The following is a 144,179-nucleotide window of genomic DNA, read 5'->3' on the forward strand; positions in this document are numbered from 1 at the left end:
TCACATGGTTCTTTAAGTCTATGCTTCCTCACTGTATAAAGCAGATATTAACAGTACTGAATTTAAAGAGTTGCTGCAAGGGTTAAAAATAAGGCATGAAAATGCTTAGCACAGTAGCCAGCACATGGAAAAAACCTAACAACTGTTAGGTATCATTATTATTATTTATATTCATATATACTAGCTATGCAACCTTGGAAGTGTCACTTAAAATCTTAGCTTGAGGTTTGTTATTTTTGAAATGGAGGAAATAAAATCTAATCTCATATCATTATTGCTTTGTCTATCAGAAATCACTATATTATCACCATACAAATTTCTTTCTTAGGGCTTTAAGGTGGGTATTCGTCAGGACTACTATTTGGGATTTGCTGAACCAACACATAGTTATTTTGTCCACATCTGTAATAGTTTATAGATCTCAACCATGTCCCTTTTCAGCCTGTAGTATTTGTTTTGTTTTGTTTTGTTTTGGACTCTTTGTCTTCATATGGCAGTTTGCCAAATCTTTTGGTCACTAATTTATTTTTTTTTTCTGGACTTTCTCCATCTATGTTGTGTCATTCTTATGAGGCAATGACTAGAGCTATCCTGGAATACACACAGATGTCAAAAGTTGAATAAAGACAGCAGAGCATTAGAGTGTGTGTTGGTGGTGTTCGTTTGTATTTATATGACTATGTCCTGTCCATCTGTGAACCTGACAAAAGACAGGTATAATTAAAGAAGCTTTCCAAACAGCACACACACATGAAGAAGGCTTTCTTAGGTTTGAGCCAATGAATTCACACTGGTCAAGCATTATTTCTGATAGGCCACAAGCCAATTTATGGGATAGTTGCTATTTGCAAGGCAGATATGCTTAGCTGTGATTATAAGAAATCAAGGGAAATATTTTTCTTTTATAAGATATAAAATACCGTTTTCTGTGAGCTCCACTCCATCACTATCTAAATTATCTGACAGAAAGGAGGAAATAATGTGAAAAAACTCCCACCGCCTCTCTGAATTGGCCCATTTTGCTAGAGATTCATTGATCCCAGGAACTGTTGACAAATCACAGCTAGAAAAAAATTATTCTTGACAATGAGAATTGGAATAAAATTGTTCATTTCCCGGCACATGGGAGAAACTGTCTTGATTCTTTTCCATGGAGCCTACTCTCCAAATTCTTTGGGGGAAAACAAGCCAATAAAATAACTTTAATAACATTTGGTGAAATTTATGACCTAACCAAAAAGTTTCTGGGTCTTTCTTATTGAAACACTGCTTTTGAGAAAATAGGTTTAGGTCTGTTTCTCCCAAATGACAATATATCATTAATATCAATTCCTATCATGAATAACTCACATTTATAGAATTTGAAATTTTAGCTGCTTGATCAGTGACAGAGATTTTAGGCTAAGGTATTTTAAGTAGTCATAATAAAAGAGTAAATGTTGGCCCTTTTTGTGTTTGTTACTGCATCGGTTTGTAAGCTATAGACTCTCCAACATGGGTGACACCTTAGAGATTCCTGAACCCCATCCTTACATGGTTTAGGAGTGAAGCCAATATTTATAGACACTACTGCATCTTCTGCATTTGATGTCTGATTCTAATACAGTATAGTCGTTCTGAAATCTATTGGCTTGTTATTAATAGAATCACCCCCAAAATTAGAAGCAAAACAAAACTGATGCTTGATTCTCAACCAATTAATTAGAATCTATGGGGAATGGCGTGGACTGCAGTAATTTAACATGCCTCAGATAATTCTGAGTCAGAGTGAGGACTTTATTTTATATTTATAATGGCATTCCTGATATGTTTGCTAAGCGACCCTGCATTTAGTCACCTAGCCCTCTTAAATTCCATTTTCTTTGGATGTAACTTAGTGGGGTGGTTACTGTATACATTTTCTCACATTAGTTGCTCAAAGTACACTGAAAGCTCTATGCAGTCAAGTAAGATTTATCACTTGCCATTCCAGAATGAGTAGCCTCAGTATTGGTCCTGAGGATACAGCACATGGGCATCTGCCACCATTTGAATGAACGATGCATGAGGGGATTTTTGTCTGTTTTGTTTTCTATGTATGTCTAGTTCCTAGAACAAACAGTTCCTGGCACAAAGTACAAGTTCAATATATGTTAACTGAATTAATGACTATTGCAAAATCTCCAATATATTCGTCAGGTTTTGCTGCAAACAATCTTCAAATCTCAGTGGTTTGAACAACAGTCGTGTATTCTCATAGTCACAGATCTGTAGGATGACTGTGGTTTGGTGGATTTAGGCCAAGTTTGGCTGGTCCAGCTGGACTCCAGGCGTCTAATCAAATCGAGGTATGCTGCATGTCTTTTCATTCTGAGGCTCAGGCTGAAGGGGCAGCCATTACCTGGGGCATGCCGATCTCAGGACGGACCACAAGAACACCAGAGGGTATGTGATTCCTTTGAAGACCTTGGCTTGGAACTGGCACACTGTCACTTCTGACCACATTGCATTGACTAAAGCAAGTCACGTGGTCAAGCACAACATCAAGGGGGTAGAAAAATAGCTTTCTGCTCTAGGGGGGAAGTCATGTCAAGGAGCCCCAATGTTTAATTCTAATACATGGAAGGAATAAAGAATTGGGAGCAATGATCCTATGTGGGACATTTACTAGGCATTCTCCATATCCATAATCTTATCACCTTACTTAGAGTGAAGAAGTGCAATATCTTCTTATTCAATTCCCTGCCCAAATCCACTCTTTGCTCCCACTCCAACTTCTGTGCTTCAGAATCTGGCTGCTGTCCACGTTTATACCTCCAAGTGGAGGATGCAGAGGGGCTTCTGAGGCTGACAGTTGGCAGTTATGTTGAAAAGCGAGAGGTGCACAAAGCCCAGCACCACTATGAGTAAATAAACAGCAGGATCTCAAAATGACACTGTCCCACATAAAACCCTCTGAGAGGAAACTGTCTGAAGTGTCCTGTGGGCATGACAATGCCACAATCTATGCAAGGCTGAAGACCACGTATACGATGGACAAAAGATGGTGGATTTGAGTGTTAGTTTATTCACTAGGCTTTTTATGTCTGAATCCCAATCTCCTTTTCTATAAAATGGGAATAGTAATAAGAACTTTTTAATAAGTATGTTATGAGAATTAAATGATATGTAAAGCAATAAATACAGGCATGGTTCATAGGAAGTGTTCAACTTGTTATTACTATTCTTATTTCTAAAACTTGTTAAAGAAGGTCAACAATGGTGGCTTTTGACTTTCTAGAAAAATATATTTTTTATTTTGCAAATGTTCCAAATGTAATTTTATGAAGGAGCTGACAAAGGCATAGCATGAGGGTAATTTTCTTATGTTAATAAATATATCATTATGTATCAGGAAGATACTGAAGAAAGTAAGGGTATGATCAACTTTTCTAAAAGTTTACTATTCCTCTTCACAGAAGTGACTTTTTCTCCTCTGATAGTTTTAGAATGTGAGAAGCAATTGGCATTAGCTATAAATTTGTACATTCTTATGCCCTATGACCTGATAATCTTAATCTTAGGCATATATGTTCGAGAGAAGTCAATGTACATGTGCACCAGGGAACACAAATAAGAATGTTCATGCCTAAACCTTATAACAGCAAAATCCTGGAAACATCCTAAATGCCCAACAGAAGAGATGGTCCAAATATTATGGATGTGTACATAATGGGTTATATGCATCTGTTAAAGTGGATGGACTCTAATTACATTACATTAACATTTTACCCCAGGAGACCAACTGTAGCATGATACTCATTTTAGAAATGTCAAATATAAGTAAATTAGACAACTAAAAATGAAAAAGAAAAAAAAAAACCTAAAAAGTTTTTAGTGAAAAACTAAAAAGAAAAAAATAGCAAGGCACTGATAAGTGGCATGAATACAATCTCAGGAGGAGTCAGACACGCAGAGGGATGTCAGTTAAGAGATAATACGTTTGAGCTCAGGAGTTCAAGACCAGCCTGAGCAAGAGCGAGACCCCATCTCTACTAAAAATAGAAAGAAATTATATAGACAGCTAAATATATATATAGAAAAAATTAGCCGGGCATGGTGGCGCATGCCTGTAGTCCCAGCTACTCGGGAGGCTGAGGCAGGAGGATTGTTTGAGCCCAGGAGTTTGAGGTTGCTGTGAGCTGGGCTGACGCCATGGCACTCACGCGAGCCTGGGCAACAGAGTGAGACTCTGTCTCGAAAAAAAAAAAAAAAGAAAAAAAAAAAAAGAAAGAGATAATAATCTAGTTCTTAGATTGGGCAGTAGGTTGGGGATGTTTATTGTATTTAAAGATAAAATAGAATGAAAGAGGATTATGTATAGACCCATGATGATAATGTGTCTTAAAGCAATGATTATAATTCACATAATTCTGTACTTTGGGGTTCCAAACCAACACAGAGACAAGGAAAAATAAACAAAGAGATAAAGTTGAAGCAGAAGTTGAAGCAACAGCTTTGGAAACCGGTGAGAAGAAGCTAAACAGAGATATCCCTGGGGTGTTGGGGCAGCAAGACGGAAAATGTGCTCACTGACAAGATGAGCCGTGCTTTGCACTGGAGGTTATCGAGGCATGCAAAGTTACATTAAAAAATCTGTCGTCTATCTATTAATATCTATCTACCTACATATAATTGGAGTAATGGAGTAACAAGGAGCAAATTATATACTAATTGCTGACCATTTTTGTCTTTTTAAATCAACTTTTTTTGAGACATATTTACATGATTTAAATGGCCCTATTTTAAGTGTAGTGTTTGATGAGTTTTGAGAAATATGTCCACCTGTGTAACCATTCCTGCCGTCAAGAAACAGAACATTTCCATCATCCCCCAACTCCCTAGTGTCCCATTGTAAGTTGTTCCCTTTCCCCCGGCCCCAGGAACCACTGATCTGCCTTCTGTCACTATAGATTAGTTTTGGCTTTTCTAGACCTTCATGCAGGTGGGATCATAGAGTATGTTCTCTTTGCTGTTTGGCTTCTTTGGCACAGCATGTTGTTTTTGAGATGTGTCTATGTTTTCGTGTGTATCAATAGGATATTCATTTTTATTGCTGAATAGTATTCAACCTTAGGGCTAAACTGCAATTTGTTATTCATTCTCTTTTGATGAACATTTGGGTTGTTTATAATCTGGCTATTGTGAATAAAATTGCCTTGTTGAACATTTTTATTACCTCCAAACTTGCATCTCTTTCTTGGAAATATTTTGAAAAGTCATTTTTATGACATCTTGAGTGCCATTTCCAACTTATTTTTTTAAACCAATGAAGTTTTTAATTCAAGCAATTTGGTAAGGAAGCCCAATTTTAAAAAGCTGTTCTGGTGGACTCTAAGTTCTCATTTCTTTAGTCTTACTTAGAACATGTCCCCACTGTGTGAAGCTTGAAATTTAATGAAATGGTTTGAAACTCAGGGTAGAATTTTAACTCACTTCTAACTCTAGGTAGTTCTGATGCTGATGTTCATGTGAACTGCTGTTTTTCCAACTGGTGACTTTTGAGTTCCAGTAAGCAAAGACAGTTGTTAAAGATGCAGAATCACAGGTCCTAGCCTTGAGGAGTCTTATTTAGTAGATCTGGGGCAAGACCTAGGAATTTGCATTTTAACAAGCATCTACCACCCGCCCCCATCCCTGCCTCCAACTCTCACAGGTGATTCTGATGCAGAAAACCCTTGCCTTATGCTTTGAGAAACACTGTTTGCACTATACCTCATAGACCTCAAAATATATTTGATGCCTTTGGAAGAGCTAACCACAGGCAGCTCTCAGAAAAACTCTCCTTAAGGCATTCATTAGCAATTTAAGGCTGGTGAAATATGTGATGCCTTATCTGATTCATTCCCCACCCTAAGCCTGGGAACAAGTCTTAGGGAAGGAGTCAGAATCTTTCACGCTTCCTCTCCCTACCCCTTAAATATATCCATGAAGTCTTGAGGAGGGACCGGAAGCTGGAGACAGAATGTATTTTGGTATATCTGGAATACTTTTCTAGTCAGCAAGTTATAGAAACCTCAACAATAGCATGAAGCACTTATGAAGTTCCTACTCATGCGAGTGCAGCAGGACAAGTAGTTGAAAAAGAGGGCTGCTGAGTCAATGAAGACCTTAGATTCTGCTGAGATGTCTGATAAAGACTTAGGCAGTGTCATCAGTTGGAGATTTTCAGAGGCTCCTTCAGTGGGATCTAAGCCTTAACTTCCAATTTTCACTGGAAACTTCTATTACTCAAGCAGGACTCTTTGGTGTAGTGATCACAAATTAGGTTTCATCCTGAGGGTCACTGATGGTGTATTGGTGTCACCACCTAGAACACTGTGTTGAGGCTTCCTATGGGCTCATTGGGAAGGTGTGCCATGATTGGTTAGCAATGTCTGGCACCAGGAGGAAAAGAGGAGTGGTGGCAGCTGTTAGGAGAATCTGCCCTGTCAGGCTGAGTGAGCCATGAATCCATAGATGTGCCACCAAATGCATTCCCGATAACATTTAGCCTCCTTACCTCCCCTCTTCCTTAGTCTTTTCAAAGTTTGATAATTCTATTACTATGTTTAAGTTTTTAATTTATTGGTTATCTTTGCAATTTTTTAATTCTGTACTTCCTGATGAGCAGGAGAGGACACTGAGGCCAGGGAGATGAACAAGGTCATTTAGCTGGTGAGGGGCTGGAGGAGAGATGGAAGGCCAGGATGTCTGAGTCCAAGACCAATACCCTTTCTGCTGCATCAAGATGCTGCCTCAACAGCCCTTGACTGGCTATCAGTGGTACTCATTCATTCTGCAAATATTGATCCAATGACCATTCAGTGCCAGCCACTGTATTCTTCCCTGATTTCTTTTTTTTTTTTTTTTTTTTTTTGAGACAGAGTCTCGCTTTGTTGCCCAGGCTAGAATGAGTGCCGTGGCGTCAGCCTAGCTCACAGCAACCTCAAACTCCTGGACTTAAGTGATCCTACTGCCTCAGCCTCCCGAGTAGCTGGGACTACAGGCATGTGCCACCATGCCCGGCTAATTTTTTCTATATATATTTTTAGCTGTCCAGATAATTTCTTTCTATTTTTAGTAGAGATGGGGTCTCGCTCTTGCTCAGGCTGGTCTCGAACTCCTGAACTCAAATGATCCACCCACCTCGGCCTCCCAGAGTGCTAGGATTACAGGCGTGAGCCACCGCGCCCGGCCTTTCCCTGATTTCTTGATGTGGGAGTAGGACGTTTATCTTTTACTATGGAGGAGGCAAGGTGTGGAGGCTGCTTTGCAATCTTGGGCAAGCCACGATCTCTTCTATAAAATGCACAGTAAAGATAAAATTAAAACCTATCATATTTGTTGTAAAATACATCATGAATATTAATCATTAGAACCCTCCTGATGCTTGGGAATGAGGGTAAGTTTTCATGAAACTTTCTGCATTACATGAAATTTCCTATTCAAAAGTGTTCTGGACTAGCTATAAATTTGGAAAACTGACTTTAGACCACTTTGTATGGGAAAGGGAAGGTTTTCTTGAACAGATTGTTTCTGCTCCATGCCATGGTCTTTGTGAAAACTGCTCTCTCTCTTTGTGGAACACGCTCGCCCTCAGCTCAGAATAACTGCTTCTCATCCATTTCGAGAGAGGTCTTCCCTGAGAGCCCTCACCTCAGCCACCTCCTCCCAACATAAACCAGGTCTCCCTGTAAAAAATTCTTATTATACTCTCTGACGTATCATTTTCCCATAAATGTTAATCACAATTTATATTTAGATATTCATTTTGGTGCTAATTCATTTACTGCCTGCTTCCCATTAGTCTACGAACTTGGTATGGGTGGGACCTGCGCTGTTTGGTTTCTCATTATGTTACTTTCAGCACCTGCACTTGTGCCCGGCTGGCACCTAGAGAACCTTCAGGAAGTGGCAGTTGGGGGGATAAATGCACAGTGGGAAGTCTGACTCTCGAGTCAGCTAGTGCCTAGTACATCTCTGCCTTCCTATTGAGTTAATTTTTTAGCCTCTTTAAGATCTGGCTTTCTCACCTTTAAAAGTGGATGAAAATGCTTTCTTAAGACAATAAAAAGATCGTTGGTTGCCAGAGTTTCAGTGGAGGAAGGGAATGAATAGAAGCAAGACAGGATTTTTCAGGCAGTGAAACTCTTCTGTATAATACTGTAATGGCGGATGTATGTCATTACACATTATACGTTTGTCCAGACCCGTAGACTAGGGGTGGGGACTCTGCAGCCTTAAGGCCACATGTGGCCTTCTAGGGGCCTAAGAGTGGCCTTTTGACTGAATCCAAACTTTACAGAACACATCCTTTTATTTTTACTAATACATTTTTGTTCATCTTTTATATTTTTATTTTTAAAATAAACATATTTAAAAGACCAAAGAATAAAATATGTTTCAACAAAATAATCCTCTTAGATTGACTGGCACAATCAGAACATTAATAAGTCATAAGGGCTAAATTGATGGCTGCTATGTTCCTGATTTAGTTCTAACTTCCCCTGCCTGACTGGCACTGGTTGGCAAGAGTTTATGCAGGTCAAGTACACCAGTCTGTTATCAGCTTTTGACAACGGTGCACTATGTTTCTGTTTGAAGTGAAATTTGTGAATAGTTGCACAGCTTGACAGTATTTTTTAATTCTGTCTGCTTAACAGCCTATTATGTCAAAGAAGACCAAGAGAACACTGAAGGAAGAAAACTGATTTTTTAATGAGGCTTGGGAATGGCAATATTATATTGTTTCTGCTAAAGATAAGATGACTTACTTGCTTTGTGATACTGCAATATCAACATAAAAGAAATTCAGTGCTCATCAGCATTATAGCACTCATAAGGAACACAATATTTTAAATTAGAGGGAGAGGCATGAAAGGGTGTATTACAGAAATTAAAAGATGAAAAGCAAAAGCAAAAGTAAAGATAATTCTTTCAAGTAGCAATAAGATCTGGAAACAATGCCACTGAAGTGACTTATAAAGTAGTTTATATACTAGAGGAAAAAAGGGAAGCCATTCAGTTATGTAGAAATTGTGAAAGAATGCATTGTCAAAGTTGTAGGATACTCAGACCCCGATAAGATTTTAAAGTACAAAGAACTGCCTCTTTCAAGGAGAACCATAACTGATTGGCAGCATGAATTAGCCTTCAACTTAACAGAACAACTTCATGGGATACTTAAAAAGGAAAATATATATTATTCAACCACTTTGGATGAATCAACTGATACTACTGACTCAGTGCAGATTTTAAACTTCATTTGGGTCATAACAGAAGATTTTCTGTGCTAAGAAGGGTTATTCACTTTGGGCACTCTTGTGAACGGAACACAGGGAGTAGATATTTTTAGCAACTTTTAAGATAAATGTCAAGTTGGACTGAATTTGGTAAATGTAGTGAGTGTATGTACAGATGGCACACCTTCCATGACAGGAAAACATGAAGGATTTATTGCACAGATAAAAAAAGTATTAACAGATCCAGATGCTCTTATTTCTTTTCATTGTATCTTACATCAGCAGAATCTCTGTGCTAAAGCTACTATTTTAAGTAACACTTTGCAACAAGTTATAAGTATTGTTAACTATATTTGTGCAAATGCAACATAGCATAGTCAGTTTTGTAACATGCTAAAGTTGAACTATCAAGTATTCAGTATGGATGCAGTATCATTCTAAAGTGCGTTGATTATCACAGGGACAGGTGTTAGCCAAAATTTTATCTCTGTGAGAACAAATAGTTAAATTTTATGAAGAACAGAATCATCAATGTGGGTTATTGAAAGAAGGTTTCTATAGGAATGCAGCATTTCTGTGTGACATCATGTCATGTACTCACCATCAAATTGGTTTCACTGAGCATCACCTAAGAGCACATTTAGGAATAACATTGATCGGGTGTCGGGCAGATGTGGGTGTGGGAGGGGATGGGTGTATATATACATAATGAGTGGAAAGCGCACTGTCTAGGGGATGGACACGTTTGAAGCTCTGACTCAGCGACGGGGGTGCTGTGGGGGGGCAAGGGCAATATATGTAACCTAAACTTTTATACCCCCACAATATTGCTGAAATAAGAAAAAAAAAATAAAAAAAGGGGATAAAGAGAAAAACAAAACAAAACAAAACAAAAATGACTGGAATATTTCTTTGCAAGGTAAAAGTAAGTCTATACATGATATGTGGCCAAAAATCCAAGCATTTTGAAAAAAGTTATTTTTTTTTTTATTTCATCTTATTGTTATGGGGGATACAGAATTGCAGGTTACATACGTTGCCCATGTGCTGCCTTTCTCCCCAAGTCAGAGCTCCATGCGTGTCTGTTCCCCAGATAGTGCGCGTTGCACCCATCATATAGGTATATATCCCTCCTTTCCCCACCCCCCCTTCTCGAGTCAGCACCTTCAAGCCTTACCATTCCCCAAAGGGTGCGCAATGCACTCATTGGTAGGCATACACCCATCCCCTCCCCCACCCCCCACCTCAGTCTAATATCCGATTGGTGTCATTCCCAGATGTGTATTTAGGTGATGATCAGGGCAACCAATTTTCTGGTGAGTACATGTGATGCTTGTTTTTCCATTCTTGGGATACTTCACTTAATATAATGGGTTCCAACTCTCTCCAGGAGAACCATAGAGATGTCGTATCTTCGTTATTTCTTATAGCTGAGTAATATTCCATGGTATACATATACCACAGCTTACTAATCCAATCATGTATTGATGGGCATTTGGAAAGCTATCTTTTTTTAAAACACTTCTTCAAAAGGAAATTTTGGATGAACATTTTCTCCACTTAGCAAGGGTTATTGATGAGCAGGATGATATATATGAATCATTTGAAGAATATGAAGCTGTTATAGCTCTATTAATTGGAGAATACAATGAAAGGTTCACTGATTTTGAGAATCATGACATCACACTCAAATTAGCATTTTAGCCCCACCTAGTTGATATCATGAAGGCACCTAAAGAACTATAGATGGAATTGATAGAGCTCTCAGTAGATGACATTTGAAAGTCATTGTTTGATACCAAGAAAGATCCAACTGAAATATGGAAAAACCCAGTAGAATACCCATGCCCTTCGGCAAGAAGCCCCCCAAATGCTTTCTTGCTTTTCAACTACTTATTGCTATGAATCTACATTCTCCTACCTAACCCAAATCAAGATGCCCTTAAGGTCACAAATGACTGATACTCATCTAGAGGATCAACTGAAACTGGACCTCCATCCTGGAACCAAATATTCAAATGCTTTTCAACAAAAAGCAGATACAACAAAATCATTAAAAGGTTAGTTAACTTTAAAATTAACAAATAGTTTTCATTTTTTGAAATTATTAAGTACACAGTTGTTTGATTTTTATAAAATAATGTAGATTTTAAAGTATATCGAATTGAACCTTCTTAAATGTGGCCTTATTTGATTACAGCTAAATTAATGTGACCTTCCAATATGAAAAGGTTCCCCACCCCTGACATAGACTGTACACCAAGAGTGAACTCTAATGTTAATAACCCATAGATTTATGGATTTTACTTAGTTATAATGTATCAACATTTACTCAATAATTGTAACAAGTATATCACATTAATGCAAGATGTTAATAATATGGGAAATGGGGGTGAGGGATGGGGGCATATAGTAGTAGCTCTCTGTACCTCTGTTCAATTTTTCTCTAAACCTAAAACTGCTAAAAAAAAAGTCTATTAATTAAAAAAAAATTTCTTCCTTAGAGGACAGCTGTGAGAATCAAATGCTTAACTTAATACCTGAAACATATATAAATTATACAGTAAATAAGATTTTCCTTCCTCTAAGGAGAATTTTTGTTGCATCCAGGTAATATACAGTTACTCAGGTTAACCCCAGAGCGTCCAAATTCTCTACACCCGCATCTAACCAATTTGGGGGCCTGTTGAGGTATCTTCTGTGGGTTGTAGACAGGGGATAGTGGACAAAAATTATTTTTAAATTTATTTCAAAACTAGCTGTGGAAAACCTGACATCCATCGAAGCTCCCAGCAGAAGCATCTATTTTTGCATTTATTGTGATGTAACTCCCAGGGCTTCCATGCCAAGGGAACTTCTCAGAAGTTGAGTGGCAGCCTGGTTCTGCATCTGTGCGTGATACAGACCACAGGGGCTTTCCACTGACACGGTGATGGGAAGACAGCCAGCAGCAGGACACAGGCCAGAGCAGTCCCAGCACTGACCTGTGGGTGGTTCAAACGCTGGTTCAGAAGTTCTGTAATGGCCCTGCGTGTCTTCCTGAGAAGTGGGCCCGGAGCGCCTGTCTGCTTAGATTCTCTCAATCTATGTTACCCTAGGACAGCTTTTTCTTGTCCCGCTTTTTCCACTGACCCACAGACCTCCCTCTGGCAGTGGCTTTTTTTTTTTTTTTTCATCTGTAAGGAAAATAAATTGACCACAAGGAAAGGAAAACCAGAAGGTAAAAAAGAAACAACAAAGAGATTGAATCAAGCCTAGAGAGTCTGTATGAGTTCCTGTGTGGTCATAAACTTTGATTTCTAATCTCCCTCAATCTAGTTCTGCGTTAAATCATAGGCTCTTAGGATCACTGTGCCCAATTCTCTCTATTTCCAGAGCAGTGTTTCAAAGCCAGAATTGGCACAAATCATTTGGATATGGGGCAGTTCAGATTCAGAGCTGAAATAGAAGGCTGGTTTCCTGCCTTTTGTCTTTTGAACCACCTGTTTCACAGCTAATCTTTCTCTAAAAAGAGCCTTTTCCTCTAGTATTAATAATATGCTCCTCTCCATTGACTTCAGGAAGGAACAAGAAAAGATTATTTGCCAACAGGCTATTAACCCCACATTTCCTTATGCTTATCGTTTAAATTCTCCCTCTTTTTCCTTCTGATTTATGGTAACAATTGCCTTTTTGTTGTAGCAAAGTGGCCTCTTTTTGGTATATTTTAAGTGTAGTTCCTGCTAGGGATATTGGAGAATTGCGTGAATAAATTTAAAGTGAGAAGTGAGGGAGTGAGGACTGGCGATATTAATGAATAGTTCTAGACATCTTGAACTGCTGGGTCAAGGTAGTGAGTATTGATTGGGAAGATTCCTCACCTCAGCAAAGACTACATTTAGAAGGCAGAAGTCAGGCGTTCATAGGCTTTTCAGAGGTTTGGAGAATAGTTACTACAATAGAGGCTGTTCCATTAAGACAATGCCCACTGGGCTGCTTCAGTGACCAGTCCTCTGATCTCCTGGTGTCTCTGCCACATTCTAATACTGCTCTTGCTCTCTCAGAACCACAGGTCTCACTTTCTCTTTTGTCAGTGACCTTTTTCTATGGCATTAGCCTTAGCCTCACTTGCAGACTTTCTATTGGATCTAGGAATCTGTTCTTGGGAGAGCTGATTCTGGCCCTGCATGCCCTTGGTTTCTGTGTCCCTTTGGCCTCCACAGGGGCCCAGAGTGCTGGGAGTTTGAGGTGAGGAGGGCTTGTTGAGGCCATGCTGAGAAAGAGGAACAGAGATGCTACCACTCATAACGTTCTTGGGTCACTGAGACGAGGACAGGGCTTTCCAGTCCTCTGACCTCTGTGGTGCCTGCAGGTGCCTGTGGGATGTCAGGGGAGGTGGGATGTCTGGCTGGAGGTGAGCCCAGAACAGGGCAGGGATTTAGGAGGCTCCTGTGTGACCTTAAGAATCTCATTCCCCCATTGTGGGCAATGTTTTTCTCATCTGTAATGAGAGGAACAATGATACACCCTCTTAGCTTCCTTGCAGTTCAGTACTGCAAGATGGCTTGATTCAGATCTTTTTTATCAGCCTTTCTTTTGCACCGGTGAAATGATGCCCCCATCTGACTTGTTCCTAAATGTGGTATGAGCCCCAGGAGATTCAGCCCTTCCATCTACCTCCTCTCTGCAAAGCGATCATTTTCTTGTGAAGATGTGACTCTTCAGAACATTTCCTGCATGCCTACCGGGAAGCCACTGAGAAGTTCAGAGTTTCCTTCATCCTGCCCCTTCTTAAAACCTTTTGATAGCTCTTCTGTTTATAATCTAATATCCAAGCCCCTCCACAGGACATACAATGTTGTCCTTGATAAAATGTCTGACAGCTCCTCCAATATCATCTCCCTCCTTCTTGACCTTGAAGCTAAATGTCTTTTCCTTGAACTTCCTCACTTTCTCCCAGGTGCCTTAGGGTTTCTCACCGTTTGCTGTCACTGTGTCTGTGTCATGCCCTCCCGTCCCTGTCCCCAACCCCCCTTTCTCTCTACAGCATCATACTCGTTCATCCTTTAGGACACAAGCCAGACATTAACTATTTTCTAAGTCAGGAATAAGAGAAGGAATCAAACCAAACATACGATGTGGTGTGGGGTTACTCTGATGTTTGCTTCAACTCTTTTAGAATTTATGAATTCTGAGTGGGAAGAAGACATGAAGGAATGGTCCCATCTTGAAGCAACACTGACACCTGGACATGGAATCTTGACTTTAACAGCCTCTGACCTCCTGCTTGCGGCTTGTTTGCTAAAGATCACTGGGATCATGAGCGAGATTCTCGTCTTTCATTTAACAGGGATAATAAGAACTATATTAAAAGGTAGTTGTGAGGATCAAATTCAATCCTGGGTGTGAAAATGCTATGGAAATAACTATTGATACCACTCTTTCGTGTGATCAGCACACTGATAAAGCTTATGGTGCGTGATAATTATGTGATTAGTTAACAAATGTTATCTAAATAGCTAACGAATGAGTGAATAAAACATGCCATAACCCTATAGAGAAATGTGGGACAGAGAACCGCCCCACTCATACTGCCACTACGTTGACGACAATTATTAACTTACATTTACTAAGTCCTCTGTTTAAGTCATGCAGTGTGCTGGGCACATAAATATATCATTTTATTTCATATTTAAAAGAACCCATTGTTTAGGTAGTAATTATTCTTACTCTACAGATGAAGGAACTAAGAGATTATGTAACTAATCTGTGGTAGATCATGTTATCTTCCCTAATTCTTTACCTTCCCTGTAAAGAATGGCATATCCTTTGCCGTGTGACTTTGCAGTTCCTCCCACTAATGGGGTGGGGAATATTTAGGAGACACTTGACTGTGGGTTTGGCTCCAAGATTGACTTTGGCTAATAGAATATGGCAGACGTGATGGCGTGACCATGCCAAGGCTAGGCTGTAGAAGCCTTGCATGTTTTTGCTCACCTTGTGCTTTTACCATTGTCATGAAAACATGCCAAGGGCTGGGAAATATAGTTTGCTGATCCCATAGGTAGATTAGGAGACATGCAGAGAAATCCACCCCAGGCAAGATTTCCTGGCCAACCTGCAGATGTGTGAGTAAGGGCAACAGGGATCAGAAGAACCTCCTGGTTGAGCCCAGCCTGGGGTAGCTGACTCTTGGCTGACCCCCAGACATTTAGGCTAAATCAATGCCCATTGTTGCATGCTACTGAGATTTTGTGGTCATTTCTTATGCAGCAAAAGCTACCTGGTACATTGTCCCAAGTCACAGAGCTGGGAGGTGACTACACTTGGATTTGAACCATTAGGTTGTGCTTGAAGGCCTGTGAGGAAGACCAGAGCTGAGCAGTCCCCACAGGCAGGTAATTAACAATTGCTACTTCTTATGGAGCACTAGTGATGTTATCTTATTGAATCTTCATAGCAAGCCAAAGCAGTAGGCATTAATGCCCCCGTTTTACAGATGAGGCTTGGAGAGGGGAAGTAATTTTCCAAATGTTCACATCAATATGAAGTGGCAGAGACAAGCTTCATACTCAGGTTTTTCTATCTCCAAAGCCAATGCTCCTGCTCCTGCTGCATCTGGGTAGGCTCCTGGCTTGCCAGAGTTCATCCTCTAAGCAGACTGATTTCATATGAGTTAATTTATTAAAAGCCCCAAAACCTGTGGGGTATGTAATTTGTGCGTGTGTATGTTGTGCATGTGTATATGTTGTGTGTATGTGTGTGCATGTCGTGTGTGTGTGTGTGTGTGTGTATATATTGTGCGTTTGTGTGTATGTGTCTGGAGGAGCTTCTGGGGGTATCCCCCCACCTCCCCCCGCCCCGGGCTTTGTGTCTCTTCATTGTCTGACTGATTTGGCCACAAGGTGAGGATCCAGTTACCAAGACAGAGTGTACTCCACGGCCAAGAACACCACTGTGTTCTGAAATTTCTACCAAGGGAGAAAAGTGTGTTATGTCTTTTTTCCTTTCCTCTTTTTTTTTTTTTTTTTTTTTTTAAAAAAAACTACATTCATGCTTTTATCAATGGATGTCATTGTTCGAGTTTTTAAAAGTCATATCATTTTCCTGTGTGACATTTTCTCCCTTTTGTTAACAAATTGGTAAGTGGGAAAATATGTTGCATCTTTTAAAAGGATTTTTCAAGAATCATCACCAACACTGTCCTCCCAGCAGGCTGCTAGTGTTGAAACCATTGTCAAAATATGGCATCCTGCCACTGGTCAGAATGGGACTTGTCGTTCGTTTACTGCAAAGGTTATTGTAGAGATTTGTCTTGTAGCTGTATTCCAAACCAGCAAGATTGATTTTCTTCTCACTATGACACAGTCATAGCTCTTACTTCTTTTAGTTGTTTGGATTATGAAGAACAGCTTTTAGAGATTAGGACAATGTAGCTGCCTGACAAAGAAAAGTGCAGGACAGTGGACGAGTTCCCTGGGAACATGTCTCCAGTGGGATCTCTAATCCTAAGGCATTTGTGGCCCAAACGGAAACAGCCATATCTGGAAATCTTTTTCCCTAAATTGGGTCAGGACAACAGGAGACTCCAGGGCATTGTGGGGTGTTGTGGAGAGTGCACAGACTTGGGAGCTAAAATCAGAATAGAATTGCAGCTCTGCCACTGAGCGTCCATGTGAATTTTTTCAAGTTAATTGATTTCTTGGCATTTTAGGTTCCTCGTTGATAATAAGTGTTAGTTGGGAATCTTTTAGCTTCTAAGTGATAGAGAGCAATGTGAATTAGGTTGAGAAAAATGGTATCTATCAGCTCATAGTCTAGCTTATATTCCAGCTGCAGGTTTTGCTGGCTTTAGGTATGGCTGGCTTCAGGGGTTCAGAGTACTTCATCATTGTTCTCTCTCTCTCTATTGCTCAGTTTTGCCTGCCTACCTCTGCTTGGTCTCATTGTCAGGCTTTTCCCATGTGGTGGCAAGATGGCCCCCGAATTTTTAAATTTCTCAGAATCCTGGACTCAGAAAATGGCAAGTGACTTTCCCAATGTGCGTAGGACCTCTCTCTCTCTCTCTTTTTTAATTAAAGAACTCAATAATTTTAATAGATTAGCTCTGAGATAACACATATGCCATCTGATCAAGGATTCACTTCGCTTCTGATTCACTTCTAAAATAACTGAGGAACAATGATTTCAGCAGGTGCTGGTATAAGAGGAAATTTTAGCATGGGCAGTACAGTGTTGGGGGTTATGAATAAATAGAGTTCGATGGTCTTAAACTATTCTGTCAGGATGTTGGGAGTGGCAATATGGTTAATTGAACTGTCAGGCAAGACCCCTGTTCATTAAGGGACTCCTGGTAGATGGGATATATTTTCCTTTAGCAAATCACATGTAGCATACTAATTGTATGATGAGAAATTTGATAGGCAGTTTGTGGAGAAATCAAAGAAAAAGGCACAAGAAACTCAATGGAACAAAAAAGTTTAAAAATCTGTTAACATTTACGTTGGAGTGAGAAAATGTGTAGATTTAATACACCCATCAGAAAATGTTATGTAAAAAATATAGTGGCCAATAATATAGTTTCAAGATAGCAGGCAGAAACAAACATGGAAGTTATGCAGTATATTAGGGCCTTTGACAGCATACCAAATGTAGTAGCTTTATCAACTTTTGAAACATCATTATAAAATAAATTGTTAGTCACTTAAACATAAACTGTCTAGTACCATGGTCCCCAACCCCCCAGGCTGCGGACGGCCCGGACCTCTCTTTCTATGGGAGTGAGTGTGCTCGATATCTTTTGTATTTCCTTCCAGGATCATGCTCCAGAAGGAAGAACCTTTCTCTACTCTGCTTTCTACCTTGGGAGGCTGTTCTGTATGGACCACATTAATGTCTCTCTTGCCCTCTGATTTCTAACTGGGTTGGCAAACATTGGGCTCTGGCAGGATACTGAAAGGAGGAAAGAGAGTGGGATTAGGGTATTTATTCCTCCAGCTGTGTCCCTGAGATGTTCGCATGGGTTAGCTGCATCCCTCAATGGAAGTTTACAGCAGCTGCCTAGCAGCCCCCTCCGTCTGTCCTCTTGTCTCCAGCTTCTGATCACTGTTCTTACCCTGGGCCCCTTCAGGACTAGGAGTGGTGGTTTCACCCTCACAGTTACTAGCTCTGGGGTACTTCTCTTTCTCATGCAGTTTCTTCACATGCTACTTCTTGAAGATAGTCCTTTTATTACACTGTCATCAAATTAATTTGAGCGTGCCATCTGTTTTCTGTCGGGACCCTGACAGGTGCAGGAAGCAATCAGAATATGTGCAGACCACTCGCGCATTAGGCATCAGGCCTTACACGCTTCTTTCTTTCATACTTTCATGGCTTGGTGGTCCCTCCACCGCCCCTTCCTCCTCACTTCTTTTCAGTCCTGTAAACAGATTGCCTGTTGCTGTAATGAGCTCCTGCTCCTACCTGGAGGCCGTAGCTACAGCAATTTTAATCTGTTACATTTGTAAAATGTTTTGAGATTAAAGAACCACTTTCACACATGACCTTCTAAAAATTTGTTAGCATAGTTGTTATGATCCGCATATGAGATATATTGAAAGCACATTCCAGATGGGTTAAGTTGGTGACGGTGACGCAGGTCACAGCTAAGGGTGGTCAAATTGGACTTCAGTCCTGCATCTGTCTAATGCACAGTGAATAAAGGGTCATAATTAACTCATAGATTTGAGTGTCTTGATGGGGTGATACTTGAAAAGGATAAAGAAAAAAAAAAAAACATATACCGTCTTCTCCTATGTGCAAACACCGTCCTGCCCTGATATCATCTTTAGTACCATACTGGGGGATAGAGCATTAAGTGATGGGTGTGGAGAATCCGAGGTACAGCTAAATGGCTCTTCCAAAAATTATGAGCGATTTAGAAACCATGAGATGGGTAGGAGGCTGAAGGCTGTCTGTGGGGAATAACGGGGATGGGAAAGGGATGGGGGCGAGAGGTAGAGCTACGTAGAGAATGAGATAAAGATAGACACACAGAGACAGAGGGAGATAAAGGGAAAGAAATTGAGATGGAGACAAGGCTTGAGAAATAAACAGAGAACTACAGGGACGGACGGGATGAGACACAAAGAGACTTGGAGACAGAGAGTAGCACCCAAGGCTGCCTCTGAGGTACATGTGAAAGCTGTTTAGAGAATCCAGGGTTTTTAAAAAAGCTTTGCAGTCCTTTTTCAACTGAGTTATTATATTAAATGGTAAGCAAGGAAACAATAATTATAGCAGAGCTGCTGAGCTCTGGGGGAGTTCAGAGCTTACTAGCTTTGTAATCAGGATAGGAGAGGGGTCCCTCAGAAGTCTCTCTGTATAAGCTCCCAGGGTTCCCCAAAACATAGCTCTTAAAAATTTACTCCTACATTCTTAGTTTATGCCTCTCTAGGAGATACATAGCATAAATCATCATATTAATAATTCTGACATGTTCTGCTGAACAAAAACATTTTTAAAGTATGTTTAACCTGTATGCCTTAACTTTTATTTATTTGAGTACAGAACACATTGTTTAGTTGCCTATCCTCCCAATGTATTTATTAATGTATCAAGACCAGTATTCAGCCCTGTTTGGGAAATACTGACCTAGACGACAGAGATCTGCACTGTCCGATGTGGTAGCCCGTAGCCACGTGGCTACTGAGCACCTGAAATACAGTTAATCTGAGACATGCTGTAAGTGTAAAATGCACACTGGATTTTGGAGACTTAGTATGAAAAAAGGTAAAATTTCTCACTAATAATTTCATATTGATTGCATGTTGAAAAGATAGTATTTCTGATATGTTGAATTAAATAAGATACATTGTTAACATCATACTTGTTTCTTTCTACTTTCTAAAATGTGGCTACCAGAAAATTTCAATGACACATCACATGGCTTGTATTTGTGGCTCATGTTGCACTTCTATCGGACATTGCACTTCTATCGGACATTGCACTGCTATCGGACATTGCACTTCTGACATTGCACTTCTATCTGACAGTGCTGCTATAGCATGTAGCTTCAACATCTTTACTCATCTATGGCAGAGGCTGATTCACAGATCTCTCTTCCCAGCACTCTCCCCCTCGCTAACTCTGCTGCAGCCACAGCCTTCCTCAAATATGCCTAGAATGACCTTCCTAGGTGTAATGAAATGAATGTTTATGTCCCCCCCCCGAAGTTCATATGTTGAAATCCTAACCTCTAACATGATGGTGTTAGGAGGCAGGGCCTCTAGGGAGGTGAGTAGGTCATGACAGTGGATCCCTCATGAATGGGATTAGTGCCCTTGTAAAAGGGACCCCAGAAATACTCTCTAGGTCTCCTTCTTCCATGTGAGGATACAAGAAGTTGACTGTCTGCAACCCAAAAGAAGCCCCTCTCCAGAACCTGACCAGGTGGAACCCTGATCTCCAACTTCCAACCTCCAAAATTGGGTAAAATAAGTGTCTGTTGTTTAACCACCCAGTCTATGGTAATATGTTATAGCAGCCCAAGAAGACTGAGACCTTGGAGCCTTTGCATTTACCATTCCCTCTGGAATGTTCTTCCCTGCCTTACCTACACAGCCAACTTCTTCTCTTCATTCATGAGTCTGCTCATGTGTTACCTTATCAGAAAGACTTCTGTCTTAGTCCATTCCTGCTGTTATAACAAAATCCCTTAAACTAGGTAATTTATGTACAACAGAAATTTATCTTACAGTCTGGAGGCTGTACATTCTAAGATCAAGGCACAGATCGTGTCTGGTAAGGGCCTATTCCTCATATATGGTGCCTTCCTGCTGCATCCTCATGTAGTGGAAGGGCAAAGGGGCTCCCTCAGGCTTCTTTTGTAAGGGCACTAATCCCATTCATGAATTTTCCACCCTCATGACCTAATCACCTTCCAAAGGCCCCACCTCCCAATGCCATCACATTGGGGTTTAGATTTGACCACATGAATTTTGGAGGAACACAAACATTTGGATCATAACAGCTGCCTGTTGCTATCCACTTAAACCTTTTAATTTTCTTTCTTGGCATTAATTTCTACCTAATGCATTTTACATTTATTTATTGTCTGTATCCCCTGCTAGAGTGTAAACTTCTTGAGAAAGGGTATAGTGTTGGTATGTGTGTTTACTGCTTAATCACCAGTGACTACAGAGTACTTTGCTTGCCATAGGTGCTCAATAAATATTTTTTCAAATGAAGGAGGAGTAAGTGAATGGATGATTCAATTGAGAAACTTTTTCCTGCTGGACTCAAATCCTACTTCAGAATCCTATTCACCGTGCACTCCGGGCAGCCACGACCCATCACTGGAACTGGCATTCCAGACAAGGCCTGTTCACCATGCAGCAGAGATATCCTTCTCCCCACAGCCTCTGCAGGGCATACGTTGCCTGAGGGAATCTGGTGCATATCCACTGTGGTAGATTCTCTCCAAAGATGAATGGGACAAGTTCTTTCCTCCCTTTGTGACAGGTTGTCCCACCCACTTAGAGAGTCTATTTCCCCTTTCCTTGAATCTGGGCTGGCCTGTGATTTGCTTTAACCAATGGAATATGGCGGAAATGACACTATATTAGCTCCAGGGTTAGCTCTTAAAAGATACGGCAGCTTTTGCTTTTGTTCCCTCGGAATCAGCCACCATGACGTAAGGAAGTCCAAGCTATCCCCTGGGAGAGAGAGGGAATGTGGAGAGACCCTGATTGATGAAATGCCAGGTAATAATAAAGACCACATGGAAAAGAACTAAAGCCCCTCAGCCAACAGCCACAACCAAAGCCCAAACCTTTGAGAGAGAGCTCTGAACTTGCAACCCATGCCAGCCTTCAGGTGGATGCACTTGCATGAGCAACCCCAGTGGGATATAATGTGGAGCAGAAGAACCACCAGCCCAAGCACGAATCATGAGAAACAATAAATTATTATCACTTTACCCCACTGAAAGTGGATTGTCATATAGCAAAAGATAATTGACAAACCCATCTTGTCCCATCTCCCCATCCTCTGCTGATTGCCACCTTGCCCACCAGGCCCATGCCTGTATTGCCATGATGTCACTGTGATAATATAATTTTCTTCCTTTCCAGGGCAGCAAGTTGGTCTGCTGTGCAGCCCACTTCAATCCCTGGAGGCCAGAGTTGAGAGTTTGTACCTATGGGGCTTCACCTCTGGCCCTCTGTGCAGTTAACAGAGGTGCAGGGCGCTATGATGGGCTTTGGAGTCAGGCCGACCAGAGATCCAGTCACTGTTCTGCTGCTTCGCAGCTGCTGAGAGACCATAGAGTTATTTGCATCCCTGAGTCTCAGTTTCCTCTTCTGCAAACAAAGATAGATCGTCATGCTTCTCTCTCTGGTCTCTTATGAAGATTAGAGATGATGTGTGTGGGGTGTGTGTGAAGTGTGTGGCACAGAGATTAAAAACAATCAACCAAAACAAAACTCATCCTCAACATTTCCCTAAACAAGGTTTCGTCTCACTTTTAGAAGAGCTTGACATTTCCAGTCAACCAAAAGGAGAACTGAGACCTGCATTCAGGCTTGTGTGAACTTTGAACACTGGCCCCCCAGGAAGTTCTTTCAGAGGCTTTGTTGTAGCAACAACAAACAACCAGCAGCCCACTCACAGGAAGTCCTGCCCTCTGGGCCCTTAGGCGGGGCTCCTACACAATAGGGATCTGTCTGTCCACTGCCAGGATCATTGACACATGGCTTTGAAAAGTGTGTCTCATCGCCTTGTGAAAACTCCTTTCTCGTGCTCTCCCAGGGTGGACGCTTTTGCAACCAGACAATGAAATACAAATTTATTAGGTACTTTATTTGGGGAGGGAAACAAAAGTTATTCAATTAAGTATTCATCCTAAACTTTCCTATTGCCTCTAAATGTTGCCTTCACCTTGATAAAACGAGTACTAGGGGGCAGTAGCTGTGTGGGTAATGACCAGCTGAAAGTGAGCAATGGCTGGGACTGAGGGCTAATGAATAGCAGCTGTCAAGTTGCTTTTCTGTGAGAAGGCTGATCCAGTCCAGGAGCCAAGGATGGGCTAGTGTAGACGGGCTTGACTTCACAAAACAGACATGGCATTAGGGTGAGGCCAAACTGCTATCCTTGCAGCTCTCCTCATGGAAGGGAAGCTATCCAGTGAGTACCGACTGCAATGGTGCACAGCACAGTGTCTGTTCTAATTGGTCATGATTCCATGCTGATTGGCTAGTCAGTCAATATTGCAAATATAACCTCTACAAAAGGGCACCTCTGAATGGAGAGCAGGACTGAATCAAATTCCTTCTACTTGGCTTTAGGGCTGGAAACGGGATATACTGTTCAGGTGCACCCATTTAGGTGGTTGCTTTGAAAACTTCCATGGAGGAAGTGGCAAAAGTTGTTAGAGGAATGAAAGCTTTGGAAACAAGCATAAGAGTGTTTTCATTTGGTAGACTTGTGATTTCCAAGTTCAAATGGGGAAAAAAGCATTTATTGATGGTGGCAAAGAGTGATGTTCTTCCAATATCTATTTTATCCTTTTTTCTCAATGATAGCACCTCTAGATTTTATTTTGGTTACTGACCCCTTCAGAATGAAGACCTCTTTGCTGCTGGGTGGTATCAGCCAAGGTACCAGTGAGAAATGCATGAGACACTGAAACTGAATGACGAACCAGAATTTAATAAAGTGACCATTTACAAAGGTGTGTGTAGGACTTTTAGAAACCCAGAGGAGCACATGCAGAGAACTCTCACCACCCCTAGGTGAAAGAAGCCAGGAGGAGTGGTTTCCAAAGCTCCAGAGTCACTGCATGCACAGGGATGATTGACAGGGATGATATGCCCCTTGGGAGGTGTGGCAGCTGCCACGGGGAAGGGGTAGTGGTAGAGTGTTTGTTCCTGGTGGGAGGAGTGTGTTGTTATTGACATTGTTAAAATTGTCTGCCTAGATCCAGTTCTGTCCAATGGAGTAGAGATTTGGTCAGTGGATTTGCAACTGTATGAAGTATCCTTACAGGGGAACAGAGTTCTCATTATTTCTCTCTTCTCTTTCCTGCTGGTTAAAATTCAGATGGGATGGCTGGAACTAGAACAGAAATCTTAGAGCACACAGTGAAAATACACATTGAAGACAGCAGGATAATGAGACTGAAGGAGGTTAGAAGGGCTCAATGAACAGGGAGGCTTCACACTCACCTTCATTCACATGGGAAGGAAGTATGTTTCCATTTGGTTTAATCCACTGTTATTTCTTTTGCACTTTGCTGCCAGACTTAATCCTCCTTATTGCAATGGGTTTCTTCTGTGTGAAAATGTATGGGATGTATCTGTTTATCCATCAAATAGCTATTTAACAGCTTCTATCTGCTAGGTCTGGGCAAAATAACATGAAACCACTGCTGGCCCTTGATTTTGGTCTCTGATGTTAATATTTACAGAACAGAATGGTTTCATCTATATTTTCCCAAAAGGAAATATACAGGATTTGAAGCTGGTAACCTTTGGATTAGGAATCCAGAAGTCTTCCTAATCCTGTGCAGGGCCCTGGGCCCTAGCACAGAAGGGACACATCAGATGTCTCCCATCCCCATTCTGTTTTTTAGGGATTTCATGACACATCTGCTATCTTATAGGGCTGCCAGCTGCCTTCAGGTCCATGAAGTCACCGCCACAAACCACCATCTCTTGTCCGAGAGAGCCCAGCGCCCTTTCTGCTGTGGCAGCCCAGTGATTCCCTCCATCCTGAAGTCACTGCTCTGGAAAGTGAGGGAAGACAGCCAGATTTGGGAGGATGAGCTTGGTAATGCAGAGCAGACAGATCCCTCCAGGCGGACTCTAGCTTTGAAGATGAAAATTTCCCTCTGAAGAGGCCAGCAGGATGACTGTTAGTGTTAATTATGAAAGATTGGCTTCACAATATGAGATACGGGAAGACAGACACCCTCTGTCACAATGCAAGAAGGCTTGAGGGAAAAGGGTGAGTTTCCCTCAGGTCTTCAGAGTCCTAAGCTTGTCCTAAGGACCTAAGGGAAACAGTGGGAATGCCGCTAGCCTTGGGTCATGATTCATTTAGGATCCTTTCGGTTAGAAGTAGCAGAATTATCTAAGTAAAAGTGGTGCTATGGATTGATGTTTGTACACCCTCAAAATTCATATGTTGAAACCCTAACCCCACATGTGATGGTATTTGGAGATGGGCGTCTTTGGGAGGTAATTAGGTCATGAGAGTGGACCCCTCCTGATGAGATCAGTGCCATTATAAGGAGAGACAGAGAAAAGCTTGCTTCCTCTCTCTGCTCTCCACCAGGCAGGGACACAGTGAGAAGATGACCATCTGCAAACCAGTAAGAGGGCCCTCAGCAGATCTTGGATCTGCCAGCACCTTGATCTTGGACTTCCTAGTCTCCAGAACTGTGAGAAATAAAAGTTCGTTGTTTAAGCCACCAAATCTATGATATTCTGTTAGAGCAGCCTGAACTGACTAAGACAAGATATTAATGTAGAGGGGTTTATTACTTCATGCAACAAGAAATCTGGAGGAATGGGTTTGAAGGTGGCTAATTCAGAAGCTCAGTGATGTCAGGGTTCTGAGTCAGCTTTTTTCCAATTCTCTTGACTTCCCCCTCTTGGTAAAAAGATTGCCATCTAAACTCCAAACACCACATCCTCAAATAATAGCATCAAAGTCAGGGAGGGAGGAAGGGAGGGAACATTTTCTCCATTGCATTTTGATCATAAGAAGGAAAATCTCTCCTAACATCCTGCTTCCCCATTCCCTCTGCAGACTTACCCTCATTTAGTGTAGTGTAGATCTTGTGAACATGGCTACACCTTAAACAATCACTGGCCAGGAGGAAAGGGATTACAATGGTTGGACTAGATCAATCATGATCTATCTTTGGGGCTGGAACTGTCTTCTCTGAGCATACCAGTGCCTCCTACCGGCATGAAACTGGGGGTTTGTTAACAAGGGGGAAGGGCTAGTGTAGGCAGTAATAGGGAATAGGAAGTAGAAAGGCCATTCCAAAAAGAAGAAAAAGGAAACTCAACAGACAATTTAACTACAAAAAATCAAGTGACATTTAGGCTAACGTTAACTGAACAAATGTTTAGTGTCTGGGCCATGATTAGAGGTCAGAAAGTTGTCTACCCTGACTGAGAGGAACAACTGGGGTGGTGCCTTGGAGGAGAGGGTATTATAAGAAGGAAAAGGCAGAGATTAATCATTGATTTTCTGCTTCTGTATCTTGGACCTAGTTAGCTGGAATGCTACTTTGATCTAATTATCTAATTAATAAATGTATATATCAAGGCTCCTGTAGGAAAATAATGGTTCACTCAAATTGGGAAATTGAGGAGAGTTTAATTTAGGAACTTTTATAATGATGTAGGCAGAGTTTAAGGAAATCAGCAAGGTGTACTGCAGTATGTTAGTGCACCCAGAGTGTGGAGACATTAGTTAGCATCCCCCGGACTGAAGGGGCAAAGGAAGAGAACGATTACTGTGACCTGGAGACAGCTATATTTTAGGAAAAGAGCACCGTGATAGGAGTTTTGGCTTTTGGCAAGGGGACATGGTTAACCCTCAGCAGCCTGGCAGAAGGTTTTTAAATTTTTGGCCACAAAGAAACTGAATCTTTACCAGCAGAACTAATTTGTGACAAGGGAGGTTTGTTTCTCTCTCCTTCACCTAGTGGTTAAATTACTATTGAGTTATGTAGGGATGTTTGCCTCTTAGAAATTTTAATATACAATCCATTGAAGAGGTAGCTATCATAGAGAATTTAAGCAATACAGTTTATAAAAATAAATCTCATAAATGTATCTGGAACATAAACCTATAAAAGGCATGAATAAATACATGTTGAGCTGCTTTAATCTGTTACATATATTATTTAGAGGCAGGTGCATCTGTAATTGGCTGACTAAACTCTCCTTCCCTGATCTCAGATGCCAGCGTGGTGACTTTCCCCTTTCCAGAATAACACGTGTTTGGCTTGCTGCTGTGCTTTGACAGTGGGTATGTGGTAGAGGGGTGAGGGTTGGTGCCCAAGGGAAGATGCTACAGGACCCATGGCTCCCAAGATGCAAGATAAGGAAATCCACAGTAAAGGTTGTTGAGGGAATCATTTCCTCATCCTCATCTGAGCAGCATGCAAGCTCAATTTCATAGATAAGGAAAATGAGGCATAAACATATAATCTGAGTTCTGTAATGTTGCCTAGAACCAGAAGCACCAAGAGTTCATCTGTGTACTCCCACTAGATAAGTCAGACTCCTGCACATTCTAGAGAAAGTTAGATGTGTATGGGCCTAAAAAATGACGACTTATTAAGAGAGAAATTATAAGTCTTTGAGGTAACTTTCCAAACCATACCTTACATTGCTTGGCCCAAACGTACCTTTTGGTGTCACTATCAGATAGAATATAGGCCTGAAATTGGTTACTCGTTTGTCCTCTTCTTATATTTCAGAAATGTACTTGGAAAAACTACTATCAGAAAATAAAAAGCCACTTTCCTCAGGTTGGAATCTGTGCAATATTAGAATTATATTTTTGTTCTTGAAATCGTTGTGCTTGGTTATAAAGGTGGGACAGACCAGAATCAAAACTGTTAGGCCAGCCCAGCAGATTTGGTAGGTGTTTTCAAAATAAGCTTGAAGATATTTTATGTCTATAATAGATCCATATCTTGAGGAAAGAATAGGCAATCTATCTGATTAAGTTTTCTTCTCGTTCATGGTTTTGATGATTAAACTAAGAAGAAACAGGGAAAACCTAATTATAGGCCTTTGGGATTTGCTGATCCAGACTGGAAAATACCCAAACCTCTTCCAATTCTTTAATTTAAATTGCATGTTCTCCTTATATTACAACGTTTAATATAAAACTTTCTAAAGTGAGAGAGAAGCCCAAAGTTCAAATGCAGTTCATGTAAGTTTTAGCCCTCCACTGAAATACCTGTCAGATCACCATAGGTGAGATCTGAGATTTGTCCCAAATTCAAAAAGGGGGCTAGGGAGATAAATCCTGTCCATGTTCCCACCTCTTAGAAAAATAGGAATTGGTGGCTGACTGATAAAGATTTTTTTTGTTTTGGTTTCAGAACTGAGTGAATGTAGGTTGGTCTAAACCAAATTTAAGCTCTGCTTTCTTCTTTTGAAACCTCTAACAGAATTCCAAAGCCCAGAGATAGTACTGGAAACAGTGGAAATTCTATAAGTAATTGATTCACTTACTCATTTTCTCATTCATTCATCCATCATTCCTATTTCTTGATTCTTAAACAAACTATGAAGTAGATATTACTATTAATATAATTATCTCCTTTTCACCACAAAGGAAATGAAGCTTCAAAGAGTTTTGTTTATTCTAAATAAGGTCCCATATTTAGCAAAAGTTGGGTCTGCGATTTGGATGGGTGATACAAAGTTTAGACTTTTAACTACTACGTCATGGGGACTGAAACTCCTATAAGCCTGACCCTGTCCTAGGGACCGGGAATACAAAAATGCTTGCTGCCCAGGTCTTATGGTGTAGATCTGTCGATGGACAATTATAAGACAGCAGGGTAAGTGCTGTGACAGACATTAAGTAGAGAGAAAGTCTTTCTAATTAAACTAGGGTGTGGTTCAGTGAGAACACCTTCCTCCTGGAGGAAGAGAGTCTTGTAAGCTGTATTCAGAAGGGTGCATAGGTCACCATGCAGTGCAATAGATCACTACAACTTACTCCTCCAAGCTAGCTGAAACTCTGTACCCTTTGACCAATATCTACCCTTTCCCCTCTCCTCCTCCCCCGGCGTCTGGTAATCATCTTCCTATTTTCCATTTCTATGAAACATTTTTAGATTCCCTAATAGATTTTTAACATTCTCACCACACACACAATAAAAGGGCAAATTGGTGAGGTGATGGATATGTTAATTATCTTGACTGAGTCATTCTTTGATGTACATATAAATCAAAACATCAGATTTTACCCCATAAATATTACGTAGGATTAAGGATAGAGACCTATTTTGGCTTAATACAAGGGAGGTATTTCTAGCAGAGATGCTGGGAGGGAGACTGGGAGGCCATGGGAAGCAATGATCCTGTCTCTAGAGGAGGCATCGAGCCAAAGCTGGAAGATCAATTTGCAGAGATATTTAAGAGGGGCCTCAAGCACTGAATAAGTGATTGATTGGATGACTTTTAAGATCCTTTAAAACTCTGAGGATCTCTGATTCTTAAGGGAACTGGAAGCACTTACATGTGCTTCTCTGGGGTGGCTAAATCAGAATGAGGGATGGTCAGTCTGGGCAATTTAGCTGTCTTGTAACCAGTAATGACCAGGATGGTGACATGTTCATACAGTGATATAAACAATTGCTTTTAATTTAGTTTTATTTTGAACAAATAACATAATACCCATGAATGAGTATTCATAATTGAAAATTCAAATATTCCCAAAGCATGTGGAATAAAAATAAAGTCTTGTTTCCACCCTTCTCTCTGCTCCTCTCTGTCCCACCCTTCACTTCATACTACTCTTCTCTTATTTCCCTCCTAAGAGTAGTGACTTCATTAATCATTCTCTGTCCTTTCACACATATTTCTACTAACTTCTGTACCTACAAGTGTACATATATGTACACTTTGTTCAGTTTTTTAGAAAACATAAATGGGATCGTACTATGAATATTATTTGTTAGCTTTTTTTCATTTAGCACTAATCATGGAGAGGTTTCTCATTTTAAAACTCTTTTCTTTTAAGGGCTGCATTGTGTTTTATTGTGTGACTATAACATGACTTGACAGATATTTTTGTTATTTTCATATTTTTGCTGTTAGAGACAATGCTGCAATGAACATCCTTGTATGTACATCTTTGTGCCCAACTGTAAGCATTTTGGTAGCAGAGATTTTACAGATTCATCAAAGCTGAATTACTCATCTCAGTGGTTTCACCTTGTAAATTGTGATGGATAATGCCAAATGCCCTTCATGAATATTGAACTAGTTTACATTTTCACCAACAATAAAAATAAGTGACCATTTCTTCACATTTACTAACATATTATCATTCTTTTAATTTTTGTCAATCTATTAGGTAAAATTGATTTTTAATTGTTTTGATTTAAATTTTTATAATTACAAGTTAGATTGATCATCTTTTAATATATTATCTGGCTTTTGGGACATCTGCAAATTATTTCTATATACCTTTTGCTCATATTTGCATGGGAAACACTTTATTGTGGATATTAATCTCTTTTATGTGTATGCATACCTGGCAAATTCTTTATTTATAATAAATAATGTATAAGTATATTTTAGTCTTTTCCTTATGGCTTCTGGGTTTTGAATGTCGATTTTTAATCTGTGCAATAGATATTGTGGTGTCATTGCCAAATGAAGAAGTTGATGCATGCGTCCCAAGGAAACAGAGAAATTCATCATAATTTGCTATCTTTATTTTGTCTCCGTCTCCACCACTCTCCCTTATACCCTCTCCTCTCCAGCTGTAGGGCATTTCAGTTCTCCTCCAAACACCATGGGTTATGAACTTCTGTGTCTGAGCCTTTAACTGGCTATTCCTCCCCTCACTCAGAATGTCTTTCCCTAGACCCCACCTTGAGAATTTCTTCCCATCCCTTCAGACCCAATCTAAAAGGTGGGATGGTTAATTTTATGTGTCAACTTGACTGAGCTAAGGGATGTCCAGATAGCTGGTGAAACTTTACTTTTGGAAGTGTCTGAGAGGGCGTTTTCAGAAGAGAGTAGCATTTGAGTCGGTAGACTGATAAAGAAAATCACCCTCACCACTGTTGACAGGCATCATCCAATCTACAGAGGGCCCAAATGGAACAAAAAAGCAGAGGGAGGGAAAATTTTCTCTCTCTCTTCTTGAGCTGGGACATCCCTCTTCTCATGCCCTTGGACATTGGCACTCCTAGCTCTCTGGCCTTAGGACTCTGGGACTTACACCAATGGCCCTCCTGGTACTCAGGCCTTCAGACTTGGGCTGAATTATACTTCTGGCTTTCCTGGGTCTCCAGCTTTCAGACAGCAGATAGCAGGACTTCTGGGCCTCCATAACTTTATGAGCCAATTTTCATAACACATCTCCTTTTATATCCTACTGCTTCTGTTTCTTGGGAGAACCCTGACAAATATAAATGGCAATTTCTTTGGTAAAATCTTCCATGGCTATTTTAGCAAATTGAGAAGAAAAAAATTTCCTTATATGGTAATTAGAAGGATTACGTTATACAAGACAGGTGAAGCAGAATGCTGGGGACACATGAAATTCTCAATAATAGCATGCGTTGTTCTCAGAGCAGTAGTAGCAACACTGAAAACTCTACTGTTGCTTATGTGTCTGCATTCTCTGCCTCCTGTGACCCCCCGGTGAACTGACTTGCATTCTTCTTCAGCCTGTCTTGGGCACTCAACATGTGCTCCAAGGTTTACCACTGAGCTTAGTATGAACTGGGCACATTGGCATGCTATCTTTCATCAGAAAATAAATGTAATGCATCCCCGCCTTTTCCCCCAAATATGAGCTGTTATCAAATTTAGAGAAAAACATTATGGTCAATTATAGTAATCAGCTAATCTCAAGCACTTGGAAAGATCTACTCCCATTGCTCCCACAACTTTATTTCTATTCTGTGCTTTTGTTGAGTTGGCAGATTTTGTAGTGTGTTCACTTCTACAAGTTGTTACAAAAATTTCATAAGTATAGTATACCTTTTAAATATATAAATTAAAAAATGGGTATTCCATGACAGTTTCAGTCTCTTATTATCATTTATTTATTTTTATCTCAGATCATTTCATTAAGGTGTCTTCTAGGAGAATAAATAATAGCAAAAATTTAAAATAGAAATAGAAAATTACCACCATCCCACCACACCCCAGTGCTTAGGGCATGGAAATGCTACATTTATGTAAACTTCAAGGGATATTATAATAGAGACAATTGAACTTCACATCTGATTCTGAGCTTTCTGACAATTAAGGTAAAAAGAGAAACAAGATTATTTCCAAAATGTTTATTGTATAAATGTAAATGTTAATATGTCTCTTTCTTCCAGTTACCTCTACTTTTTAAAATGCCTATTTCTGCTGCCCTGTGCTAATACCAACAAACAATTACTCTCAGCTTTTTTCCTGGATATTGGTCACATAGCCTCAACTACATTGAAAGCTTTTCAACGGTAAGGATCTGCTTTGCACTTCTCTTGAATCACCCAGGGTAAGCGATTAGCAAACCCACATTGAAAAATTAGTACTGAAAGAGTAAATTCCTATGATCCCCCAGAAGCAGAGATCAGAGCCTGACCTTACAGTGTAATTTATAAAGAGGATGGAAGGCACCTAGAAGAGGTAATAAATGGCAGGCACTTAGGCTTCGGTTTGCATTTCAGCTTGCCTTGGGCAAGTTACCTAACTTGAGTCTCAGTATTCTTATTTTCTAAAAGAGAAGGACAAGGATACTGCTCTCATTTGCTTGGAACACCACACTGTATTATATAAAGCTATTACCATTATTATTATAATGGAGGTGTTTGGGAGCTAAACTGACCCACCAAGAGTGTAGATTGTGTGTCCTGAAGGCTGTGATGCTCACAAAGTCAACCATCCACTCCCACCTCACGCAATAAAAACTTGCCTACAGGGGAGGTCTTCTAAAGGATGAAGGAGGTTATTACTGTTATTATTTTTGCTGGGCTCCAAGAAAAAGTAGTTTGCCCAGAGGTATTTTCTATGATGTTAGAACTGTATAAATCTGGCTAAAGGAATTAACTGGTGAGTAGACTATGTATTAAAAGTGTGTTGCTGTTGTAAGAAGTCTCTGTGTAGTCTGCCAGGTTGTTTGGGGGTAGATTGTACTTCTCTCTCATGCACATAAGAATTCCTTGTATGTGTTCATCCTAAAAATGAATTTTGGATTTTCCTAGCAGTTTTTAATAGGTACTTCAGCTTGAGTTTAGGGAAAATATACCTGGGCTTGTTTAGATAACTGAGGTGTATGTCTCCTTAAATCCCCATTGCTTGAGGAAATGATGAGACATTTAGGGAAGAATTGGGGAGAATTATCCTAAAGGACTAGTTGACCTTCCTCCTTAGAGTGAATGCAAAATTCACGGTATGTTGTGAATCCAGGCCCTGATAATACAGACATTCCCTGATTTATGATGGTTTGACTTTAGGATGGTGCAAAAGTGCCATGCATTCAGTAGAAATGATACTTCAGTACAGTATTCAATATTCAATACTTTTCTTTTTTTTTTTTTTTTTTGAGACAGAGTCTCACTCTGTTGCCCAGGCTAGAGTGAGTGCCGTGGCATCAGCCTAGCTCACAGCAACCTCAAACTCCTGAGCTCAAGCGATCCTCCTGTCTCAGCCTCCCGAGTAGCTGGGACTACAGGCATGCACCACCATGCCCGGCTAATTTTTTTTTTCTATACATATTTTTAGCTGTCCATATAATTTCTTTCTATTTTTAGTAGAGATGGGGTCTTGCTCTTGCTCAGGCTGGTCTCGAACTTCTGAGCTCAAACGATCCGCCCACCTCGGCCTCCCAGAGTGCTAGGATTACAGGCGTGAGCCACCGCGCCTGGCCAATATTCAATACTTCATTGTAAAATAGGCTCTGTGTTAGATGATTTTGCCCAACTGTAGTCTAATATAGGTGTTCTGAGCACATTTAAGGTAGGCGAGGATAAGCAAGGATGTTCAGCAGGTTAGGTGTATTACATGTGTTTTTGACTGACAATATTTTTAACTTACTATGGGTTTATGAGGACATAATCCCATCATAAGCTGTGGAGCATCTGTATATGTTGAGTCCTACTGAAGTGGAGAGGGAGATGTAGCTAGTAGTGTAAATAAGAACAAATGAGCCATTCTATCATTAGGATGCTGCACATCACTGAACAGCCTTGCTTGGGCTTCTCTGAAAAAACATGAGCCATGGATGCCACACAGTGCTTGGTCTCCTGAGGGCTCCTTTGTGTCCATGGCAGGGGTAGACATGCCTGGAGTGTCCAGACGTTCCAATTATAAGTTGACACAGAGCCCAAAAGACAGGGTGGCTGGTCAACACAGTGGCACCCACTGGTGTGGGACAGAGAGGGAAATGAGGCACCATCACAGGGGAGCTTGCTCTACATCTACCCACTATCTATCATCTGTTATGTTCCTGAGCAAATGTGAGATACTTGCTAGGAAAATGCAAAAGTACTTGTTGGAATTTTTCACAGGGCTGAATTATTTCATAAGCTGTTGGAGTCAAATTGAATGAAAAGAAGCCTTAGTTTTTCATTCCCATATTAGTGTCAGTGGCTGATACAAAAATTAAGGTGGAGCTGTTAAAATAATTAATTGGGAGGCCGTTGGGCTGCAGTGGTTCCAGTGCCTTGAGTTCCTATGTAAGCAAACCAAAACCCAGCTCACTGTAAATGGTAAAATGAAACAAGTTTAACCAATCAGAAACCACCAACTAATCTCTAACTAGGGACTTCCCACTTTAACCAATCAAATATTTTCTTTGCCTTACTTCTGGAAACACCTTGTAAAAGTTTCCCCGTCTCGTTTCCTCGGTGGGGTCCAAATTGCTTGTGGTTTGGCACTGCCCAATTCATGAATCTCTGATTGCTCAAATAAACCCTTAAAATTTCAACGCATCCAAGTTTTAACACAGCCTAATGCAAGGAAGTGGCAAGACCTAGAAAAAGGTGACTAAATTGGAGACAGAAAGAAAGAAAGAGAGAGATTGAGAATTTTGAACTAGACAGACCTGGTTGTGTCTTTGTATAATATCTTAACCTTCCTGTGTTTCAGTTTTACTGTCCTTATGGGGGACACTGTGTACTTTACAGAGTTGTCCTGAGAACTCACTAAGACATACTTGAGCTCTAGCTCAGTACTTTGTATGAATTATGTGCCCTGCATTTGTTCTTTCATCGTCAATAAAATCCAGAAAGACTAGCCATGCAATGAAAACAATAATTTCTTAGTTATAAATCATCAAAACACTGTCTTTCATATTCACTATAAGGTCAGATACCATGCTTCATTCTATACAATAATTATCTTACTTAATTTTCAACAAACACTAAAATAGCAGGTCCTGTTATTATCTCCACTTTACATGTGTAGAGGCCGAGGCTCAGAGAGGCAAGTGATTTACCCAAGTCATTTAGCAAATTTGGGTGGCTGTGCTGAATCTGAAATGCATAGATTTTTAATAAATTCATGTGCTGTATGGTGTCCACATGGTATGATTCATGTCAGTTAATCAGAGTGGAGAAAGTTCCAGAGCTTGTTTGGGGGCTACAGTATTGTTTCTTTATTTGCACTGCTGATCTTTGCTTTTAGGGTCTGCTAGGGAAAGAACAGTTAGTCAACCCACCCATAGTCACTATCTGTGTGGTTTGCCTGACAACATCGCTTACTTCTTAACAGTTAAAAGTTGCAGCCGTTTGATAAGGCAGAGGCTTTCCCTTCACACTACCCTTCTTTTCTCTAAGATTTATTTAAGAAAGTACCCATGTGGTCTTAATCAGCATTTCTCCCTTGCACCTTTGGTTAATAGGCTTCTGGCATTTGGGTGTGCCTGAAACACTGCAGTTTTTTTTAACATTAAAAAACATGTATATAAAATATAAAATGAAATAAAGACAGAGAATTAATATCCGTTTTTGGAACACAGTGATTAATTAGAGTGACACAGGCCTGTGTGGGGTTTAATGCAGCTAATCGTTAACAGGTGTGTTTGCTGCCAGATGACAACATCTTTTTCAAGAAAAGAGGTAGAGCCTCCAAAAGCTCCAGAACATCAGGAAGAGACCCACGCAATGGGAGCAGTCACGTAAGAAAGAAATCCTAGACCTTCACAGTCCAGGATAGAAGCCACTAGCTACATGTGGCTATTTAAATTTAAGTGATGAAAATTAAATAAGATATAAAATTCAGGTCCTCAGTCTCCTTAGCCACACTTCAAGCACTCAGCAGCCATATGCATGTTATTGGACAGCACAGACATAGGGCACTTCTGTCACTGTGGAAAGTTCTACTGGACGGCATAGATCAGATTGGAACAGGAAAGGGACATTGGGGTGATGAGGCAGAACTAAGTTAGAGTTCTGGCTCTGCCATGTTTGCTGAGTTGCCATGACAAATGATTTAATCTCATTCTCCCTCATTAAATTTTTCTGAACAATAAAGAAGATACTGCTCAGTGCTTAGGGTTTCAATGAGCCGTGTACTTGCTGTATGTAGCATGGTGTTTCTTCTTCTGAGAGCTCTCCTGCAACCACCCTACAAAGGTGGCCACCACCTCTATTACTCTTATGGGTACCATCCTCTCATTTTCTTCACAGCATTTATCATTTTCTGAAGTGATAGAATTCTATTTTATCCCTGTATCCATCAATCATCTATCTCTTTGCTCTTGTCTCTTGCTATCACCCCCAATACACACACACTGTGTAGTTTTTTCCAAACATCAAACAATCCTCCAAATCTCTGACACCAACTGGGTGGCCAATAATTCAATTAAATTCTGATTCTAACTACCCAGAGGTTAAGGGCTCAGTCCCATAAGAGTGCAACCACAACTTCAAATGCAACCACAAATGGGGTCCCCAGGCTGCTCACATTTCTGTTCCACTTGACTACAAATTTTAGAGTCCTGCCACCTGCTCCTTAGGTTCCATAATTCACTAGAACGACACACAGAACTCAGGAATGTGCTTCACTCATGATTACTGGTTTCTCATGAAGGATACAACTCAGGAACAATCAAATGGAAGGGAAAAATGGGGCAAGGTTTTGGGATGGTGTGTGTATATGTGTGTGTGTGTGTGTGTGTGTGTATTTGTGCGCACGCACCAGGGGTTGGGCGTGGAGTGCAGAACTCTAGGTGCACCTACCCGCCCAGCACAATGATGTACTCACCATTGTGTGGGCATGATTGATCAAATCATTGGCCATTGGTGATCAAAATCAATCTCTAGTCCTTTTCCCCTCCCTTGAGGTTAGAGACTCGGGTCTGAAAAACTCTAACCCTCCGATCATGTGGTTGGTTTTTCTGGTGACCAGTTCTCATCCTGAAGTTCTCTAGCTCTGGCTACCTCCTTCCCCTATGAGTTACCTCCTTAGCATAAACTCAGGGATGGTCCAAAGGAGCTCACTATGAACATAAAAAGATACTCCTAGCACTCAAGAAATTGCAAGGGTTTTAGGAGCTCTGTGCTAGGAACTGGATGAGCGACAAAGAATAAATATATATTTTCTATTATAACATATATGCACATGTCAGAATGTAAACTTCATTAGGCTAGAGCACTTGTCTGCATTATATACAGTTCTTAACATGTAGTAGGTGATCAATCAATATTTGCTAAATGAAAGAATAGTGAATTCCTGATTATTTGGTTGGGAGTCAATGTAATATAGTAATTGGTCATGATGCTAATGAAAATAGTAATAGCTATAGTAAAAGTGGCTATTCCTAAGTCCATTAGCACATCTAATCCTTGTGGCAATCCTATGAGGCAGGTAACTCTATTCTCTTTAATTAACAATGAGACATCCAAAAACTGGCATAAGTCTTACACCTTGTAAGCAGTAGAGCCAAAATTCTAACCCATATCTAGGCTTTTAATTACTTTATCTCATTGATACGTATTATTAGAAGGAAATATTTTTCTCTATAGAATCAGAAAATTTTTTTTTCTTGGGTGGGTGTAGAACCTGTAGTAGAGTTTGGGAAACATTCTCTACTTTGGGTTCAGTTTCCTGTAACCCCTTTGTTGTTAGGACTGACATTTTGACTTTCAATGAGACTCCTGGGATTAAAAACTAGGGTTTTGTTTATATGTCTTATTTTCACCTAAACAAGTCTGTGGATCAAGACATAACCAGCATATAAATCACATGATTCCCCGAACTGTCTTTAGCTCTGAAAATCTTCCAAGTCTGTTAGTTTGTGGTAAAATGAAGCTGAAGAGTCATGTTGAATCAAATGACCACACCTTCATCATACATGCAGTGTCCCATGAGCTGCTAAGGGCCCAGACCACAGCGCGGGAGACGTCAGGCCCCTGTGGTCCTGATAGGCTGCACCTCCTGTAAACTTCTCCTTGGAGCCACCCCCCAACAAAGAGCTCTGGGCAGAACTGAGGACCACACATTGTGGCATCAGAGTTGACTCAGAAGGCTCTTCGAGAAGCATAGAGTGAGGAGTTGTGGACTTGCATTTAGTAGGTTGGCAAAGACCACCACTAATTACCTGTTAGTTGTGGCTTCAGAGTATAGCTGGGGCCAGAGCAGGTCTGATGGTTTCTGGGAGACAGATTTTGGCAGAGACACATTGTTCTTTCTGCATCCCCTCGGGCTGTGTAGTCTCTGCTTGGAGAAACACTGGGGTCTAGTGGAAAGAACTCTCCCTGCGTGTTTTCTCGAATGGGTGGGGTTAGAGAGCTAGAGAGGAGAAAACGTCTATGATAGTGGGGAAAACCTTTTCATTATGGAGTCAAGACTATTCAAAAACAAATGTTGGTTACCTTCTGGTCAAAAACAAGATAGGCCAGGCTTGATGGCTCACGGCTGTAATCCTAGCACTTTGAGAGGCCGAGGCAGGAAGATTCCTTGAGGTCAGGGGTTTAAGACAAGCCTGGGGCAACATAGTGAGAGCCCATCTCTACAAAAAATAGAAAAATTATCTAGGCACAGTGGTGTGTGCCTATAGTTCCAGCTACTCAGGAGGCTGAGGCAGGAGGATCACTTGAGCCCAGGAGTTTGAGGTTGCAGTGAGCTGTGATTGTGCCACTGCACTTCAGCCCAGGCAACAGAATGAGACCTTATCTCAAAAAAGAAAGAAACAAAGAAAGAAAAAAGATAAAAATTACTTGATTTCAGAAGGAAATTTTTATGGCTTAATTTTTTTTCTTAGAAATAATAAAATAAAAAAGTCTTATTTAGAGATTACTATGTGCCAGATATTATTCCAAATGCTTTAAATATGTTAACTCAATTAAATCTTAACAGCCTATAAGGTAATTACTACTATTCCCACTTATAGATGAAGGAACAGTCACAGAGAGGTCAAGTAAGAAATAACATTACTTTTAACCATTAGCCACTTTTCAATAGAACATTTTATTCATTTTTTATTTCCTAATTTGTTCATAAGTAACCAAGGCAGATAATAATGTCTCTTGTTCTTCATCTCTTTATAAAATGTTGACTCCCAAATCAGTCTAATTGATTTCTTCATGGAGGTGTTAGTGGCATTTTGGGCTGGGCCATTTCTTATTGCAAGAACTGTCCACCCAGTGTAGACTGTCCACCCAGTGTAGACTGTCACCTCTACAGGGGTAAAGGAGTAAATTCCTCCCAGATATTATGACCACCAGCCCCTTCCTCCATATCCAAGAGCCCACCAGAGGGGTGATTCCACCTCTGGTAGAGAACCACTGAGGCACCACTCTGCATTTACTTTCTATTAATAGACATGTGCTTGAGTTGTTTTTAAGCATTGTAAGTTTTTAGCTGTGTAGTAGGAATTCTGACATCAAGGGATGACACTCTCCATCTTCCTTGTCAGGTATAGGTAATACTCTACCTTGTATCTTGTTTGCATAATCTTTTTCCCTTGAGTCTAGTTTCTAGAGTCTCTGTTGGTAGCCTCAGCTTCAGGAATTGGGCTCTACTGAGAATTGAAAAAATATTTACAACCAGGGTCAATTTATTATACTATTGTTATGCATGAGGTGCCTTGGGCTCAGGAACGTGTTTTATTATTATTATTTTTAAATCAGAGGAAGACATCTGACTGCATATATCTTTATACAGTCATAAAATATAATTAAAAAATACATATATTTATATATTTATGGAGGAAAGAGTCACAAATGGAGGAATGTGGCCCTGGTTACAGCTAAACCCTGGCCATATGGGCTGCCAGGGTTGGTGGCCACATAATCAATAGATAGGACATAATATCATGAATATAACTGAAATATACAATTTGGTTGGATTCTGCCAAGGTAGTCCAAATTTAATTTATTGATTCAGAAATCAATGCACCATAAGATTCTTCTAGGGCTTTTAAAGGTTCCATGCTTTATAAAAAGTAGTTATGCATATTGGAAAAAATATCTTTATGACCCTATTTGCAGGTCCCTAAGCCAAGCCCATCCTTAAAAGCAACACATTTCGACTAGTCACTAAACCAAGCTGCAAAAGCCAGATGGTGTCTGAAATTCTCTCTCAAGTCAGGCTCTCACTGTCCTTTGTGCTCACGTTTTCTTCCCACCATTTATATTCAGGACTACTAATTTCTCTCCTTTGTTCCAAATTTTGACTCCATATCCAAATTAAATTTCCATTTTTAGTCTTTTATAGATTTTTCATTCTGCCACTTTCTATGTAATAATTAGACTTCGGTGCTCATGTTTGATTTCTGGCTTTGCTCATCCCTCTGCTCTTGCTATGTCACAAATGAATGCTTCCTGCTTTAAGATCCTGGTTCTATGACTGCACCCTGGCCTTGGGGTCTTCTCTATTTCTCTTCCTGAAAGAGCCTCCAGCATGCTCCAAGCCTTCATCTAAATAGAGCCAGTGCAGACTTTTGGGTGCTCTAGTATACACTCTGATGAATTGCTTTTGCTAAAAAAGAGAGAGCCTAGTGGCTCATATCCATATCCCACTAGGAATTTTTTTTTTTTTTTTGGACAAACACTTTGACCAGAGCTTTATAAATTGTAGGAAAAAATATATTATAATGATACATTTGCACATTGGTTTCCTGAAAATAGATGGCTTTGATTTTATCATCCTTCTAGAAAATGTGTATTTATGTTGACATTTATGGTTAAAGGCTTGAGATGCAGCCAAACCACAAGTCTAGATTTGGAGTAATGATCCTGGAGCTATAAAGATGGGTCATCCTAGTGAGAGAGTAAATCAAAACACCGACACTGTGGCTGGTTGACTTGTGCTAAATGAATGAGAGAAAGGTAACAAGTTGTAGCTGTTTTTCCTAAGGCTGATGTAAACTCTCTTTTCTCTCCCTTTAAATGGGATTCTTTTGGCTACTAGCCCAGCATAAACGGTCGTCAAGGACTCTCCAAGCCAGTGATTCTTAGCTCTGCACTCTACTTTTCATCTTCAGGACATACTTATGCTAAACTCAAGGGATCATAGAATCATAAAAAGTGGCCTGCAGAGTAAATGGGGATTTTTCCTTAGAGGGCAAGCAGGGGTTCTTACCTAGGTTTTATATATTCTTTTGTGAGAGACCATGGATTATCTTTGGAGAGTCCACAAAACTCCTAAAATTCTACATAAAACTCATATGTATGCGTACTTTTTTCCAGCAAGGGAAGCCCATAACTTTCATCATGTTCTCAGAGATCTGTGATGCCCCAAATTTTTGGAACAACTGGGATAGGACATGAAAGCAGGTTGGAGCAGCTCAGTGTTTCACTGAAGGCTGAAGTCATGTGGCCTCTGTGCCAGGCATCAGGTTCTACAAACGGGGGAAGGACTTTCTTATTTGTTTTTGTCACCCTCTACTTTCCAGCACAGTGGATAGACCTAGAACATTGCCACTGTAGGATACATCAGTAACTTAATAGACATCTTTGCAGAATAAAAAAGCCATGTGTAATAGTCACTTAGATTTCAGACATGTTGAAATGTGAAAAAGATTAGTATCAGAATTAAGAAAATATGATAGTATAACTTAATTATTTCTTGTTGAATGGATGAATACATGGTAATCAGCATGAATAATCATAACCATAGCTACCATTTACTACATATTTATGATGAGCCAGACACTTCACCAAGCCTTCTACATGCATTATCTCATTATTTGGAAATTCAACACTGTGTGGCAAGGATTATCACAGTTGACAAGTGAGGACATTGAGGCTTAGGAAAATAAAGAACTTTCAGAGACCTTAGTACTGGTAAGACACAGAACAGAATTTGAATATGTTTGTTTGAATACAAATCTCATTGTCTAAAGTTTGGGAGGTACAACTATATGTAACAAGATTATAAACCTATCTCCACTCTTCTCCCTGTCCCCAATCAAAAATGGAATTCCTGATATTGGTCTTGGTGGTGCCTTGGTCTCCTTCATACACTCCCCACTGCCTCTGTTGTGCCCACCCTGGAATCAATTAGAACTTTAAAACATAAAAATGGCTACAGGTCTGATTAGTCCTAATCAAGTAGCAGTGTAGGTAAAGGTGTTTTTTTAAGGAGGGTAGGGGGTGGTTGTTGCCTTGTAAAAAGATCAGAGAAAGCCTCTATAAGGAATATGAGTTAGCATTTATCACAAATTATTACATGTGTGTACAAATGTATGTGTGAGAATGCATCTGTTGTTGTCACAATATGCCAATAAATATATTGGAAGCAGAAATAGATTGTCCTTCTAAATATCACGAATCTAGCAAAAATAAATAAATAAAAAAATAAATAAAAACTGGCATACAATGACTGTTTAATACACCAGTACTTTTTTTTTTTTTTTTTTTTGGATGACTGAAAGCAGAGTGAAGGAGTTGTAATTTCAGGAAGAAGCCAGAACAGTAACTTTTAACACCACAGGCAAAAAATATTCCAGAAATAGTGGCAGTATTAAGGACAGAATTTGAGAGAGGGAGGAAATCAGAGGAAAATCACCGTCCAAATACATGGCCATTCACCATTTTCTCTAAGAGAACCAGTGAGTTGGGTAGAATCAGAATTTCAAAACCACTTGAGGTCACTCCAATTTTAGTGAATTTCATCCCCATTTTTGATCAATAGAAGCACTTTTTAGAGTCATAACTCTGAAATCTTGTCTTGCTTTTCCCTTAGCAAGAATCTCTAAATCTCCATTATGATGACAATGTAGAATAGTATTCCTTAGTGAATCTATAGATTCTCTTAGTGTAATTCAGATTCTATTTTCTTGGGTTATTACATTCACTCCATTCAGACTGACATGTAACTTGAATCTAATGTTTAGCATATTTTTGGACCTTAGGTTGCTTCTTCCTGGGGAGTTGGCAAGCAGTCTGGTGAACATTAATTTTTAAATCCTGCAAAGAGATTTACTTTAATTGAAACCCCTTCGGAGCTCTCTCAAGTTAGAGCCATAGTTTCTTAGGAACAATAGTGGTAGCTTGTCAAAATATTAAAAAAAAGTGATTTTTCTTGGTTCACTTCAGAGGTTACCAAAAACTACTGCTGATACTTTTAGTGTACAATAGTTTAGAAAACATCTTTGTGCTGTCCAGGGTAAAATAAAAAGATCCTGATTAATATTCTGGTTTTAATGTCTATGCTGTGTTTATTTATTTTAAATGTAGCACATTTTTACAAAAGGACTTAGCATTTGTTGTTATTTTTTTCTTTTCAGTTGGCTCTTAGTGATTTATTATTTAATATTAGGTAATTTCTCTCCTAGGTATAGTCCTCAAATTCTTTCTTGGTTTTTTTTTTCTTGGTTTTTTTGTGATGTTTTTGTTTTATTTTTTGCCTTTTTATATTTAGAGAATGTAGTATAGAAGCAAAATTACTAGATTTGAAAGTAGAAAACTTGAGACCTTGAACAAGCTATCTAATATCTGAATTTCTATTTCATCACCTATAAAATGGGAGTAAGAATTGTTACACTTTCAATTTTATAGAATGTTTATCAAGGTGAAGTAAAAAATGTATGTGAAAGTTGCTTTATAAAGCAACTAGCAAATAAAAAGTATATGTGTGTATGCATTTTTTCATGTCAAATGGAAATAATACCTACTTATGGAGTTGTGAGGATTAAATAATTCACACATGTAAAATGCTTGTATTTGCACCTGGTACATAATAAACATTTGATGAATGTTAGGCAATATAATTGTTAGTCTAATAATTAATTTTATTAAACCTATAGTCAAGAAAGGCTCAGTCGTACATATTTTTCACTGCAAAATCATCCATCTGAAGATGGGAAGAGTGTCATGAACCCAGAACCAAAACTGGCCAAGAACCAGAACCAGAAACCAAAACACAGAGTCAGAGAGAAAAGAAGAATTAACAAAGATATTGTTGAGTTTAATTTTCTTTTTTTATTTTTATTTTTTTAATATTTCACCTCATTATGGGGGTACAAAAATTCAGGTTATATATATTTTGCCCATGCCTCCCCATCCCCCCGAGTCTGAGCTTCAAGTGTACTTTTTGATTAGAGCCCAGGTTCTATAAAGCTACATGTTAACTTGTAAATTTCTGTCTGATAAAAAAGAAAACCCCAACAGTTATAGTTGTATCGTCCTATAGGATATTAATGTGTGTGTGTGTGTGTGTGTGTGTGTGTGTTAGCAAATTTACTTCAGCATTTCTTTAAATGCCTGACAATCTAAATCACCATTCTTCAAATTTTCTTTTGTACCAGCTTTACCAACTTACTGGTTACCTCGTTAATTAATGAATTGCATAAAATATTTGATACATGCTCATTTTGCATAAGAGTCATCTTATGATGATGGTTACTTAGACTAGGGAGGAGGCAGGGGAAATAGAGATAAATGAGTAGATATAGGAAAGAGTTGAATGTATAATTAATCATTTGGCTTATATTATTTGGTGGGGAAATCCCAGAGGGAGTTAAAATAAAACCCCTTATTGAGTCCTGACTTTCACTAATTATAGATATCACCTGTGAATAAAAGACTTCTCTGGTTTCCAGGTTCCCATTGTATGAGTTCTATTATAGGTTGCAAGCCATTAGACTGTAAGTAAGACAAATTCAACTAAAGGGAATTAATTGGGTCATGGATTCCAAGAAAATGTTGAACAACAAAATTCAAGAAAGACAGGGACTGATTTGATCCTCAGAAACAATAAAATCAGGTGATCAGTGATGCCAGGTTTGATTCACTCACTTTCATCTGTTTTTCTTTGGGTACTAGCTTGATATTATCTCATGGGGCCTCCTGAATTATATACCTTAATAATTCTGCTCTCAGACAGAGACCACGTTGCAGTCCTAAGTTCAAAATCCTAGGAAAAAGTACTGGTTGGCCCAGCTTGGGCTAGATACTTATGGTGGGATAAATCAACTGTGGCCAGAAGCACGAGGTCATGTAGGAACATGGCAATGTTTCTGAAATAAGAAGTAGTAAGAGTGGAGCCCAGAAGATGTGCTAGTATTACCATTCTAGCATTTAATCTGAGGATATTGGACTAAAGTCATTAACATATTCAGAAAATAATAACTGAGCATCTGCTATGTATCATGTACTGAGGGCTTAGGACATAACATATCTGCTGATGACTCTTCCAACAATGATGTTCTGCAATGCTATGAGATTTTAACAACAAAATGACAAGGTAGCCAATTGCTCTGGCACCTGGGCATTTTAAACAATTATCTTCAGGTTTACTACTGTTTCTCAGTAGTGGAAATAAACAATTTAAACTCTCTGGACAAAACAAAGCTTTATTATGCCTTGCCTTTTTATTATGCCTTGCCTAATTTATTATGCCTTGCCTTTTTTTTTTTTTGGACTGATTCTCTCCAGTGTTTGGAGAGAGTCAACATCAGCACTAACACTGTTTGCAAGGCTTTCAAGTCTTGTGAATGCTACAGGATGACAAATTAGATTTTTGGATGTTATTCCTGATATGGTTTCTCCAAGTTATACTCTGTTGTTTGTTTCCACAACCTTACTGCCATAGCTTGGGAACATTTAGAAAATTGCATTCTTGTTTTCCCCTTAGCAAATTGCATAAGGCAGTGGAACTTAAATTTTTTTTTTTAAATGATTCTTTCTTTCCTCCATTCCTTCTAATTTTTGCTGTCCTTGAACTTTTTTCTGTTTAATTCATTCCCTTGGGTATTATATATATATATTGGATTCTTCTAATATAGCCTACTTGACATCTCTGCCTGATTACCTGATAAACTTCTCAAACCTAATATGTCCCAAACTGAGCTGCTAATCCTTTGCCAAGGACCTGTTCCTCCTGCAGTCATCCTCACCAAGGTAAATGGCAATTTACCCTTCCAACTGCTTAAGCCAATTGATGCCTCTCTTTCTCTCACAACCAATAACTATTAATAAAATTCTGTTGACTCCATCTTCAAAATGTTTGTAGCATCTGACCATATTTCACCATATCCTCTGTTGCCATCCAGGTTCAAGTCACTATTATCTCACCTTGATTTTTTATTGGTCTCCTAACTGGTCTTCCTGCTTCTGACATTGATGACTGCAGTGGATTCTGAACAGAGGAGCCCCAGGTATTCTGTTAAAGCTTCAGTCAGGTCATGCCATTCTCCAGCTAACCTCCCTTCAGTTATTTCCATTTTACTCAGGGTCCTAAAATCACCTACAAGGCACTTCAGTATCTCTCCCTTAAAATTCTGACTTCACCTCCTTCTACTCTCTCACTCTGCTCAGGGCACACTGCCCTCCTTGTTCCTCTAACATGCCAAGAGCACACACACATAAATGCCTCACCTTTCACTTTTCCCTCTGCCTGGAAAGCTCTTCTTCCCAAATATCACAAGGTTTTCTTCCTTACCCCTTTTAGGTCTTTGCTCAAATGTCACTGTGATAGGTAGAATTAATGGTCCACCAAAGATGCTCAGGTCCCATCCCCAGAGCCTGTGAAGATGTTAGGTCATATGACAAATAGTGATTGGTGTTGCAGGTGGATTAAGTTTGCTAATCCACTGGTTTTAATATAGGGATAGTAGCCTGGATTAGCCAGGTGTATCCAGTGTAATCACAAGCCCTTCCTAAGGGAAGAGGGACACAGAAGAGGCTCAGTCAGAAGGAGATGCAAATACGGGATAACACTCAGTGATGCTGGTGTTGAAGATGGGGAAAGGAGGCCATGAGGTAAGGAATGTGGGTGGCCTCTAGAAGCTGGAAAAGGCAAAAAATGAATTATCCTGTAGAGCCTCTAGAAAGAATGCAACCTTGATAACACCTTGATTTTAGCCCAGTGAGACCTGTATTAGACTTCCGACCTTAAGCAATAGATCTAGATTGTCTGAGCCACCAAGTTTGTGGTAATTTATTATAACAGTAATAGGAAACTAATACAGTCACCTACCCTAAGACTTTCTTCATCATCCCTCTTTAAAATTGAAACCCTTTCCTCATTCAGTAAGCCATGTTCTTCTTTTCTGATTTATGCTTCTCCGTAGCACCTATTGCCATCTGTCATAATACATATTTTACTTATTTTTTTTTATTGTACAACTCCCTCCTAAATGGAATGTAAACTGCTGGGGGAGGAGTTTTCTATTTTATGCACCAGTGTGTACTCAGTGGGTAGAATTGTGTTTGTCACTAAGTAGGTGCTCAGTAAGTATCTGTTGAATGAATAAATTTACTGAACCTTGAGCCCAGAGAACAGGGCTAGGTGCTGAGGATCCAAAGAAGAATAAGCCATAAACATTGCGGTCAACAAAAGCATAGTCTAGAGGGGACTGGGGCTGTGTAAACAAATACTTGGTTGGCAATTATGTATGTATTGTAAGGCTGAGTGGGAAGTTGCATGGGATTATAAGAAGTGGTTGCACAGAGGGTCAAGGGAAGACTTCAGATAAAGGTAAAGTTGGAGATCAGTAGGAGGAGAGGTAGATGAGTGCATTTTCATAGACGAACTTGCATGTTATATTTAAAGCTTCATATTTTTTCAAACTTTCTCAAACTTTCTGCCTTCTCAAAGAAATTGCAAACTTTGGGAGGTCATAAACTATACCTATGTTGAAACTGTCTGATAAAATCATGCAACGATTCAAGGTTAACTGATTATACTAATTCCTTCAGTTTAAATAGCCCTTTAGAGTTTATAAAATATTTTCACACACATTTAAGTATCATACTCTGAAAGGGATGTAGATTAGGTATTTTTATCTTAATTGTATAAATGCTGAAACCATAAAGTCTAAGTGATAAAAATAGTATAATCATTGGCATAATTTTTTCAGTATTTCTACAGTACTTTCACATAGATCAACTTCCTTCATCTTCCCCACAATCTTGAGTGGGGAGGTAGAACAGCTACTAACGAGTTTGCTGATGAAAAAGTTAAACTTGAGGGAGTTTAAGTGACTGCTGTGTGGATCATGCAAGTGTTAAGAAATGGAACTAGGATTCAAGCTTTTTCCATGCCATGTCCAGTCCAGTGAGTTTATTTTTAACTCTTTGATTGTGAGGAGCTATAGAACATCCTTGAGGATTTATTAAGAGACACAGCAGAAAGAAAAGAACTTGGGCTTTTTGGAGGGGTGGCCAATAGTCTTCAGTCTTCTCACTTACTTCCTGTAAGTCTTTGGGTGAGTCACTTAAACTCTTTAAGCCTTAATTTCCTTATATGTAAAATGGGAATAATGTAACTTTGTTGTAAAGATTATACAAAACAATTGTATGTAAAATGGCTAGAGCAGTGCTTAGTTTCCCTGTAGATGTTCAATACAAAAGTGATGATGATGATGATGATGATGATGATGTTGAATAAGTTCTATTGGGTTTATGGGCATGGCGTTCAGGGGAGCAGTCTAGTCTGGATTAGGGAGATGTGGGCATAATAAAGTCTATTATATCTACTGAAGGAAGTTTTGTGAACTATTTGGTTAAGACCAGAAGCATGGAAGCTTTTACACTGTCTCTTGGGCTCCTTGTTTTCAGATGCTCATTTTGTTGGCTGAAAGGAGACTAAACCTTTGACCTGACTATTCTTTAGAGAGTAAGACAAACCAGGCTGCTATGGCATTGGCAGGAAAGAGGGAAATATGTGCATAGGGATGTCTCCAAGAATCTAAAAGCAGAAAGCAGTCAGGCTTCAAGAATGAAAAGGCTAGTTTTTCTACCTCTGTTCTCTGCTTCTTTCTTTGTATCTGCTGAGTTATTTTCTCCTTCTGAAGACCAGATATTTCTCCTTGATTCCATGTTCTTGTTCCTAGGTCAGTATCTTATTGTGCTAGGTCACCCTCTGGGACTTGCTCAACACTCTTGGTTGAGATTCTAAATTCCAAGTCCTGGGAGACAGAAACGTATTGTTCTGGCCTTGGTCAAGGGTCCTCCCTGATTGAACTGATGCCAATGGCAGAGGGAAGGATTGTGTGGTATAGACATGACAGCTGGAGGCACCTGTGAATGGGCTGGGGTTCTAGAGGCCAGGAAGATGCCCCAAAAGTTGTTTATAAAACTTCTCCACTCTATTTCTTGATTCTTATGGTTCTAACTTGGCCTAATATAATGAAATACACCCCTATTATGAGACTTGCAATCCTTAAGAGCACTAATCTTTTTCTATTAATTTTTGGACCTTGAGTACATGGCACGTGGCAACAACTCTCATTTATTAAATGCTCTCAGACCCAGTGCTAAGCTCTCACATGCATTGTCATATTTAACCCTCATATAGCTGACCAACGGGTGGGTTTTATTTTTCCATTTTCTACATAAGATACTAAGGCATGGAAATGTCATATACTTTGACCAAAATTCATACCTACTAAGTGACAGAGCTGGCATTCAAACCAGTTCTACCTGGGCTCTCAAATGCCACAACATTGCCTCTTACTCTTTGCTTTTAGTAGTGGCTCAATATAGTCTTCTTAACTGTTTGCTGTTGCCCTAAAATTTTAGTCACATTCAAGAAGCTACCAAAGTTTGGGAGAGAAATTTGTTTGCCTATATACTTTTGAAAAGAATGAATCACTGGCTGCCTTTGGAAATATCTTCTGTGGCATGGAGAGGCTTTTGTTGAAATGATGGGGAGAGTGCTGTAGTCCATAGGAGAAGAGGTGGGAGGGTGGAATCTATTTATCTACTTCAGAACATTTTTTTCTAATTCTTTAACATCAATTCATTAAATGCATATACACACACCTGTACATTTAGAGCAAATCTCCTTGGGGCTTGGTTCCTTTTGTTCTGTGTGAGCTGATTAGAGAGAGCAGGTCTGGGATCTTGGGACTTGGTGGGTGCACTTCTCAGCCCTGGTGCTGAACAACTCAGGTGGACTTTTCCCTCCAGTACCACGTGAACAGCATCTGCAGAGCTGTATTTAGTTTCTGGCTACAGCTGTCAGGGGAAGGCTCTATGTGCTGCAGCCTTTACTAAAATAGCTGAGGTGGGGAAGAGGCAGACAGCATGAAGTTTTATCATGACAGGAATGGTGTGGACCAAGATCGGCTTATCTACTAATGGAACAAGGCAACAGCAGTGTGACCAGAGAACTGAAAATCTTACTGAGATATTATTTTCACCCAGAGCATATGGATTTCTTCGTGTGTGTGCATGTGTGTGAGTGTGTGTGTGTGTGTGTGTGTGTGCGCGCGAGGATGGAATATTTAGCAGGCATTTCCAGTGAGTCACCCCACCTGAGTCTGTTCTCTCTTGTGCGTTTATTATTTTTTCCTTCCTTTACCTCTTTAGTCAAACTTAGTACTTTCTTTGATCATTCTGATTTTGCCCGTCAATGGAAAGCTATTTTCTTTTTCCAAATCACAGCTTTGTATGAAAGGGATATTGGAAATCTCTCTTAATCTAGGTCTATATTTACAGGGACACATGATTTCTTGGGGGAAGGCACTAGTTTTGCCACGTGCTTAGTCATCTTCATTTATTTCCATTTATTGATCGATTCTCTGTGTGAGAGACACGGCCTATAGAGGGAGCCAGAGGCTGTGTCAATGATTTTTAGGCCAGTGGAAATATTTCAAAAACTGTTTTGGCCACTATTTTTTGGTCAAGACAGTTACATTTTATGGTCTTTATCCCTGACAGAACGATCAACAGAGGCCAACCATTCTTGATCACACAACCACGCAAGCACACCACACATCATGATTTGATGAAAAATTAAGATTAAGGTGTCTCTCAGAACCCTTTGACCTTCCATTCTGTGGGCAGACACAACCAAAAGACAGCAAGTAGCAGAGAAATCCTTAGACCCCAGTTGTTTTTCTGTCAGAAGGGGAAATCCTTCATGGAATGTAAAGTAATAAAGTTAGTTCATTTTGAGGATGGAGTTAGTCCTGTTCTGCCATATTCAAATACGTCTCTATATTTAGGAACTACTGAGAAACAAGTATAAGGTGTTAGAAATGTGGGCATTGCTGAAAGATTTGTGACCAGATCATTCTAATATCTCAGAATCCCAGAAGGAGCTATGTTTTTCTTGGATGGATGGAAGAGTGCGTAAAGCTGGGAAAGATACCTGGACAAAGAAAAGTTGCTTGTGCCAGCAGAACCTCACTTTACTGGAAATCCTTACTTGTGGTGTGCCAGTAAATGTTGAACAACAGGCTCTCCAGTGGAAAATAAAAAGGTCTGGGTTTTAGGGTCTGCCAGTTTTCATGGTGTAAATGTTCCTGGTTCTCCCTCCATGGGTGGTTTCAAGCTACCAGTGAGACATTGCTGCTGTAGAGTTGGAAAGAAATCTTACAAGCTGGTGTGGGGAGGCTCCAGCACTTCCCGCAATCTTCCTGCACGGTCCTCTGTGCTCAGGTACTCTGCGTCAACCTTCACAAGGAGCCTGGAACTGAGAAAACTTTGTTTCTGAACGAAGGGAGCCTAACCTGAATCTTGTCTCTTTAGTGGTTTTGAGAACTGCGTTGGAAGATCTTTAGAAACCTCTCTTCTTTTCTCTGGAACATGTAGTAGTATGTTGGCAGCTAATAACAATATTTCTTTGTAATGAAGAGCTGTTTTCTTTTTGGGCCCAATCTGAAAGATATTGTTTATACCAAAATACTAGGGGCTATATGTCTCTCCTGTTACAGCAGAAACACAGAGACATGGATTACTGGGTATTGAAATGAGAGAGACAGGGTTGAGTTTTAGTAGTAAATGAATAAACCAGGCAATTCTAGAATTGTAAGTGACAGGTGGTAGGAATTTTTGCTGAGGATATTGGTAGAAATCAAAACCTCATGAGAAATACATTCAAGAACCAGACCATAATTAATAAAGTCTGAACTTTGAACCATTGCACACTGAGAGACTGATCGTTTTCTAAAAGTGGTATTGAGTGCTCTTATATAAAAGTGTAACCATCACAGTGCAGACTAAAAAGATGAAAAAAAAAAGGAATACTAGTTGAATGGAGTCAGAGGTAATTCTACCAGAGTCTAGAACAGTGATGCTTCAGCTTTAGTGTGCATTAAATGGAAAATCATGGAGATTCACAGGTGTGGCAGCTGCTGTCAGTGTACTGCACATATTCCATGGGCACCTCTTCCTGTATACCCCAGAGACTCCATACTAGAAGCACCTATGACTCCTTGCTTGAAGACTTTCCTTTTGGCTGTAGGAACAGAATACTCAACCTGCGTGCATGGCAGGCTGGAAGTTCCAGGGAGTTGGTGTACCCACAAATAATCACGAATGGGGAATTGGAGCATAAATACCCCAGCTTCCTTATCCTTCAAATGGTACAACTTTGAGGTGTGTTCTGCACTAGTGGTTCTCAAACTGTGTTCTGGGGACTTCTGGAGGGACCCTAAACTTCTATTAAGAGTTCTGTGAGGTCAAAACCATTTTTGAATTAATGTCCAGATATCATTTGCTTCTTTCATTCTCATTCTATCACAAGAGTACAATGAAGTTTCCCAGAGGCTACATAAGAGGTAATAATGTTACCCCTGTGAATTCTTGTGTTTAAAAATATTTTAGTTTTAATTTCTAACACGGGAGGTATCAGATATGATCACTTTAACTGTTTAACTCTTCAGCCCTGTAAATTCAGGTTTTAATCCTGTTTTATCTCTCAGGTTCCCAGGGTTTTGAAAATTTCAGTATCAATGTCTTTCTGCTTATATTTCTCTTTCTAATTCTCTAACTTAATTTATAAACAATATAGTCAAGTACCCATGCACTATATATTTGATATAGTTTTAGTTCTATAGTGAGGGTTGAGTCAATTTGAGATATATGGACTTAATTGCTGACATTATAAAATTCTGAGTTAAAAGACACTCCTAATATTGTAAAAGAGAGGTATTTAAACCAAGTGGAACAGTGTCTAGAGAGGAGGACTAGATAAGTAGTGTATGTTAGAGAAGCTTATCCTATCGACAGCTATGCTGATGTATGTTTGCATCAAATGTTCATTGCCTTATATCAAGATCTAACATGCTTCCAAGGAAGCTGCATGGGTGGCAGTATGTACAGTGCAGTGGGACATGGGTTTGAGTCCCTAACCAGCCGCATGATAAAGTCACCAGGTTACTGTGGAAATTATAAAGAGAACTCAACTCTGTGAATCTCACAAGGTAAACATTTCATAAATGCTAGCTGTTATTATTATTATTACCATTATTACCACGGTTTTAAAGGTATAAGCCATCTTTTCAACATTCCAGAACTTATAATATGAAGGGGGGCAGAAGATAAATCAATGTTTGTGGCCAACACAAAAGGGCACGCTTGTAGCTCTGACTCGGGCAGTGCAAAGGCCTGAGTAACCAAAGTGTTTGTACCCATGTAGTATTCTGAAATTAAAAAAAATTACCAAAATCAATAAATAAATAAAAAAAAAGCACATACACACAAAAAACCCCAAAAGGACACAATTAGATGTTAAAGAACTAGACCCAGTTTTGGAGACTTATAACATTTCAGAGAAGAAGGGGATCAGAAAAACTTATATGATAAGGAGAAAATTCCACAGTGCCTGTGTGATCTGTTGTATGTATCTTTGAAAACTAGTTGGGTGTCCTCAGTTTCCTAGCAATACTAACTCAGCTCACCCTTTACGTGGTACATCTAGCATGCCATGTGTAAGAATGCCAGAGCTTGGGCCACTTCTCAAAGCAAATATCTCATCACAAAATATAGACACTGTGTGTCAGCTCACACAGGACACCCTGGATGATCTATAAGGACCTTTTACCTCTTACAGCGTGTGATGCTTTGGTTTAAAGAACATCTTTTCTTTCAAATGCATTTCATCACATTTATTTAAAAATTTTCCTGGGAAGAATTATAGTTATTATTCCTGTTTCTGTTTAGTTAGGAACTTCCAAAAAGGCATCTCTACAGATGAGCATTTCTCTCCATTCTTCATCTGCAAAATAACCTAAAATGAATTCTTTTATGTATATGCAAATATATGTATATATATATGTGTGTGTGTACATATTTTTGAAGTACAGTCATATGAAGAGGGATTTTTGTTGTTGAGTGGGCCTTATTCTCTCTTATTAAGGAAAATGTATTGAGAGTAGTAAGTGGCTCATTTGGATAGAAATGATGTCATTTAGCCATATCCTGTGATCCTTATTAGTGGTTATTATTACTTTTCTAATCCTTTTTGACCCTAAAATACCATTGATTTTAAGACACGCTATTATTTTATGTATCACCAAGAATAAAGAAATAATGCTGCTAATTAAAATGACAATACTTTCCTGGCATTTTGGATTTTTATTTATACTTGTTAAAAATATAAATAAAAATGGACTTATTTAGATATATTAACTTGTATTTTGTATTACTTTTTATGTACATAAGGAGGAACTTCATATTCCACATTCAAATATTTTTAATCGTTAAAATTCAGAATTCTTTTGTTTTGCCACTAGTATCCATTTTACTTTCCAAACTGCTGATACTCTTTCTTCCATCTTGATGTCGCTGCTTTCATATTTGGTTGTTTCTTCTTCAGTTGAAACTCATGTTGACCACCAGGAGTTAAGCAGTTTCTGCTCAAAGTCACAGTGAACTTTTGATAAATTGATATATGACGATATAATAATAGTCCTGAGTGATGTGTAACTTGGTCACACCAGTACTTCATTGCTTTGAAATTTTTTAAAACTATTTTGTTGAATTTGGCAACTTTTCCTGCCTCCAGTTGCATTGCTTGGTACGTGATAGGAAATCCTTTGGCATATATTTCGGTAATCGACTGTAACACAGCTTCATCTACTTGTGGGGATGCTTTGCCAGAAAACAGAGAATTGTGGTTGTGGTAGTCAGGATGGACTAGATTACATCAACATCTCAGTGGCTTAAAACCACAGGGTTTATTTATTGCTCATACTACATGTTATCTGGATTGGCTGGAAGCTTATTCTCCACATCGTCCTCCCTCTCAGACCCATGCTGATGGAAAGTAGCCACCGTGTGGAGCATTGCTGGTCATTGTGGCAGAGGGGAAAAAGAAGAAATACATTTCTTATTGCTCTTAAATTTACGCATACTACTGGCGTTCACACTTCTCTGGCCATCCCATATGGCCACACCCATCTTCAGTGATTTGGGGAAATGAAGTCATACCAAATGCCTGAGAGAAGGGGTGGGGATATTTGGTAGACAGCAATAGTGGCTACCATCATTTATTCTTCTGGTCGCAAATATTCTGTTCACTCTCTTTACTATATGCAGAACATATTAATACTTGTCACCTCCCCAAAGGAATCAGTTCACAACTTCAACCCATTCTCTGCACCCAGCTTGAAAGACAGGATCTCCAATGATGTAAGGTGATTTCTTTGTTGGGCATGGTGTGCAGTGATGTCTATATCAGGTTTGAATGTGGCTCTTCTTAATCCAGAGACCTATGGACTAAAAGGACAACTTGTTCTGCTCCTCGGACCCATCCCATACCCCTCACAATTAATATAAAATATAGAAGAGGGACTTTATGACTACGAACACTTCCATTCATAGAGGGGACGAATGGGAGACATAATAGTCACTCTTCTGAACCAATTTTGAAATCCCACTGGGTAGACATTACAAAGGTCTCCCAACTTGGAGGTGAGGAACCCTCCTTAATCAACCCTAAGGGGACGGGGTATGTCTCAACCCAGTTGTTCTCTGTGAGCTCTAGGTCCACTCTCTGGGAGTTTCATTTTTCTCCCTTATTCTCCTTGGCCGCATCTGAAGAGGGCATTGGTGAATATGCCCTATTTAGGAGCTGACTGCTGTCTTAGGTCACTATCTGCATTTAGACAATTGGGGAACTCAATCTTGATTTTAAGTCTCAAATAGTACATTCACTTTTAATCTAGGCCGATGATTCTTTTGGCAATATGACTCTCCCCCAAATATAGCTTCTTAGCTATTTATTAATAATCTTCAGTTTTATGTGCCAATGGGTGCTTTAGTTATCTTGCAGACATATATCTTAGATTTCATTATTTCTGCTCTCTTCACTTAATTGTGGAGGTTTCCATTAAACTCTTGGTATATTTTCCCTGAAACGTTTTGTTTACTTAAAAAGGTTTATCCACTACCATTCTTAACCTGAAACAGCTTATTCCAGTGGTTGGCTGGTAAGTGTTTAACAACTGGCTCTCTGGGAAAAAATAAACAAATAAACAAACCATGATTTCTAACATTTAATGATTTCTAGGGTATAAATACTCCCACCAGAGCCCATTTCAAGCTATGGGTGTGATAGATATAATTACTGATTATATAGTGTATATATAATTCACTGTGTAGAGATACAATAGACATAAATAACTTCAACAACATAGATAGTGGTATAGTGTCCTCAAATAATTAGGAAGTGATGAATTTTGAGTATTTATTACTTTTATTTTCAACATAATTAAAAAAATTAAACAGCTTATGTTAGCAAATGTTATCCTATTGACATTTATATTAATGCAGGTCTGCATCAAAATGTTCATTGCCTTTTATCTCAGCCCTATGGATGGCTTTATTTAAGAATTGTCTTACAAATTTCTAAAAATGTAACCCTTGGCTCCTGTTGAGCTGGTATGAGCCAGTTCTAGCATATCACTGTCTTAATCCACTCAGATGTTGTGACAGTGGGTCTGATATTCCATACTCTTGCTTTTGTCCTTCCCGTGAGTTTGAGCTTTACCTGTCTATTATTGCTTCAACCATTTGCCAGTTTGGCAGTTAAAAGGCCATTGCCTCAACGAGTCCTGAAATGCCCAACTGAGAACAGAAGAACCTCCTGGTTTATGAATAACAAGTTTTGAAGGGTGGTTTATTACATAGCAATATCTAACCAATAAATTGTATAGAAGATTTTTTTTCTGGGTGTAAGTAGCCAAAACCAAACATAGACTTGCTTAGTATAAAATGAAGAAGTTACAGGCTCACAGAATCAAAGTAATGTTCAAAAGCAGAGTGTGGGGTTGACAGGGCTTTGGGAACATCTGAGCTTTGGCACTATTGGAATCTTCTGTCTCTCAACTTTGCTGTTTTCTTCATGCTGTTTTTTCTTTCTCATCATCTTCCTCCACTTCATAGGTTTTAAGTTTTTCATCTTATAGCTACCATCCTAAAGAAAGAATGACCCTTCAGCTCTAGTTAAAATCCCAAGAAAAGACTGTGATTGGTCCAACTTGGGATTGGTGCCCACCATTGACCAATGAACTGATTGAGAGAGTACTGGGAGGCAGTAATTACGATTGGCCCAGAAAGAGGGTTAGGCATGCACCTTTCAACTATGGAAGCTCATATCATACCATCTAGATGGTGGGGTGAAGGTTGTGTCATTGCCCTGACAAGGCAAAGCCACATATTACAATGTACCCTGAACATGTCTGCATGTTACCCTAGTGAGAATCAGAAGGAATTGTTCATAGGTACCCAAGTGCTTGTTTATTAATTTAGCAACTGTTTATTAATTTTATTATCTATCCATCCTTCCCAATGAATTGATTTTCTGGACTCTGAAGTAAACAAAGAGAGGAAGAAAGAATTCAAAATGGAAAGATTAAAAAGGCTTCAAGGTACAAGTAAGTGTCTTTTAAGCTGAACCTTATAAAGTTTTAAAATAATCTATTGGCTGAGACAGGTTGGCTGTTAGGCTGCTAATCAACTTGAAGGTTGTAGCTTGTTTGTATTTCTGTTTTCACATAAGTTCAACAAGTGCCCATTTTTCCACTTTTGAGTAAAATTTGAGCTACCTTGCTATCAGTGTTGCAATTAAACCATCTAAATGTTTGGGCCAGAAGTCAGGGGAAAGTGCAGGAAAAGACAAATGCAAAGACAGAATTCCTATTATAGAAGTGAGGGCAAATGAATTGGTAAAAATATGTTTTCCTGACTATAGATTAGAACTTAGGTAGGGCTAAACTCTATGATACCAAACATCTTTATGGGGAACTGAAAAGTTCAGTCCATTGCAAGGAGCATCTCTTACAGCTTGAAGATTCAATAGTTATGCCCGATTTCTCTTTGTTCGAGAGTGCCTTGGTGAGAAAAGCCTGCCTGATAGGAATGCAGAGGGCAGGGCTGGTGTGGGGAGGGAGTGCCTCTCATCCTGTGAAGGAACACACTGGAAATTGGTTCCTGAAGAGGTGCCAAGGTCAAGGTCAATATAATTAACCGGGCTGCCTGTCCAACAGTTGAGAAAGACTGTCAACAAAGTAGGGCCAAAGCGGAGGAGGCTAATGCATCAGACGAGTATGGTCAAAGCAGGCAGGCAGACCTAACCTGCAGGAATTCCACAAACCAGAGTGCTGGCCTCATTGGTGATAAGGACAATGATCTGGGGCCATGTGGCTTGGGAGGGCCTGGTTTAACACAGGGACTGCACAAATGGGCAGAATCAATCATAGTGGAGGCTAAATATGTACTTATTTGGCAACAAAGAAATTGGTTATATTTTTAATTTGTTTATATATGTGGCGTTAGGACTGGGGTGATGCTGAAAAGGGCAGCAAAGGGTAAGGACGTGACGATGGTAGGTGGCCTAATGTGTAGGAGTGAAGGAAAAAATGGAAAAAAAGATTTGTGCATGAAGTGTTTATGGGCAAATCTTCCCATATTTAATTTACTTGTCTGCAGGTTGCGGCTGTTTGTATCATCCCATCCTGCTTTCCTCCCCATCATCACGGGATAGAGTTGGCTATTTGGTTATGGGGTTGGGAGAACAGAGAGAGAGTTACGATTACAAGGACAGGATTTAATTTTGGAGTAGAGTAATCTGTATTGCTTACCTATTTCCCAGGAGTGTTCTAGGGATTTTTACTGATGGGATAGTTGAGAGTGTTATATATAAAATCCAAATGTGCATTGTTTGAAATATTGCCTGTTTAGTCTCTCATTGTCTTTGGTAAGATACAGATGGTTCCTCATGCTGGTTTTATATTTAAAATATAGATAAGATTCTACTTTTAATGACAATAAGTGACTCTAATGACAATTATTTCCTTATGCTACATAAATTTGCATTTTATACCTTTTAAGGTGAATATTATTGAAACTCTTAAGAAACATTCCTAACTTATGCTCTGTGCATTAGTTATTTTTTAGAGTACATATTTGTTGAAATCACTTGTGAATTCACTTGCTCTGAATTTCTTCCAAACACATTAAATGACCCTGTGGTATGATTAATCACAGTAGATTTTTTTTTTTTTTTTTACTAACTCATATCATATTTTGATTTAACTTGCCATTTTTTTTTCTTTTTGGTTCCCTCTGCCCAATTCTTTTAATGAGAAACCAGATTCCTAGAGAAAACACTCCTTGGCACAGATGCCAATTCTCCGAAACTGGTGGATTGTAATGCCTCTGTGATTGAATCTCCCAGTGGGATGAGGTATCTGAAGTCAGGTTGTTTTCAAAAGGTTGACATTGGGGCTCTGGCTATGATACTATGTCTCATTCAGTCTTTTATTATTCCTGCTCCGTAACCTGACTTTGGTCCAGGAAGAGGAAATCCTTGGGCTTAATTGAAGACAATCAACCTAAGGTCAGGAGGGTAATGCTAAACAGACTGGAGGTAAAGGTAGCGTGGAAATAAGGAAGAAGGTAAGACTAGAGTGGATTCAAAGATTAGACTCAAAGATGGAAACCAAATGCACCTGGAAGGCAAAATATATTTGAACCCTAAAATATACAGAGCCCTGGGGAGATATAAAAATAAATCAAGCTTATTTGGTTTATTGCCTTTCCACTTCCCTGGTGGCTTGTCCAGCTGTTTCCCTGGTTTGGGCAGGCAGCTCGTATGCCTGATTTTTAGGTGTTTATCATGGGGTGCCTGCTAGAACAGCTGCTGGTAAAAGGACCCTCAATGCCTTCATTATATATCAGCTCTCAAACTTCACAGTTCCTGATATTAAACTGCTTTGATTGGAGATTATAGTGTTTCATTTAAATTTTAAATGGCACGTTGCAATGTGCTTTTAGGTAATTTGTAACGTGCCTCTGGGCATAGCACCATTTTTATGTTGATGTCTAAATTACACAGGAGAGTGGGAATGCTTCAGATTAAAAGGAGTAACCAGCTCCCAAGTAGGATCTTCTTTCAGTTAGCTGTGTTGCCCCTTGCACTCCTGTACATGGCTGATAAAATACTGCGTCAGTTACTGATTGTTCAATATGGATCCTCCTTTGTAAAGGCCATTGGGAGCTGGCTGTAAGTTTCCCCTGAAGGGTAGCAGTTATTAATACCCTTTTGCAGATGAGGAAACCAAACATTGTTTAAATAAGACTTGCAAATTCTTATGGACTAGCAGAGTGGTCAGAAAGCTGGACTATGGGACAGACTGCCTGGATTGGAAAACCAGCAGAAAACCATTGCTAACTATCTATGTTGCTCTAAGCAAGTTAGTTCTCCTTTTTGTGTTGCAGTTTTTACACCCCAAAATAGGAATAATAATAGTTTCCATCTTATACAGTGATGAGGAATTATGAATTAATATTTTTAAAGCATTTAGAGCATTGCCTGGTATATGATAAGTATGATCAAAGTGTTCCTATAGATCCATAGTCTCTTCTATGAAACACTGAGGGATAGATATGTTTTCAAATTCAAAATTTTTCAGATTTTAGAAAGGTAATATGAAGCAAACATTTATTTTACATAAGGCTATAGAAGGGTCTAGGGCACTCCATAATCAAACACTTTGATAGTTTTGCACCCCAACAGATGAATGGTCGTCGTGGCAAGTGGAAAAAAATGGAAATACAAGTAGGCTTACATCAGTTTAGGCAGATTTAGCCACAAATTAGTTATAAAAAAACCTTTCAATTTTTAGAGTCTTTTTGTATTTTGAAATTGTGGATAAGCGATTGTGGATCTGAGATAAAATTGAGTGGCAGATAAAGTATTGGAATCCAGAATTTTCCAAACTCCAGGTTAGAATTTTGAGCCAAAATTTTTCCTTTTATAATTAACAGTTTGGCAAACTAAAAACAGAGAACTTAAGTGGTTTATTCAGGATCACACAGCTGCTCATGTCAAATAAGGGACAAGATCCTTGGCTTCCTGCAGTTCAGCACTATGTTCCACACTAAACACAAATGTTTTCAAAAGCATACACCCCCAAACATTAATTCCATGCAATATAAACCTTGGTGAAATTTAAAAAAAATAAAACAAGAAAAAAAAATTTTAGTATTTGTTTTTTGGAAACCCGTTTTCATTTTTTTCCCCCAGAACTTTTACAGTTCTTTGAGCATTGTGAATCTACAAAAGGGAGAGATGTTACACACACATCCTAAACATAGCTTACCATACATTCTTTGTTGTGAGAACATCTCACAGAGCACATTGAGACATTCTGTTTCACATTATCCTAAACAATATAAGCTTTACTGATCATTGCACTGTGTGGGTACCAGCAAGGTAGTGGTTTCCATTATTATAGGGAACTCAGGAGGTGGTTATCTTTCTTAGACCCTATTTCTTTCCAGGTACATCATTCAAAGGGAGCTGCATGCTCACCAAACTATAAATTCTCTGCTTCTGGAAGAGGTTAACTTGACTGAAAAGGCACTACAATAACCACAGTTAAGGGATCCAGAAATCTTGATACAGCAATTTTCAAGAATGTAAGACCCTGACTATTTATGGAAGACATTTTTACAAACCATGGGTTTTTTTTTTTTTTTTTTTTTTTGTGAGGAATGTGGTTCATAGGTAAGCAAAAAATAAGCGAACTCGTTAAAAACTGACCTCATCCTGTCTCCCATCCCATGACTCAAGTAGAGAAGCACGGTTTCCTTATTCGTTGGCTGTTGAAGGATTTCAGTTTCATCATTTTCACCACAAGGGGGTGAGAGGATTGATGCTTACAACATCTGTGGGTAAATCTATGGGTTTGGAATAAAATGGACCTCCTGGTATGTATGCCCTCAAGTATTCCAAAGAAAACATGGTTTCTTTTAATGCTAAGATATTCCAGAAATGTTGCTCAAACCCTTAGAGATGAGCTGTTCTTCCTGAAATAATACCAGTCCTTTTGGACATGCAATGAGGGGGTGCACTGTGTGCTTAAAGCATTTTGTTCTACTGCTAAGGTACTTTGGGAAAACTTTGGATTAGAAATTGGCTGTCATATTAAGAATTTAATAATGCTCTGGTCCCTTAAATATTTACTGTTTATGTTTTCTTTCCAATCAACTGGCTTTTCTTATAAGTGTATGATATTCTTTATTTTAAAAATGTTGACTACTTTAAAAGAAAGGTTTGTATGGATAGACTTTGCCTATGCTACCAGCAACATAATAAGTTATGTGAAAATGGACTCCTGAAAGAAATGGTGCTTACTTGGCTACATATTATAATAATCTGGGAAGCTTTCAAAGTCTCTGATGCCCAGGCTACACCTGAGTAATTATATTAGCATTTCTGGGGATGGAATTTTGGTATCAGTAATTTTTAAAATGTCCAGATGATTATGTGTGGCCAAGGTTGAAAAACACTACCTTAGTCTAAGTGGTTAGTTTGTCCCATCTGATTCTGGTATCTTTCATTAAGCACGTCTCAGGGGTTCTAATCTAGTAGCCCATGAGCTGAATCCAGACTGCAGGTCTGTTTTGTTTGGCCAGCACAGAACAAGGTTAAATCTGCTTGCGTTAGAAAGCCCTTAGGGCGGGTCTGTGCTGGCCAGTGGCTCCGTCTCAACAATCTCTTGGGTTATACCCTTCTCATACCTGCCTGGCCCCTACAGGCATTTGAGTTTGTGAGTCCTGAAATACCTGAAGGTATTCAGTTCAAAACTATATAAAAACAATAACCAGATTAACTCAGGATGACTAGACATACGTTCAAGGATGAAAATGTTTATTGTTTATGGAACATAGATTCCCACTGTCTCCCCATAACAGAGTTGCCTTCAGGGCCAAGAGGGGTTTCTTGAGACATTAGGTAAACTGACACTCCTGACAATGTCTACCACATGTGGCCTGTAGCAGCAGAACCAGAATGAAACTGAGCCCTTCCCTGAGAGGGATAAATGAGACCTATTAGTGTATCTGAGAGAGAGACAAGGAGGAAAATATTAGCATGGGTTATGAGGTTAGCAGCTGAGAGGGCTGAAAGCAAGACTGAGTTCAGATCCAGGAGTTCAGAAGTATTTTGACTCAGGGTGATGAGAGGGAAGAGTTTTTTGGCTTCCACTACCTGGAAGGGCCTCAGGATGGTGTCAGGGTATTATAGTCTAACCTGGCCTCTGCTGGGGCCACCCTTCCCTCCTGTGTCGGCATTGCACTGCACGCCCATACGCACCACAGCAGAGTCAGTAACCACAGCAACCAAAGGCTCACTGCCCACTCGGGCATAGGCAAGATGAGGTGAGTCCAGGGGGCCCTGCCAGCAAGAGGACTCTCTGGTGTCTGGATGAGAGGCAGGATCTGGCCATGGAGATAAACACAGGACAGGTGGGATTCTTGAATAATGTCTGGGGAAGGCTGATTTCCAGCGGCCTCTTCCCATGTAGGGGTCAATGAAGTCAGCAAGCATGTGACTTACTGGGATAACAAGTGAGTCAGGTAAGATGTACAGACAGGAAAGAATTAGAGACCTTTCAATCTATTAATTTGACACATTTTATTAAGCAGCCACGACCCTATATGCAGACACTGTGATCCCTGGGCAGAGAGACAATAAATACACAAATAGACATACATTATATGAAGTGGTAAGGATGGGATTAGGGTGGGATGTTATTTAACAGAGAGTAACTGGGGAAGGGCTCTCGGATAGGATGAGGTGACGTTTGAGCAGAGCCTGAATAAGGTGAGAGTGAGCATCATGCTCTCTAGGAGACTGGGGCAGAATATGCCAGGCAGGACCCAGTAAGTGCAAAGGCCTGAGGTTGGAGTATGCTTGGAAGAGGGAAGGCGAGGAGGCCAGTGTGGCTGGAGTGGAGGAAGCAAGGGGAAGCCAGGGAAGACTGAGGCCAGAAAGGGCGTGTCCTGTGGGGCTATGACACTGTGGTGCTATAGTAGGGGGCTCAAATAGTTTTCCTTTACCTTTTTTTTTTTTTTTAAGCATGAGAAGGAAGCCACGAGAAGGTTTTGAGCAGTGGAGAGCAATCTGGTTGACCACATATAAAGGAGTGACAATTTGTGGTATAAACACACTTATTGCAAAAGGAGTTGGAGAAGGGAGAAAAGAATGTGTGCCAGAAGGATGAGACCAGGCTGTAATAGGAAGGAACAACAAGTTATTGCCCTCTTCCTGCAGAAACCCTATAAGGAAACACTAAGATTGGAATATTGTCATGCCTTCATTTACCAAAGGCGAGTTCTGTTGCCTGAAAAGTAAAGGAAAAAAATTAAGCATTCCACAGGAAACATCTACTGAGGGAAAAGGAAAGTTGGACAAATGTGAAGCACTTCCAGAATAGATGCAGCCGTTTTGATAGAATCTACCATTGGCAGATGCAATCAGCTGGGTGGATCTGGTTTGGATCAGGCTGAAGTGCACATGTTTTAAAATCTTGGATTCACTTTCAAAAGGCTGTACATATGTCTCGTTGTAGCCCTTGAATGAAAGATAGCGGTCGTGCTGCCTGCTTTGTCTCACAAAGGACGTGAAAATCCTTGCAGTCATCTCTCAGTATCCATGGGGGATTGATTCCAGGATGCCCCCCCTTACCAAAATCTATGGATGTTCAAGTCCCTTAATTAAAACGGCGTAGTATTTGTGTATAACCTACGTTCATTCTCTCATATACTTTAAATCATATCTAGATTACTTATAATACCTAATACAATGTAAATGCTATGTAAATAGTTGTACTGTATTGTTTTAAAATTTGTTATCTTTTATTGCTGTATTGTTGTTTTTTATTGTTTTTTTCCCCCCAAATCAATTTTTGATCTGAAGTTGGTTGAATCTTTGGATGCAGAACCTCAGATATGGAGGGCTGAGTATATTTAGCCTTGGGTGAAACCCTTAGCTGGGAGCATTGGTCATAGATCTAGTTGGGTCCCCTTCCTTTTTATCCCTGTGGTCTGTGTCTGTGACTTCTTGTATCTCAGCTTGTACTAACCTTGTCTATGATGAGATTTGTATGGGACTGGACACTTTTGTTTTCGAGCTGACAATATATTGATTACAGAGAGTTTTCTTTCTCTTCATCAATGATTAAAGTTCAGTCTTTACAAGTTTTCTGTCTTACCTAAGTTCAGCAACGTATTTGTGCTCCTTCATTGATTTGTATCTGAATTGCTGTTGCACACACCCATGCAGAGCATGTTCCCTGGGAGTAAAACTCTCGGGGCTGCAGAGGTCTGAATGAAATGCCCTCTGCCCATGAGTTCCTTCTACCATTTCTGCTATTCCATGGAAGAATCTTTTCTTCTTTTTAAATCACTTTTTATAACGTGGAAATAATTTATTTTTAGCAGAGAGCCTCAAATACTTCTTTGTTCAAAATGATTTTAATTAAAAAAAAATCTCTCCCAATTAAATGTCCCTGCTGCCATGCTTCAAGTTTGCAGTAAAGTTTCCTCTTTGTGGCTTCACAACTTCACCATTTCATGCTTCCCTAATGGGAGTGAGCTCCTCTGGAAGGTGTGCTGAGCTCTTCACTGCTGTGGTTCTTAGCTGGGGGTCACTCTTGCTGCAAACATTGGGACTGACTGTGAATATCCCATAACATGTTTCATTCTTTCCCTCTTCCTACCAATTCAATCTGTACTCACTTCAAGAGAAATCTCTTTAAAGGTGATCACATTCTGGTGAGATTCTTTTTGAACTTGTAATATGTCATGTATCTGACACATTATTTGTCTTATAGAGGATACACATTCTAGAATGATCTTTCAGTTCTCTTAAATTTCTCCTGTGCCGCTCCCCTCTGTCTCCTGCAGCTTTAGGTCAGAGCTCCCTTTCTCATCAGGACAGACACATCAAAGCCCTGATTGGTTTTCTGCCTGGTATTCTCTGGGTCTGATCTCTTCATCAGACTGTGCGTTCCCAGAAGGCAGAGACTTTATCTTATTCCTACTTCTTCACTGTCTCACACAATACCAAACACACAGTAGATTCCTAATGAGTTTTCTGAAAGAAGAAATGGTGCTTTCTCCGTAGAGTTACTTTAAATCAGATTTTCCCAAAGTAGGGTTCTGTGGGAGAGCCTCTCTCCAATATTTTCTGCTTAAAACAAACAAGTTCTGTGGTCAAATAATTACAGGAATCATTGTAAACTGCAAATCTATCTTGGATATTTGCAGTGCATATTAGATATCAAAAGGTTCAGAAAAAAAACTGCTTAACTTTGTTAACTCTTATTTCCCAAACACGTTTGACTATGGATTTTATTTTAAAAAATGACACATATTGATATCTTCTGGAATTAGTATTTTGTGGGTCACAGGTTGGGAAATGTTATTCTGAATTTTCTATTTCCAAAATAGCTGGAGAATGAATATTATCACTGATAAAGTCAATTAATTTATTAAACTAAGTAATTCAGGGCTCTCTTTAACTCTCATCCTCCAGGTTCTAGCTAATAAAGTATGTACACAAAGGACCTTAGCAATAGTGGCCAAAGTATTGTTTTTATTAATGTCCAGGCAGTGCTCAAAGACCTCCAAATTTATGACTTGTGGTAAGCTGTGTTGAAGGATGTGGTTTAGACTGGATGATAATATGGGACCTTCAATTCCTTTTCCCTACCGAATTGAGAAAAACTAGGCCCATGAGTGTCACAGGGGAGGTACTGGAAGTCCTTCACTTTTTACTACCTGGATTCAGAAAGTGTTATCACCCCCTAGATTTTCCTAGGAGTCACACAGAACCAAAGATAGGGGTTGGAACCTGCTTCACTACTGAGGTAGAGACACCTTGCTCACTAGTGTCAAGGTGGTCAGACCTTTAGAAATCACATTGCTTCTCTTCCCCCAAAGAGATGGAGAAATAAATGGATGGGGAAACCAAAAACTTTATTCTGATGTACTTCCATTTACTACCATTATTGCCACACAGTCTCTAGTGCCCAGCACAGCATCTTACATAGGACAGATACTTAGTAGTAAAGGCTTGATGGGTCTGCTTTATCAAAGATTAGATGGCTATATGAGGATGGTTTTATATTTGGATTTTCTGTTCTGTTCCACTGGTCTGTGTCCCTGCACTTGTGCCAATACCAGGCAGTTTTAAGAACCACAGCCTTGTAGTATAGTTTGAAGTCTGGCAAATTAATACCTCCCATTTTGTTTTTGTTGCTTAAAATTGCTTTTGCTAAATGGAGTCTTCTCTGGTTTCATACAAAGCGTAAAATTATTTTTTCTATATTTGTGAAAAATGATGTTGGTAATTTAATAGGGATTGCATTGAATCTGTAGATAACTTTGGGCAGTATGGACATTTTAACAGTGTTGATTCTACTGATCCATGAGCATGGTATTGTTTTCCACCTATTTACATGTTCTGTGATTTCCTTCCTCAGTGTTTCATAGTTCTCCCTATAGAGGTCCTTTACCTCCTTAGTTAAATATATTCCTAGGTATTTTATTTTCTTTGTTGCTATTTTGAAGGGTATTGAGTCCTTAATTTGGTTCTCCGTTTGACTGTGATTGGCATATATGAATGTCTCTGATTTGTGTGTATTGATTTTGTATCCTGAGACTTTACAGAATTCATGGATCAATTCCAGGAGTCTCTTGGTTGAATCCTTGGGGTTTTCTAGATATAACATCATATCATCAGCAAAGAGTGAGAGTTTGATCTCTTCTGTCCCTATTTGGACTCCCTTGATTCTGCTCTCTTGCCTGATAGCTCTTGCAAGGACTTCCAATACTATGTTAAAAATAATGGGGACAGTGGGCAGCCTTGTCTGGTTCCAGTTCGAAGTGGGAATGCTTTCAGTTTTTCCCCATTCAGTATGATGTTGGCTGTGGGTTTGTCATATATGGCTTGTATCAAAGCAGACAAAAACATACTCTGGGGAAAAGATTCCTTATTTAATAAATGGTGCTGGGAAAACTGAATAGCCACATGTAGAAGACTAAAACAGGACCCACAGCTTTCACCTCTCACAAAAATCAAATCACGTGGATAACAGACTTAAACCTTAGTTCAGAAACTATTAGAATTCTAGGAGAAAACGTAGGAAAGACTCTTACAGACATTGGCCTAGGCAAAGAATTTATGAAGAAGACCCCTAAGGCAATCACAGCAACAACAAAAATAAATAAATGGGACCTGATCAAATTAAAAAGCTTCTGCACAGCCAAAGAAACAGTCACGAGAGTAAACAGACAACCTACAGAATGAAAATTTTCGCATACTACACATCAGATAAAGGACTGATAGCAACAATCTATTTAGAACTCAGGAAAATCAGTAAGAAAAAATCGAACAACCCTATCAAAAAGTGGGCAAAGGACACGAATAGAAATTTTTCAAAAGAAGATATAAAAATGACTAACAAACATATGAAAAAGTGTTCAACATCTCTAATCATCAGGGAAATGCAAATCAAAACCACAATGAGATATCACTTAACTCCAGTGAGAATGGCCTTTATCAAAAAGTCCCCAAAAAATACATGTTGGCGTGGATGCGGAGAGATAGGTACACTCATACACTGCTGGTGGGACTGTAAACTAGTGCAACCCCTGTGGAAAGCAATGTGGAGATACCTTAAACAGATTCAAATAGACCTACCATTCAATCCCGCAATCCCATTATTGGGCATCTACCCAGAAGAACAAAAGTCATTCTATAAAAAAGACACCTGCACCCGAATGTTTATAGCAGCACAATTCACAATCACAAAGATGTGGAAACAACCCAAATGCCCATCAATTCATGAATGGATTAGCAAAATGTGGTATATGTATACCATGGAATATTACTCAGCTATTAGAAATAATGGTGATATGACATCTCTTTGGTTCTCCTGGAGAGAGTTGGAACCCATTCTATTAAGTGAAGTATCCCAAGAATGGAAAAATAAGCACCACATGTACTCACCAGCAAACTGGTTTCCCTGAGTGCACATTTGGGAATAACACCAATTGGGTATCGGACAGAGGTCAGGGCTGAGTGGAAGGGATGGGTGTATACTTACTTGATGAGTGTGATGCACACTGCCTGGGGAATGGACACGCTTGAAGTTCTGACTGTGGGGGATGGGGTGGGGGAAGGGGAGGGGTGCATACCTACATGATGAGTGCGATGTGCACTGTCTAGGGAATGGACACACTTGAAGCTCAGACTCGGGGGGATGAGGAGGCATGGGCAATATATATAACCTGAACTTTTTACCCCCATAATGAGCTGAAGAAAAAAAAAGGCTTGATGTGGATGAGGGCATTACAATATTAGCATTTCAATTGCCTTCAATGTTTTAGCCAAAGAGCTGCTCAGTGGTAAGTTTTAGGTCTTGTGTAAGGAGTCTCACCATCTGGAGCTGAATTAAGTTAGACACATTTTGGACCCAAGGAAGTCTGGTGCTCTGTATTCTACCTGGGGTCTTGAAATAGACAGGGTGAGGGGAATAGGATGAGCTGCTCACAGCTAAACTGTTGGATCTATCTTGAATTTCACATATATTAAGAATCAGGACCAAGAAGGAACAAGGTGTAGGAAGACATCCCAGCCCTGTTAGGGGCTATAGTCATGGATAGTCCACCTATACTCCTCAGCTGTTTCACTCTGCCATTCCATTTCTGGATATATGTGATTTCTTCTCTTTTTATTTTTGTCTCCTATTTCCCCGAACATTGGCTTCTCTGCTTTTGACTTTGGGGCTCTTCTCTTTTCTTCCCTGCCACCTGCCCCATATCTCTCTCCCTCTCTCTCTCCATCTACTGTTTAAGGCTCCACGTAACCATCTTCCTGATCAAGTCTGAAGCCTTCTTCAGCACAGACCTACTTGCCTGGTGCCTAGCCATTTTGATGAGAAAATAAACTTATGTCCACTGTTTCCTTGATTGAATTGATGTTTTTATGAAATCCATTGCAAATAAGTTTCCTTTTTTGTTGTTGAAATTGTAATATATGCTTTTCTTTTTTTATTTCTTCTTTTTCTTTTTTTAAATTTTATTTCAGGATATTATGGGGGTACAAACGTTTTGTTTACATAAATTCCTTTCCTACCATTTCAAAGTTATAAGTGTGCCCATCACCCAGATAGTATGCGCTGTACCTGTTAGGTGTGAATTTACCCATCCCCATATCCCCCTTTCCACCTGCTTGATTTCCAATGAATGTTATTTGCATATGTGTACATAAGTATTGATCGATTAATACCAATTTAATGGTGAGTACACTTTGTGTTTATTTTTCCATTCTTGTGATGCTTCACTTAGAAGAATGGTTTCCATTTCCACCCAGGTTAATACAAGAGGTGTTAGTTCACCACTTTTTATGGCTGAGTAGTACTCCATGGTATACATACACCACATTTTTTGATTCACTCATGTATTGATAGGCACATGGTTGTTTCCACATCTTTGCAATTGTAAATTGTGCTGCTATAAACATTTGAGTGCCAGTGTCTTTTTATAGAATGTCTTTTTTCCTTTGAGTAAATACCCAGTAGTGGGATTGCTAGATCAAATGGTCTACTTTTAGTTCTTTGAAGTATCTCCATACTACGTTTCATAGAGGTTGTACTAGTTTGTAGTCCTACCAATAGTGTATGAGTGTTCCTATCTCTCCGTATCCATGGCAACATTTATTGTTTTGAGACTTCTTGATAAAAGCCATTCTCACTGGAGTTAAGTGATATCTCATTGTGGTTTTGATTTGCATTTCCCTGATGATTAGAGATGTTGACCATTTATTCATATGTTTGTTGGCCATTAGTCTGTCTGCTTTTGAAAAGTTTCTGTTCATGTCTTTTGCCCACTTTTTAATGGGGTTGTTTGATTTTTACTTGCTGCTTTGCTTGAGTTCTTTACAGATTCTAGGTATGAGCCCTTTATCAGATGTATAGCATGTGAATATTTTTTCCTTTTCTGTAGGTTGTCTGTTTGACTTTTAAATTTGATCAGGTCCCATTTATTTATTTTTGTTTTTGCTGTGATTGCTTTTGGGGTCTTCTTTATAAATTTTTTGCCTCAGCTGATGTCTGTAAGAGTTTTTCCAACATTTTCTTCTAGAATTCTCATAGGTTCATGCCTTAGATTTAAGTCTGTTATCTATATCATGAGTTAATTTTTGTGAGTGGTGAGAGGTGTAGCTCCTGTTTCAGTCTTCTACATGTGGCTATCCAATTTTCCCAGAACCATTTATTGAATAGGGATTCTTTTCCCCAGTGTATGTTTTTGTATGCCTTGTCAAAGATCAGATGGCAAAATGAGGCTGGTTTTATATCTGGGTTCTCTTTTCCTGTACATTGGTCTCGGTCTCTGTTCTTGTGCCGATACCATGCTATTTTGGTTACTATAGCCTTGTAGTATAGCTTGAAGTCTGGTAAATGGATGCCTCCCAATTTGTTCTTTTGGCTTAAGGTCACTTTATCTATACAGGGTCTTCTCTGGTTCCATATGAAGTTTAGAATTATTTTTTCTAGATCTGTGAAAAATGATGTTGGTATTTTAACAGGGATTGTATTGAATCTGTAGATCACTTTGGGTAGTAGAGACATTTTAACAATGTTGATTCTACTTATCCATGAACATGATATGTTTTTGCATCTGTTTACATCCTGTGCAATTTCTTTCCTCAGTGTTTCGTAGTTCTGCCTGTAGAGGTCTTTTACCTTCTTAGTTAAATATATTCCTAGGTATTTTCTTTTTTTTGTTGCTATTGTGAAAGATATTGAGTCTTTGATTTGGTTCTCAGCTTGACTGTTGTTGGTGTATAGGAATGCTACTGATTTCTGTACATTGATTTTGCAACCTGAGACTTTGCTGAATTTGTTTATCATTTCTGGGAGTCTTTTGGTAGAATCTTTGGAGTTTTCTATAATAGATATAAGATCATATCCTCAGCAAAGAGCAATAATAGTTTGACCTCCTCTGCCCCCATTTGGATGCCCTTGATCTCCTTCTCATGCATGATTGCTCTGTCTGGGACTCCCAGCACTATGTTGAATAGAAGTGGTGACCGTGCGCAAGCAAATCAGTTTCTAATATAGAATCAAACTTCGGTGGACTTTGTTACTTACCTTGAATTTATTTTCCTTTCCCTCCATCATAAAATATTGGTTTGATTCAGTACTCATGCCTTAAAGGATGCTAACCCTTGCCCAGCTTCAGAAGTGAGTATAAATGATTTTAGGATAATCTCATCTCCCTTTTCCAATGATTGGTTCAGAACTCCAGGACTAAACCAACCATCATATGGCAATTCTTGCGTAAAAGGGACTTCGTTTGGGTGGACATGTTAATATAACCCCATTCAAGCCAGTGAGATTTGGAAGAAAGCTAGCTGGAGCTTTTAAGAAGTTTATTTACTCTTATATGTGGAACCACAGGAAGAAATGGCTTTCCTTTACTTGGACCTTGTCAGAATGTGAGGTCTGGAACTGTTGAGGACATTTCATTTTCAGTTTGACAAGAAAAACCACACATGGAAGTTGGCAGAGTCTCTGTGCTAAGTTCACAAAACAAGCTATCTAACTTTGGTACTTCCAGTTCTGTGAGCTAATGCTTTTTCTTGATGATTATGCCAGTGTGAGTTCAGTTTTCTATCACTTAAAAGCCAAAGATCTTTTCACTTATGTACAACTTAATGTCATAAACAGAAAGCTGGGGGCTCTTGAAGGCCTGAAAAAAGTATGTACTATGTCTCTCCCCCCAAAATATGTATTTATTACATATATACACACACACATATACACACTCACAAAGATATATACATATATGTGTGTGTGTATATATGTATATATGTCTGAATATATACATATATTCCAAGATTAGGAAGAGCACCAAGAAGAAACATATAAAATTGAGTCTCCAAGGAGATGTCCAAATATCTGGAACTTAGGAAGAGGAGAGGCATTTGGCATCTCTTGCACCACCATGAGAGTGGGTAAATAATAATGAAAGAATTTTCAGAATTCTATCACCAGATATTTAGTAAGTCATAAGAATGACAAAAAAGGCATTTTCATTGAAAAAGTATTTTTTGTTCTGGAGAGGAGACATCTTTTCTACTGGGAAGATCATCTTGTTAGGGGTTTGCTTATTTCCTCTGCCTTCAAGGAAGCCGATCAATCATTTGAACTCCAGCACTGGCTGCGGCTGACAAGAAAAAAAATTGAAAACGGTGACCACCTCCTGCAGGAAACAATTAGCAGAGGTTAAGAATGCCGTGCTGCTGAACAGAAGCTGCTGTTGATGAGGCACAGACAAGTCCATGTTGATATCCAGTGACAGGACGCCAAGCAGAGAAGTGATGGTGAACTCTAACCATTCAGCTCTGAAGAGGCAATCCTTCCCCAGTCCCTGCTGTACTGACCCATATTGGGCTTCTTTTTTAAGACACCAAGGAAGACTGTGAAGATACAGTCTTGTATATGTAAAAATTCCAAGGAGAAACTTAATATTCATTTTTTTCGTTGTGAAAGGGAACTCAAAGAAGCGGTTTCCCTATGGTAATGCCCACAGTTATAAGGCTGAGGAAAATGGTCAGTGATCCCTCTTTTGGAAGAGGACTGTGTGAGGAAATCTTCATCTTCTTGTTCTGATTGTGCTTTATATTTTACACGAGTTTACAATATTATGTCCTAAAGCAATATATTTAACCAACTTTAGGGAGTAAAATCAACTAGAAAAAGTTGGGGAAAAAGATAGGACTATGACAGTAATGGGGCTCAGGCCAAGCCTAATCCCATTACTGCTCCTTCTTCTCCAATAGTAGATTTTCATCTCTGTTTGGTAAAGGGATTCGGAACTGCAGCTTGTTGTTATGGATATCAATTGTGATCATATATGTAAATGAGCCAATGTGCCAGAAAATGATTCGTAACTTTAAATATAAAACTAAGAAATTTTAATTATTGCTTTAACTTGCAACTCAATCACTAATATGTACAATTTTAAGAATGACTAAATGCAGAGGGTTGCAAGGTGCTGGATATATAAAACACTACAAGAGAAATTTCTAGCTTGTAATGTCTTACAATCTGGTTAGGGGTAAATAGTAACACTTATAAAACAATGAGGAAGTGAGGGAAGGAAAATAACAGAATTTGGGAAATGAGATAAAATAAATATAACAAATATGATTTGATTGTGGTGGTTTAAAATTGCATAGTTTGCTTCCATGTTCTATTTGTTATAACACTATAAATTGTGTTTACAATAAAGGGATTTTGTTGAGATAGTATACAAATAGGTTGCCATCAATCCCTTCTCTCCCTGCATGCATGTTCTGCTTCTTATATCAAGACATGGAATCTAATTTCATCTCCCTGTTTCTGGGCTGGTTTTAGTGACATGGTTGAGTAATAGAATGAGATGGCAGTAACACTGGGACTTCCCAGTCCAAGATTGTAAAAATCCTTGCAGTTTTTGCCCAGCTGAGGCTATTCAATTGAACCATGAGAGACAGTAATATATTTTTAAGTTACTAAGTTATGAGGCATTTATTACGTGTTGATAGTTAACCACAGCAGAAATTATACTGAAAACAGGGTGCTTCTGTAACAGAGACCTAAGTCATATGGGCACTGGCTTTGAAACCAGGTGAATGGCAGAAGCCGGGATGCCTTGAGAAAACTATTAGTGAAGGTTTCCAGGAAAGAAAAGAACTTGTTATTGGAGAATTGAGAAGAAAAGATTATTTGTTATGATGCAGCAGAAAGTATGGCAACACTGTCTCCTAAATTAATATGGAAAATAGAAATGTACCTAGTGAATTGGTGAATTTGGTTAAGAAGATTCTCAGGCTGAATATTCAAGGTATTACTGGTTACTTTCAGCCATTTATAATAAGCTATAGTTGTAGAGAGAGAGAGAGACTAAAAAAAAGGAACTGTTTAGTTTTCAAGCAGAATTTTGAGGAATATAAAGGTAACGAGGCTAAGTTTTAAAATAAAACTTTCTGATTCCAAGCCTCCTCACAGAGTACAAGGTTCTTAAGATAATATCCTTACTTTCTTATTTTAGGTAAAGATCAACTTAAGGGCATAGTTGTAAGGTCTTTTGTTCAGACTTCAAAAAGATTTAAGGGCATGCCTCAGAGACTTCAATTAGACAAATCATTTGGCAATTGTCCCACAGCACAGTGATACTCAGCTCAGATCAGAGAGAGGAATATTTCAAAATGATTTTTGGGTATAACTTTTGCCTACTGGAATAAACCACAACAAGGTTCGTAGAAGATCCATAAACTTTTTAAGAGAACTATATTGTGTAAGCTCTATCAGCGTGAACTGAAAAGGATGGTGACAACTCAAAAAAAAAAAAAAGGCAAAAAGAGCTCTCAGGGCTCCAAAGTTTTCTTGGGTGAAAAGAAGGCTATAAAAGCTATTCAATGAAAAACATGACACATTTGTTAGGAAAAAGGAAGAATGACTCAGAGTGAAAAGCCAAGAATCATAAAATCCTAGGCAATAGGAATGCACCATCATAAAAATGATATCACCAAAAAAAAAAAAAAAAAATGGTGGTATGTGCCCGTTTGGATTTCAGTATTGCTATGGAGCAGTGCCTTCTATGTGCTTTCAACTCCCATATCCTCATTACATTTGAATGAATGTGTTTATTGCATTTATCTTATCACCATTAGATGAATATGTGAAAAAGTTATTTATCTCTTTAGTTTACCGGGTTTCAGAGGAAGTGTATTCAAGTTGCTGCAACCCAGGAGCTATATTAATGAGTCTCACCTAAACCTGGATCTGATCTAGGTGACATTATTCTGGACTTAGAACTAATGAAACCTTAAGGGTCTTGGGAGTAGAGTAAGTGTAATTTGCACATGATGGAGACATGAACTGTGGTGGCCAGAGCATGGCTGTGGTAGATAACCTCTAGAGATGGCCACCATCATTTTTTTCTCCCCTATGTGCACATACTGCTTCTCCCATACCCTTGAAACTGGGATGAAATTAGTGATTTCGTTAACCAATATAATGTTACAGAAGTGACTTTTGAAACTTCTGAGGTTAGGTCCTAAGAAGTCTTCTATCTTCTGCCTGAGTCTCTTGGAATACTTGCTTTTGGAACACAGCCACCATGCTGTGAGAAGTATAAGCCACATGGAGAGGCCATGTGTAGCCAAGCTGGTCTATAGCCTCAGCTGAGCTTCCAGCCAATAGCCAGCCTTAGTTTTCCAGTTATGTGAGTGATGGGATGTCTAACCCAGGGAAGACTTCTGATTCTTGCAGTCCCAGGTTATACCTGGCTGCAACTGCTAGACTGACCTGGAACTAAAACTGTCCAGATAAGGTCAGATAATCTTATAACTATGAGAAATGATAATAAAATCTTGTTTTAAGCACTGTGTTTTAATTTGTTACACAGAACAGATGTTAAGAAGGAAAAACGCTTTATGTTTCCAGACAATAGAACCAGGAGCTTTCTATGTCTCTTCTCTTTTAAAGCTTAGTTCTTGTGCACAACTGGCATAATTATGACAAAGCAGGGTCAGTTGTGCAGCAACAGCTGGCACATGACTCTTCCCTCAGTGGATGCAGGATGCTGGCATCTTAGCTACTTGAAAAAGAAGGCCTACTGTTTCTTGAACTTTAATTAGTCATGCTAATTATGATGAAAGTTTTGCTGGAATCGAAAGAGCTGCATGTCTGAAGTATGGAAAAAAATTCCATAAATGCACAGTAGTTGTGCTGATCTGCCCTAGTTAGTGGTAATCACTGGAGAGCAGCTGGGGAAAATACAGGGCCTTGGAAACTGTTGTTCCCTTGGTGATAGTGGAGGGGCAGAAAAAGGTTGGTGTAAATGCAGTTTTTGTCACAAGCTAGAGGCAATTTCAAAGTCTGAGGGATAGGAATGATACTAGATAATGCATATTGTAATACACCGGGGAAGAGCACATTAACAGGCATCTAACTCTATGTGTATTTACCCTCTTGTTTATCTTGCTCACTGCCATGTTCTCAGCAACTAAAACAGTAACTGGCCCTTAAGGGAGACACAATAATTATTTGATGAATTAATAAATTCCATCTATTTAATCAACTCTTTTGATTTAACATCCAGCTATAGTTAGATCAATGGGTCTAAAGTAACTCCAAAACTTTCTTTTAAAATAAATATATTTTTTCCTGGTGTGGATATATTCATGTCTATGGGTGAATTATTGAGGAGAACAATTTTAAAAATTGACTTCAAGCACATTCCTTCCATGTGCTTCTAATGCCTGTTCCTGACCTCTCTTACTTCTGTACTAAGGATGAATTTTTGTTTGTTCAAATAACAGAAACATGTTTTCTTAATAATAACAATAGGTGTCCAGAACCTACTATGTGCCAGCCACTATACTCAACTCAGCTAAACTCCACAATAACTTTTGAGGCAGAAACTATCATTACCCTCTTTATATAGATGAGAAAAAGGAGTTTTACAGAAGTGAGTCTTTTGCTTGAGATCACAGTGATTTTAAGAGGTGAAGCCAAAATATGGATCCAAGTATAAGTGGCAAAACCCAAGGTGCATTTATAATATTTCCTATTGCCTGATTTTTAAAGTTGCTAGGGTTTAACTATGAAGCTTTGTATTGGATAAATTTTTCGCAGAGGGTGATAATTAATTCTGGTTCTCACTGCCCTCCATATATTTGAAACAAATTAACAAAAAGGTACAGTAGTCATAGGGATCAAGGTCAAAAATAGTTTTATAATTGGTAAAACTGAATTATATTTATTAGAATGCTCCCTGGATTCACCAAGACAATGGGGCCTTCTAATATTGTTACCTCCCCAATTTTAGACATTGAGTTAACCCAAGAAAAGGATTTTTGCTCTGCAGAGAGGACAAGCAAAGTATGACCTTAAATTTAGTACAGAAACTCCAATAGAGTAGTCACAGAACCAAAAGCCTCTATGAGGTGAGCCCTAACCCATGAGTTCTTACATTCTGAGTTAAAGACTAGAACCAAATTCACTAGTTCCGTGAGTAGCTAAATTCCAAAATAGAAGAGAGAAGGCTTCTGAACTAGACGGACATGCTCATATTTGTCGCCAGGCTGACTAATCAGGTGAGCTGGACCTCAGGCAGAAGCTTCTTTTCTGTTACTTTCTGAGAGGATGAAAGCTCCCATTGTAGGGAACCAAGACAGAATTTCACAATTTATGTGGATGACTGGAAGGTGTCTGTACCTTAATCTGTGTTAGTTTCTGAGATGTTGACGACAATTTCTTGGAAGACATGGTAATTGTCTTTTTGAAAAGAAGGCAATCATCTGAGTTTTAGTCAAAATTGTTGACTAGATTGCCTGTGAAAATATGATTCTCACCCAACTAAAAGAATGTTATGATGCAGAAATTCTAAAGATATGAATAATTAATTGCAGAACACTCCATTCCCATGTGAAAATCTTTCATCCTTTAAGATACCGAAATTTTGTCTGATGATTTTCTGTATAAGGTCAATGAGTTTTGCTTAGCCATAACCGGCTGTCTGAATTCCTGTTATTTGTGGATTTTCTTTTTGATGTACTGAGCCCACTCTGTTTTTTTTTTTTACTAAGAGCAGGGCAGATGTTTCAACAATATATCCCTCAGTGTTGATATTGTGGCTCTGAGCTATTTCATAATCTAAAGTAAAACCCTGTCAATTTTATATTATGCCCTGTGGGAACATATTTTTTCTTTTAAATCTCTTTGGCCAAGTACAGCTTCTTTTGTGTTTCCTCATCAAATGTATTACCCATTGTTTTCTGATTAATTCTTTGTCAGAGTGTTTACTCCTTATCTCAATATTATTGCTTCTAAGTCTTGGCCTTGGGAAAACCCAACATAAGAATTGGATATCCAAAGCCAATTGCAATTAGAACTATAATATCTATCTAAATCTATCTAAACTCATATGATATTTCTCTTCTTATTAAGGCTAATACTAATGTACATGGGTACATGTGGTTATGATTTTCAACACTGATTATGTAGCTCTGTCTCCCATTTTTCTGGGTCAGGCCCATAAACGGTGTAGAGGTCAAATCATGTTTAGAGGTAAAAACCATTTCCTATACCTAGAAAGCCTTTCCTTTCAATCTCTGAATGTCTAAAATATATTTCTCCTTTGAAGAATATCTCAAATTGCCTTACTATGGGAAAATGCTTAAATTATCTTTGTAATTCCAGATCAGACACTTATAGGTTGTATAAGTCTAGAGTTAACAAATTACATAACTGCTTTTAGACTTAGTTTTCTGTGTGTAAACTGGTAATAATAATACCTACCTCAAAGAATGTGTATGAGAATCAAATTATATAATACATGGACAATGCTTGACACTATGTGTGAACACACAATAAATATAAACCATTATTAATAAAAATGATTATTAGATTTTCAGGCTAAACCACATTTCTTTTTTATTGGCTGGTATTCATTAGTTATACCTACTGTCATTCATCACCTTTTCTTCACATTCAAATAGGAAGAGATGACTTCTCACCCCAGATAACCTTGGATATGTATTTCTCTTCTTATTACCTGTAAAATGCTTATTTATATATACATAATATCCTGTAATAGACAATGAACATCTAGAAGGCAGAATGGTACTTCAATTCTTTCTGTGTATTTAGCACCAAGGACAATACCTGGCATATAGCAAATACACATTAAAGACAAAGAAAACATGTTGGCATGGATGTGGAGAGATAGGAACACTCATACACTGCTGGTGGGACTGCAAACTAGTGCAACCCCTGTGGAAAGCATTATGGAGGTATCTTAAACAGATTCAAGTAGACCTGCCATTTGACCCAGCAATCCCATTACTGGGCATATACCCAAAAGAAAAAAGGTCATTCTGTAACAAAGACACATGTACCAGAATGTTTATAGCAGCACAATTCACAATAGCAAAGATGTGGAAACAACCCAAATGCCCATCAATACATGATTGGATTAGTAAGCTGTGGTATATGTATACCATGGAATATTACTCAGCTATAAGGAATAATGAAGATACGACATCTCTATGGTTCTCCTGGAGAGAGTTGGAACCCATTATATTAAGTGAAGTATCCCAAGAATGGAAAAACAAGCATCACATGTACTCACCAGAAAATTGGTTTCCCTGAACATCACCTAAATACACATCTGGGAACGGCACCAATTGGATATCAGACTGAGGTGGGGGGTGGGGGAGGGGATGGGTGTATGCCTACACAATGAGTGCATTGTGCAACATTTGGGGAATGGTAATGCTTGAAGCTGCTGACTCGGGAAGGGGGGGTAGGTAAGGGAGGGATATATACCTACATGATGGGTGCAACACGCACTACCTGGGGAACAGACATGCCTGGAGCTCTGACTTGGGGGGAAAGGCAGTACATGGGCAACGTATGTAACCTGCAATTCTGTATCCCCCATAACAATAAGATGAAATAAAAATAAAAAAAAAGACAAAGAAAACAACCTTAACTCAATGGATTCAACCTAATTCATAGGTAATTGTAAAAGCTCTAGTAAACAAAAAAATTATATTTTAATTCATTTACTTTTATTATGGCATTTCTTTTCTCTAACTGCTTTATGATACAAAATAAATAACACTTGAATGTAAGCTGCATGAGGGCAGTGGCTGTGTCTTTCTTATTTACTGCTGTCAAGAACATTTGAGCATAATGCTTGGCACATGGTGGATACTCAGTAAGTCTCAGTTAATAGTCACTGTATGAAATGTGCTATACTTAGAATTGACTAAGATGAGTAAGACTTACACAGACTCTGTGTCTGAGAACTTGACAATCTAAGTTTGCATATCTCTGCTGAAACATTTTCAGGTCAATAAGCAGAAAATCAAGTTATTTGAACATTTCCAAGTGTCTGAATGTTTAGTCTTCCATGTGTAAAATATCTGGACAAGTGTTTCTGACTTTACTTCTAAGTGTTTTGGCATCATATAGGCACAGCCTAAGCCAGACCATAATGAATTCACTGATTGATTCAACAAACATTTACGGATATCAGATATAACTTGGAGATAGAGTCAAACAACAGGATTGCTGTGGGATTTGACTTTGAGGCTGAAGGAAAGGGGAATCTAGGTGGACTCATAGCTCTTTTGGCTCGAGTGAGTTGGTGAGTAACTGATAGTGCCACTTAAGGGGGGATGGAAGAATGAAGGAAGAATAGATTTGAAGGGGAAATAAAGTGTTCTAGCTTAATTCTATTCAGTTTGAGATGTCTATTAGACACCTAAATGGAATTGTCAATTTAGCTTGTTGCATGTATGAATTCAGAGCATGACAAAGAAATTGGGGCTGGAGATAAATTTAAAAGTCTTAACATATAGATCTCTATGGAATACTTAGGATCCACTTTCATCATCCTCTCCTGTCCCTTGTACTATTTTACCCCTAATTTCCTGGCCTCCATTCTAAGCAGGGCTTAGTATGCTATAGTTCTTTCTGTGTGATGCTGTCTGAAATTTTATATTTCTGATACACAGAAAATATTTGGTGCACACTAAAATGTGAGTATCTGATTAACAGCTTAATGCATTACTTTTTTTTTTTTTTTTTAGGAGCTTTGCTTTCTAACAGATAATCTTGCCTTAACACAAAGAAAATAAGCCACCATGGTGAAATTCCAGGCAATAGTACATTATATTGTTGTGCTATTATAGCCTTATTTTTGAAGAGTAGTCCCTCACACACTATTTTTTTTGTTATCAACCTTTTTTTGGTATAAAATCTGTAGGACACATTCTAAATAAATTCTTAAGTTTGCTCCATGAAGCTAAAATAAAGGTAGAAACATATCACCATTTTTTTTTTTGTTTCAGTCTATCATTTCTTTATGTGGATGCTTGTGATTTGTCTGGTATTTTGATGCTCTTTATTTTTATCACTGATACAGTTCAATACTTAAATAATTTATGAAAGATTTGAGTTTCTTATTTAGTTATATAAGAGTAGGTAGAACATATGTATAGTATATGAACATATGTATTTTGACCTATTTTTTATAATTATCAATATCAAGGTAATCCACTGGATTGTGGTATGACACTAAAAACTACAACTTCACCACACTGTGTTCTATGTTAAAAAAATTTCTTCTACTAATTTCTTCTGCTCCCCTTTGTTCCTCAATTTTTGCATTCTTCTCAAAGAAAGCAAATCATCACTTGTTTTCTTCTCATAATAAAAATTCCAAAGTGAAACACAAGCGGTGGGTAAGTAACAGGACATTGAATTAGAAATTTCCACTGTGGCAGCAAGATATCATAAGCATAAAATTTCAAAATAAGATACCACATGAAGATACAGACTTTTAAGTGAAAAACTCAGAAATCAATCCTCTGCTGTAAACACTACTCACGAAAAATCAGCAAGTATCAAGAGAGTGGAGATGTGGGGTTTTTGAAGGCTATGTGCTTAGAGGGAGCTGTGTGGCAGGATGCTGGTCCTTGCCTCAAGGTTAGTAAGATGGCTTTGGAGGGAGCTTAATAGGTGATCCTTGAGGTTAGAGATGTGGGCTCCTGTCTCACTGCCACCTGGAATGTCTAGAGGGTGACAGAGATAGGTTAGTGTGATCATGAAGGTGTGCTGTCCAGGCTCCCATTTGTGGAAGGATTTAGTGCCCCAGCTGTTTGGGGTGCTGCTGATAGACAGCTTTCAACTGCCAACTGCTTCAGGATTGCAGAAAGCTGCCTTGTACAAGGTCACACGCTTCCTATAACTGCCCATAACTAACGGGTAACTGAAGGAGGGGAATAAAGACCCGGCTATCTTGGTTCAAAATGTGTTAACTCTGAAGGGCCACTGTAGCTTGAGATTACCCCATAGCATCAACCAAAGATATCATCAAGTTTGTACCACAGTATAACTTCTCCTTCTTCCCAGTCCTGCTTTCCTCCCTGTCCTTACACAACTGTTCATTCCAAGACCACTCTCTAAAAAACATCCTTCATTCTAAGGTCTCTTTTAAAAAACCTGCAACTGCTAACAAACTGCTTCGATGGTAGAGTGAAAGGTTGCTGCCGTGTGGCGATTGGTTTGCACTTCAAAGGGAACAGAATGCACAAGTGGTCCTCAAAAATCAGAAATGGGCAATTTCTACCAAGAGAAAAAGCTGTCATGGAACATGTTTAACTTTCATCTAATGGCACCTGGAAAGATGACAGATGCTAACAAAGAGATGTGTGAGTTGAGGACTACCAAAAATCATGGCTAAATGGGGGTATCGGCTAGGAGGACAGAAAGCATTACGTGAATTAAGGGCTTTGAAGTTGGAGAGGCCCATCAGGGTAAACTTCTATGAACTGTTGAAACCACCACAAGAGAATTAGTCATCTTTAAACATATGCCAATAACATACAGTCTGAAGTCATATGTCAGCAGTGTCAGTCAAATAAGAATTTGACTGTTCCCTTTTCTTTTTTTCTTCCCTACTGTGTAAATTTGGAGAGTCCAGAAATCTTGGTTAGCAATTCAAGCATAGAGCAAGAATGCCAGCAAAGGAAAAAGAAAAATAATCAATAACACATCTTTTCACAAGGGATTATGCCTGGAGGAAAGGGAAAGGGGAAGAAGTTATACTCTTGAGTAAAAAGTAAAGTGTTGGTTAATATGATAGCCTGGAAATTTAAATAATTCTGAGTTTAAGTTGTGTGTGTTCGAGGGGGCTCACGATGGCTGACTGAGGCATTTCATGTCTGCTCCCTTCACTTAGAAGAACCAGAGCAGTGTGTAGAGAGCACACTTTAAGTACATTATCCAAAACAGAACACTGGAATTCAATGGAGAAGTGACAGGGGACACCAAAAATGGGGAAGGAGAAAGAGGAGAGGCAGCTTCCTTGGCTGGAATTGCCTGGGAGCCGGGAGTGACTTCTCAACATGGGGAAAATGCGAGTGAGAGACTTCCAGCAACCCACATTCTCATCAAGAAATTGTGCAATCCTGGCCCTGGGAGAACCCCTCAACCCTCCCAAACCCTGAAACTAGCACAGGGAGCTGCCAGGAGACTGTGGGATGGAACTGCTGTGGGGAGGGAGCTCATGCTGGGTCCTGCACACTTTCTGAGACCTAAGTGGCTACAGCAAGGCGCCATTTTCAAGCCTAGCCTCTGGCAAACTGCATGCAATTCTAGGGCCCAGTGGCACTGGGGCTGGGGTGTTACAGAAACTCGGGCTAGCACTGCTGGGACAGGGGAGCAAAGCAGGAGTGCTCCCACAGCCAGGGTTAGGAAGCCAGTGACACATGGGCATCAGTGACCAGTGCCAGAAATGAGTGCTGCTGGAATCTGAGACAGGGCCATGAGCATGAGTTGCTGCTGGGACTTAGTTGTGAACTGGGCAGGGGCTCCTGTAGCCAGGGTGTCAGGGCAAGCCCCGCCAGGACTGAGACATGAAGGGGACATGTGTTTCCCACCCATAAGCCCAGCCTGTGGCCAACAAGAACAGGGGATGAAACATTATCTATTATTTGATTAAATAATAGATTAAAAATTCCCAAGTCTAGCAAGAGATTTAAACATTTGGATGCAGGAGGCTCAGTGATGTTGAGGATACAATGCAAAAAGCTTTTCTTCATGGCACATTATTAGACTGTCTAAAAGTCAAAGATAAAGAACAAATCCTAAAAACAGCAAGAGAAAAGTGTCTAGTCACCCATAAAGAAAACACCGTCAGTCTAACAGCTGATTTCTCAGCAGAAATCTTACAGATCAGAAGAGAATGGGATGATGTATTCAAAGTGCTGAAAGAGAAAACCTGTATGTAAGAGATGGCAGAAAAGTCATGGAGCCCCCTGAATTTTCATCTAAGGGTAGAGACAGAGAGAATGCTGGGGAGATGGGTAAAAATTGCTTTTGCAGTTATATCCCATAAATTCCAGCTTATACAATTCATTGGTTACAGAACCTGTGGTAGAATTCAGAGAGAATATGACAGGAATGGGATAAGATAAGAAGAGTTTTGTGAGGAGTACTGCTTGTGAGCAAAGTAATCCCAAGTGAAAGAGATGGGGGCCAATTATGAAATAGGAGAACAAGAGGACTGAAACTCAGTGTTTCGACAGAGGGTTAAAAGCAGACAAAAAATTTTAAAAAGGAATTAAAAATTAACTCAAGGTAGGAGATTTCAGTATAAGGGGGTCACTTTCTGTATCTCAATCTCAGTTCTAGTAGAAGAGGCATCTGCCATATAAGACAGGGGTGGGTGACACTGCACAGGGATGGGGTTGGCAAGTGCATACATAGTACCACAGAAAGGGCAGGAACAGAGCATTAGAGGATGAAGATGCATTGGGAGCTGCAAGGGACAACCTTGAGTGCTTGTGGTCATAGCTGACAGTGAATGACTGTGAGGTGCTTCAAAGGTCCACCCCTCCCCAACAGATTTACCATTATCTGTCAAGGTTTTAAGACTCTTCCCATGGGTCTGAGCTATTAAAGAGCACGTTTATCAGCATCTTCTTGGTACTGAAATCTCAGATTTCCTGAATTATGTAGGTATAACTTGGATAGATAGTCTGTTTGGATATTCAGCATTCATTCAACAAACTACGTGTAAGCAAGAGACACTGCCTTTAGTTCTAACATCAGAATAACTGAAACTCTGACTCAAATGATTTTAGCCATACATTTAAAAACAAACCCAATGATAAAAACATTCTATCTTGTAATCTTTTGATTTACTTGTATTAATCAATACTAGCATTTAGCTGTAGGACATAGAGCATCTTTATAAAATGCTACATGTGTTGGCTATTTTTTTTAAAAAAAACAGTCTACATTTTCTCCCCCCCAAAAAACAAACCTATTAGATCCTCTCATTTTTTCCAGGTTATTCTAAGGTTTTATATTTTTAATAGTGTCATTTACCGGCCCTCTATTATCTATTTTCAGTTCCTACATGCATTAGTAGCCAAATTAATCAAATATCTCTCTGTGGAAACCACGATGTGATCCCCCCTCTTAGACCTGGGAAAACCTTTGAAAATCCAATAAAAAGGGCATTTATAAGAGAGCCTGGGAATATTCTACTTCTTTTGGCTAACCACCTGATTTCATCAGTCCTCTTGCTTCATTTCTTGATGGCCTAGTCATACACTGCGGTAGTTGGTGGTGGCGACGATGCTGGGATAAATACGAGTCTTGCAGGACATTATGGTGAGTTATTGAATGGAAGTCCAGGGATTGTTCAGTTTAGGAAAACAGACCACATCCTACTGCATGGGGAGATCTGGGAACAGTTCTGCCTTTTCTCATAGAATCAGACTCTGATCTAATTTCCTTTGCAATTAAGCTTATCTAAAATATGTTCATGCAGAAAGACAATGCATTGTTGGCTGTCAGCATTTGGTCTTGCCTTGGTAACAGTGTACAGATAAGTTGTTGACACCTTTTTTTTTTTTAAGTAGCTTTGCCAGTTACCTCAGCTGAGTATACATGTAGCATTATATGTTCAATGATGTTTGCTTCATTTTCTATAACTGGGAATAATATATTTTGAGGTAGCATGAGAGAGAATACATTTGAAGATTTCTCTTGTGCCTTGATATAGTCATTAAAGGAAGCTTTAAAGGGAGAAATACTTTTTTGTGGAGTTGGGGACAACCTTGGAATTAAAATTTAAAAATTATTTCAATGAAAGAAAATATCAAGTTTATTTTAGGAGTCATAAATCATAGTCTATATGATAAACATGTGGAACTGATTCTTGTCACTTAACAGCTGAGAAAAGAATTTAAGGTCAACCTGCTAAAAAGTATTCTACCATAACATTATTATTTTAAGAAATTATGTTGGAAGCAGAATATTTCAAAGCTAAAATGTATTCAGTGTACTTTGTCAGCGTAGTTTGTTAATTACTCAGTGACAGAAGGCAAATCATTTTACTACCAGGATGTGATCATTAGAAGACCGTGTCGTGATTACAGGATTATGGGCTATCATAATGGAATGATAACTTGGCAGTCCTCTGGTTAGAAGCCCAGAGAGGACAAGACAGTTGCTTAAGCAGTTGCATCCCAAAAGCTTTTCTTTCATCTCCCGTAATTTCATACCGAAATTCTAGGGAGTGTACATAGTCATGAACCTACGTTTATGTGCAGCTACTGTGGTGCCTTTTTGCTATCCTTCCTACTCAGATATCTGTTGAAGAAAACAGAGTTTGAATGTATGTGGAACAGAATTTTCTTTATGAATCATAACAGCTAATAAAGTTAGAAATTATTTCTTGGAGAAACAGCAGTTCAGATCTCTGTGATGCCTTTGTAAAAAGTTCTCCTTTCTAAATGATTGTCCTTGTTCATGAAAGAATAAATAAAAACTTGCTCTTAGGATTATATTTTTCTGAGCATGGACAAGCTAAAATATGGAACTATTTATCTCAATGGCATTGTGGTACATATTCTTAAGAGTTATTTTGTGTATACGTATCCCTATTTAGCTGAGGATGCGGTACACCAAAACATAATTTGCAAGCTAAATTCATTCTAGTTGGGTTTATTGTTACAAGTGAGTTAGCACCCTTATGTTAGCAAAACTCACAATATTATCCTCACATACTCAGGCTCAGAGAAAACAGAATGAGGAACAAGAGAGTTTGCAGTGAAGAATAAAGGGAAACCTACCAAGACAGGAACTTTTATGAATCAAGACTCACTGTCTAAATGGAGAGAAGAGTTGAGGCCATGCTGCAGTCTGGACATTGCATTGCATGGTAATTTTCATAGAGCTTCCAAGTCTCTCATCTAACCATATCCCATTATAGTCAGGTATGTGTCTCAAGTGAATGGTTGGCAATTGGGATGATTCTCTTTGTCACAAACTCTAATCTGTGAAGTTTGGACAAGGTTTCACCAGAGTTTGAAACCTTAAGCCAGCCACAAAAACCTATTGAGTTACTATTCAATGGAGCTCCTAAATACATCCTGATATTGTGCAAAGTAAACAATCTAGGCAATAGAGGCATCTCGTTTTGTATTAAATGAACTGCCAGAGTCATAGTTTTTTTTTTTTTTTTAATTAATTTGGACTCTTGGTTTCACATCTTAACTGTTGTGGAAACAATCTTTTACTTACTTAGAAAATATTTGGACATCTACTACATAACAAAAACTGTTAGACATTGGTAATATTATCATATCTGACTTTGTTAAGTGTCTATTATATGCCAACTCTTCTTGTAAATGATTTACAAGTCTTACATGAACCTCGCAGTAATTCTGTGTGTTAGGTGCCATCATCATCTCCACTTCACATACGAGGATTTCAGGGCAGAGGGTGGCTGAGTAGCTCTCCTGAGGACACGAAGCTAGAGAAAGTGGATGTGAACCTGAGAGGCAAACCAGTCCAATCTCAGAGGCCATGCTCTTGTCCCATATGCTGTTCTGCTTCTCCAACAAACGGTAAGAAGACCCAGGCCCTTGTGTTCAAAGAACTTATATTTTAATAAGGGAGATAAAGCAACGATTGCATAAAGAGTGTAGTTAAGTGCTGTGTTAGAATTAGAGGGCTTCAGGGGAACACACAGGGGCCGTCTAGCCCAGTCTTGGCCCATTAGGGACAAATCCCTGGAATGATATGTTGGTAGAACTCTAAACTTTAGGTTGCCTTCCAAAGTGCTCTATTGTAGACTGAAACCACATGCTAATAGAATCTTAGAAAACATTTACTTTAACACCTTCAATGTATAGATAAGGAAAAGAGGCTAGGACAAGTAATTTGGCTAGTGACTGATAGAGATTTAGCAAGAATTCAGAGATCCAAACACCCAGGTGCTTTTTTTTATTATATCATATATGTAGGCAGCATCTTAAAAAATAAAATAATGGTACTCATACCTTGATTGAAAATAAAATGGTCTTCCTTCTTCCTCTGCCTTTTTATATAACTTTTCACTTTCCTTTGCTGTTACATGACCTTCAAACAAGATATAAAATGTCATGTGTAGATTAAGTGATTTTTCAAAGTAATGAGAAAGGAAAACTTACTGCTTATGAACACTAATGTGTATAAATTAATGTACTTTGAGGTGAGTCACACAAGTGGGCCATCCATTAGCGTAAACTCTTGTTATGTTACAACTCTAACTTTATTACTTATTAGCTAGTAAACTTGGGCAAGTTACCCTTTCTAGACCTCTGTATTTTCATTTGCAGAATGAGAATAATAATAATTTCAGTGTATCAGTATTTTGAATCCAAGCTACACTGAATTTCTAGTCTTTCAGTTGATAATTACTCAAAGGTCTCTCTCTCTCTCTCTCTCTATTTTATCTTACTGTATTGGATATAACTGTCTATGTAATGTAAATAATAGTTAATGACAGTGGTTGTGGTGGAAAATTTGACTAACTCTTTTTTTTTTAATTTTTTTAATTTTTTGTCTGTTTTTCAGCTCATTATGGGGGTACAAAAGATCAGGCTATATACATTGTCCATGCCTCCCCATCCCCCCAAGTCTGAGCTTCAATTGTGTCCATTCCCTAGACAGTGCACATCGCACTCATCATGTAGGTGTGCACCCCTCCCCTCCCCCCACCCCATCCCCCCCAGTCAGAACTTCAAGCGTGTCCATTCCTCAGGCAGTGTGCATCGCACTCATCAAGTAGGTATACACCCATCCCTTCCACCCAGCCCCGACCTCTGTCCGATACCCAATTGGTGTTATTCCCAAATGTGCACTCAGGGAAACCAGTTTGCTGGTGAGTACATGTGGTGCTTATTTTTCCATTCTTGAGATACTTCACTTAATAGAATGGGTTCCAGCTCTCTCCAGGAGAACAAAAGAGATGCCATATCGCCATTATTTCTAATAGCCGAGTAATATTCCATGGTATACATATACCACATTTTGCTAATCCATTCATGAATTGATGGGCATTTGGGTTGTTTCCACATCTTTGCGATTGGGAATTGTGCTGCTATAAACATTCGGGTGCAGGTGTCTTTTTTATAGAATGACTTTTGTTCTTCTGGGTAGATGCCCAATAATGGGATTGCTGGATCGAATGGTAGGTCTACTTGAATCTGTTTAAGGTATCTCCACATTGCTTTCCACAGGGGCTGCACTAGTTTACAGTCCCACCAGCAGTGTATGAGTGTACCTATCTCTCCACACCCACGCCAACATGTATACTTTTGGAACTTTTTAATAAAGGCCATTCTCACTGGAGTTAAGTGATATCTCATTGTGGTTTTGATTTGCATTTCCCTGATAATTAGAGATGCTGAACACTTTTTCATATGTTTGTTAGCCATTTTTATATCTTGTTTTGAAAAATTTCTATTCATGTCCTTTGCCCACTTTTTGATAGGGTTGTTCAATTTTTTCTTACTGATTTTCCTGAGTTCTAAATAGATTGTTGTTATCAGTCCTTTATCTGATGTGTAGTATGCGAAAATTTTTTCCCATTCTGTAGGTTGTCTGTTTACTCTCGTGACTGTTTCTTTGGCTGTGCAGAAGCTTTTTAATTTGATCAGGTCCCACTTATTTATTTTTGTTGTTGCTGTGATTGCCTTAGGGGTCTTCTTCATAAATTCTTTGCCTAGTCCAATGTCTGTAAGAGTCTTTCCTACGTTTTCTTCTAGAATTCTAATCGTTTCACACCTAAGGTTTAAGTCTGTTATCCACCGTGATTTGATTTTTGTGAGAGGTGATAGCTGTGTGTCCTGTTTTAGTCTTCTACATGTGGCTATCCAGTTTTCCCAGCACCATTTATTAAATAAGGAATCTTTTCCCCAGAGTATGTTTTTGTCTGCTTTGTCAAAGATTAGATGGCTATATGAGGATGGTTTTATATTTGGATTTTATGTTCTGTTCCACTGGTCTGTGTCCCTGCACTTGTGCCAGTACCAGGCTGTTTTAAGAACCTCAGCCTTGTAGTATAGTTTGAAGTCTGGCAAATTAATACCTCCCATTTTGTTTTTGTTGTTTAAGATTGCTTTTGCTAAACGGGGTCTTCTCTGGTTCCATACAAAGCGTAAAATTATTTTTTCTATGTCTGTGAAAAAAGATGGACTAACTCTTGATATTAAAGGAATACTTCAGTAATAATTATGTTGGTTGTTGATTTGAAATATACATTCTTTAGCATGATGAGAAAGTATCTTTCTATTACGAGGTTTTAACAATTCTTTTCTGTGTGTTTCTATATTGATTGTTCAATTTTATCAAATGTCAGTAATCAAGGTGATCATATGATTCATCTCCTTTGGCCTATAGATATGACAAATTTTAATATATTTTAAAATATTAAGCTCTCCTTGAATGTCTGGTTAGTCATGATGTATTATTCTCTAATATTTCTTTTTTCTTTATTTATTTTTAATTGACAAGTACAAATTGTATATATTCATGGTGTTTTGATATAACAAAGGGCTCTCATAGAGACTATCTATTAATTGGGTTGTGTAACAGATGTTCCTACCAAGACCTTGAATTGGAAATAGAAACATTTTTATTCACATTTTTCACTGTGGGCTTTCATTTGGGGTCCACATAACTCTTTTAAAAAGTTTATAAATGGGTTTAGAGGGTTCTTAAATACCTAATATTGTGCATTTTTAGGGGGAGAGGGCTCATGGTTTTCTTAGTCTTTTTAAGGAGTATCCATGGTCCTCACATTTTAAGAATTACTGTGTATAGTACAAAATGAGCTTGAAGCAGCTACTTCTTGAGACCAGTGTCTCTGCTCTTCCCCCGGCTGATCTGCACCTCTCATTATTTTGCACTTTGCTAGCTATACATTAGTCGTGGCAGATCTTTTATATTCCCTCCTGGATTTTCTTTCCAGAAAGTAACTTTCAGGTTACTTATAACCAGACAAGATCTCATTACCAGACCAACCAATGAAGCATCAACCACCAGCCAGAAAAGCACTTAGCAGATGATCAAACCCAACTAAAGTAAGTTGCTGGAAATGTCTGTGGCAATGTTTCTTCTGATCTGTTAGACTAGGTACAAGAGCTGTACCTGGGTGAAGAGGAGCAGATCTTTCTAGACATACTTTAAAATTGGAGATAGGAAAGTGGTTTAGGCCCTGTGTTCACCCATTTGAGATTTTAAATAAAGCAGGGACCAGGTGGAGGCTGCTGTCCAGTTGCAGGAAAGTGCTAGGCTGCTCACTGTTGCTTCTTGTTGTAGCTTCTCTCATATTAAGTAGTGTCAGAAGTAGAGAGGCTTACATAGAAGGAGATCATCTGTGTTGTACTATAGCCTGACTGTGCAAATGGAAAACTGACATTTGGAAACTTGAAAGCCAAAAGTACTTGAAAATGAGCAGAGCATTAAAAACAAAGCAAAGAAAGGAAGAAACAAAGAAATATCATTAAATGAGTTAGTGCCACATATACATATGTATGTATCCTTAGTTGATTTGGTCCCATAAGCCAGAACACTCTATCTTACCTGTAGTCAGACAGGACATGAATTAATGCCTCCCCCAGGACTCTTGCATGTTTGCTTCCCTAAACTGGCAACTCTCTCATCCAGGGCATCCTTCAACCCACATCTTCTACCTCCCTTCATCCTATATATAATCTTAAGGCCCTCTTCTTAATGGCTATTGCCATGGAGTGGCCATGGTCCTCCCCACTAGAAAAGAAGGGGGATGGCTAATTTCTGTTCTTGGATTCACAATGCTTTGAAATGGCGATCTCATTTTTGGCTGGCATATTCTTCTCTGTGTCCAAGCAACCTCACCTCCTCTGGTCATTGAAGTAGTCAAGAGAGCTTGGCTTGGGTACTGAAGAATTAATTTCTGTGTCCAAAATAAAAACATTATTTGCAGTTAAAAAAAAAAGTTGTACTTTGGGAGATAGATTACCTAGAACAATATGTAGTAATTATTACAATTCTTAAGTTAAAATTTCTTACTGATTCAAATTTAATGGCACTTTAAGCATTCTTACATAGGAATTTAAAATAACTTTCCAAGTACATAGTGTGTATTTTTCAGATTTTAACATTTTATCTCTAAAGACAATTGCAGTTTAATTGAGGAATGTGGTTGCAATGCTTATTGGAAAGGTCATCTGTCTCCTAATACTGTTTGGTAGCCTGAGTACGTTCAAAAAACATGTTTTTTTTAAATTTATTTTTTATTGGCACACACTTTCATCACATAAGGGGTAGTATACGGATCATCCCTATAATTCCTTAATGATTCCAAGATCAATATCTAATCCAGTCAATGGAATTCCAGGCCTTGACCTTGGCCTCCTCCTCCCCATATAAATAGTGATAGAATAATTCTAAGGCAGCAGTAGTTTGAAAGAAGGAGAGATGGCACTGACTCAGATAAAGATTGTTTTATTCAAGGCCAATAAGAACCTCTTCCATAAAGTGATTAGTAACCCATTCTCACTTGAAATCTACTAACTATTGGCTTTCACACCAAATCTTCCTTTTCTATTCTTTGGTGGCAGGGAGTGAGTGGGTGGTGGTAACAGGTGTTAAGTGAAAAAATAATGAGGTTCATAATTGTAAAGGAGAACTTTATTTCTCATGAAGGGTGAGAGCCTGCTGTGGGCAACCATTTGGGCAGGCTGGAAAGCAGGGCCCCTTCCCCTGACCCCCAAGCCAGGAACATGTGCTTCAAGACAGGGACAATGGGAATAGAAATTCATAGTGAGCAGGATGGCCAAATATACATATTTAACAAGCTACAGTACGAGTCACGAGAATTTATGAAAAGAGAAACATGCACCTTCGCAATGGAGCTTTCTGCCCTCTTACGGGGCCCATGTTCAGATATGGCCTCCAAGTCAAAAAGGTGAAACAAGGACACAAAAGCCCTCTCTGCGCATGCTCCATAGACTGTTTAAAACCACTTTGTGGTTGGTGGTCTTTTATCAGAAAAGAATGCTAGTCTGGCCATTAAGAAAAAAGACCTGATGGCTGTTAGCAAGGGAGGGGTAAAATGATGGGTGGCTGACCTCCCATCCCGTCCCGTCATGGCTGGGAACTCAATTTTAAACTTTCTCTGAGGTCCCCTTGGCTGACGGGGGTCTGTCCAGCCAGTGATGGCACTGGTGGGGTGTTAGGATTTTATTTTTGTTCACACAGGTAAACTTAATGCCTCAAGGCCCCCAGAGGTGTGTGGACATATGAAATGAGAAAGACATAGGGAACTTTAGGAATTAAGGAAACTCAAGAGTGTCTTGTTCCTCGGGAGCAGCTCATACTCCTTTGCAGACAACCATGCTTTACAGGAATATGGTGCTAGTGTTGCCAGAATATCTGATTTTTCAAGAGAAGACTAAAATATACATTTTATATGAAATTATCATGATTTAAAAAAATTATCATATTTTCACTTTTTAAAATATTTATTTTCCTTTTAATTGACAATAATTGTATATACTTATGGGGTACAATGTGATGTTATGATACATGTATACATTGTGGAATAATGAAATCAGGCTAATTAACATATTCATCACCTCACACACTTATTTTTGTGGTGATCACATTTAAAATCTACTCTTAGCAATTTTGGAATATATAATACATTATTATTATTAACTATAGTCAGCACACTGTGCAATAGATTACTAAAACTTATTTCTCCTGTCCAGCAGAAACTTTGTACCCTTTAACCAACACTCTCCCTCCCCGCAACCTCAAAGCCCCTGATAACCACCATTCTACTCTCTACTTCTATGAGTTTGACTTTTTTAGGTTCCACACATAAGTGAGATCATACAGTATTTGTCTTTCTGTGTCTGACTTATTTCACTTAGCATAATGTCCTCCAGGTTTATCTAGGTTGTAGCATAAGTCAGAATTTCCTTCGTTTTTAAGGCTGAATAGTATTCCGTTATGAGTGTTCTCAGCAGCAGCTGTATCTGATGGGCTCTTGGGCTACTTACTTCACATCTCTGAGGGTCTGTTTCCTCGAAGGTTTCCTACAACATTTAAATGAAATGAAGCTATTTATGCCCTACACCATTTGACTTTAGAATTCTCAATGGCTTCATCCCCACAATTACAAATATACAATTATACATATACACACACCTGAAACAGAAGCAATCTCTAGAGTTTAATTTTTGCTAAACAAAACATCTATTAAATGCTTTGTGTCACAGAGGCTTACTATTAAAAAAAAACAAAAAATAAAAGAACAGGGTAAACCCTGCAGGAGAGCAGGGACAATTTAGAACTGACCACCCCTTTATAGCTTTCCTTAGAGAGTTGTTAATTATCTTAAAAGACAAACAAGCATCACATGTACTCACCATCAAATTGGTATTAACTGATCAACACTTGAGTGCAGAGTGATATTCATTGTGTGTCGGGCAGGTGGGAGGGGGAAGAAGGGATGGGTATATTCATACCTAATGGGTGTGAATTGTACCCTCTGGGGGATGGACATGCTTATAGCTCTGACTTGGGCGGGGCAAAGGCAATACATGTAACCTAAATATTTATACTCTCGAATATTCTGAAATTAAAAAAAGACACAAAAATTTTAATAGTATAGCTGCCTATCAACTTTCTTTTTAATCTTGACTTTAGCTCAGTGGTTCTCAAATGTTCAAACACAAAAGTGTTTTTATATAGGGTTGTAGCCCAATACTACGGTAATTTTGATGCACAGCTAATTTGGATGTGATTGTGCTCTCCTCCTTGCTTCCCTTCACCAATTTAAGCATGAGGAAACAGAATCAGGGATGGTAAGGTTATACTATTTCAAAACTGATTTCTGTCCTTTTCCTTCTGTTAAAACATTCTGAACATTTAATAATATATTCAGACAAGAACATCTTGTTAAAGCAGTGATGTTTTTAATGGTGATGACACAGAAAACAACAATGACTAAACAATTCATTTATTCATTTAAATTAGTTGCCTCAAGATTCAGAGCATCTTGAAATGGCTGAAAAATTTTCTTAGAATCATCAAGCTGGAAAGTTGCTTCTGGGTTAATTAGTCTATATGTGAAACCCAAAAATGGTGGGTAAGGATTTCAACATATACAGCAAGTGGGTATAGGGAATAGAGACTATGTCTCCTGACTTCTGGACCAGTGGTCTCTGCTCACCATTGTTGAGGTTTCCAGCATGATACATCCCACAAGATAATTTCACAACTTAACACACCACCAAAAGCGTGATGCTTTTCTTTTTGCACCATTGGTTTCTGCTGGCAAAGCCTAGGGAATTTAGAAGTCAAATTAGACTGCTTCAGGATCCCATTATTGGACCCCAAATTTAACTTTTCCACTTGACTCATTTGGTGCTTTTTATAATGATTATTTTTATAAGAGATGATTCCCTATTTTGTCTTATTTTCCATGCTTAAGATGTGCCAATCCTTGCTCAGATACATACACTGGAGACAGCTTAGGAAAACAACATAATTTCCATGCTGCTTGCAGGATTCATTAAGGGTTTTTGCAAAACATATGGATCTTACTCAAAAATATATTCTGGTGCATCTGCTTCAGACAGACAACAGAATGTTTGTAGTGACTTTTATGCTATTTCTTTATTTCCAACTTCTAAAACTATATTCTGTGATTATCTTGATCTACTTTTATTTTTCCTTTAGCACCTTAAAGACTTAATAACTGATTTTGCACCAGTTTTTTTTCAAGGAAGTCTAGGATTTGTTTTCCCAATTTGGTTGACCTACATATAATTTTTCTTACATGGCTTGTATAATTCCAGTTTCTTTGATGACATTTTAGGTGCATATGACCCCTTCTTGGATGGAACAAGATGGTTAAATAGAATTAAATTACATTCAATTAGAGGTTTTTCAAAATTGATATATACTAGTTGTACATATTTTTGTCAATTGGAGTTTTGAAGGTGAAACCAGGGGGACCTGGATTTGTAAAAACTGGCTAGCTCATCATCAAATCAATTTCTTTTTTCTCTTGAGAATAAAACCAGATACATTTTTCAATATCCCTTGCAGTTCATGCATCCCTATGACTGAGTTCTAAACAGTGGAGTGTGGGTAGAAGTGATGTGCACCACTTCCAGTTGTCAGTGTTAAAAATAGTTTTACCTCTGCTCATTTTGCAAGTATTTATTAAGTGTCCACCATATCCCAGGCCCTCATAAATGAGGAAAGTGATAGTATTGTCAAAAGGATGCCAACAGATAGGATTAAAGAATATAAAATTTCTTTTATGGCAAAAATTATAAAAACTTATCTGCAAAACTCCTCCCTCCGATTTCCAACCCCAGGTGCTTGACAAATTCATAGTATATCTTTATTTTTAACAGCTTTATTGAGGTATAATTGATACACAAAGAACTGCACATATTTAATATGTAAAATTTGACGAGTGTGGACATATGCAAATCCCTGTGATACTGTCAGTACAATCAAGGTAATAGACATATCCAATGCCACCCTTTTTTTTTGTGGTTTGAATACTTAACATGAGAGCTACTTTCTTAACAAATTTTGATGTGTACAATATTGAAATTTTAACTCTAGGCACTATGTTATATAGCAGATCTCTAGAACTTACATATCTAATATGACAAACTTTATATTGATTAAACAATAACTCCCATTTCTACTTCCACCCCAGCTCCTGGCAACCACTATTGTATTCTCTTTTTCCATGAGTTTGACTTTTATGGATAACTCATCTGAGTGGAATCATGAACTATTTGTCCTTCTGTGACTGGCTTCTTTTAAATGGGCGAAAGACTTGAACAGAAGTTTCTCCAAGGAAGAAATGGTATGTCTTAATGAGACTAATTTAGAACAGCTGGGAAGACAGGCTCAGGGCGGTAAGAGTGGTGATCTCAAATAAGGACTTAAAAGGGCCCTGGATTCTTTTCCCTTTGATGTATTGGGGCCAGTATCAAAGTGGGAGGGCTCAAAGCACAGTAACGAAAAAGAGAAAACATTGGGTGGCCTCACTGCAGAGTGGGGAGGCTGAGACACCCTGGAAACACCATGGCAGGAAATCTGCAGCTCTATGGGGAGGTTGGGTAAAGGTTGGTCGTGATAAAGAACACAACCTTCTGTACTTGATAAATAAGAGCACAATGTACTGTTGTATTTGGCAATTGTTTTAATGAGATCTTGTTTCTGTTCAAGCAGTATCATTGGCAGCTCTGTGTCTTCCTGGAGACATGGAAGTCAGAGAAACTTGGTCCTCTCACCAGCTATAGTCTCCTGTGCCTCTTGCTCTGTGTAGCCAAGATTGTGCCATTGTTTCCTCTGCCAGAGGAGTTTTACTGTGTCTGTTGGTATTTTTCTGTCAAACTCCACCCTCCTTGTGACCATTCTGCAACAATGGTGAATGAAACACACACAGGACCTATTATTAACTTGCCTGCAGCGGATTCAAATAGGCAGATAAATAAATAGGAAAACAACCTAATAAAGTCATAACAAAAATAATATGGACAATGTTGAGAAGGAAATGAATCTGAGAAGGAAATGAATCAGGCAGTGAATGTGTCATTGTTGGCCCATTGTGTGCTCTTTCATGCAAATTAGAATATGACACCTTCTCTGAGCATGTGGCACAGAGCTTGGGGAGCAGATGGAGAGCTAGACCCCCTTGGTTAGATGCTTTTGCGTGGTGGGTCACAACCTGCACAAATGTACACTGCAGCTGTGGTGATATGATTAAGGGCAACTGTGGAGAGAGTGGTGGAAGAAGCTGAGTCTGAAGGCTGGGAAGGTGCTAGCTTTATAAAATTGGTGGGAGAGTTTTAGAAAGCAAAATCAGCAGATGCAAAACCCCTAAGACAGGAAGTAGCACAGCATGTTCTAAAAATCAATAAACAAAGAAAGGCCCGTGAGGGTGGTAAGAGGTAGTGAGCAGGAGGAGTGTTGTGAAGATGGAGATATAAGCAAAGGTTCAGGTCACACAAGGTTTATAAGCTAAATAAAGAATTTTTATTTTATTCTGAGTGCAGCAGCCATCAAAGTGTTTTAAGAAATGGAGTAATGAATCTGATGAGCATTCTGGCTCCCCAGTGTAGAATGGAGGCTGCTGGAAGAGTTCGGATGAGGGGTGATGGTGCCTCCAAGTGAATGGAAGTGGAGCTGGAATGATGTGGCAGCTCAGGCATACATGCACGTACAGGATGGACAGAATGTCCTTGCTTGCTCAAGACCTCAGGTGAGGAAACTAAGACGCAGAGTTTGAATTTGTTGAAGGTCAAAGAGCCAGTTACTGCCAAGGCAGATGTCAAACCCAGGTCTGTGCGACTCCATTTCCCATGCCCTTTACCATCATGCCATGCCACAGTTCTTGAGCTGGGGAAAGTCCTCAGCAGCTCCTCATCAAGTTAAATTGCCAGGATGTTAGTACTTAAAACATAAGGCTTCCTAAATGATAAAATGAATGAAACAATTGATAAAATACACACAGGATTTTTATTGTTGCTCCTTGCAGATATCATTTGATTTAGGAAGAATATGGCATGGGAGTTGGGGGTTCTAGTGCTTGCACTGCCATTGTATACCTGTATACCTGAGAGAAATCTCATCCAACTTTTCTGAACCACCATTTCCTCAGCTATTTATTCTGGTGATTGGACTGATTGCTCAGAACCTTTCTAGGCCTAAGAATCTATCTAATATGTTCTCTTGGAGCCATGGGATGGGGACCCCCTGGAGGCTATAGTGCTGCATATAGTCAAACGGACTCTGTACTACACTACTCCAGGGGCACTGTTCACCAGTTATGATGCCAACATCGCCCCCTGGAGTTGTGCATATGGCAGTGTTGCTCTTTTCTCACCTATCTCCTGCATGTAGTCTTTGGGGAATGGTTTTGCTGGATGAGCTAGTATGGCATTGAAACTCATGAAACACATGGGGCCAGGTAAGAGTGTTAATTGGAATGAGTGTGTTGAAAGAGCATGGTACATCATTAAAACCTGGTCCTAACTATCCAGAACTATATTCTAAAGATGAAGAGGGAAGGGGATGTAGACTGTTTTACTTCACAGAGCCCTGTGCCTGCTTTATTTTTTTCTATCTACCTGTCTGCCTATCTATTGATCATCTAGCTATCTATCAATTATCTATCTATCTATTTCTATCATCTATCATCATCTGTCTATTTGCCAGTGTGCTATCCAGGACTAGGTCTCTTGCTGTAGCAATCTTAAGGATCCAGAGATAGTCCTGGGGATTAAGGAGAGCTATTTTTAATCTAATGGTTTATACCGAGTCACCCACCAGCCATCCAGCTAGTTGAATAGCCTACTGACCCAACAACGAATAAAATACAGTAAATATCTGACTTAAATACTGAGCAATAGTGTTTTCCACCAAAGAAACCACTGAACACATTCATGCTGGAACATAATCTACATGTTTTCTCACAACTACTGACCTAACCTAAAACCAACTTGAATTTTTTTTCTCCTCTCAACCAATACTTTACTCAAAACTTACAAATACTACAAATTATTCTGATTTCTAACTGTTCTTTTGTTATAATTTTATCTTTTCTCATTCTATTCGCTCCTCCAACACTTCAGTACTGAATACACACACACACACACACACATACACACACATATATATGTATATATATGTGCCACTGGAGTGTGTGGGATATTGAAAAGAGCTAGGGTTAGAAGATGTGGGTTTAAGTATCTTTCTGCTATTTATAAGATGTATGATCTTTGTTATCTTGTTATTTTTTAAATTTGTGATTTTTTTAAATTTCAGCATATCACGGGGGTACAAATGTTTAGGTTACATATATTGCCTAGTCAGAGCTTCAAGCATGTCCATCTCCCAGATGTTGTGCACTGCACCCATTAGGTGTGTATATACACATCCCCTTCTCCCCCTTTCCACCTGCCCAACACCTGATAAATGTTACTAGTATATGTGCAAGTAAGTGTTGATCAGTTAATACCAATTTGATGGTGAGTACAAGGGGTGCTTGTTTTTTCATTCTTATGATACTTCACTGAGTAGAATGGGCTCCAGCTCTATCCAGGATAATACAAAAGGTGCTAGATCACCATAGTGTTTTGTGGCTGAGTAGAACTCCATGGTATACATATACCACATTTTATTAATCCACTCATATATTGATGGGCACTTGGGTTGTTTCCACATCTTTGCAATTGTGAATTGTGCTGCTGCTATAAACATTTGAGTGCAGATGTCTTTTTTATAGAATGTTTTTTTTTCCTTTGGGTAGATGCCCAGTAATGGGACTGATGGATCAAATGGTAGTTCTACTTGTATCTCTTTGAGATAGCTTCATATTGCTTTCCACAGAGGTTGTACTAGTTTGCAGTCTCACCAGCAGTGTATGAGTGTTCCTATCTCTCTGCATCCATTGCAACATTTATTGTTTTGGGACTTTTTCATAAAAGCCATTCTCACTGGATTTAAGTGATATCTCATTGTGGTTTTGATTTGCATTTTCCTGATGATTAGAGATGTTGAGCATTTTTTCATATGTTTATTGGCCATTAGTATACTACCCAAAGTGATCTACAGATTCAATGCAATCCCTATTAAAATACCAACATATTGTTTCACAGATCTAGAAAAAAAAATTGTACGCTTTGTATGGAACCAGAGAAGACCCTGTATAGCAAAAGCAATCTTAAGCAAAAAGAACAAATTGGTAGGCATCAATCTACCAGACTTCAAGCTATACTACAAGGCTATAGTAACTAAAACAGTATGGTACTGACACAAGAACAGAGACATACAACAATGGAACAGAATTGAGAACCCAGTTATAATACCATCCTTATACAGCCATCTAATCTTTTGACAAGGCAGACAAAAATATACAATGGGGAAAAGAATCCTTATTCAATAAATGGTGCTGGGGAAATTGGATAGCCACATGTAGAAGACTGAAACAGGATCCGTGCCTTATACCTCTCACAAAAATCAACTCATGGTGCATAACAGACTGAAACCTAAGGCATGAGACTATAAGAATTTTAGAAAAAAACATTGGAAAACCTCTTATAGACATTAGCCGAGGCAAAGAATTTATGAAGAAGACCGCAAAGACAATCACAGCAACAACAAAAATAAATAAATGGGACCTGATTAAATTAAAAAGCTTCTGCACAGCCAAGGAAACTATCAGGAGAGCAAATAGACACCCTACAGAATGGGAGAAAATATTTGCATGCTACACATCCGATAAAGGGCTGATACCTACAATCTATATAGAACTCGGGAAAATCAGCAAAAAAAAAAATCAAACAACCGCATGAAAAAGTGGGCAAAGGACATGAACAGAAACTTAGCCTGTCTTGTTTCTCTTTCTTCATTTGTATAATGAGAATAATAAATCTTAGATTGTGAGCTAATACTCATGAAAGTACTTGGTGGGTACTGGACACATAGTAAACACATAATAAATGTTTATTGAATCTTCACTCAGTTAAATCAAGAAATAAGAGCACTGATTGGACAAGATTTGGAAGTGAAGTAAGGACACCACAAAGAATTCTCTTCTGTCTTGCCTTTTGCCTGTTCAAAAGAGGACACATTTCAATCATGATGATAGCTTCTTTCACTTCTTTTAAGTTCAGCAATTTTTACTCTTAGCTTCCCTGACATAGTTTAGGAATGGCAATAGGGGAAAAAAATTCTCCAAATAGAACCAAAAAGGATCATACTTTATGCTAATTTGAATCATACTTATTTGAAATAGTGAGATTATAAAAGCACTAGACTAGAGGTCTCACTTTATACACACAACTAGAAATAATGTGAATCCCTTCAAATTAAAAATCAGAAATGAAAAAGTTCAAAGTTAAGGGACTTTGTGGACAATAAATGTATTTACTTCACTGTCCCCACTTAGCTGGTAAACAGAAATGCCAGCATGCTTTGAGCAATGTGAGCTTTGCATAATCTAAGTACTTGGATAACACATCCTTCAGAAAAATGCATTATCCAAGTAGTTTTAGTCAAGGGAAAGAAAATTATAAGGGAATAGGTATGAGGTATTAGTGCTTGGTCTAAAATATGTACGGAGGAGAAGAAGACATTACTGAGCAAAATGTAAATAGGTAGAAATATATTCTTAAGCTTCTGATCTTACATGGAGTTCCTTTCTTTTTATGCTAGAAGTCTGGATTTTTCTGATACTCAGAAACATACCAGAGGTATGAACATGCCTTGGAAACTTTTCAACTCTAAGTTAAAGCATTCCTGCTAAGATAATTCTTGTCTAGGTTGGAGAGATAGCTGTATTTCATTAAGTAGAGAATGAAACTAGATCTAGTGAATATTGTGTCTATTAATGAATGCTAACATGTTGGCATTTATTTATATTTTGTACTAAAATGTATATTTCTCAAATGTACATTTTAAGAACAAGATACAAATATTTATATACATTTTTGTCCTTGTAAATAGTTCTACTTTTACATAATACATAGCTCCCTTTAATGTGACAGGGATTTAATACATATTTCCTACAAGTCTTTTAAAACTGCTGCAAAGTAGACATCATTATCCCTTTCTTGTAAATGGTGAAACTGAGGCTCAAAGAGGTTAGGCGACTTGTTCAGGACCACACACATAGAAAGTGGACGAGTAGAGATTCAAATCTCTATCTGGCTCGCTAGCCATGCACCTTATTGCTCCAACCAGGATACCACTTTGGGGTTGCTTACCCCAAATGAAGCCCAAATAGGAGGATGTCAATAGTGTTTTGAGGACTAGCCTTACAAACACAGACCTGAACATGAGAGCCACATAGAGGCACCCAGTGTCATTAGAGCTGTTTTGAAGTGGTCCCTAAATTATCTGGAGGAGAACCGGCAGCATCTCCCCTCAGTAGAACCCATTCATTATTTCTATCTTGAAGATATAGAGGGACCATCCTCTCTAGCCCATCATACTCAGATTAAGTGCTGACCTGGATTCAGTTTGTACATCTACCTTCCAAAAGCCATCTCTGTAGTTTTTATGCAGCTGATACAAACTGAAACTAAAACATTTTTAAGAGCCTTGACTTTTCTCCATGTGAGTTTTATTTCCAAGATCTACCTTCTCTGGACTTCTTTCACTCCCTCAGTTCTCGTGTCCATCAGGGCTCATTGTACTACTGAGACCTGCATAGCCATCCATAGCCCTGTCCTTGGGTATGTCCTACGATGATGGTTAACGTGGGAAACATACACTCAGCAAGGGGAATTTGAAGTTTGGTTAGTTATCATGTCGGGAGGAGACTGGATGGTGAGGTAGAATAACACTGTGAGGTAATTGGAAGGATATCTCAATGGGCAGAAGCCTACTGAGATGCTGAGATGTGTCACTGTGTTTTGAGCCCCAGGAAGAGTTGAACTGTGTTTGGCACTTTGCTCCATATTCCCCTTCAGATTTGCTTGTCTGGGAGATCGGGGACAGTGTAGGGACATGTTGCCATGTTCTCATTTGGGGCCAACGGAGTAATTACCAGAAGGAGAATTTCCAGGAAGGGCTAAATTAGAACCTGGTGGACCAGATGACATTGAGTTACTAGTTTCATGGGATCAAAGAGAGAAAGTCCACGGCAAATCCAAGACACAAAGTGTAGGGCACTGAGGACAGACAGGATGAGAATGCAGGTAGGAGCAGGACTTGGAGTGTTGCTGTCATTGAAGTGGTTGTAGAGATCCTTTATCCAAACCCTAAGACAGATCTTGGGAAATTCTGAGAATCCTTTAAAAGGTATCCTGTAAATGAGTATCATTTAGATGAGAGTAAGTAGGGACATGCTATTTTTGTATCTCAGTTTTTCACATTTACCATTTCAGTAGAGAAATCTTCTAGTTAAGGCCCAAGGAAGAACAAAAAAGGCAGAAATCAGTACACAACACTGGCCCTCACCTTTCTTCCTTTCATCTCTCTGACAATATAAAATGTGTATTTCATGATAAGTTCTTGGAAAATGGGAGATGTCAGTCAGATTATCTGCTAAATGAATAGACCCGTGAAAATGAAAATTCTGTTCCTGTGATCTGCAGGAAGATTATTTGTTTTAGGCATTTTTTGATGCTGAACTGATAGAAGATGGGTTTGAAGATTATTTTAGGAAGGGCAAGTGTATGTTCGGGTATATGTGTCTGTTTCTCTCAACATTCTAAATCCAAATGCAAACTGGTTAGAATAACCCTTATTCTGCCTTGGTAGAAACATAGACCTGCAAACTTTAAAGTGTAATTTAATACTTCATAAAGGAGTTAGCTGTCCTAAATCCATCATTTTAGATAAGAGTTAGCAAATTAAAGCATGCTACCTGTTTCTTAAATAAAGTGTTTTCGGAATACAAACATGCTCATTCATTTATATATTGTCTCTGACTGCTTTTGTACTATAATGGCAATGTTGAGCAGTTGTAACAGAGACCATATAGCCCACAAAGCTTAAAATATTTGCTATCTATGCCAACACAGAAAAGGTTTGGCGAACCTTGATTTAGATGGATTGAGCAGGGGCCAGGCAGATAACATAAAAGCTGGATGTCTTAATCACTTCCTTGACTTCATTTCTGGGATATTGCTCTTTCTTGGGTCCCTCCTGACTCACTGCCTACTTCTCAGTATTCTCTCTCTCTCTCTCTCTCTCTCTATCTTTAAAAATATAATTTTTAGAGCAGTTTTAGGTTCACAGCAATACTGAGTGGAAAGTACAATGATTTCCCATATACTATTCCCCCTCCATGCATAGCCTTCCCCGTTATCAACATCCCCCCCACCACCAAAGTGGAACATTTGTTACAATCGATGAATCTACACTGACACATCATTCTCACTCATAGTCTATGGTTTCCATTAGTGTTCACCCTTGGCATTGTACATTCTACGGTTTTGGACAAATGCATGACGACATCTATCTACCATTATGGTATCACACAGAGTAGCTTCACTGCCCCCAAAGTCCTCTGTGCTCTGCCTATTCACCTCTTTCTCTTCCCAACCCCTGGCAACCACTGATCTTTTTACTGTCTCCACAGTTTTGCCTTTTCCTGAATGTTATATAGTTGAAATCACACAGTATGTAGCCTTTTCAGATTAGCGTCCTTCACTTAGTAATATATATTTAGATTTCTTCCATGTGTTTTCATGGCTTGATAGCTCATTTCTTATTAGCTCTGAATAATACTCCATTGTTTAAATGTGCCACAGTTTATTTATCCATTCACTTACTGAAGAACATCTTGGTTGCTTCCAAGTTTTGGCAGTTATGAATAAAGCTGCTGTAAATGTCTTTGTGCAGGTTTTTTGTGTGGATGTAAATTTTCGACTCCTTTGGGTAGATACCAGGAGGTCAGTGTTCTTCATGGTTGTCTCCCTATCTCCTTTGGAGAGTCCTCACATCTCTTTTCTTATTTATCTACATTCATTTTCTAGCTGGTTTTATTCAATGTCACAACTTCAAATACGATTTAAATACTGACAGATTCCAAACTTAGTCTCTAGTTTGAACCTGTCCTCTGAATTCCAGACTTCCATACCCAATTTCCCACCTTCCCACCAGGTTGATCCTTTAAAAATAAGAGATTCTTGTTGACTTTAGTTACCCTACTGTGCAATAAGACACTAGAACTTATTCTTTTTTCTTTTTTTTTTTTTTCAAGTTCATTGATCTTTTATTTGCCGGTATTCAATATGCTTTTTTTTTTTTTCATTTCAGCTTATTATGGGGGTACAAAAGTTCAGGTTACATATGTTGCCCATGTACCGCCTGTCCCCCCAAGTCAGAGCTCCAGGCATGTCCATTCCCCAGACAGTGCGCATTGCATTCATCATGTAGGTATACACCCATCCCCTCCTCACACCCCCCCTCCCCGAGTCAGCACCTTCAAGCGTGGCCATTCCTCAGACGGTGCGCAACGCACTCATCATGTAAGCATACACTCATCCCCTCCCCCCACCCCCACCTCAGTCTGATATCCAATTGGTATCATTCCCATATGTGAATTAAGGTGATGATCAGGGAAACCAATTTTCTGGTGAGTATATGTGATGCTTGTTTTTCCATTCTTGGGATACTTCACTTAATATAATGAGTTCCAACTCTCTCCAGGAGAACCAAAGAGATGTCGTATCACTGTTATTTCTTATAGCTGAGTAATACTCCATGGTATACGTATACCATAATTTACTAATCCAATCATGAATTGATGGGCATTTGGGTTGTTTCCACATCTTTGCTATTGTGAATTGTGCTGCTATAAACATTCGGGTACAGGTGTCTTTGTCATAGAATCCCTATTCAATAAATGGTGCTGGGAAAATTGGATAGCCACATGTAGAAGACTGAAACAGGACCCACAGCTTTTACCTTTCACAAAAATCAAATCATGGTGGATAACAGACTTAAACCTTAGGTGTGAAACGATTAGAATTCTAGAAGAAAATGTAGGAAAGACTCTTACAGACATTGGCCTAGGCAAAGAATTTATGAAGAAGACCCCCGAGGCAATCACAGCAGCAACAAAAATAAATGAATGAGACCTGATTAAATTAAAAAGCTTCTGCACAGCCAAAGAAACAGTCACGAGAATAAACAGACCACCTACAGAATGGGAAAAAATTTTTGCATACTACACATCAGATAAAGGACTGATAACAAGAATCTATTTAGAACTCAGGAAAATCAGCAAGAAAAAATCAAACAACCCTATCAAGACGTGGGCAAACGACATGAATAGAAATTTTTCAAAAGAAGATATAAGAATGGCTAACAAACATATGAAAAAATGCTCAACATCCCTAATCATCAGAGAAATGCAAATCAAAACCACGATGAGATATCATTTAACCCCAGTGAGAATGGCCTTTATCAAAAAGTCCCAGAACAACACATGTTGGCGTGGGTGCGGAGAGACAGGAACACTCATACACTGCTGGTGGGACTGCAAACTAGTGCAACCCCTGTGGAAAGCATTATGGGGATACCTTAAACAGATTCAAGTAGACCTACCATTCGATCCAGCAATCCCGTTATTGGGCATCTACCCAAAGGAACATAAGTCATTCTATGACATAGAACTTTTGCTTTATTTCCAATTTTAGCTCTGTATCTGTTGATCAACCTCTCCCTTTTCCCCTCTCCTCCCCAGTCTCTAGTAAACTACTGCTCTATTCATATGTGTTGAAATATCACATCATATCCCATAAATATGCACACTTATGTGTCAATTAAAAAAATTATAAAAAGAGATTTTTGTTACTAACTACACTAATTATGAGGTGCAAATTAAGACAAATTTTTCTTAATTGTTCCATACATCTAAGTGAGGAAATAGATGCAAGTTACAATTTCTCTATTTACTATTTTACAAATGTGTATCATTAATGGTAGTAGTGGTAGTAATAATGGTAAGAATACTTGATTAAAAAAAATCCCAAATAAAAAAGATTAGAAATAGGAGTATCAGTGTTAATTGTTTACAACAGTACTTCTGTAGCACCACAGTGACCCAGAGAAAGGTCTGCTTAGAGACTTCTGGTTGGCGGGGGTAAGGGAAGGAGAGGGGATTGGTGGGGAAAGTATATTGACATGGGATCTCCATGTCAGGATGGGATTAAATTAATTGTCAGACACAAGGCAGGATTGTTAAAAGTATAAGAATGATTATAAATTGCAAAACCAAGGCATTGTAGTACACACTCATGTTCATAGCAGGATTATTTACAATAGACAAAATGTGGAAACAAGTCAAGTGTCCATTGATAGATGAATGGGTAAAGAAAATGCAATATATACATGCTATGCAATATTATTTAGCCAGGAAGAAAATTCTGATACATGATACAACATGGATGAATCCATCCAGGGCTCTTTGCTCTGTACCATGCTGCACATCAAGGAAACAACCCTAATTATGTTTGCATCCACCATCCTTCTGCTTTATTGTCATGACAAACATCTTGATGGCATCTAATCCCAGTTTATCATAGGCTCCATGCTTTCTGCCTGTTCTTGGATAGCCCATAACTTTTCTAACATGCTGGCTCCATTAGACCCATCAGGCACCAAACACAGAAGGCCCTTGTCGATAGAGAAATCAGGGACTTATAAAAACCTGGAGTCTGAAAACTTCATCTTATTCTACCCCTTAGTTTTTAAAACAACTCCACATATAGCTAGTTGAATGGCTGACTTTTCAGGGAAGAGGTCTCTTCTCTAATCACTTCCAGGACATAGTTGGATGTGACTGCTGTTCTGGGATTCTGGTCAATAAGTTCCCCGAGCCAGGGGGGCCCACTGGAGTTGGAGCTCCAGAGGAGGAAAGCTATTCATTCAGAGCTGTCAGCACATCTTTCTCTATGAATTACTCTCCCCAACATAGCAGACTTTTTTTTTTCCTTTAGTATAATAGAAGACTTTCTGTAAGAATGGGGCCCATTCAGAGCAGGTCACGACAAACATAGATTTCCTTGTTAATACGCATTTGAGCCAAAGTATACTTCTCAGTAAATAAGACTGGGAAGAAATGGAATGGTTGAATCAGACAGTATTTGTTGTGTGGAATTTTTGAATACATTCATGGTAACTAGCCCAAACAAAATCCCCTTTTCTATCCTGGCACTGAACATGGGTGGCATTTTGACACAACAACCAGAACATATGAATTTATCATGGAAATGAGGTGAGAACGTGTCTTGAGTGAGGGAGCAGGAAAAGAGTAGATTAATGTTAAGCCTGGCCCCCCCACATTGAAGGGCCTCCCCAGAGCCCCTAAAAGAACAAGAATAGTACACTAGGTGCAGAGATCCAGCCAGCTTTGTTTTTGACCTTGGCTGCCGCATCAAGTGCAATTTTGTAGAGTCAGGCTGATCCCATCACTCATCCATTGCTCCCTGGAAGCGATGTCTACACAACAGCAAAACAACTGAGTGATTCAGGCTGTAGTCACACCAGGGAGTTCCCAATCTGTTGATGCTTTCAGTAGTTTCGAGGCGTGTTACAAAATTCTGCCCACTGATTTTTTTTTTTTTAATGAATTAAGGTAAATATATTTTTTAAAGAACTGAAAAATAAAAGATACTATTTGAAAGTGAAACTTCAAAGGGGTAAGCATCACCTATCTATACAATTTCTATGTAAACAATGGGGACCCAAAAAATCCATTAATCAGTTGGTGATTTGGCCTCAACAGACCAAACAGCCCTTTTGATGCGCTTTTTTTTAATTGAACAATGTCCACTTGTCATGTTTCCTCGTATTAAACTAAAAGTGAGGTTGGATTATTATTATAAGAAAGGATATGTATGAATATGTATGAATCTTTTAATCAAGCAAACACAGGCTTTCTTCTTCCTTCCTTTCCTCCCTCTCTTTGTTCATTTCTTCCATTTAGGAGAGCAAAGCTATTTGCAAGTCCTGTGACTTACAACAGTGCTTTGTTGCTTTGTAAACCAGGGAGATAGGTTAATATTTAGGTTGATAAGAAAATCATGTTTATACCACTAAGATACTTGGATAGCCATTGAGTTTTTAGCAATAAAATGACAAGATGATACCTCACTTATTCAACCATAGTTTATTGTCCTTCTTGATGCACATCCAATCCAGACTCATTTTCTGACTTTCCAAAATCTTCGTCCAATTGAGTCTAAATAAATGGCATCACTGTGGCAAATACTCTCTTCAGATTTGGCATAAAAAATCACATATCTTCTGTGAACCTCAAAGGTTTAAAATATATTCTATATTCTGTATTTCTTGGAAGTTGTAAAGATTAATTAAAAATACTTTGAGATTGGAGTTAAATATTAATAGAAGTGGTTTAGCTTAGTGGTGAAGTGGGATCCTGGAATTATAATTCTTACATTTGATTCCAGTTGCTTTCATATTAGCTGTGCCATCATAAGTAAGATTTCTTAATCTCTGTGCATGCCAATTTCTTTATCTGTAACTCTGGGTAATAGCATAACTTTATCAGTACAATTATTATTATACAGAAATAAACCAATGCATGGAAAACTCTCAGCATAGTATCTGGCACAAAAATAAGTCATCACTAAATGCTACTTATTATTTTTATGCCTAGAGATAATTATAAAAAAAGACTAAGATACTTACATAGGAGAAGCCTTTCTTGTTTGCATTATACAATGCAAAAGTAAACTTCTTTACCATAGATAAACTAGTTATCATGAGTTCTGAATTAACAGAATACAAATGAAAAAGGGTGTTTAGTTCATTTTGTTTTAAAGCAAAATTCACATCAAAAGATATGGTTAAAGAAACAATTTATGGTAGATGCAATTGAAATCATATTCCCCAAAAAGTGAACAACAACAACAAACTATTAATGTTGCTGTTCATTTAAACTCAAAGCAGGTCTCCTCTCTGAGCAATGTCTCCCGAGTGATTCTACCCATTGCAAGACTTTATGTATTAACATAGGTCTCAATATCAGTCTTGAATCTGGACCTTCAGCGCTTCACACCACATATATTAATTCTTCTTGGGTGAATAGCAGGGGACCTCACACTTAACATCCCTGAATCTGAGCCTTTGATTTCCCTTTGAAATATCTTTCTCCTCAATCTTCTCTATATCAGTCAGTGGCATCCCAGACTCATCAACACAAGACAGAAATCTGGATGCCATCCTTAACCCTCCCCTCTCTCACACCCATTCTTTTTCCATCATCAAGTTCTTTGATTCTACCTACATAATCTTCCTTGACTCTGTAAAAATTTCTTTCATCTCTAACACATCCACACTAGCTCAGGCTACCCTCTTCTCTCACCCAAACTCTGAAATAGCCCCTGGCAGTACCGCCTTGATAAGTTTCCCCAGTTCCACTGTTGGCTCTCTTTAATCTACTTTCCATACAGCATCAAATTCTTTTACAGAAGTAAATTGGACCATGTAACTTCCAAGATTCCAATCATTTAACACCCAAATCGTAGAATAAAATCCAGAGTCCTTATCTTGGCCTACAAGATTTCACATGGGCTGGCTCTAGCTCAGTAGATTCTAACCACATGTTCTTTTTATTAGTTTTCCAACAAGTTGAAGCCAACTTTCTTCTTGTCATTGAATCATTTCCAAAGCTTTTTATCTGCCTACAGTGTTCTTCTCCCTCACCTTTATATACCTATATTCTCTTCATTTTGTGGGGCAGAGAGTTGGAGCTTAATTTATTGTGACTTTTCCAGACTATTCTATCTATATAAATATCTACTTTGGCATTCTTTGTTTCAGAACATTGATATGTTCTGTACATAGCACTTATAAAGTTTGAATTATGTAGATTTCTCTTGGTTTACTAGGTATTGTTTGTCTTCTCACAAGACTTTAAATTCTATGAGGGAAGAATCTTTCTGTTCATAAATGATACTATTGATGATACTATGCCATAGATAGCCTAGAGCAAGGCTTATCAAAGAAATTCAATAAGTATGTGAAAAAAAATAATGACATCTTTAAAATTTAATCATTGGAAAGATGTATCTGATAAATAACTGTTATCCCACAAATATAGAGAACTCAAAACTCAACCATAAGAAAATAAACAACCTATTAAAAAATAAGCCAAAGACTTTAACAAACACCTCATCAAAAAAGATACATAGATGGCAAATAAGCATATGAAAAAATGCTCCACATCATATGTCATCAGGGAAAATGCAAATAAAAGCAACAACTTGCCACTGTACACCTATTAGAGTGGCTAAAATCCAGAACAGTGACGACACCAAATGCTGATGAGGATATGGAACAACACGAGCTCTCATTGAGTATCTATCTAAAGATGCTGCTATCCATTCTCTAGATAGGACTACTTATAGCTAAGATACTAGCCCTCATAGAGACTAGACTGTGTATGCCCATGACATTCTTGCTTTGGTGTAGCAAGTGTGCCTCTTAGCTTAACAACATTCAGAACAGCTCTGAGAACAACACTCGTCATTACTCAATTCACGGGGGCAGAACTCACCCTTATACTGTACAAAGTTTGATGAAAAAAAACCTCCATTAACATCTAGATACAACTAACACTTCTGGAGTTGGCAAAACAAAGTCAGGACAACAGTATATACAAACTCTCTCTCCCATACTATATTATAAACTAATAACCATTATTATGTATTTTTAATAGTGTATAGTATCCTTTATTTTAAATTCTTATGCAAATATCATTTGGGTAATTGCTTTTGTTTAAAATCCTTTTTGAATTAAAAAATTTCCTTTGTTATGAATTTTGTTACTGTCTAAATTTTTAGTAAATCTACTATCTTTTAAAATATTTTTGACATAATTTTTATTATAAAATTTGCATGTTTCATATGTATAATTAAATCCACATGGTTTAATATGTATAATTAAATCAATAAACATTTACTGGCCATCGACTTTGTGTGGGCATGGGCCTACAAGGTCTAATAAAGAACTTAGGGTTTACTGGGAGAGACAATAAATACAAAGGAGCATTTATTTTGGTTTGTGTCACGATTTGTAAGAGGATCAGAGATTTCCATTTAGTGCACAGTACTCAAGAGTGTTAATTTCAAATGAAGAATTCATGGAAAGGAATTGGGAAGCTTGTCATGAGAAAGAGAAGAATGTTGGCAAAGAACTCCAATTACATTAATGACAAGAGCTGATGCATCAGTTTCAGTTCCATGTGCTTTATATAATATAGTAATTCATTTAATTTTCACAGCAACCTCATGACATGAGTACTTTTATTGCCCATGACTTACAGGTCAGAAAACTAAGGAACAGAGAAGTCATTTTCCCACGGTCTCATGGCTTGTGAAGCTGAGTTTTGACACAGACAGTGTGGCTCTGGAGCCTATGAGATTAGCCATGATACAAAACTGGCTTCCAGGTTAATCATAGGATGCCCTTGGTTTGTTCAGGCTCATTCTCTTGACACAACTCCCTCTCCCCGTCTCTTGTCCTGCTATTCTCTCTCTCTCTCTCTCTCTCTCTCTTTCTGCAATGGAAGAGAATATAAAGAAGATGAAGACATATCACATTTCACAGGTTATAAAGAGACAAGAAAGTGAACTCAGGTTTTCCCTTAATTAAATCTTATGGACCAAGGAGCACACACAAAACAGTTCAGTGGAAGCTGAGAAAAACCCTGAGGAGAGTTGAGGTGAAATTGTTATACAAAGCACAAGATTTTGCATCATGCATGTTTGTGGTGAAAGAATAGAGTTGGGATGTCCACTGTCAGGGAACTCTCCCTCTCCCACTGTGAGAATGTTCACAAAGAAGGTATATGAAAGGTAATTGTTAAAAGTAATGACTTATCCCAAAGCTCTACTTTCAGTAATAGTGGGTTTTTATTTTATTTTTTATTTTTGGTAATATGAGAATTAGCTATCCATAAATACAGCTGAAGCTTGGTTTTAATAGATTTTACATAATAGCTAAAATTTAGTTAGCAATTAGTGTGTGCCAGGCATTGTTATAAATGCATTTACTATAACAACTCACTTGGTCTTTCTAACAAATAAGAAAATTATATACAACTGTTTTACAGGTGAGGAAACTGAGTCACAAGAGACCAGGTCACTTGCCCAAGTTCATACAGTCACACAGCTGGTACAGAGCACTGATTTGAAGCCAAGCTGTCTGGCCGCAGAGGTCATGCTCTTAGCCCTTTCTATACACGGGCACCTACATCTGTTTGCCTGGCATATAGTAGGCACTCAATAAATACTAGTTTAATCACTGAGTTACATGGACTTTTGGTGGCACTATCTCCCATTGCAGATTTGGGTTTTTTTAATTTTTAGTTAGGATAACTATTAAATTAAAATGAAAATTTTATGCCAGAATTGGGAACTAGAGCAGAAATAAGAGCCACAGAAACTTTCACAATATTAGCTTCAGCTTTTTCACAGCCCACAAGTCACTTCAAGCCATTTTTCAAGCGTGCCACTTCCATTGTTCTGTGATGGTGCTGGGGATCCTACTGTTTGAAATACCTTGCGCTACCCTGTCTGATGAGCGTAATTCACTGTTCATCTTTCAAAAGTTCATGCTTAATAGCCTCTTTTATAAAGTTTATATCCTTCTTCACCAGTTACCAATGGCTTAGTTCTCCCTCCTCCAAGCTGACAAGCTGGTAGCTGTCAAAGAAAATTGTACCAGGCAAGGTAAGGAATTGCAATAGGTAAGGAAGACTACTTAAATAAGACCTTTGCAAGAGCTGAGAGATTGAACTCAATTCTGCTGAAACAAAAGGCAGGAGGATTTTTAAGAACTGAGGTGAGCTAGTGGAAAAGTCCTTGATGACTTTAGTGAGGTTGGCTAATGTGATTAGGCCACCTGTGTTTGCTAGTTGTCAATTGTGCGTATCTAAGTTAAGCTCCCACCTTGCAAACTGGGAGGTGGGGCTGATATTTTTCTTTATAATTACATTTCAAAGGGATGGATCCCAGGCCCCTGAGAAAGACATTCTTGGGTTGTAAAACTGGGAGGAGATTGGGAGAAGATTTACATCTTAAAGGGGTAAGAAGGAATTTACAATTAAAAGTTTCCTAATGTAAATGGTCTAAGAAAAGGTAGGTCAGAGGCCTATAGTCAGGAAGAAACCTGTCTAAATTGAGTTAAGCTGAAGGGAGCTTTAACGCTACTTTGGTCATAGTACAAACATCTTCCATGGTGGCTTTCATTGTATTGTAACCAAGTCTGTTGTCTCATAAAACCCAAACTGCTTAAAACTGAAAAGCCTTGGCCTGTCTACCTCTAGGTCAATGCCTGGCCCATTGAAATACCCAATAGCTATTTATTAAATGAGCAAATGAAGACCTCAGACATCCATAATAAAAGCCCCATGGGTACCTGGCTTTTCAGTTCTATTTTTGTCCCCAAATGCCTTTTACTGTAGACTTTCACCTGACATGAAGCTGAAGGGACAGTTTTCTCATGTGGAATTTTCCTCTCAGGTAAATCCAGTTGAAGGAATCTTGCTGAGAGAAAATGTTAGGAGTTAACTTTACTGCCGATGACAATCACGTCAAAATGTCCACTTGCATAAGCACTTCTTTTGTTCTCTCTCTGCCTTTTTTATTATTTATTTATTTATTTATTAATTCTGAGACAGAGTCTCACTCTGTTGCCCAGGCTAGAGTTCCATGGCATCAGCCTAGCTCACAGCAACCTCAAACTCCTGGGCTCAAGTGATTCTCCTGCCTCAGCCTCCTGAGTAGCTGGAACTATAGGTGTGTACCACCACGCCCAGCTAATTTTTTTCCATTTTTAGTAGAGACAGGGTCTTGCTCTTGCTCAGGCTGGTTTCGAACTCCTGAGCTCAAGCAATCCTCACACCTCGGCCTTCCAGAGTGCTAGAATTACAGGTGTGAGCCACGGCGCCTGGCCTCTGCCTTTTGGTAGAGCTATCTTGTTAGGTCTCTGTACTGTCTGGCTGTCTTATCCTTATCTCACATAAACATGTGGTGCAGTCTTTAACCAGGAGGGTGTTGTAAAGAGAACATACCAGATAAAGAGGTGGAAAACTTGAGTGGGTCTGTTCCAGCTCACTTGTTGAAGGCAGACATCCTACACTGGTTGTCTGCTTTGGCTTATAGATAGAGAATACATACTAGGTTATCTCACATTAAAACTACAATTTCCAGAATATCTTAGAAAGTTAGAAGACCCTTTCCTGTTGGGAGACTGTCATCTGGTGCTGAAGAGTGGCCCTGTTTGTGATTGTTCCCCCTTCTCCTCCACCCACTCTCAGCCTGTGCCACTCATTTATATTAATATCACCTGCCTGGGACCAGGTCAGGCCAATTGCTTCCTCTTCCCAGGATTCAATTTCTTCATCTATTAAGAGTAGATGATAATACTTTCTAGGATGTTTAGGAGAATAAATGGGATTTTATTAACGGTCCATGCAATTTAAACATTACATACCCAGGTTTTATTTTTATTGCTGTATATAAAAGCATCTCTCCTATGTTTGGCTCTGCTTGTCAGACAGATTAGATGGTAGATATCATTTATGAATTTTCTGCCAACATTGACCAGTTAATTCATTCAAAATCCTTACAAAATGTATATTAATGCACTACTTAGGGATCTTTCTAGTTGAGTACATATATCAGTCATCCAACCTTTCATTCTTCCATTCAGCATGTGATTCCTTTGTGGATTAAAGATTATGTCAAATATTAAAGGCATATCATCATTATTATAATCATCACTGGACAATATCTAAGTTTTTTTAGAATTAACTATGCAATAATCACTTTAATTCATTATTTCACTTAACCTTCACAATAGTCCTATGAGTTAGACAGACTCTCCATTAATGGGGCTCAGAAAACAGTGCCCCAAAATGAAGGCCTCAGAAGCAAAAGTTTTTCCCTGACCTTCTCCTATTCTGTCTCTCAGTCCCATTTTTCCCTGAGGCTAGCCATAGAAACTAGAATCTGTCTTCCCCAAAGTGGGTCATAACAGCCAGAACCCCTTTTCCTGAAAGCCAGCCATAAAATCTAAAATTATGCTGTGTAAAAACTGGCCATAAAGAAATTATTTGACCTACCTTGTTTGACTATAGGTCATAAGACCCCCATTCCAGAGAGGGCCCTGCCCCACACCCAGAAGGGTGTTTAGAGAGGCCAAGATGAATCTACACAGGCCTTGCTGGGTTTCCCCATTCAGTCTGTTAGCATTAGATCATATCCTTTTTGTCCAATTATATTTCTATACAGCTGTCCGTACTTTGTTGAACCTAAGCATAAAAACAGACATGTTCCCCTGTATCTTTGAGTCTTCATTCTGAAGGCTCCCATGTATTCATGTTAAATAAAATTTATTTGCCTTTTCTGCTGTTAATCAATCTGCCTCGTGTCCGTGATTTTTCAGGAACCTTCAGGGGGCTAAGGCCCTTGGTCCCTATACCATCTTAGGATGAGGGAACTCAGGCTCAGAGAAGTTAGATATTTTCAAGGTCACACTACTGTTAGGTGGTAAAAGTTAGAATACATTAACAACCATAGTATTTGCTTTAGAAATTCATAGTTTTATAGGGAAAAACTATGGATTATGCTTCCCATTTTTACTTATCAGATTGCAAATTTTAACAGATTTTTCCGATTAATTTACTTCATCTAATCTAGCTAGATGGACATATCCTTTCTTCCAATCCTGTAACAACTTAAATAAAGCATAAAAATAGTTACTATGCAGCTCTGTTATACAAGGTTAGTTAATACTGAAAAATTATTAGCAACACTAATTTCTTGTTGGTCTCTGAAGCTAGAAACATTTTCCTTTCCCCTTTTCTTTCCCCAACTTGTGCACGAATTTTGGATCCTATGAGTTCCTCTCAGTGAACTTGGGATATGCAAAAATGTGAAGAGCCTTACTGCTTAGACTTCATCTATAGCTCACCCTTCCCAGCAAACCATTAACATAAATAGAAGGAATTAAAGGTCAGACACTGGGCTTCAGAGATGACACTTTCCTGCCCTGGCTGACATAATTGGGATATTTGTCAGGTTTTTCTTTTCTCTCACCCTTCTAAAATCTTTTCTGCTTCTCTGGAAGTTGCCTCCCGCTATGCTGCTTATGCTCACCTTCTATCTCGCCATTTGGAACCTGGAATGATTTCCTAAGGGAAAGACTGTTTTTCCATTTTCTGGTAGTTTCCATTATGTTCTCTCTAGACTCATTGTTCTCCTTTCTCTTTTTTTGCTCTTTCCCATTCTGTTTAAGACAAAATAAAAGTCTCTTTCTTCCCTTGAAAGAGTGCCATCAGTAGCCTCAAACATCAAAACTTCTCAATAGCAGACTTATACCTCTTGGTGTAATTTTCTTGGATTATGTCTGATTGTGGGACTCCCCTGTTAAAAATCCTTCAACTGAGCTTCCCGATGTCTATTAGGGCACATTTCAAGCTGTTCATTTCAGGATTTTAAGAAGCTCTTTTATAATTTGTTCTTGTTTTTTTTTTTTTGGGCTTTGTATTTCACCACTTTCTCCCTTGAGCGTGAAGTTCAGTTTTCATTCTGAAGTTATCACTGGCCTTTTAAGCCCTCTTCCTGTATTTTAAACCCTTTTTTGACTTTTTTGCACCTTTTCATGTAAAGCTAATCCTTGTTATTCATGGTAATTATGTTTTATAAAGTCTCTGTAACACTAAATTAGCAGATACTGAACCATTGCTCCTAGAGGATATATATGTATATCTATATCTCACATACATATATGTATATACCCTATATACATCTTAAATACATATATTTATATATACATGTATACACATATATTTATATATACATATATACATCTTATATACATCACATCTTAATCCTACATTCTGAAAACAACTTCTCCTGGTAGATTCTATTTTTGTTTATTTTACAAAAAAGAAAACAAGTCCAGAAGTATTAAGTGACTGGCCTGAGGCTGCCCCACTGACAGGTGCCAGAGCTGGGATTCAGATCCAGTCCAGCTGGCCCAGTGTTGGCGCTCCTTGCACTATGCCACACGGTCCTCTGCAGTCTCTATCCTCTGCTGGTTTCTGTATGAGAGCTGAAACAGCGAGGCAGAGTACTATCTTTTGAGCTCACCTGGGCACATGTGAGTTTGGACAGTCAACATTTTCAGCACTCTGAACATGTCTGTGAATGATGGTAAAGTGCAACGAGTATTGATTTTGGGGTTACAAATACATTTTAGTGATAGATGACTTTGCAAATACAGAATACGCTACTAATGAGGATTGACTGTACGTGCCTCAACTGCCACTCTAGACAGGGTTACATATTCCTGCTGGTTGTTTTTCAACCTTCTCTATCATAGCCTTTATCATGGAACTGCCTATTTAATTATCTCCCTATCCTGTGAGAGTATATAATCTATAAGAATGGGAACTTTTCTCTGTTATCCATCATTGTATTTCCAGGTCCTATCCCAGCACCAGATAAATAAAAGAAGCTCAAAAATTATTTATTGACTAAATGAAGTAATGAAAAAAGCTACAAAGCATAATACAAACGTGGTGAGAGATAGTACCTCTCTGTAACACCACCAAGATTATACTACTCATGCTCTATGGTATCTCATACTGCCATGTTCATACAACCACCTTCATGATGGGCAAGTCTTTGGTTAGAGTCTTACCAACAAAGGGAAATGGGCAAGTGCTTTGAGAATGCCTTGATCAACTGTTCTACATTTCTTGCAAAAGGCAATGATGATGCAGAAACTTTGAAGTACTGTGTGTTTCCTCAGTTGTTTCCACATATCAGAAAAGTTTCTAACAGATGTCAGAGGAGTCCTTATTTCAAAGGGCTCTTGTATATATATAATATTACCTTCAATTAGAAGAGATTTATCATTTTGCTCAACACACCCAGAAAATAAAGCTGTGATAGAAGCTTAAAAGGGAGACTGACAAGTACAATTTCCAGGTCTTTTCTTTGGATATAGAGAAGTCCAAGTGGCACAAATGATGAAACATTAATCACTGAAATAGTTTGACAAGGTCAAAGTTAAACTGCATCATCCTGTGACTAATTTTAACCATGCTCTTCTGCTACTCGAGGGACAATTGTCTTGTAGTAAGAACAAATATATTGCAATATGATGAATAAATTTTTACATCAATGGGAAAACTGTTCATTTTGGTACAATAAAATCCATTAAAAAAAACCAGTCATGTCATACCTGATAGAAAATGAACCAGCTCATAACTGATGTGATTGACTAATACTGAATAAGCATAACAGACATTTCTCTTGGACATCCATCATATTGGGAATGTCAAAACTGCCATGAGGAAATTTGTCCTGGCCAACATATCAAGTCATCACGGGAGCCATGGACTGAACTTGAGTCCTCTGGCTCTCAGGCGAGTGCCTCATACATCACACAGCCCTTCTAATCTTAGCCATGTTTATCTTGAATATAAATCTTGGCAAGATGAAATAAAAACATGGTCATTCCAAAATTTTTGCAAAAATAAATGTTTTTCTCATTCTAATATTAAATTTCTTTCTGGATCCCCACTTTCATAATTATCCATCAGATGAGTGTCTCAAAATTAAATAATTTTTTTTTTGTTAATTTGGGCAACTTGGTTACAAAAATTAAGATGAAACATTAGTTCTAACAACTGATTTAATTGTTCTAAGCAAGAGAGCTGTTGTATAGGCTAAAGGTTGTTTGGAAAGAAAGTACTGACCATTTGCCAATGATAACTGCCAATGACAGACAGTAAAATTGCCTTTGGTGACAAGTCTTTTCAAGGTACACTTTATTTGAAATAATTTTCATTGATCTGATTTCCCTCTCCTATGTTGGGCTATGCTGTAAGAATATGAATGTGAAACGTTCTTACTTAGAATTGGTCATTTCTAACAGGTTATTTGTAAGTTGGCTTTTCAATTTTTGTCTCCAAAAACGTAAGGCTGTGTTAGAATGTACGGAATGTTAGTTTGGAAACCTAATAATTTGGCAATTATGTTCCTTAGTGCCAGTAATAATTTCATTTACTTCTTTAAATCTACTTTGCCCCTAGGTTTTTCTTTCTAAAACTTTTATTTATTCTTAGATATAATTGGTATTGAAGCCACTTTTTTTGGTAAAATATTTATGGTTAGTCCTAGAGAGCCACACCCCTCAAATACTTTGTCCTTTCTTCTTTTCTTACTTTTTGTCACCCCTGCTCAAATTTCTGTGTATCTTTGTTAATTTTTCTTTCATCTCCATGTTCTCCTTTCTTTCATTTCTTTTTGTCTCTCCTTTTCCCCCTGCCTGTCATCTATGATCCAAACAATTACATAAAAAGAAACAGACAAATCAGAGCTTCCTCTTAGAACTTTAAAAAAAAAAAAACAATTTGGACCCTACAGTTAACTTTTGTAATAAACATAAATTTTTAAATTACCTGATAATGGTACCCAGAGGGTGTATTGTTAATGGTCATCATTCATTTTTAAATTTTTTTCATGATGGAATTAACAGAGAAAAGGTGAAACTGACCCTATAGAGAAATGCAATCTAAGTATATTAGTAAGGAAAGAAAAGAAAAGAAAAGAAAAGAGAAGAGAAGAGAAGAGAAGAGAAGAAAATCAGGCAGTCAGCCTAATGGAGATTCTAATTTTTTTAAACTTTTATTTTGATCTCTTTTTGTTACGTTTCATGCTTTACACACAGTAATTGTGAGAGTTCAAAGACTTGTCCGAGTATTAATTAAAATTTTTATGGTTTCTAAACATTGATAAGATTTGGAATTTTGGAAAAGAAACCCTACTTATTTTATAATGCTTCTTCATAGCTCATCACTGGGATTAATTGCCAAAACATTTACAAAAATTTAGAGGTTGATTTTCTTTTCAGCCTGGCCATATCTGTAAATTTGGCCATACTGGCCTCTGTCAACTTCAAATATTTTACTAACAAAATATTAAAAAATACAGCTTGCTATTAGCCTACTAAGGGAAATATCATGACAGTTGTCATGGTATTCAAACATATATTTAAATCTAGAAGAAAGATTGTATATATTGAATTTAATGTTCAAATATTGTCTGGCACTCAACAAAATACTAACAAATCGAATGCAACAGCACATGAAAAAGATAATTCACCATGATCTAGTACGTTTCTTCCCAGGGATGCAAGGATGGTTCAACATACACAAATCAATAAATGTGATTCAACACGTAAAGAGAATTAAAAATAAAAACCATATGATCATCTCAATAGATTCAGAAAAAGCATTTGATAAAATCCAACATCACTTCATGGTAAAAACCCTCAACAAATTAGGCATAGAAAAAACATACTTCCATATAATAAAAGCCATGTACAATAAACTCACAGTCAATATAACACTGAATGGGGAAAAATTGAAAGCATGTCCCCTAAGAACTGAAACAAGACAAGGATGCCCATTGTCCTCATTTCTATTTGACATGGTACTGGAAGTTCTAGCCAGAGCAATCAGGCATGTGAAAGAAATGAAAGACATCCAATTCAGGAAAGAGGAGGTCAAACTATCCCTGTTGGCTGATGATATGATCTTACATCTAGAAAACTCTAAAGAATCCACCAAAAGATTCCTAGAATGGATAAATAAATTCAGCAAAGTCTCAGGTAACAAAATTAAGGTACACAAATCAGTAGTGTCTTTACATACTACTAAAGGTCACCTCATGAGAGTCAGAGGTGATAGGTAGGATGGCTGACCAGAGACACCAGCTGCCAGAGCATCTCAGTATAAAGGAGAAGTTTTAGATGAAAGAGAAAAAAGGAACAGACATACATAGATCAGATGTGGGTCTGAAGGAAGGATGCCAGAACTTTCAGGAGACTCCATGGGAAGAAGTTATGGAGCAGAACAAGAAGTAGCAAGGTATTGGCAAAGATCAACCTCCAAGAGGCTTGGACTCCAGTGTGAAGGGCAGGTGGAGTGGTTTGTTTCTCCCTCCCTTGCATCTCTGACAGTTGGTGGGTTCCCAAGCTGCTAGAGAGACTTTCTGCCCACATAAACCCAGAGGCTGCTGTCACCAGTGAGCTGGGAGCTTCTTATGGACAGGGCACCAGGCTCCCAGCGCCCCCTGGGGCACTTCCCACCCCACAGACCCAAGCTGGAATGGCAGGTGCCATATTGCTTCTCTATCCACCATGCACCCTTTTTCTCCCCAGGGGAGAGGTTGCATCCTCAGGTTTCATCTTGCTCATTCCCACACAGACATTTTCCAACTCCAGCTCAGACTTCAGGAGCCACAGGAGTCCAGTGGGTCCCAGGTGATCTGCATGACTCCATAGCCTGGATATTCTGGGCGGGGTGCCTCCAGGAGAGAGGGTCAGAGATGACCAGAGTGCTAGCATTCCTCCATCCAGATTCTTTTCCTTCTCTTCCCCTCCCCAACCCACGGCTGCAGATGAAGACAATTGAGTCACCACACTGAGGTTTCCACAGAGAGTGGGGCCCAGGCCTTTCCTCTTGGGGTCCTGCAGCAGACAGAGAGGTGCTTGGTTTCCCTGCTCGCTGGCCCTCCCTAGTGCTGCTTGCCCAGTGGCTCCATCAGAACAGGGCATGTCCCAAGGTGGAAGGACATTGATCCTGCTTGGGCACCCTGTGGGGAAGTCAGGACCAGCATGCTTCTCCCTGAAATGGTCAGGGATTAATCTCCTTGGTCTCATGAGGTGAGGGCGCCCGTGTGGGCAGATCTGGGGAGAGAGTGTAGTATGGGTCCTAGCTGCAGCATGCTCATGGGGCACCCCTTCCTCCATGGAAGGGCTGCACTCTCAGCTCAGGCTGGAATCCTGAGCCTTCAGCACAGTCATGGGGGAGCTAGACTGGTTTGAGCTCCTGCCTACTAGCAGATGCTGGAGGGAGATTGTGGAAAAGAGGAGGGAGAAGAGGTGTGAGGCCCACTCCTGACTGCCAGTTTGTGAATCTCAGATGGCCTCTCCTCTACAAGTAGACGCTGGTTGGGTGGGGCCACTTCAGCCCCTCTCTGGTGAGTTTGACCAGAAGCTGGGAGGAGACTTTTAACCCCTGCCAAAACAACTACCTTGCCAGCTTTTGTAGAGACTGAGGACAAGGTCATCTGACCCAGCGCCACCCAACTACACTCCCCCCTACAGCCTCCATCCAGCTGTGTGGCAGAGAATAAGGACTCACATGAAGTTCCAGGGCCCCACCTACAACCTGGGGCATTCCAGTGATTCTCCTGAGGGACTAGAGCTGATCACAGGGCCCCAAAACAATAACGTAGCTTGTTCCTTACAGCAAGCACCAAATACTGACAGGGAGGTCAATCTGCATGCCGTTTACAGCATTTACTGACTCAATGTTATACAGTGTGAGGGGGTCCAAGGAGTGGCTATGAGGGGGAGTGCCTACCCTTCCCCACAGAAAAACTGCACTACTGGATAAGATCCAAGCCCAGCACCTTAGCATAAAAGCATTTAGGCCCTTCCCTTGTGAACAGCCCTCCTGGTTTGAAGAGCTTGTCCTGACCATCCTACCATTCTTTCGATAAATGTGAATGGCTTGAACTTCCCACTCAAGAGACAAAGGTTGGCTGAATGGATAAAAAAATACAAGCCAAGTATCTGCTGTCTCCAGGAATCACATCTAACCCACAAAAAGTCATTCAGACTCAAGATGAAAGGATGGAAAACAATATTCCATGTAAATGAGAACCCAATGAAAGCTGGTATAGCCATTCTCATATCAGATACTTTAGACTTCAAATCAGCAGAAGTAAAGAAAAAGATAGTCATTATATAATGGTAAAAGGAACTAATAGTAGACCTACTATTCTATCCAACAATATCAATACTGGGTATCTACCCAAAGGAAAAGAAGCCACTTTGTCAAAAAGACATCTGCACCTGAATGTTTATTACAGCACATTTCACAATCGCAAAGATATGGAACCAAACTAAGTGCCCATCAATGGATGAGTGGATAAAGAAAATGTGTTGTATATATTTGCCACAGAGTACTACTCAGCCATAAAAAGGAAAGAGGAATGAAATAAGGTCTTTTGCAGTAACTTGGATGGAATTTGAGACCATTATCCTAAGTGAAGCATCTCAGGAATGGAAAAACAGATACCACATGCCCTTACTTACAAGTGGGAGCTAAATGAGGGACACGTATGGTCATAACGTGGTGTAATCAACATTGGAAACACAGAAGGGTGTAAGGTGGGGGGAGGGATAAAAATATACCTGTTAGGTACAATGTACACTATTATGGTGCTGGATTCATTGAAAGCCCTGACTTCAGCATGATACAATCCATCCATATAACAAAAATCACTTATACCCCCTAAATTTTCTGAAATTAAGAAAAATAAATAAAACATACATGTTCATTAGGCATATTTTTAGAAAATAAAATATTAAGAAAAAGGAACCAAAAAAAGAAAAGGGAACAAATTTTGTCTGGCACTGCTTACATAATAATCAATATTATGCACATTCATCACAATAGACCCCCAACACAAATTAGTCCTTGATTTTTTAGGGATAAAAATATAGGCAAATTCAAAGGTGAAGATTCTCACAAATATCCTCAAAACTATGATCCAGAAGGTGAAATCATACACTTTTAAGAGATACCCAAGACTTATCAAGAAGCATATTTTAGATTATGTTTGACCCTGAATTTGGATCCCAGGACCTGCATGGTTTTTTTTGTTTGTTTGTTTTTGTTTTCTTTTGTGTGTGTATGTGTAACTGTTCCTGAAATTATTCAACTGACTCATATGTAAAACACAGTCATTATGGTGTGTGGACACCTGGAGACCAAGAATATTAATCTTGAGACATGAGTGTCTCAATCTCTGTGACTATAATGAATAGGGCATTTAGTTGTATCCAATGTAACTACTCATTGTTCCCCTGGAACTTACGCAACGTGTCTATTAATAATGGCACATACGGCTATTATAAACCTCCATTTATTCTGACTCTGGAATTCAAAGGGAAGTGTATGGCCACATTCCATCCCCTTCAGTTCTCGTGAGATGACTGAACATGGAAAGGAAATGGAGTCTTTTGCCCCATAGAACCAAAAGGAATTTTAATTCTCTTATTCATTTAACATTTTTTTAACACACACATTGATACAGACATAAGCTACCCATGAGTTTATGTTTCTGTCAGTTCCTTTTCCATTTGGAACTCAGGCCTGACTTAAGAGTTTTCTAGTAAATGACGGGAACACGTGCTAAGGCCACTGTTTCTACTGAGTTTCAGTCAAATTTGCTGTCCGGTAACAGGATTATTTTCTTATTCCAATAGCTCACTCTCCACAGAGCAACGAGAGTGATCTTCAAAAACATAAGTCCAGTTACAGAATGTTCCTGGTTAAGATCCCTAAATGTTTCCAATCACATTTAGAGTTGAAAACAAAATGAACAAACAAAACAACTCCTCACTCTGTTCTACAAAGCCCCATGTGATCTCTCTGACATCATTTTATACCAATCCCTTCATGGACCACTCAGTTCCAACCAGTTCGTCAGACACCCGAGGCTTCTTCCTGATGCAGGAACTTTGCACAGGCTGTTCTTCTGCCTGGATACTGCCCCGTTATTTTCATCTCAGCCTAGGTCTTTGCCTGAAAGTCTTTTTTTCATTCTTTAAAGCCTTAACTTAAATGTCATTCTGATTGCCCCATCTAAGGAATATCCATCATTCTCTCATAGTGTGCCCTGCATTCTTTGTAGTATTTATTATAGTGTTATATTTGCCTGTTTAGTTTTCTGTGTCCAAGACTAGATTTAAAACATATTCCTTGTGTCATGGATTTTATACCTAGAACATATTCAATAAACCATAAGAATTACTAAATGAGTGAATGAACACATAATTTCAGCACAGGAGCAGAATCAAATAGCATAGGTTTCTACAGAGTGGCAAGAGGAAGCTAGAGATTTTTCCCAAGAACTTTCTCATCTCATCCATGAGGCATTTGAGAGACAAAATCTCAGCGAATAGATGTACTGTTTAGAGCAGGATAGATCCACTTCTTTAGGGATGCCTGCAACTGCTTACATAGCCTGAAAGGACACTCTGGAAAGGTTGCCAAGTGAGCAAGAACTTTTTCTTACTGTAATATGAAGAGGGACAGTTCACACACCTGGGCTATAGACATATATGGAAGGATGATATTGAATTCAAATATGAAAGCAGCACTTAAGAAACTGATTCTTGAAAAAGAAAGGCAGTTTGAGACCAGCCCGTTTTGGATAGGGAGACTTGGAGTTGTGCCAGCCTGATGTATTGGTTTAATTATAAACCATGCCCCTCTCCTATTGTGAAAAGGAAATGACTTCTCTGTTGTACAGTTTGATTTGTTTATGCCACTATTTCATTCACTCAGCATATGTTTATTGAGCACCTACTATGTGCTAGGCTCTGTACTAAGAACTGTGGCTATAGCAGTGAACTTAACTGCCATGTTCCCTACTTTTATAGATCTGAGGGTTTAGTTAGGCCATTAAACACATCACAGTAAAGAATGATGGATGTTGGCATCTACTCAAAAGAACAAAAGACATTCTATAAAAAAGACATCTGCACTCCAATGTTTATAGCAGCACAATTCACAATTGCAAAGATGTGGAAACAACCCAAGTGCCCATTAATACATGAGTGGATTAATAAAATGTGGTATATGCATACCATGGAGTTCTACTCAGCCACAAAAAACAATGGTGTATTATCCTGGATAGAGCTGGAGCCCATTCTGCTAAGTGAAGTATCAAAAGAATGGAAAAACAAGCACCATGTGTACTCACCATAAAATTGGTATTAACTGATCAACACTTACCTGCATGTATAGTAATAACATTCCTCAGGTATCAGGCAGATGTGAGTGGGGAGGAGGGGATGGGTATATACACACGTAATGGGTGCGGTGCTCACCATCTGGGGGATGGACATGCTTGGAGCTCTGACTCGGGTGGGGCAAAGGCAATATACGTAACCTAAACATTTGTACCCCCATAATATGCTGCAATAAAAAAAATTTAAAAAAATGATGTTTATAATGAAAGGGAAATTTGGGTGATGTGAATTATTGGAGTATAGGGACTATATTAGTATACTTGGGCTCCCATTTAAAAATACCATGGACTGGGTGGCTTAAACAACAGAAATTTATTTTTCATAGTTCTAGAAGCTGGTTCAGTTTCTAGTGAGGGCTTTCCTCCTGGCTTATAGATGGCTGCTTTCTTCCTGTGTCCTCAGATGGCAGATAGAAAGAGACAGATCTCTCTCTCTCATCCTCTTCTTAAAGGCTATGGTCCTTATAAGCATTAGTACAAACTTCATATTTTCAAGGGGGAAAAATCATCACCAAAGGAATTTTCAACACAAATGCTTTTACCTGTCTTACTTTTTTCTTTCAAGGTTAGATAATCACCAAAATCCCAAATACCTTGAAAGTTGGATTGATGAAGATGAAGAATATGGACATTTTAGATTGAGAGACTAACCTTAATAAAAACATGGAGAATAAGGCAAAAGAAAATAGGAGGAAGAGAGAACTTGGCAGTACATTCAAATACATTGAATTCAGTTCAGCTGGGAGTGCTATTCTTTTGACTTACGGCTCCACTGAATAGCCCAGCATTGTAAGAAAGAGGAAAGAGATAAACACATGCCTCCTGAACTCAGTAAACCTAACATTTCACTTGTATAAAGATACCTGAAGTTAAGTCAATGAACCATCAAGCCTTGCCCAGGACAAAAGGGTTTTCCAAGACATGGGATTTCCAGCATTAAAACCCCAGAAAGTCCTAGACAAACTGGGACAACTTGGTCATTCCATCTTCAGGCATGAAACAAAGACCTGATAATGCCTCATAGGTTTCATCTTACTTTAATAAAAGTTTGGAAGATAATTAGCTTATATTCACATAATCTTTTTTTAGTTTAATAGAGTGTTTCCATACTTATTAATTTAATTAGCACTATAGCTCTTAGGTTAGTAATTCTCAACCTCAACTACAAGTTAAAACCACTTAGGGGCTTTTACAATCTAGATGCTTGGGAGTTATCCCACACAAATTAAATCAGGCAGCATATTGTGTGAAACTCCCTGGTGAGTCCAATGTACAGCTGAGATGGAAAACCGCTGACTGGTTTTACACTAAACAGCTCCATTTCACAGAAGAACATGGAGTTTAGAATGACTGAGGTCACACAGCTATTTTGTAACAGAGTTGGAACATAAGCCCTAATCTTCTACAGAAATGAAGGAATTCCATTGACACCTGAAATTGCTCTAATTAAGATAAATACTGAAGAAAGTCTCTCCCATGCCAAACTACAGTTTGTCCCAGAGGTAGATTAAGAAGTCAAAGAAAGAAAATGAAAATAATTGGTGTAATAATGTGGTTGAGCCTCATTGTTCTAGCAGCAGAATTTCTTTCTCCTTTGGAAGAGAATTCATTGGAGACATTCAGTTGCACACTTGAAGTGAAAAGATAAGATTCCCACTCTCAACCCTGCTACCAAAGAGCATACTTAAGAAAAAACTAGGAGTCACAGTTTGGCTGATGACTACGTTTGTGTTTTACTGAGTGAGGTTCATGAGTTGAATTCAAAGCTGACTCACCTACGACAAAATTGGAGTGTTTAGAAGGAGAGGCAGCAACTGAAAGCAGAATGCGAAACAACAAAGATGGATAAACAGTCATGGGAGAGGAACTTTGTGAAGGGAAGTGAAAGATACTGATTGTGGAATCTGGTTTTGCTTGCCCATTTTCCCAACATTTTCAGTAAAATCTCCTTTCCTTTTTAAAGAGTGTGGCATTAAATCAGGATACAACTGTGTGGGTAGGAGAATTGTTCCACCTGAGTTACATAAGGAATACTTGGACATTTCTCTATTTACTTAGTATGTGTTCATCAAGCATCTACTATGTTCTAGGTACCAGGCTAGTCTCTAGGAATAGAAAGACAAAGAAAGCATCCCTATGAGGGGTGCTTTCACTAGGTTGCTCTCTGTGTGAGCCAGTGGAAATACGTACTTCTCAAGCTGTGCCTCTTATTCCTTCAGTTGTGTGTGAGCATCATTTTTGCTGGACTATGGAAAACAGATTGCAGAGCCCACTGGGACTGGCTACTCAAAACCTGTGCACTTAGAAGTAGCAATTCCAGGCTACTCATGTTAAGCTGTGGATTCCAAACTCTTATTTTTCCACCTACCCTTTGCCCATTTTTTCATGCATACCAAGATCTCTTGAAAAACAAAAGGAATAAATACTAATGATAATAATGACCGCAGTTTATGGAGTATTTATCAAATTTGAACCTTACAAAAACATCGTAACAATTGTTTAATGTGCTATTTCACCAATATGATCTTTTTGATTTCTTCCAGCAACCTCAATATAATAATTAGTATTGACACCATTTGATAGATGATGAAACTAGCCAGGTAGTTTAGTTACTCTCTCACAGTCACACTGCTGGTTTCTAGTAAGGAAAAGAATGAGGACTCTGCCGCTGTTTTCTCCTACACCACCATGCCATGATTTTAAAAAAGAAAATGCTTAAGGGATATTTATTGTCAGGTTAACACTGGAAAGATGTTTTTCCTTCTGCGTTATCCCAGACCGTTGCTCCTCCTTTCAATCCCATTGCCTTTTAGATTATTTCACCATCAAATAGAACCTACTTCAGGAACAGAGCAAGGGAAGGGAGACAAAATAAATCCACATTAATGTGTATTGTTGCAACTAGATACAAGTGGTGGAAGAGTGGATTAGAGTTATTAGCCAGTCAGTTCATTCCTTCCCTCTTTCCTTCTCTCTCTCTCTCCCTTATCCACTCCTTCCTTCCTCCCTCTTCTTTTCCCTCTCCCTCCTTCTTCTCCTCCTCCCTTTTAGTCCTTACAGAGAGCCTGCTCCATACTAGCTACAATACTTGGTGTTAGCAACTTATTGTTTATCTATAGAATGAGGATGTTTAATTAACTGATTGCATCTTAAAATAATAAAATGGGGATGTTAATTCCTGCCTTATAGGCTTGTTATGGAACAGAATGAGATTTCTTAGCACTATGCCTTTACTATTACAGTCAACACCCATAGGCAGCTGCCATTGATCCTGGTTTATTGAGTTTCTCATCATCTTAAATATTTTAAAATTGACAGGGCCATAAAACCTGGTTGACTCGGCCATTTGGGCTAGTAACTTTGATTAGAAAATGTCTAAATCTGGGATATAGTGGAAAATAATTCTTCTCCTTCCAAGTTTGGCCCCGTCTTCTTCCCTGAAAGTAAACAGACAAAAAACACTCAATAGCAAAATAAGAAAAAATATCTATTTATGGGCGATAATTCATTCTAAGAGGTTAATCAACAAACAGCTGAAATAGTGAGGAATTTAAACCCTTTTATTTTATTTTTATTCAATTGCTGTTTGGTCTGAGCTGATTGTGTTGGATATAAAGGAGTTTTATGTCTCTAGCTTCAAAGGCATCAACTTTTCCAAACTTCCTAAAAGAGAAAAACACAGTCTCCTGGAGTTATGTTAAAAGATCAAGGTTGCCAAGGCTGAAAGCATCCCACTGATACAATATAATTTTTTTTTCTGTGCCTATTTTATTTTACTTGCATCTGCAGGCAGGGAATAAGTGCCTGCAAATTAATTCAATCTCAATCCAGGCATACAATTGTGCTCAGGGACACATCTATACCCCTCTTAGGGGGAATGAAGAGATTCAGAAATACACATGCATTAATCTGATAAGTCCTCAGGCAACTTTGCTGCCAGAACATATTGCCAAGAGACTGTTAGTCATCAGGCTTTCTGCTTCATTATAAAACTTATCCTCCTGATATGCAAAAGCCAATATGGAAGAAATTTGATGGAGTACTGACAAGAAAGGTAAGTTACTAGAATACCTGCCCAAATGTGAGAAACCATCTTTACACAAGGGCTCAGAGGGCCATTGGGAAGGAGATAGCCTGAGATGGCTAATCTGGAGGCCAAGAAGAGTGACCAACAGATATGAGGAAACCATCCTGTCTGATGGCTTCATAGGCCTGGACAGAACCATGCACCAGTTGGGTGGAGGGAGAAATGAGGTGTAATAAGGTAGCGGTTCTCTTTGTTTTTAAAGTGAGTGGTTTCTATAGATCACCAGAAAAATAAATAAACAAACAAATAAATATATAAAACCCAGCTTTGTGTATAGTAGATAAAGTGATCTTTATCTCTTCCTTGCCAAGGATCTAAAATAATTTATTTCTGTCTGAAGTGATCTTTCATGCTTTTAATATGTTTAATTGCTTTTAATATGTTCTGGTAGGCAAAGAAGCATGACAGTTTCTTCCTTCCTTCTCCCTGCAGCCCCTGCTAACCTCTATTCTGTTTTCTGTCTCTGTGAATTTGCCTATTCTGGTAGGTACTTCATATAAGTGGAATCATACGGTATCCGTCCTGCTGGCTTATTCACTTAAGCATAGTGTTTTCAGGGTCCATCCATGTTGTAGCATATATCAACATTTCATTTCTTTTTATGATTAATATTTCCTTATATAAATATCATATTTTGTTTATCCATTCATCTCTTTTATTTTATTTTATTTTATTTTATTTTTTTTCAATTTAATTTTACAGAATCAAAGAGTCTAACAGTATATCTTGTTAGATACAGTATGATGGACAATTTAGTGTTTCCATTCTTTTGCTATTGTGAATAATGGTGCTGTGAATGTTGGTGTATAGACATTTATTTGAGTCCCTGCTTTCAAAATTCTTTTGTTTGCATACCCAGAAGTGGAATTACTAGGTCTATGTTTAATTTTTTGAGAAACTGCTAAACCGTTTTCCACATTGGCTGTACCATTTTACACCTCCCCCAGCAATGCATGAGGCTTCTAATTTTTCTACATCCTTGCCATTATAACATTTGTTATTTTCCTTTTTCTTTATGATAGCAGTCCTGGTAGGTGTGACTAGATCAGTAGTTCTTAACCAGGAGTTTTGTCCCCTCAGGGGGCATTTGACAATGACTGTAGACATTTCTGCTTGTTACAGTTTGGGGTGGGGGGATTTTGCTACTGTCAACTAGTGGATACAGGCCAGGGATGCTGCTAACCATCCTGTAATGCACAAGATACTCTGCTTCCCCCGCAACAGTGGATTATCTGGCTGTGAATATCAATAGTGCTGAGTCTGAGGTATTTGTATTGAGATACCTTTCTCTACATACAAGCACAATAGTCAGAGCTAGGCTTCTGATACTCATTCCTTTTTAACTTTTTGCCACTGAAAAAGCATTATACTACGAAACAGATTCCTTAACACTACATGACACAGAGATGGGCTTTTCTGAAATAATGAAATATGAGACATTGGAAAGGACAAGATATTAATACTACTTTGAAATTTGTACACAGCAATTAGTAGGCTCGTCTGATGAACTATACCTAGATATCACTCAAATTATAATGATACCACTGCCACTTGTGATACTACCTCAAAGCATTTCTTTGTACTGAATTTATGCCAGATCAAAAGTTCCCTGGGGATGACCACAATATTCCCAAGCTTTCTTGAAACATGAAACCTATACAACTAACTGGAGCCTTTATACAAATTGTAAAATAAACCTCAAGAGATGGTAAATATTTACCTGGTTGCTGTTGTTGATATTTGAATAAGGTAGCTGTCCAGTCATCAGTTCATACAGAACAATCCCCAAAGCATACACGTCTGACTGAAAGCTGTATGGGTTTTTATCTTGCATTCTGATTATCAATACGATGTTAACAAATCATTTTAGAATCACTCATTTGAGGTAGACTGAAGAACTTTGTTAATCAGGGAAAATTTGATTAAATATTTATAAAGTGCCCAGATGTTCTGTTTTCCCTGCAAAGAACATTTTCCAAGGGCACCTCCTGCATGCTTAGCACTGTTCTATTCTTATTTTTACATATATATATATAGAGAGAGAGAGAGAGAGAGAGAGAGCGCGCCACCAATGAAGGGTCAGGGAGTCTAAACCTAACCACAGAGCTTCTCTTACTGCCTTAGACACCAGCAAAAATCAAGAGGATTGCAGATTACAGATTAGCTTTGCTGTACTGCATCATTTTCCCATTGTTATTATTACTATTAATATTTTGTCTGTGATTGGCTTGTACTCATTAGGAGCTTGTTCTCAATGAAATCTAGGTCAGATCAAGAATAGAGCCTTGTGTCTATTGGGGTAAAGGACCTATATTAGTTATATATTTCCACATTAATATTACTTTAAAATTTAGCAGTTTAACACAAAGCATATTTATTATGTCATAGTTTCTGTGAGTTGGGGATCTAGACATAGATTAACTAGGACATCTGCTTTAGAGTTTGTTACAGGGTGTGATCAAGATGTCGACCCGGGCTACAGTCATCTAAAGGCTTGCCTGAGGTCTCACGCTTTGGAATGGGACTATAGGGATCCTGACACCCAATCCAATTTGCTTTATTGTGTCATTTTTTTACTTCCTGGTAGAGAAGATTATATTAATATTTAACGCAAAACCTTCTCTGATCAGTAGGTGGAGCTTCATGACTTGCAGACAACAACTTTCTTCTCTTCATTCTTCTTCAGACTCCTTCTGTTCTTCCTCCATCCTTCTTTCCCTTCTATTTTTTCACGCTTCTTCCTTGCCTCGTCTTGACTTTATTGTCATGCTGCCCATACTCTACAACTGTAAAGGTTTCACTAGACTTCAAAGCCCTGTGATCTGTTTGCTGGGTTGCCTGGCTCTTTAGGGAAAGTTTCCTAGGACTCACTTTTCCCGACCAACTCCTTAGGGTGAAGAAGATGCCCTTCTTCACTGACTTTCCATGCTGGGCTTTTCATGCATGTGGGAGACTGGCCTTCCCATCATGAGACTCATGATTGTTTTACTTTCTTCTTTTTCTAAGACCCAGGTGTCTTTGCATGCATGTCTCAAATTGAGAGATGGATTAAACTTCTATCCCTAATCAACCTATCAGTCTTGGTCTAAGGTAACTTTTCACTACCTGATAGACACATTTATTTGCTGAATATCTCTCGCTGATATTATGTAAGCTTCATGAAAACACAGCCCTTGCTTTTTCTTGTTTACCACTCTAGCTCCTAGAATAGAGTTTGACATAGAGTGAACCATGCAGAACTGATCTTACAGCCTTGATACTCAAAGTGTGATGTAAGCATCAGCAGCCCTGCATCACCTGGGAGCTTATCTCAGGCCCCACCCAAGACTAAGTGGATCAAAACCTTATTTCAATAACCCCTCCAGTGACTTGTGTGCACCACATAAAGTACGACATGCACCGCTCCAGAGGCCCCTTCTAAGGCTGCAGCTAGAGCTATGCTGCTCAGCTTCCACCACCAGAAGAAACTGGAGGATGGACACTCAGAGATACAGGCTTAGGATGTCAACAAAAGTAGCCTCTACCACTGCCAATACTTTTTTAAAAAATTGTGGTAAAACACACCATAAAATTTACCATAGCTACCATTTTTAAGTGTATAATTCAGTAGTGTTAACTGTATGCACATTGTTGTGCAACAGATCGCTAGAACTTTTTCACCTTGCAAAACTGAAACTCTATACCCCTTGAACTACAGCTCCTCCTTTCCCCTCCCCTCAGCCCCTGGCAACCACCATTCTACTTTCTGCTTCTACGAGTTTACTTTAGATACCTCCTATGAGTGAAATCATGTAGTGGTTGTTGTTTTGCAACTGGCTTATTTCATGTAGAAGGATGTCATCAAAGTTCATCCATGTTGTAGCAAGTGATAAGATTTTCCTTCTTTTTCTTAAGGCTGAGTAATATTATATTGTATGTATAAATCACATTTTCTTTATTCATTCATCTGTGGATGGGCAGTCAGGTTGCTTCCACCTCTTGGGTATTATGAATAATGCTGCAACGAGTATGAGAATGAAGATATCTCTTTGAGACCTTGTTTTCAATTTCTTTGGATATATTTACCCAAAAGTAGAATTGCTGGATGATATGGTACTCCCATTTTAATTTTTTTTGCTGAACCTCTGTGCGGTTTTCCATGGTGGCTATACCATTTTACATTCCCACCAATAATGCACAAGGGTTCCAATTTTTCCACATCTTCACCAACACTGTTACTTTCTGTTTTTTTTTTTTCTGATAGTGGACATTTTAATATATGTGAGGTGATATCTTATTGTGGTTTTATTTGCATTTTCCTGGTGATGTGATTTTGAGGCATCTTTCCACATCTTTTTTTTTTTGCCCTTTGTGTACTTCTTTGGAAAAATGTCTATTCAAATCCTTTGCCCATTTTGTAATTGAATTATTATTTTTTGTTGTTGTTATAGGAGTTATTTAATATTCTGGATATTAATCTCTTATCAGATATATTGCTTTCAAATATTTTCATGCATTTTGTAAGTTGCTTTTTCACTCTTTTAATTGTTTCTTTTACTGTGTAGAAGTTTTTAAGTTTGATGTAGTCCCATTTGTCTATTTTTGCTTTGCTACCTGTGCTTTTGGTGTCGTATCCAAGAAATCATTACCAAATTCAATGCCATGAAGTTTTCCTCTATGTTTTCTTCTAGGAGCTTTATAGTTTCTAGTGTAAAATTTAGGTCTTTAATCTATTTTGAATTAATTTTTGTATATGGTGCAAGGTAAGGTTCCAAATTCATTCTTTTGCATGTGTTTATTTAGTTTTTCCAACACCATTTGTTGAAGGGACTGTTCTTTGATGATTGTGTAGCCTTGGCACCTTTGTCAAAGATCATTTGACTGTATATGTGAGGGTTTATTTCTGGGATCTTTATTCTGTTCCATTGGTCTATATGTCTGTCTTTATGCCAGTATCATACTGTTTTGGTTACTGTAGATTTGTAATATGTTTTGAAATCAGGAAGTTTGATGCCTTCAGTTTTGTTTTCCTTTCTTAAGATTGTTTTGGATATTTGGGATCCTTTGAAATTCCATATAAATTTTAAGATTTTTTTTCCTATTTCTGCAAAAACTGCCATTGGGATTTTGATAGGGATTGCATTGAATCTTTAGATCACTTTGGGTAGTATGGACATTTTAACAATATTAAATCTTCCAATCCATGAACATACAATGTCTTTCCATTTATTTGTGTCTTTAATTTCTTTAAATGGTATTTTGTAGATTTCAGTGTAAAAGGTTTTTGCCTTCCTGGTTAAGTTTATTCCTAAGTATTTTATTCTGTTTTGGTGCTCCACCACTGCCTTTTGACCTACACGATGTTGAAGAATGCACACCATGACACTTCTCAGGAATACTCAGGTTTTTATGACCTTGCTAGATAGTAACAATAGCCAAAAGCTGTGGGATGATTTCTTTACCTCATTTCTACTTTATAACTCTCATAGAACCTATTTCTGATACAGAACCTTAGCTGCAAGGAAGTCTATAAAATATAGGTTTTGACTTTCCACCTTCTCTAATAAAATGAGGGTAGAAGAGAAGCTGAATGAGCCAGTCCAAAATAGCTATCCCAGAGCATGAGCAGTACAGGTGCTCTCTCCAGGTCCCCTCTGATCCCTTATACTGGCTCTGTGCACCCATCACCCCAGTTCTGTGTGCTTTGCTGCTAAGCCAGGACCTTCAACTTTCTTTAGAGAATGATTTTTGAGCTATTGGAGCCAGCTACCACCTCCTTCATCCCACCTGGGGCTTCACTTACTGCCTGCCCACCATCCATGGCCTGAACCAATGACTGATAGGTACAAGACTAAAGCAGCCCAGCTGAGGCTGAGACTTATCTGAAATCCCATCTTTTCTTGGCTTTTCCACACTTCCCTACCCTGATTTCCCTATTCCTTTTACCAGTTCCGTGGGGAGTACTTTCTTAATAAATATTTGACACATATACTCTTTCCTTAGGCTTTGCTTCCAAGAACCAGACCTAAGTCAGTATGGGCAGCTGGCTTAGAGTAGCCAGGAAAGATTTACATTCAGATCTGTAGCTACTTTCTCAGATACGGCTTTATAAAAACTGCTAATATGCAATCCATATAACTTCTTCCTTCAGGCATATATTTAGTGTTTCAATGAGAAGAATGGACATTGTTTTCTCTGGTCAGACATATTTTGCGAATTAATACTTGTTGATTATAAATTTATTAGTCCATGGATACTTAAAAATTTTGTCCTTCAAATTTGTTCCATTACTTAAGAATTTTCTTCCTTTAAAAGAAACACTTTCTTTTATTTCTTTTTTGTCTATCTTTTTCTCTAAATATTAAATACATTTGAAAACTAACCATAATAATGTTATTAATATACATGATTTATGCCTTTCTGGGCCATTTGATCAGTAGAAATTTGAAGATTACAGTTTATTTGTTCAATGATTGATAATTCTTGCACAGTAGGCATGAGACAATCTGAAATGGTTTTAATTAACTGTGACAAAATTAGCAATTTTAACTTGTTTGTTTATTCACATGGTTATTTCAATTCTGTAGCTACTCTGTTCCATTCACAGAGCTAGATTATGTGGAGAATTCAGAGAATTAGGAGGTATCATCTCTGTCTTCAAGAAACATAAAGTCCATTTGAATTTATGAATTATCAAGTCAGTCCAGAAGGTGTTTTAATATTCCATTTTTAACACAATTGTAAGAGGTATAAAAAATAATATTAATATAAGGGAGTGGGCCACTTTCTATTCAGCTCACTAATTTTTGTTTTGATTCCTTTTGATTCTGTCTTGTTTTCCATCTGTAGAGTTTAAAAAAAGTAGTTGATAATCACTGCCTTGACTTCCTATTGCTTCTTTACTCTTTTATTCCCACTGAATCTCATTTCCACCTCCCTAACTATACTGAGAATGCTCTGGCATAGATCATCAATCCAGTGCACATTTTCCCATTTTCATCTCTCTGTATTTTCTGTAACCTCGAAATACTTAAAAGTCTCTTCCACTAGTTTTTCTATGATAGCACTAGGTTCCTACGTTTCAAACACTCTTTACAGCTCCCTCTCTGCTATCATAGTAATCAAATTTTGTCTTAGTCTTTTTTTAGGTTTACATCCCATGCTTTTATTTCTGACCTTGTCCATTTCTATATTTTAAAATACATTAGAATTCTAATAAAAACATTTATAGTCTAGAAATTCAAAGGGTTTGGCCATTCAGCAAATCAAAAGTAATCTGAAAAATTCCAGTGGTCTGACATCTGTGACTTCCTTGCTGGCAGCAAACATTGGTAGTGAATTTCCATAGTGTCATTGGCAGAACCGTGGCTGCTTGGAAATAGTTCTACATTAAAGGCTAAGCATAAATTGAAATGACTGTGACTTGTGAACAAAGTGAATCCAAAAATTTTGGATAAGGATGATGGATCCTACAACGCTGATTTGAGGAAATTAGAACCAGCACTTAATTTATACGTTGCTTTCATTTACATTACTTAATTCAATCTTTAGAGAGCCACCCTATAGTTAAGATCTTGTTATTAGCCCTTTGTTGGTTGCAAATGACAGAAAACTCAAAGTGGACTAGCTTTTAAAATTAAGAAAATATTATTCACTCAGGTAACCTAACAAAATCTGGGATGGTTCTGGATGGATCCAGATGCTCAAGTAATAGAGTCAGGGAGATTTCTCTCTTTCCTCATCTCTGCTTTTATCTCTCTTGGCATCATTCTCAGATAGGTTCTTATAAAATGGCAAAGATGCCTGCAAATAGCCTCAGATCTTCTACATTTTGTTAATTCAGCAACCCAGGAAAAGTAGTGCTTTACTGATAGTTCCTGGGCATGATTTTTCCACCTTTATCCAGTGTCTTGTGTCACTTTTGGAATCAGTGGATGGAATCAACTTTATCCAAACATATCAGGCTAATGCTGGGGAAGGAATGGACCCCAAATACACACAGACATGTATGTCTCTCTCTCTGTCTCTCTCTGTATATTACATCAGTTTTATTATCCTACTGTATAAAAGAAGAAGCTCAGAGACATTAAAGTTACCTGCCCAAGGTCATGTGGCTAGTAAAAAGACTTTATGAAAAACAGATGTTACCCCAGTGTCAATGGATTATAGATATTCAGAGCTGAAAGTGACCTACAACTATAATGTATAATCTTTTTCCATGACTTTCAAAATCTTATTTGCTGTGCCCTAGTAGTTGTGCAGTTGATCTAAAATAAGTGTGAAATCCCTCCTCATATTCAAGGAAAGCAGTTTAGAGTTTATGTCTTTTACATTTTGAACTATATAAGCTTCTGTGGGAGAAAGGATTTCCTGTGTTAGAAGTTTTCAAACAATCATTTTAACTCACCCTTTCATTATATGGAAGTTATTTGTCCATTATTATAATCACACAAAAAGATGCTCCATAAGCAGTTTAATCTTTGCCAGTGTGAACCAATAGTACAAAATGAGCTCTATTCAATAATCCTTGCAGTAAATATTCAAATACAGAACAGATATTCAAGTTTTTCCATTTCTCAGTTGTTTCAAGTACCTAAAGATGTTCTTAGCGTGTTCACATAAACCTGAAGGATATGACCCACTTGCTTTAAGAGCAGTCGTTCTTTATGAAAGTAATTCTAATATGGAAGGGAGTTAATATGGCAAGATAGGGATGGGGAGAGACTCTTTTATGGTATAAAATCTCAAGTTATTCTAAAATTTTAAAGATTTCTCTTTTTTCTTCACACTGAGTATAATTTCATGAAAAGTCCTTAACTTTTTGGCATCAGTGGATTGTCAGTTCAAGTTCTTCAGGGGCCTGGCAGATGATGTACATCACTCAGCAGACCAGGGATAATGCTGAGCTAGAGCATGTGCACTCTGTCTCCAGGGCCAGCCTCTATTCAGCTGCAGCTGATGGCTGCTAGACAGAAATCATCCTTTGAGAAATTGTTTTAAAAGCTCCAAATTATATTTTTAAGTAGATATTTTAAATATTAGAAAAATCAGACTTTTAAAATAATATTATACCTGCTAAAGAAACATGTTCATAGACTAACCAGGCCTATGATTTGCCCATTTGTGTTCTCTGTTTTACATAATTAGTGCATGGTGAATACTATTATTGATTTTGTTGGGAAAGACTTTTTTCTTTTAACTTTAACATTTAATCCAAACTCATAGAATATGCAAGCACAGTCACATACATTCTACAAAACAGATACTGCAAAGAAAAAATATTCAGAGGTCTTAACAAACTGAAATAGGGAACCATATTTTTAAATTTATTTTTTGTTGTGGCTGTATTGAATCCTTATTTGGCTGAATCTATATGCTTTTTTGTGACTAACTTTCCTATATTTGAGTGTGTTGGCTCCACCCTGTAAATCAAATCATTCTCTGTGGAAGAAGGAGCTTATTTCCTAAAAAAAAAAAAAAAAAAAGCTAAGAAATTAGGAGGTATTTACTGCCTTTTCCTTCACACTCCAACCCTAACATAAAAATTATTTCTTACTTTCAAAATGCATTGCATGTTTGGTTAATCAACAATTTGCATCTTTGATCCTAGTTCTGGCAAGGTCTTGTCTAAGTGCATAATGAATCACTGTGCATCGTCCTTATTCTCTACCACCCAAAAGAAAGACTTAAGTTCTATAAAGGCAGAAAAAATCGGGTTGGAAAAGAACTGTAAGGGCAAGACAGGATAGGAAATTGGCAAATGAAACCCATGTACAGGTTAGTACCAGGGAAGTAAAAAGTGAAAGTGAGGGAAGCATTCCAGAGACTTGTTTACCTGCAGGCTAGCCCAGTTACTTTTATTCTCTTGTATTTTGGATTTGTATATGCCTCTGAAAATCATGCATTTTCCCCAGAAATGCCCTGAAGTAGAATGGGAGTGAAGCAGTTTTGTAAAGAAGATTGAATGTATGCATGTAAGTGATGATTCTCTTGTGAACTCTCCAAGGAAGAAAATTAGCAAGCATGCATACTAAGAGGCTGCACAGAGTAACAGTTGAGTGCTTAGGGTTTTGAGTCCAACAGAAGTGAGTTTGGGTCTCAGTTTGGTCCCTTCTGCATAATCTTGGCCAATTCAGTTATCTTCTTGGTTTCAATTGCCTATCTACGAAAGGAGAATCATTTTAGCCCTTGTCTCACAGGGAAAATGAGTTACTGGCACACAGGAAGTGCTCAATAGCTGCTGGCAATTTATTCCTATAAAAAGAGGAGCTGTGCCAATGTTGACACTACCCCTTGTTGAATACCCAGCTTGGGCAACAAAATCCTTTTTGTTGAGAACTCACTTATTCACTCCTCAGATTAAATCATTCATTCAGACATTTATTAAATATCTGCTGAATGCAAGAAAATGAGCTATGTGTATATTAGTGATAAAATTTATTCTCTATTTTTATGTGCACAAGGCACATTCAATAAATGTTGGATGGATGGCAGGGATATTTAAGGCCAATAATAGTGTCTCTTTCCAGAAAGAACAAGCAGTAGGTAGTCTCCACTCCTGTCAGCAGCTACTGAATAGGAACTTTAGTTTGAGTCCAAGACTCCGATTTTAGAGGAAGCAGCAAATCTCATGCTGTCCTTGGTGGATGCTTTTATCCAGCAGGTAGAGTTATAAATAGGAGTTGAGGATTTATGCACTAATTCCCTGCTAAAACCTTTGAGATATGAGCAAACTGGTAGACCTAAAATTACCATGTGTATTTTCCTGTTGTAAACCCCATAGGGCTAGAATCATTAGTCTTAAGTTTTGTTCAAATTACAACTGAAAGGACTGAAAACCGTTAAGGACCTCAATTCTGATGATGACGTGCCCTTCCCTAATCCCCATGCCTTTTCGGAAAATGGTCTATCTCCTTTTAAATCCACAGAAGCTCAAGATATGCTCCTACTTGTCAAATGTTCATTTTTGTGAATTTCATATATTCCCCAGGTATGTTTATTTTTCAAAAGTGATTTATGAATAACATTTATTAAGACATTTTGTTTTCATCCCAGAAGAATTTAGTATTAAAGACTGAATTCTCATTCTTTCTAGCCAGTGACCTTTTTCAGACTGTTAAATCCTTGATGCCAAGAAATTCTAATTGTCAAGCTAATGAACGGATGCCTAGTGTGGTTACTCTCCAACTGCTAAATTTAATCTAAAGAACATGCCTGATTGCAAACAACCTTTGCCAGACAGAGACAAAGGGAGACTATTTGTTAAAATGGCTTGTTTTCCAACAGACTCCAGTCCAGATTTCACTCGGCTGTCTTACCAAGAAAGACTGCTTTGATTCTCCACACACTGGGCAATAAACGCCACAAAGGCCA

Source organism: Eulemur rufifrons, chromosome 3, assembly GCF_041146395.1.
Source record: "Eulemur rufifrons isolate Redbay chromosome 3, OSU_ERuf_1, whole genome shotgun sequence".
In the NCBI taxonomy this organism is placed as follows: Eukaryota; Metazoa; Chordata; class Mammalia; order Primates; family Lemuridae; genus Eulemur; species Eulemur rufifrons.